The following is a 121,195-nucleotide window of genomic DNA, read 5'->3' on the forward strand; positions in this document are numbered from 1 at the left end:
CAAATGATTGGTTCCTATAAGCTCTGTTTTCATTTGTATTAAATTCAAGCGATTATTTTCCTTTTCATGCATCAGCTGTTTTCAAAGTCCAAACTAACATTAATCAACGTTATGCAATGTGGATTTGTATTTTTCAGTCTAAAGCTGCCATTGCTGCTGCTACTGTAGAGCCTCCACTTGCAGATGCACTGGACTGTCGGCCTGATATGCCTGGAATCAGTGACCAGCAAATAGGTGAGCCGCTCCTCATGGTCTTGAATCTACCTCCACTTTGTCTGTAGTTTGTTTTGACAGCAGATTTTTGTGCATGTACATTTGAGAACCCCCCTTGGTGCATTTTACTTAAAAACTTTACTTAAAGAAAAGGTTTGGACATCAAATGAAATGAAATGAATTCATTGATTTTTCTTTCTTTTTTTTTTTTTTTCTTTTTTTTTTTTTGTCTATAGCATTTGAATTATCCAATTTGCTTTTTGTGACAGCTTTAAGAAAACTTTCACTTCCAAATGTATGGGTTCTTTTTCATGTTTTCAAACTCATTATATTGTTTTTGGTTCTGGCTCCTTTTTCTGTGGTTACTTCACTTTAAAAGATGGATTTGTTCCATAATATTGTGGTTTCGTTTTGATAGCTTTCCATAAACGTTGCTTTCTTTTAGCATATCATGAATATGATGCTTCAAAATGGTGAATTCTTAACAATGGAATCCTCCTGCACTAAGTATCATGTCTGCTGACAATCCTTGAATTAACTAGTTGGGGAATTAACCCTCCAATCCTTGATTCTATATGGTTTGGGGGTGAATTTCCTATGTTCCTTTTTCAGTGGTTACTTCACTTTAAAAGATGGATTTGTTCCATAATATTGTGGTTTCGTTTTGATAGCTTTCCATAAACATTGCTTTCTTTTAGCTTATCACGAATATGATGCTTCAAAATGGTGAATTCTTAGCAATGGAATCCTCCTGCACTAAGTATCATGTCTGCTGACAATCCTTGAATTAATGAGTTGGAGAATTAACCCTCCAATCCTTGATTCTATATGGTTTTGGGGTGACTATCCTATGTGCCTCTTCTGTGATCCAATATGGCATTCTATAGCTTAATACACAGACAACTATTTAGTTGTGTAAGGGGTTGCAAGTGAGCCAAGCTGAGGTGAGCTCTAGTGTCTTGGTTCCGTTACTTTTAAGGAGTACTTGGACTTGGCTCTGGAGTTCAAAAACCACAGGGAAGAGTTGTCTCGTATTTATTTCACAGGCTTTGGATCAGTTTGTCCTGATTCGTTCAATTAAACTAGCTAAGTTGGAGTTCATGTTTGAGCTCATGCTTGTGCTGAGGATCGACTCTATTCATTTAGAGACCATAGAAATTGACACTTGTATCCAGATAGAAGAGTACATAAATTATTATGCACACATTAATAACTATATGTAAACTAGGCTGTAAATGAGTTAAGCCGAGCTTGGAGGTGGTCGGGCAAGGCTCAACATATATAGATTTTGAGCTCGGCTCATACTCAATCAAGCCCATCTTAGCCAAGATTGAGCTTGGGTCAACATTTTGTTTGGGTAAACTCAATCTCAGCTCGGTGGCTCGTTTATGCCTATCAATTACATCAACTTACACAATCTGCATATATATATATATATATATATATATATATATATAGATGCGCACACACACATGTACCTAATCATTTAACTGGTGGAAAAAATCACCATTGAACTCCAGTTGATTCCGAACTCCACCATCAACCTCCTTCACGCAATCAGAAAGAAATCAAAATTCTACCATTGATATCATGAGAGGGGGTGAGATCAGATTCAGATGAGGGAGAGAACTTTTTTGACCCTTGCTTGATCAAGTTATTGTAGTTGTAATGTTGTTGATCGATGGGTGTTCAGTTGGAGCTTTCCTCGCTGGGTAGCTAGGCCTGTTGGCTGTGGTGGCTAGGGTTCTCTTCATTGCAAAAAAAAAAATGAAAAAGAAAAGAGACTAGGGTTATATTTAAAACATGATGGGATTTTGTTCTTGGAAATGGGAATGGGCTTGTGTTTCATTTTCCTGAAGTGGTGAAATTCTGTTACGGATTGTGTTATGTAGGGCTACAAATGAACCAAGCTATTAATGAACAGCTTGGGATAGGCTTGTTTAAAGCTTGGTTAGAGCTCGTTCATTAAGTAAACAAGAGCCAAACTCGAGCTTGTTTACTAATTAGCGGATCCCGAACATTGTCAGGCTCTACTCATGTAGGCTGTGAACACTAAGCTTGTGTAGGCTCGTATGTGTTTATGAACATAGGCTCATGAACGTAGACTTGTGTAGGCTCATGAACATACATTCATGAATATATGCTTTTTTAGGCTCATATAAATTTATGAACAAGCGAAAGCGTTCTTGAACACGAGCTCAAATTGAGATCGAACAAAAATATGATATCAAGGCTTTTTTATTAAACGAGTCGGGCTGAGCTGAACCTGGGATTTTCAAAATATTGACAAGCCGATTTTCGAGTTTAGCTTTTCGAGCTTTTCACAATTCTAAGCCAAGCCTGTGATGAACCCACAAACGAACAAGTCGAGCGACTCTAGCCCGAAGAAATTGAAGCTCGGCTTGGTTCATTTGCAGCCTTCCAGAACCCTTTGTTCATCCCAGACAAACAAATAGGATGAATACATTGATGGGACAAGACAAACAATATTTATTAGTTATACAGACATACATACAGACATACATACATACATATATATAGTTGTAGGTACTTATGCTAAGGTTAAGGTATACCGTATATCAGACTAATCAGTTTCCACATCATTTCTTATAAGTATCTAAGTCAAAGGATTGAGTGGATGGGAGAACCAAACAAGAAAAGCCTATTAAGCGATTGAATTTACTGAGCCAAGCTCAATCTTGTTTAAGCTGCCCATTTGCTATACGAGAATAGAGAGCTTGGGCTTGGTTCATCTATTCTTGACGAGGGAGATTGAATGAGCCTTACAGGAGTTGAGTTGCACACTCTTGAAGAATGGCTCAAGTTCATTTGCACCCTACTTGTATATATTCCTGAAAACATGTAGATATACATGCTTGTGAACGTGTGTACTAAGACGGTGTGCACTTTTAAGCAATGTAAAGTGGCCCTTCTTTGCTCTAGATTCTTTTATAGAAGTCTGATAATACCCAGCAATCCACTACATTGAATTAAAACAAAACCGTATCTGCACCACCTGCTACATAATGCAAATTTGATGTCATGTTATGGATATCGAATGCTATAAATTATTCACATATCTTGCACCATGCTGTAGCATTGATGATTTAAATCTCATCAAGGAAGAAGGGGCCTTTTTTTTTACTTGTCTACCTTTTCTTTTCGGTATGTTTTTTATGTATGCCATTTCAACCTTTGCTGCTTGAAACATCAAAGTTGATCAAGATTCTGGTAATTTTTTCAGGTCAGTTTTCAGCATTTTCAAATAGGAGTGAACTAAAGATTGGTGAGTCTTCAGCCTTCTTTACATATGTCAAATCAAGCATGTTCAAAAGCAATATCCAAGGGGTTGCTACTGTTGATGAAAATGTTCCCCAGCACTTGAGTACTGAAAATAAAGTTGGCACACCTGGTGGACAAGTTGGGAAAGAAACCCAAGAACATGAAAACAGAGAGGCATCACAAGACAATTCACTTGGAGATGACTTTCCAAGCAGTAACAGTATCCCTGAATCTCTTTCTGTGGAGACGTCATCTACCCCACCTGCACAATTGGAATTTATACAACAAAGGAACTCAAAGATGGAAGAGTTATCTCAGGTGCATATGCATCCAAGAAATGAGTCTCACTATGATGCTTCAGGTTTCCATGCGCAAACTGCTTATCCATATTATATTCCAGGGGTAATGAATCAAGTTATGATGTCATCATCAGCAGAAATGTATCTAAAGAACCTGCAAGGTCTACAAAACCATGCTACTTCAGCTATGTTGACTCAACACAATCATATTCCACAGTGTCATCATATACCAGGAGTGGCATCATTTCCCTATTACCCAATTAATTTATGCCTACAACCAGGCCAGATGCCTACTACCCACCCATGGCCATCATATGGAAATGCATCTTCCAATGAAGAAAAATTAGGTAAAGTTGACAGGAGAGAGGCAGCTTTAATCAAGTTTAGGCAGAAGAGAAAGGAACGTTGTTTTGACAAGAAGATTAGATATGCCAACCGAAAACGGCTTGCCGAGAGGCGGCCTCGTGTTCGGGGACAGTTTGTGAGGAAGATAAATGGTGTAAATGTGGATCTTAATGGGCAGCCTATTTCTGTTGATTTTGATGAGGAGGAAGAAGAGGATGAGGAAGGGCATACAGCTCAGGATTATTCTCCTGCGGATGATGCTTCAATGTGTCGATAAAGAATTAGTGTTCATCGAGGAAGGATCTTTCAGGATGGATCTTTCAGTTCCCTATGAGTGCTTCAGTGTGTGGGAATGTTGTTTGAGGGTCACAGACTCACTTCAGTTTTGCAACCAAATGGTTCCCCTGGATTTCAATTAAACTGGCCGGCTAATGTTATCATCAGTAACTTTCCTCATTTAATGCCAAGTTGATACTTTTGTTTCTCCTTGCTTTAAGTGATAGTCTTAGAAGGCGCTACCATAAGGGCCATTAGACAAGGTACCTCATGAAGTTGTGGATACCAGGGCTAGGAAGTTATGTAACACAATATTTGTTGTCTATATCCGAAAAGTTTCATGACATTGCCCATCTTGGATGAATGTTAAAAATGTCAAAGTTGTTGATTATGTACTCACATTTTCATGAGAACAATATGATTAATATATATATATGATCAGGCTTCATATGATTGGATTTATCAGGTGATGCAGTAGTAGAATGTTAGTGATATTTCCCATCAGTGAAAAGCTTTAATACGTAGTCTTTTTTTTCTTTTTCTTTTTAAAATTGTTATGAAATTATGGTTCATTGTCCTGATTTTACACTGCATACTTGGAAATTTCTGGATGATATTACCATATATCTGTATGAATTAGTTTAAACTCCTTACGCGTCAAATCTTCCCAAAAGTTTGAAACATAACAAATTTCTCTTCAGTTTGATGATTTTCCAATTGTGCATGTATTTAAAATAATTGCGGAGCATTCAAAATAAGGAATAGAAGACTCGATATTCTAGCTTTCAAAAAGTTTGATGAAGAGTCGCACTTCGTGTTGGTATTGTCCCATTTGAAATGTTGCCAAATACATCCCTGTTATGGTTAGTAAGTAATGTAATTGCAAGAAGGAAAGAGCAATACAGTATTCATGCAAGTATACATGTGAGCGACCAATTGGGATTTCCGTTGAGGGGTTCTGCAAGCAGTCAATGTATGGGGTTTCTAGTAATTGTTATTGCAGGATGGAAGATACCGAGTAAGAGACAGTGTTGCCTGCAAATTTGACATCGAGACAGGATCTATAGAGACGGGTAAAAGCGTTTACGAAAATGTATTAATTGAGTTACGATGTTCCTTCCTCAGCTATAACACACTTGTTGCCGTACAGAATACCTAAAGCTAAATGATAAGAGTACAACAATACTAGTCTTAGTGTTGGAGGAAGAACACATCAACTTCTCAGACATTTTCTTCATTTGCAAGCATGTAAGAAGAAACATGATCATCGCTTCCCATGGTTCAAATGCATCCTTCACAATATAATCAGAATCATGCATTGCTAAATGAATACACATTACAGGTAATGCATTTTGATTGAAACTTAAAATGATCCAAGCTGCACATGAAAGATCAACAAGACAATACATGAGGATGAAAATACGATATTGCAAGCATATGATGACAAACAACCATAAGCACATGCATAGAAAGACATTAGAAACACTGTATCCAAAGAACATGCATGCCGCTCAGAAGAATACGCCAAACTTCAAACACGGATATTCAGAGATCCAAGGCCAACTGGCTAGTGGGTCAGCTTAAAATAAAGGATCAAAATGATTGCTAGGACTAGGACTGCAATAATGGAACCGATCATCCATTTGTGCTTGCTCATCCTTCTTGACATTGCAGCCAGGACCTTCTTGCTCTTGCCAATATTTTCATCCACCCCATGAAGCTGCAAAATGATAAACATCTATGAATGTCTGCTTTTATCATTACACATCTTTAGACCTCAAGATTAGCCAACAAGATAAAAGGTCAAACCATGCCTCTTCGTTTCAGGGAAAATGGCATCAATGCTATAAAAACAAAACTCAATTTTAAAAAATATAAGTATAATGAAGCTGCACGCAGTGAGAATGAAACAAAAACTACATCATCATAGCGTGTGATGACATACTGTGTTATGGGCATGTAGCAGTGACTGGCGCTGTTGGTGTAAATCTTGAAGAATCGACACACCAAGCTCTTCAGTTTCCAACATTGTTCTTCTGCTTTCCTTGATTCTGTCACTGGACTGGTTTATTCTCTCGGTCGACATCAATAACCTTCCTCTTTGATCAGCAGATACCTGTACCGTCCGTCATTATTCAGTGTCCAATGGACAATACATATCAATAATGGAATGCAATCGGCAACGTAACAAAGAGTACCATCAATTCAAAGAAGGTAATTATCCACAACTATTTTTGTTCTTGTTCATAATAAGGAAACTATAAATATTTGAACAATTATTTAACATTAGTTTTTTTTTTTTTTTTCCTTAGTTGGTATACTCACACACACATGCCTCCACTAAGGCTTGAACCCTTGACCTCCCTTTGGGAAGTGGGGGCTTGGTACCGCTACTGGCCCGTTGGTAATTCTTTGACATTAGTTGTCATATCTTTTTTTATTATTATTTTTTTCTAGTTGGTATTCCCCCCCCCCCCCCCCCCCCCCCCCCCCCCTCCAAAAAATTGTTTGCGCCTAGATCCTGAGACGTGGTGCTTCATGAGGCACCAGGGTCCAAGTCTTTTCCAACTAATTGTTTGACATTAGTTTTCATCTCAATTTTGCAGAACATAAAGAAAAAGAGTCAAACCACCTGCTTTAGAAACACTAATTATGTGATGTGATCATTGAAAAAGGTGCCAGTTTCAAACACAGCCTAGATAAAATACATCTATATCAAAAGAGACTAACAGAAAGAAAGAAAAAAAAATTAAAAAATAGACGAGATTCTGTAAACAGGACAAAAGTTTACACCACATTTATTGTGATCTTGTTGCTGGCTCCTCCAGTTCTGTTTAGTGTTAATGAGGTTATAGAAGCTTGGATGGATGAAGTTATAAAGATAAGAGACAGAGGAATTCCATAATGCAAGATAGGCCAACTTATGCCTCAAGCAAGTGCCAGTGAGACCTAAAAAGTATAAGGTGCACAAACTCATGCACAAAAAATGCATAATTCAGTATCTCCGGGTTTTTCCAAGCAAAAATAAATAAATAAAGTCGTTGCTGCAGGGTAAGTCGCAATGATAATGTTTCAGAAGGTCTAGGTATAATTGATGTATGTGGATGCAATACCCCTCAATTGACTTTCTAAATGGAAAAATGTAGGATGACATCCAGTACTGGCAATTTCAATCCCCAGATATTTCATCCATGATCCAACCATCTTCATACCATCAAAATATCAAACTAAGACATCTATATATCATAACCACAGCGATTCTGGAAACATGTCCAAGCTTCAGGTTTCATTTCAGAGAAGGAAAGAAAAAAAGAAAAAGGAAAAAATTACTTGTATCCACTCGAAAGTCTTTGTGACTATCAGCCTCAATTTACTGATCAGGACACTTAATAGTTAATAGCAAGATCCACAACACACACGTGCAAGTGCACAAAAGCACACACACACACACACAAATACATACATATATATATATATATATAGAGAGAGAGAGAGAGAGAGGAGAGAGATACCATCATTGTATCTGCCATTCCTGATTCCAGCAACTCATCCCGAGCAGCCTGATTAGCATTAGCTGATGTATTTCTTTTCACTTCACTTTTCAAATTGTTCAAATCAGTTTTGTATTCCCGTAACTTAGCAAGAAGCATAGCCTTTGCATTTGGTGGCAAACTCCTTGCCTCGAGGTCCATTTTACGAATCTAGAGAATTAAAGAATGCATTATAAAACAAGTAGAATGGAAGGAAATAGATGCATTCAGCCAACTGGAAATAGTTTCTAAATTACCAAAGCATCAGCATCATCCAATCCAACTTTTATTTCAGAAATCCTTTGCTTCTTCTGCTCTGAAAGTACCAAATATACAAAACCACCACGAGTCAGAAACCATCATTAACAAAGAATAGAGAATAGTTATACATATTACATGTGTTTGAGTAGTTTGGAGAATCAATTTCTCTTATTATCCAATGTCAGCAAATAATAAACAACTAACAGATATTTGACTCGTAAAAGTAGCAACAATTAACCCCTCCTCTTCCCCAGCACCCTCCTAATCTTTTTACACGCAGAGGGATTGTCGACACACTAAACAATTAGAGGACAGTCTATCCAGAACCCTTCTCCACATATGATTTTCTTAGATGGGTGGATTCTGATCTGAACTCCAAGAAGATAAAGGTAGTGATACTCCTTGGTCAACTGTGTTTGCTGTTGCTTGCTGAAGAATCTGGAGTTCCTTTTATTTTTTCCCCCCAAGTAAAAGAATCATGAGTTGGTGTTACGAACACACAGTTAAAGTAAATTTAGTTTTCCCTTCAAACCCAATATACAAAAGAAATGAGGCCCAAAATATGTATCGAGATCTGGCTGCAGACATTGAGAGAGAGAGAGAGAGAGAGAGAGAGCTAAATTAAGAGATTTATAGCTTTGCTATTTCCACCAGCAGAATCGGGTTTAAAGCGATCTATATGGGTGATTTAAAGGCAACCCACAGCAAGAAAGCACAATAGTCATTACTAGAGGAGATGGATCAAATGCTCTCTTTCGACATTGGAAATGGCCACAACTTTAGCTAAAATGTGAGCTCTGCACCAGGTCCTAGTGCTTCTACAGAAGACCTACCAAAATCAAGTGAAATACACAACTCAACACACTTTCTGTCCAATGAAATTTGAGCAACAACAGGTCAGGCCGTCAGGGAACTAGCTTAAACCACCAGAGAGGCGTACGACCTGTCTCAAGCAGTGGGATAGGACAATGAGGCTGCTGGCACTTGTTCAGTACTGTTGTGGCTTTTGCTGGACCCTTTGTGCCATCAATACCATCCCACTGGGCCACCCACACCACACACAAAACAAGGGGGAAAAAATGACCTCCTGATCATTTCAGATTTTGTCCAATGAAGGAATGTGTTATAACTATTCTTTGATTTTCCCCTGTTTCCATATTAATGCCATTTAAAACAACACGATGAAAATAAAACCACTAAATCCTCAATGACCCAACTAGATTGAATTGTTTAAACCTAGCTGAATGTATGCACTGTATGTAAAGAGTTGACATGTCATATGAATCCATTTAAATTATAGTCGAGATAAGCCAACAAAAAGCAATAGAGTCATAATGAGGCTCTGTAAGTTGAGTAGAATTTAGTCTCATTTTCATACATTATTTGCAATCGGGATTTTCCAATATTTATATAGCGTCTAGAAAATTGTTATCTTTCTTTGAAGCAGCATCCAAGTTCTACTCATTTAGATGCTATCAATAATTAGCCATGAGAGAAAGAGGGGATAAGGAAGGTGACAAGAGATAAGAGAATATGTTCCCACTTTAGTCACAAACTTACAGTCAGATGAAAAGATTTATACAACTATACAAGTCGAAAGGGCAAACATTATTATCTAAAACGAGGCAGCGATGGACAAAACTGCCAATAATGTAGATGACAAGTTCTCATTTGTGTAATATGCTCGCTTTCAGAATTCAACAATATGATTTTTCATTCAATCCTCCTTCCTGTCAGACTTACAACATCAATTATATACATACACAAATATGGTATATATGCATGCGTGTGCTTATACATACATACATACATACATACATATATATATATATATATATATATATACATACATACACACACACACACAAGGTTAAGGTAACTCACCTCCATTGAGGAGAGCAGCTGATGTGCACTTTCGTGATAAATTGGCAGAAAGCTCGCAGTATTGGCGCTCGTATCCTTCAAATACCTGACTCATCGTTGCCCTAATCTCACGACGACCTTCCTTTAGAAACAAAACACAACCATTTCTATCAGTAATTCCAAATGTCCACAAACATACGTGGAATTAAATGCTTGTTTAAATTGAATTCGAAATCAATCAAACCAATTATCGAAAGCTAAATTATCATCAACATATAACATAGATCGAGGGAATTCGAACAAAAATAGTATTTATGTTCATGCTATTGAAAATTAAAAGGAAATTAATGAAAGAACAGATCGTAGTGTACCAGAGAGTGATCGTATTGTTGAAGTTATGGCGCGAAAGGTCGACGGAGTATGATCGGAGACGTGCTCGCTTGGTTGGTTGTTCGAACAATCTCGATGATGAGGACGTTTATCTTTTGCCTTTTGGAATGCACCTGAATGTCAATATTTACGACTCGCTGCCACGGAAAATCCATATGGGTGTGTTTGGTAGGGTTGATTTGGAGGGACTGAGAGAGAAAAGAAAAGAGGAATAGTGTGAAAATGTGTTTGGACAGCTTAATTAGAAAGAAAAGAGAGCATAGTGTCATGGGCATAGAGATTTGGCGTAGCGGCACAGCCCGTGTGACAATAAGGCGTTGCTTCAGCTAGCGCAAGCGCCCTGGTCAGCCACTACGACCTGCCCTCCCAAGGATACATGCTGACTGGTTTCGGCCTGTCATAACCTCGTCAGGGGAACGGTTCCAGCTCCCGACCAGTTTGTGCAGGGATGGCCAACTCCCTTCTTCATAGTCAAGTCCACGACCAGTGACAAGCACCTCCAACTGAACCGAGTCGACCTGCCTGAACTCTGAAGAGGTACCATCCTGTGGTCCTGCACGCCCCTTCCCTGGAACCATTCCCAGTCAATGAATGTTCTTAGCCAACCAGCATGCGTATCTTCTATACTCATGGCGTCGTTAGGAATCGGATCGTGACATTCTCCCCCACCAAATCCTGCGACGCCCTCGTCGCAGTGCGGCGCTGACTCCGCTGCGTCCAACATTCCAAAGTCTCTCTCCTCCAAGTGGTATGCTCACCTGCCCACCATCGCTTCCTTGTACAACCCCTGGCTGCACTCGCCCAATGATAGGGTTTCGGGCTAAAGGGACGCCCATTTCTTCGGGACGCAACCCCACGTTATGCCGCCTCCACGACACCCCGAGCAAACAAGCGCCCTCCGGCTGACTTGATACCCGCCCTTCACAACGGTTTGCACGCCTCTTGAACTTGCAAGAACTTTGGTGCGCGCGGCCCTCCGGCTTAAAGGAAGCATCCTTATGGGGAGATGGAGGCTCTCCTCCAATAGCATTGATTGCCCACCGACGCTTTTTCAGTGCACCGTCTTCATTCTCAAGACCCCCGGATCGACAAGGGGGCACACCTCTGTGCTTTTCCCCAAGTCCTACTCTGATACCATTTATCACGGGCCTAGAGATTGGGCACAGCGGCACAGCCCGTGTGATACCCCTCGATTTTAGAGCCACGGGTGATCAAGTCCGAGCACAGATCCGAGGGATATCAGACAATTAATATGTAAACAAGCAGGAATAAAATTTGAATTAAGAATAAATATCAAAACGCTGAAAGAATTCTAAAATAAAAATCCTCAATTTAAAATAATAAATTAATAACATTTAAATCCTTCAAATCTGTACAACTCGGGAATCCATCTAGTGGACCCCTAATAATTCCAACTGGTAAAACATTTACAGAATTAAAATCAAAAGCCAAAATAAGAAAGAAAATCCTATGTAATCGGAAGAGTGAGTGACTGTATCTGCATCACCACGATCAAACCCTAAGCTTGGTACTCACAAACACCTGAAAAATAAAGGTGGGTCAGGCCCACATGCAAGTTCCATCCTACTACAATCCGTACATAAACCCGAAACGCAGATACATCCTAGATAGCTCGGCAATATCTACAATAGTCCATATATATATAAATACACACTATAGGATGCTCACTAGCCTATAACATAGTTCAGCCTGGGTAGAAGGTGACCTATAAAACACACTTTTCAGCGGCCAAGTACCTAGACCTACCAGGGAACATTAGTTATATCCAGCTACTCAACCTTTGCGATATACGCACCCTAACCGTGATCAGGAGACTCAAGCTCGTATCACGGTACCATAAATATATATAAAAATTCCTTCCTAGTGCAGAAAGATAAAACAAATATCCATTATGTCGTTCAACTGTTTTAGTTGACAGGACATGCATCCATGTAGGATTTAACTGTTTTAGTTAATCCATTCCTTATGTATGAAGGGGTAGGACTTAGTTTTTTTTTTTATCTAATCCATCCCTGATATGTCACCGTCCCATCCCGGTACATATAATGCAAATGATCCACAAACGATGCACATTCATTAGAACATCAAATATATCCAGTGTCCGACATAATAGCAATCAAATATAGACAAGATTTTATTATGCATACAGTACATGATTAAAATCACGAAACATCCGTTTAAATTGCTAAAGTAATGATAAACAATTTAAACTATCCCTTTCTATATAATTGACAGAATTTAATATCATAACTCAGCAATTAAAAATCCAACATATAAATCTATGTAATTGACAGAATATAGTTTAATAGTTCAACAATTAAAAACCAAACAATAATCCAGGTAATTGCAGAACAGAGTTTAATAGTTCAACAATTAAAATCCAGAATATGCCCAGATCAAGTATGATAAATAAATGACCCTATTAAGCATCGAAAACAAGATTTATAATCATGCTATAATCCGTTAAATTGCCAAATTAAAATTAAGCAATTAATTTCTTTCCATCCGTTACCAGTATGCAAGGTTGTTTAAACTTCCCTACTGACACATCCGTTAGCATAAAGACTTTAATTATGCATATCAATTAGACCGATTTAATCTCCATAACAAAATTAAACTATTTAACCTCAAGTTTTTATTTAACTTAGAACAGTTTAATACACATCCATTAACTAACTTTTTAGTTAATTAAATCCTATACTTAGCATATCTAGGTATATTATGCAATCCAGTAAGTTATTGGGCTAATTTATATACTCTGATATTAATAAAATAAACCCAAACGTGTTCTATAGGAACAACACAACATTGGACCAAAGAGTTCACAAAGTTCCTAAACCAGTTGATGTAAAGTTTCTAGGTGTCAACCGGTTTACACAAACCGATTGATGTATAGGTTCTAGGTGTCAACCGGTTTACCCAAACCGGTTGATGTATAGGTTCTAGGTGTCAACCGGTTTACCCAAACTGGTTGATGTATAGGTTCTAGGTGTCAACCGGTTTACCCAAACCGGTTGATATATACTTTCCAAGTGTCAACCGGTTTACACAAACTGGTTGATGTATAATTTTCAAGTGTCGACTGGTTTACCTAAACCAGTCGATGTAAAATTCCAGATGTCAACCGGTTTCTCCAAACCGGTTGACATCTAGCCCATAGACGTCAACGTGAAGCCTCGTTGTCTATCTCTTCTCCGACTCCGATGACTCTGTTAAGGTTACTAATGGTACAGTTTTACATCCCAATCAACCCTAAACATTATTTTGGTTCTTTATACATAATTTAAACAAGTTAAAATCATGAATCATGCAGTAAACTTTAAACAAAAATTAAACATATACACATATAATTAACATAATGCAATTCAAAATTTAGCATGTACACATGGTTGATTTTAATAACGTAAATTTCCTGGAGTTTCCCTAGGAATGCACAGAACACAAGTTTACAGGAAGAAGATAGAATGAAACTTGCCTCTAGGTTTCAGTTTGAAACCTTCAACCTTCGTCTGCAAATTCCGGCAAACCTAATACATTCCCTTCCTCCTTTGGTCACTGCCCCTTTTTCCTCTGTTTTGCCTTCTCAAAACTAATACGTGCATAGGGTTTTCTAACCCTAGCAAACTGATTTTGTTCAATATATATAGGCCTTCATTCTATATTTAACCTACTTTTAATTTCGACTAATTTACAAGTCGGCTAAATACTCCTCATAAAAGAAAACCCTAACCCTAATATATATCCACGACCATTTAAAATATAAACTAAATGAGTCACCCAAGCATAACTGCAAATAAAGCAAAAAAATTAAATAAACAATTGACAAATAAATTATATAAACTAACCAACAATACACGTCAATTAAATCATACAAATAAAATAATTAAATTAAATCACACACAAACAATTCAACTATTAAATTAAATACACATAAATAGTAATTAAGCAATTAAGCAAATACAAATAAAATAAATTCCCCAAATAAAACAATCAATTCAAACAACTAAGTCATATAATCAAATAAAAATGAAATAAAAACCAAAATGCAAAATTAAATTTCCATTTTGTCCTTTTGAAAACTAGGGGTATTACAGCCCGTGCGGCAACAAGGCGTTGCTTCAGCTAGCGCAAGCGCCCTGATCAGCCACCACGACTTACCCTCCCAAGGATACATGCTGACTGGTTTCGGCCTGTCATGGCCTCGTCAGGGGAACGGCTCCAGCTCCCGACCAATTTGTGCAGGGATGGCCAACTCCCTTCTTCATAGTCAAGTCCACGACCAGCGACAAGCACCTCGAACTGAACCGAGTCGACCTGCCTGAATTCTGAAGAGGTACCACTTGTGGTCCTGCACGCCCCTTCCCTGGAACCATTCCCAGTCAATGAATGTTCTTAGCCAACCAGCATGCGTATCTTCTATACTCATGGCGTCGTTAGGAATCGGATCGTGACAATAGGGAGAGCTATCCTTCCCTATCCCTCATAAGCTTTCTCTCCCAATTTGAGAAGATAGGGAGATAAAAGATAATGTAGTAAGTTATAAATTCTTAATACCAAAAATACCCTCCACAAATCAATATAAAGAAAAGTTATTCCACTTATGTCCCAATTTTGTTTTCATCCATTATTTTTATTTTTTTATTTTTTCTTTTTCTTTTTTACTTTTGCTTTTACCCATTGCATTGAACTATCACAAAGAAATATTCCAAAAATATCGTATGTGAGATTTTTGAAAGGGATAATATATGAAGTGGTTATAAAAGGGTATGATAGTAATTTGGTCACTATCATTTCTTTTCTTTTCTCTCCTCTATCTTATCTAAACAAGAATAACTATCATTTTCTCCCCTATCTATCCAAACACGATTTAAAATTATTACAATCCTTTCTTTTATTTTCTTTTCTCTCCTAACTAATACTATCATTTCAATTCTTTTCTCCCCCGTCTATCCAAACATATATATGCCCCTACACGCGGCCGCTTGAACAAGTCAACCCCAAAGATCTTAGGGTTAGGGATGGCAAAATCACCATACCTGGCGGGTCGCCGCCCCACCCCGCCCTATTTATGGCGAGTTTAGGGACTCATTTATGTAAATGAAGAAGGGATGGGGATTTTATTTGAAACCCTAGCAGGAGATAGGGCGGGGGCGGGGGCGGGGGCGGGGTTGGGGGCGGGGGCATGGGGAAGGGGAAGGTAACCTGCCCCATTTATAGTACATTTTTACAAAATTGTCCTTACATATTATAAAATATTACTAAATTACATAACTATATATATATAATATATTCACTTCTGAAAGTGAAACCCTAGGGCATAGTTTGGTAAAGTGGAAATGGGAGGAAAGGGAAGGGAAGGTAATTAAAAAAGTGTGTTTGAGTAAAATGGGCTGAAGGAAAGGAAATGAGAGGGAAGGGTTTGGAGGGTTATGTATAGCTTTGTACAGTGATTTGCTTATCTATTTTGGGAGGAAATGGAAGGAAAGGGAAGGCAATGGCCGATGGAGGAGTTGTGATGCCAATTTTACCCTTAAAACAATATATTTTCAAGTTACATACAAGTTAGCAGTTGCAGAGAGAATGAGAGACGGTGCGCTGGCAGCTAAAGCTTGCGAACAGCGAACCCGAACTGGAACAACGGCGATGGAAACTGAAAGATATGGGTTTTGATTTTCTGAACAATCTGAAATGATATACCGGAGTTTTGAATTTTTGATTCTTGCAGACAGAAAGATAAACTGAAATATATGGGTTTGGGTTTTGAACTTCTGAATCTTGTAGTGCACAGAGAGAGATAGAGAAAGAGGGCAAGTTCAGAGGTTAGAACGACGATAGAGATGGAGGCGAGATTGGGGAGGCTGAAATGATTTGCCCTAAAATTTTCTTTTATTTTCTTATGGCCCAGTTGTTGATATAGTAGACTATATATATATATATATATATATAATAGAGATGGAGGCGAGATTGGGGAGGCTGAAATGATTTGCCCTAATTTTTTTTTCTTTTCTTTTCTTGTGCAGGTATAGGATATATATATATATATATATATATATATATATATATATATATATATTAAAATATAAAAGGGTATAATAGTCAATTTAATTCCCTTTCTTTTCTTTCCCTTTCTTTTCCCAAACATGATTATTATTCTTCCATTTCTTTTCCTTCATTAACCAACCAAACACGATAGAGGCTAAAATTATCCTTCCCTTCCCTTCCCTTCCCTTTTCCTTATAACTAATGTTATCCTTCCCTTTCAAACCCACCTTACCAAACATACCCTAGATCTATTCCTTCACAGCATAGAGAAAAAAAACATAGTCGTTGTGCATCAAATATCTGATCATGTTTTAAATTGTTATAATTGTGCTGAAACTTTATTAAATTATTAGGTTGAAAAATATTATGGCTGTGTTGATTTTGTTGAACTTGAATTGAAATTTTAAAAATGTTACGCAGGGCGGGGCGGGGCGGGGATGGTGGCTAATGTGGCGGGGCGGGACGGGGATAGGGGAGGGGGTTGAAAATTAAACGGGTATGAGAGTGGGGATGGGAGTAAAAAATTTGACTGGGGATGGGGATGGGGAAAGAGATCCCCGCCCCACCCCGCCCCATTGCCATCCCTACTTGGGGTGGACAAATAATCCTAATTGGTGAATTTGATTGAATTACTACATTTACAAATTGGTGAAAATTGAATTTTTAATATAACATACGGATCGAATCACTGATTGGGCAGTCAAAATTCGATTCGATCCGCGAATTATATATATATATATATATATATATATATATATATATATATATATATTCAAAGAATGTATTAATTAATGCTCATTTAATGGAATTTAAGGATGTATTAGTTAATGATCATATAAATATATGAATTAATGTTGAATTAAAATTTTATCTAATGGGTTATGCCGCTATGATTAAAAATTAATTAATATTGAAAAATTAGAAAAAACTCAATTCGTGGATCTAATTCGATCCGTCATTCTACGGATCTGATTCGTTATTCCATGAATCGGTGACGGATTAAGATTTGTCCAACTCGTTGAGATCAGATCGATTTAGGATTGATATTTAATCCTAAATCCGATCCTTGGCCACCCCTATTGGTATCTTTATCTAGGTGAGAGTTTGATTCACCAAAGGGATAAAGTGTGTGTGAGTGGTGTTTGTATTTCTTGAACATGAAAAAAAAATAAAAATAAATGTGAACTAGTCACCTAGGGAGGGGAAGATTCTCTGAGTAACACCCACTTAGGAAGCTAAATTCTCTACCAATTAGGCTATTGTATAATCTCCCATGAAGACAAAATCTAAGTTACATAAAGGGGAGGGAGACTGAGGAGCACCTAGCATGAAAGCGACAATCATTTTAAAGAATTGTATGACTTACGAGAGAGTTAGATAGTGGATCCTACATTTGATTGTATATATTTTATAATCTGAGCCCCTCCAAGCATTATTCTACATTTGAAAATAAATTGATATGGTATGTTTTTACTAGGTAAGTATACCAATAATGTGTTATGTTTGTGGTGTCCAAGATCTACCATATATACAAATACATTTTTCTACTAATCTAGGGCCAATTAGGAAATTGTCAAATGTAAGGACAAACTACTTCACAATTTTCTTTTGCCAAAGAGTAATAATATTTTAAGCAAATTTTCTTAACCATTGAGTCATAAATTTAAAATTAAAAAAAAATTAGTTTAAATTTATCGAATCAATTGTGATTAGCATTGACGACCGTCAGCATGTCTTTCAAGTCCCAACAATGCACAGATTCTAATTCGGCCATTTTGTTGCTAATAATACAAAAATTCGAATGCTTTATAAATTGGGTCGTCAATTATACTATTGACAAACATGAGAGCAGCCATAATAACATGTAACCAAAACGGCTTACGCCAATTAGTAAAGTAACAATAATTGTAATGAATACAAGCTTCCGCACTATAAACTATATAAAATTGAATCTATGATGAGTTGATTTTAGACATTTATAACAAGTTGGAGAAATATATTTTTATCTCATGGTAGGAGTGCCAAAAACCATATTTTATAAATTCTTATTTTTATTTTTTATAATATAAAATGTATGAGTGCATATGAAATTGACTTCTTTCTACATCAACTATAAACGAATCTCTGCTTTAATGTATATCACTGTGTGTATGGCAGTATTGGGGACCAGACATTTCAATTCCGGGACATTGAATTTGATACCACTAAAGTTTTATAAATATATATATATATATATATATATTAAATGAATGATAGTGTTTGACGTGTACCCAACAGAGCCGAATGGTATAATTATGCACAAGAAAACAAGTAGAAAAAGCAGTTGTTTGTTACACTTCTAAAGCGTGGAGGATAAATTTGGTGTGCCCACTGCATGGCCTGATCATTCATTTTGACGTGTGTTATATATATATATATATATATATATATATGTCATGTGTTTTGAATACGAATAATTCTGATGTACTTAGTATACTATGTCAGACGCAACAAACATATGCTTATTTTTAAAACTATAAATGTCACAAATGCTAATCTCTCCATCTATGAATTTAATTATTTTCTCATATCACCAAATGCACATTGGAGTATATTGTGGCACGAATATGTTTGGAAAGTGAGGCCTAACAAGTTTTTATCTTAAATGAAGTATATTTTGAGCAATGCAATTATGACAACATTTTGAAGAATTATTTTTTAATAATTTGTTTGTAACTCTTGAAAGTGAGATTGACTTGATTTTTGATAAAGACATCTTAACAAGGTGTAAATTTGAGTAGTTAGGATTAGAAATCAATTCAAAATTATGTTAGAAAATATTGTTTAGGGCCCGCATCATACTTACCTGGCTTATGTTTAAAAAGTCACGAATGTAATACTGAAATTTTATCAATGTAAATGTTTAGTCAACATTTTTACTACAGTAAAAGTTTTTAATGGAAAAATTTAACGGAATATTTGGAGATTATTAAATTGTGTACAACAATTTTTTTTTTTTTTTGGGGAAAGTATCTGTACAACAATTTGCCAAACACAGATAAAATTGCGTACAATATAAGACATCCACTTGCATCATTAGACGAAAAACGAAAGAAGAAGACAAATTGACGAGAAATACTCCTATAAAGATGTATAGTGAGAGAAAGTGAAAGAGAGAGAACACGTAAACGAATGTGATCCGTGTATGTAAAGTTGCAAATGGAAGGGTACAGGGGAGAACACGATTTCCTTCACTTCCCAACCATTTAACGACGTCGTTTTCCGATTCTTCTCAAACACGTTCCAACCATTTCTGTTCTCATTCTTTGGTCTTCTTCTCAGTCGATTCTCTCTTATTTCTCTCTCTAAAATGTCGAACGAAGCTTCATCCTCTGTATTGAACCTAGAAGGCCTCGAAGATGTGGAAGAATTCGTCCGGGTGAGTCTTTCCTTCAGCCTTGATTCTTAATTACCTTTGGAACTGATAAAACCATAATTCTTGTAGCGAAACTATTTAGCATCGTCGAGGACACTTCGATTATTTTTTCTTATGGCAAACAATGGATTCGTCCAAGATAATGAATTACTTCTTGTGTTGAGAAATTGAGAATGCATTTGTGAGTATCAATGGGACTTTTATTTTTTCTTTAAAAAATAAATAAATTGAAATGCAGGCAAATGAAGGAGAATCATCCATGTCTTGGGAAAGATTCAGTCAGGTTTTTGATCTGGTGCAGGATGGGAACAAGGCATTCAGAGACAATCATTTCGATGAGGTAAAATTATTGCAGTCTTATTTTGGTTGCCCAGTTTTGATTGCTTTTCTTGGAGGTTTAATTGTGATATCCTCTTTGCCCCCTTAAGCTACTTTCTTGTTGTATTAAGTCAAAAAATGAATTTGTAATCAAAAAAAAGAAAAGAAAAGAAGAAGTAAATATAACAGATATTGGAGTTTAATGTAAGGATTTGTTATTTGTTCCCCCCTATATTGGTAAGGTTCAATAAGCAATTTGCTTCTATCACATATGTACATAGGACTGACAATAGAATACTAAATTGTTGGATTAAGTGCATGTGTTTTTCTGTTTCTAAGAGAATGATTATATTTTGTTGGAGTTTTGTGTTATTAAGTAGTGTAAGATCAAAATTATTGAACTGTATGCCTTCTCTGCTAGTGAAAAAGCATTTGTCACATGCATCAGTCCTCAGCGTAGTTATTGTTTCCTTCCATTGGGTGTTTTTTGTCCTGAGGTAGGGTACAAGTTTGCACATGTGACGTTTCAGAAGTTTTTGCATGCTTCATATAGAAGAACGGTTCGTCTTTATTAGTGTTGCCTTGTGCTAGTGTTTGCCACTTTTAGCATGTTGATCAAGTGAGGCTGATTTTTCCAATTTATTTTCTTTTCCATTTGACCATAAATCACGATAATGTCCATGACGAGTCACCAGTGAAAGTCCTTTCTGAGAGACAGAAGTTTTCAAACAGGAACTAACATTCATGGTTTGTAATGTCAATGTCCTCTATTGTCATTTTACTGCTGATCGACTGAGGTTTTTGTTCAGGCAATCAATTTTTACACAAGAGCCCATAACTGTAAACCAGGTGATTCTGTTATTCTCAGCAATCGCTGTGCTGCTTATCTCAGGTGAAAGTGTTATTTAGTGTCTTTCAATTTCGTTCATTAAGTGGTTGAATGCCATTTGTTTCTATATGCATGCTAGTGCCTCTACCCACTATCTTATCAATGTGAAATTACTTTGACCATTGTAGCTAATTGTTCTGCACTGACAACAATTTCCATTTTTTAATATTTTTCGCTAAATCAGGATTAGCCATTTTCTGAAACACAGACCTCCATCAGCTTCTGAATATGGACCTTTGAATGGGCTGGATCCTACAACATATGCTGCAGTATGTCCTATTGCCTCATTACTTCTGCGTGCAAAGGAATCCCATTTCCCATGTCGCATGCATTCTAAAATGGTTTTAACTATTGTTTCAGCTTGCGTTAAAGGATGCAGAGAAGTTGTTGACCTTTCGAAGTAATTCAATAAAGTCATATGTTTTGAAGGCCAATGCACTCATTCTGGTAAGCTTTCAAATCCCACAAACAACAACAACACACACAAATACACATGTATTTGTGTGGTTTTTATACGTATGAATTTGAACATGACGAGGAAGCTAAAGTCCTCTTGCGATGGTGATTTTATTTATGAAAGCATATTTGGTTGATTTTTCAGCCAATATAAAGGGGTTTTTCTTTTGCACTTGAACAAAGTGAAAATTATGATTCATTATTTACCATTATGAGATTGAAAGGGTGCTAGAATCATTTGTTCTCATCGCTAGAAATTTTAGAATCTGTGTCCTTGATTATGCACCAAATCAACTATTTATATATTACAAGCTTGTCAGGTCATTAAGATCTGAGATTTGCTGATGTAAAAGCAGCAATGTTGCTTGCATTGCCTGCTACTACATATTTATTGGAGAAGGTGCTCGAATTTATATATTTATTTTTTTATTTTGGATTTTTTTCTAGGCTTATTTGATTTTGGATGATATATAGGTGTTTGCCTGAAGCATATCCTAAGAAGCCATTATGCTCCAGCGTGGTGAACCACATTTTAAACTGAAATTCTTTTCTCTCTTCTGATTTTGCCAAATATGATAGTGGCACAATGATTAATTAGTGTATTTAAATATTTCAATTTTTAGGGGGCTAAACAACTTTCTATATTTAACTCAATGGAAGTTGTAGGTTGATAGGACTTTCTTGGATTCTAGTTTTCATGGGAGTGGTGAGGGATTCCACAAAATTTGCCAACATGGCAGATAGCATGAAGTCGATCCAGAGATGACAATGTTGCAGTCTTTTGAGATTTTCTGTGTGGAATTTTTTTATTAATATTATCTTTTAGTTTTTGTTTTAAAAGAGCGATAGAAGCTACATATAATAAATGTTAACTTACAATTGTATGTATTAACCAATGGAAAATATTTACTGAAAAATAGAAAGCATTCTCTAACATACACTCTTATTAGGGGGTAAAGTAGCTTAAAATAGTTTTTATACATATATTCTACTGGCACCAGTCTAGCTGAATTTTATCATTTAAATAATTAAATGTTTAATATAGTAAAATCTTACTTGTTAGCTTTGATATTGTTTTTAATAAATAATATCACCCTCGAATCCTTGTTTAAAATATTGACCTGTTTGTTTAAGAGCGTAAATGGTACTTTGTTGCATTATCATGCAGTGAGCGAGTTAATCAGTTTGTTTTTTTTATATCCGGTTTATATTTTTGTAAAACAAGACTTCCCTTTAAAAGATATACTGTCATCCATTCATACCAAGGAGTTTTGTCTCTCAGTGAAGAAAAGCATTCTGCTTTTCTCCCTTTGCTTAGTTCATATGTATTGTTTTACACGAAAAGAGTATTCCAATATCTGAAATATTTCTTTATTTGACGACTTGAAATCTAAAGAGTGTATTTTATATCTTTGTATTACTCATGTCATGCCTACCATTTGAATAGACCGTGCTTTCTTGAGGATGATGAACGACAACTTAAGAAAGAATGGAATATAAGAACTATCAAGGACAAGATGAGGGTAGTTATAAGAGATGGTTTGGTCAAGCTCAACATTTATAGACTTGAAACAGTTGTTTTTGCTTCAAGTTGAAGGCATTTAAAAGAGAAGACCAAAATGAATGTGGGTGGGTTGAGTCCATGAGAAAAGATGCTATGATCTTATAGTGCTTTAGAAAAAACGAAATGAAGAAAAAGTAATTTTTATAACTAAACCAAGTAGTTCGTATAAGGCTCTAAAGCGTTGGATATCATAGATATATGATACAATACTCATAATAATTAATTTACTAATGATTATCTGATTTGGCAGTGAAACTGCTCATCCCCACATAAATTAGTTGTACTCCTGTGTGCTTTTTCAACATTTATATGAAGGCATATTTTTTATTTGGTGGCTACAAGCTGAAAAGAGAATTTTTAGAACTTTATCATCATGGTTTCTCTTTTTCCATTCTTTTCTATCATAAGCCACATCTCCTACTAGATCTATTTTCTTTATATCATTTCTTGTCACTTCATTCCATGTTAGTTTTGGTCGACCTCTGTCTCTTCCCTTCTATGGAAATCAATCTACCTCTCCTCAAGGGTACATCTGTAGGTCGGCGTTGAATATGGCCATACCACCTTAGTCTACTCTCACTTATTTTCTCGCTAATAGGCGTCACACCTAATTTCTCTCTAATCCTTTGATTATTAATCTCATCATTCCTAGTAATTCCTAACATCCATCTTAACATCAACTGGATGCGTTGTTCTTTTTTTTTTTTTTTAACGCCTAACATTCCGCACCATATAAAATAGCTGGTCTGTTGATGGTTCTATAAAGTTTCCCTTTTAACTTACCTGGTATACGTTTGTCGCATAGAACCCCACTAGCATTCCTCCACTTGGTCCAACCTATTCCATTTCTACTACTTACATCACCATCAATCTCTCCATCTTTATGTTGATTTACATATAGTTTTTTTCAAGTTACTTGCTGGGTAGATATTACCTCCATTACATAAAAATTCACCTTACTCTGAATTCGCAGCTAGAAAAATATGAGCTGGCCAAGGATGTTATCCTTTCAGGCCTTCAAATTGATACTTCAAGGTAATATATTATTGTGAAATTGGGGTTTTCCCTATTTTTGAGTTTAAATTTGAAGTTATGGATACTATTACTTGTGTATAACCCATTTGTTATTCAATCTTTCACATGTGAATTTATTTTATGTTTGTTTCTGTAATATACAGCAATCTTCTTCGGGCTTTTCTTAAAAAATTGGAGAAATCAATGGTCAGTATAACCAGAAAAGGAAGCCATGGTCGACCAGAGCGCGATGATGACTTTGATTGCACTCTTTGCTTGAAGCTACTATATGAACCTATTACAACTCCTTGTGGCCATTCTTTTTGCCGTTCATGCCTATTTCAATCAATGGACCGGGGTGATTTCTGTTTCTTTTCCTATATTTGAATAGAACCATAATGTTAATCTGCTTTTTACTGACCGTTGAACAAAAAATGCTAGGTAATAGATGTCCGCTGTGCCGAACTGTTCTATTTATTAGTCCTAGAACATGTGCAGTCAGGTGAGTTGCTTACATGATAATTATTATTTTGAATGCTTGTGTCAGCAGTTTAGCACATGGACATGTTTTCTGTCCTATTATCCAAGTTTCTTGCATTGAGCGCATGTAGTTGGTTAAAAAAGTGGCTATCCATAACACGTGTTTATAAACATTTAGCATGTAGGCCATGCCATCTAAAACTAAGTTTGTGTGGCATCCGCATTCACTATAATTTTATAGATGTATAATAAAGGAAAAGGGATGTAGATAAGGAGAAAAATATGATTACTTAATTGGGTCTTTCTTTCTTTTTCTTTTTAATTAAGAGATCTCTTTGGTGAGACTGTTAAATTGATTGTTATTGTCCATGACAGAATGTCAAACATCCAGTATAAGTTAGTGGACACAAAAATATGCACTTTGAAGATAGTCCATTGCCTTATTTGTTTGTATACATTTTGTACAATTCCAGTGGGTTTATATCAAATCTTGTTTTATGTTTTATAAATTGTGTAATATTTCAATGATTTTATCAGTGTGACACTGAACAACATAATACAGAAGATTTTTCCTGAAGAATACGCTGAAAGGAAGTCGGAGCATGACAGTTCGATGAACTTTGGTGTTGATTGGATGCCTCTTTTTGTCATGGATGTTGTCCTCCCATGTCAGAAGCTTCAACTCAACATATTTGAACCCCGGTACAGACTCATGGTGAGTTGCTTAAATTGCTAGCTTCACATTTGGTTGTTTTGGTTGCTATAAGAAATGAATGTCATATTTAGGTTCTGTCTACGTGTTGAGGTTGAATAATTGACTGATAAGTGGATTAATTAAGCTTGTCCAACAGGGTTTTATTGATAGTACAAATGTTAACAGGACAAAATGAGAAATGTAAGGAAAAGAAGAATAAAAGTTGAAGACTAAGTTAAGCATAATACATGGGGTTAAAATTGTATTACACAATCCACAAAGAGCATGATTACTGAAAAAAGGGTCTGGCTGGGGGAGTCTATTATGGATGCGTAATTTTTTAAGTCCCACTGCAGGTGTGTATTGGGGCCGTGTTTCTTAAATGGGGGTGGGAACCTCGCAATTGACTAGACCTTTTGGGCATGAAACCGGCCCTTTGACAAATCACATAAGGATTTAAAGTGTTCTCATTAAGGAAAAACGCGAGAAAGGTTCTAATATTCTTATTCATAACCTTAAAATAGGTCAAAGCCAAAAGCATAAAAATACAAAGTTAAACAATGTGAGTTGGACTTTGACAAAAACTAGTTGATTCTGGAGTTGTTGATTGGATTTTCTGTCTAAATTAACATTTTCAAACTTACATCACATTACCAATTTTGTTCCATTTTTTTATGGAACATCTCATAATAATCAATTTCTTATTTTATGTGCATGACAGGTCAGAAGGATAATGGAAGGAAATCGTCGAATGGGAATGGTAGACTATCGTGGCTGGTCCTTTTCTTTCCTTTTCCTCTTGAGGTATATTGTAAGGTCCTTTATTTTGTCATTGTAACTGGTTGTGATTTGTCTATTAATGATGTAGGTTATCATTGATTCTACAACAGGTTCCATAGCTGATTTTGCTTGTGAAGTGGAGATTACTGAGTAGGTGTTTGGTTTTATATACATTTCCATATTTTTCTTGATATAAAGATTTTCATACTTATATGTGGCACTGTTTTTGCTAATTTAGTTACTTCTCTGTTTCCTTTCATGTAGGTGTGAGCCATTACCTGATGGACGTTTCTTTCTTGAGGTGAAATATCACTAAATTTTCCTGCTTATATCATTCTGCCCCTTTGCATACCCTGTTTTATGCCAGTATGTTACTGTTTTTTAACGTGATGAATGTTTCATCTCATTTTACTTGTATATATTTGGGGTCTTATTATTAGTTTCTTTAATCTCTCTTTCCAAATTTTTAATGCCATGTTGTGAAACATAAACAAAGAACATTTTTGGTGGTGAATAGCTTTAGATCAGAACGTTGTTATGTTTCTTCTTAGAAAGCAAGCACCTTTTGAATACTCAATAAGCAATTGCACATCACATTATTGGTTGGAAATTTCATGTCGTCCTTTTTTCTAGTAATGAAAACGTTCTATTTTCTTTTTACAACTAAATCTAGGGTGTCCAAGATTCACGCTATTTGTGTTAGCAATGGAGTAAGTTAATATTTTTTTTGGTTGCAAAGTCTATATCTTCATGGTGAAGGAAAGAAACATTCTCGTTTAATATTGGAAGTCGCTTCTAGTAGGACCACAAATACTGTGGTTGGCCATTGCCTGGAGTAATAGATAGTTCTTTTAAGCTAAATATGGACAAGAAATAATCACATCATGAAGACATTGATTTGTTTTTTTAGTCTTTTGAATGTTTATAGTTGAATTACTTGCCTACTCTCATGAAATGTATGCATAGTTCAGTAGCTCAAGCTTTCCTACTAACACTAGTGTTTATCATCCTTTTATCTTCGCAATTTGTGACACATCCAAAATCCTTCTAATTAGCGTTAAGGTGATCCTGAAGCTCCAAGTACGAAACAGGAAAAAATATTTTGGACGGACCTTGTTCCATGCTAGCATAAATTATTTGAGTGAAGTTCATTTCTTTCAAATTCTGGTTTCCACTTGTTGGTTATCATTCTGATTATTCGGGAGGATAAAATTCAATGCAGGTTGAAGGTCGTAGGAGATTTCACATCCTTCGAACTAGGGATCAAGATGGGTTAGTTTAATCATCCTTGAATGTCATGTATCTGTGCTGATGGCTATTCATATAATCAAAATTATATCCAGTTATCTGATTTTTTATTTGGTTCTATGTTGTCAATGATTTAAGGTATCGGGTTGCTGAGGTTGAATGGTTACATGATATATATCCTCCGGAAGGGACAACAGAGAGAGCAGATGTAAGTGTAATGCAATTTTAGCCTGCATCTATCTCTTTTGTTTTATTTACACTAGATAATGAGAGATTTTTAGGCATATTAGACTGCACAGTTCTAATAGGATTTTGAGATTCTGGCCTCAATGCTTAAAAATTAAAGCAAGGGCCATGTTGGGCATATGCTTTGCATGCCAAAGAAAGATGCACCTTTTTATGCCTTAGCTTAAAAGGCCTATGCTTAATGTGACTGGTTTTATTTTAGGTTTTTGGTAGTTCTTTTCTTTAATTTTCAAGTGACCAACGACTTGTCTGTGTGTGTGTGCTTTCTTTTTTCTTTTAAATTTAATTTAATATATATTTTTTGTTGTTGTATACCGTAATGTCTTTATTATTTTTTTTTGGTAAATATGTTTTAATTATTTTATCATTTCTTTATTATTCTACTATATACCTACTTTTTGATTGAGCCATGTCTTGCCTCTTTTTTCACTTTTATGTACCATTTTCATATTAATTACTCAGTAATAGAATATGAATGTTTATTTTCTTCATTTAACTCTTGTAACATCTATTTTGGTAACATCTATTTTTGTTCTTTCGTAGTACATGTTATTATATAGGTAGAAATACATACATAAAAAAATAAAAAACAACCAAAAGGCTCAAGCCTTCTGCCTTGAGAGGCATAGGCTTCACCTACACACATTTGCCTTTAAAAACATTGGTGAAAGTCTGTTATGGATGGGAAAACTTAAATGAGAAACATGGACCAGTTCTGCAAAATGGATAAGTTAGATTTTTCTGAACTTTTAGTTTTTTGGTATTGTTAATGTCGAAATAAAGTACCTAAGCACCAAAGCTCATTGCCCAATGTTTCTGTTAATCATGCGTGTTGCAAGAACACTGCTAGAGAAATACCAAAATTTATCCACATTATAATTACAATGATAACTTTTTATTAATTTCTTAAGGCTTTCAGTTACAGGAAATGACGAATAACGTGGCACAACATGCTCTGTCATGGATGAGGAGTGCACAAGATGCAGCACAACAAGGTAAAACATTAGAAGGGATGATAAGATGAGAATCAACCTTGGAATGTTGTTTTTTACTGTTTTTCGGATGACATAGTACTATTGGATATTTCTAAGGGAGCTTTAGCAATAAAATTAGTAACGTGGAGAAATTTGTTAGGGTCAAAAGATTAAAAATTAGCAGGACTAAAACTAAATATATAAAATGAAAATTTTAAAAAGTTTCAACGTTTAACAATATAATGATAACAATTCAAAACCAAAGGATTACCCAAAATAATTATTTTAAATATTTTTTTGATGAGTAATTATGCTCAATATTTAAGTTCAATAATACAATAAGATGGAGAAATATATGATGATATAATAAGTTAGATTGGATTAGGTTAGATGAAATGGAGACAAACTAATGGTAATTTATGTGAAAAAATTATCAAATAAGTTAAAAAGGAAATTTCTATAGGCCAATTATTAGACAATCTATATTATATGTTGTAGAATGTGCAGCATTAAAAAAGAAAAAAGAACAATGCATTCATGTAGACAAAATGAGGTTATAAGATGGATGATAGGAGTGATTAGAAGGGATATTGCTAATAATCAATACAGGGGGGAGAAATTAGGGTGATACCTATTAGGGATAAAATAAGAAAATGGGTTTAGGTGGTATGAATGTATACAATGTGAACCTATAATCAATATAGGGGGGAGAAATTAGGGTGATACCTATTAGGGATAAAATAAGAAAGTGGGTTTAGGTGGTATGAATGTATACAATGTGAACCTATAGATACACCTGTTAAAAAGGAAGATTAGATTATATAGAAGGTAAGAGACAAAGAGGCAGACCAAAATTAGCATGGGATGAATTTTTTAGAAATGGTTTTGGAAAATTAAATATAGTAGAAAACATTACATGTAAGAAAAAAGAATGGAAAAGAGAATTCATGTGGCCGAACTGTTCGTATAGGATGAAGACAAAGATGATTATGATAATCCATATTATTCTAGGTAATAAGGCAAATAGTCCAGTTAATTGGGAAACTATATCGTCGAACCCATTGCTTTGATGCGAGTCTTTTATTGACCAAACATCAGTTTGTTATCCCATTCAAGCACTAGATTTCGAGTCCATTAATGGCAGCTAAAACTCGTTTCTCTAAAACGTGGTCATGTTTTTGTTAATTTAGATGAAAATTCTCTTGCAATTTGGTGGGAAGTTGCATTCATCACTTCCTTCTAGTGTGATGAGAACATCATAATTACTTTTCTTGTTTTTTGGGTAAAAGTATAGTTAATGTTGTTATCAGTTGAAGCCATATTTTGTCCCTTCTTTTTGGGCTCCAAAGGCAACAAATTGGCTACATAAAGCAAGTGTAGCTTTGCGCATTACAATTAGCTTCCCAACTCTGACGAGGTGACACTTCATTCCAATCGTTGATACCTCCTGGAGACCATATAGCAAGCTAGCTACCACGTTATAGGCCACTTTGTATTACATCCTTCTTGCCAAGAAATTGTTTTCATTGCTACAATCTGGACACCCCATGGAATCTCTTGCTTGAACATATATTTCCCCAGTCACACGAGCACAATAGACCAGTCCTTCCTTTATTGTGACGTTTTCACTTTGTAATTGTGGTTCATGAGATATAGAGATCATTTGCAGATCGAAGAAGACTTTTGGAACTCTGTAATGCGGAAGTGATGATGCCCACAACACAGGATCCTGAGCGCTTCAGTTTTTGGGTATCCAGATTTACACATATTCACTAATGTAGTACTTGAATGTAAGTTTCTGTATAATATTGCTGATGTAAGCTTTGGTTGCAGCTTGGTACTTTAACAAATCGGAGGCCAATAGAAAGATTGGATCTCCTTCGAATTAGAGACACAAAAGAGGTACTTAATGTTAATCGATTGAGGAATTTTAGGGTTTAGGTTAGCATGTCTGGTGTGGACGCTAACAATGTAGACCAAAAGATGATTATAATCAGAACTCTAGGAAAGGAGGGAAATGATTTAAAAAAAATGTCCGGTTTGCTGGATTAGCTTTGTGAAGCTTCCAATTGCCCATTGTAGTGCAGATGGGCTTGTCAACGGATCTTTCGTGTACATGGGCATACTATGACTACATTTCTATTAACTTTTTGTTGCACTACTCATAATTTGCTTTTATTTGGAAAATCGAATTATTTCCTGCTTTTGGTAGCAATAATTATGAGCCAACCTAAATTTGTACATTTAACCCCTTTCCAATTAATTTTTTGGGTTTCATCTTTGCAGCGGTTAAGGCTTGGACTCATTTACATGAAAACGGAAGAACGAGGTTGTCAACTGCAGTAAAAACAAAATGTAACAGGTTTTTGTACTTCACTATTTGATTACACATTATGGGTTATATTCTTACAGGCTGTTCAGTATTATTTGATCCACTCTATAAGAGAGGTAGGAGATCCCATTTACTGTAACATGGGATTGAATGCAAATTGAATACAGATGTAACAAATGCATTAGTATTTTCTTATGCTCTTTGTGTCTTCGTGAATGTCTGACTTTCTGCTCCCACCTTATATTAACTTGGACTTACTGATTCCAATAGAAGTGGATAAGAAGGTTTAGATTGAGTGTTAGCAGGCAATATGGACTTATTTTACAGTTTTTGTTGAACAATAAAACCCTTTTTTTATATGGGTTTTAAATATTCTCTCACTTTATAATTTCTCCTTTGAAATGCAAATTGCATTATTTCATGAAATGACATGCCTATATTTTTACAGACTCTAGAATTTATATAATTTTCGTAACTCTCTTAGTCACCTTTCAATAAAGAAGGCTACCTAACAAAATTCTCTTTTAGCTCAAGAAATAATTTTTCCATTTCTTTACATGTTATCATATTTAGTGGGGACTGAGTGTGCATACTTTAAAATTTTAGGCAGTTATTTATTATTAGATGTTTTTAGTCAAAAAGTTATTATGAATATGTTTAAACTAATTTCTATTTCTAGAAACAAAGAATTACTATAAATAGCAGGGAGACTTGAACTCATTTTAACTAGAGTTAGGGCAGTTTAGTACAGATTAGAAGTATTTTATTTATTTATTTATTATTATTATTATTTAATGGGATATATTAGGAATTTCATGTCCCAAATTCACCCATTCGACATCTTTAGGGATAACCAAGTCATTATGTGTATTTAAGTTGTTCCACTGGATATGTATTGTTAGCATATATCATTAATATAGGTAACTAAAGCCAAAACGTTGGGAAATAATAGTCTAGGACAACTCAATAAAGGGCTTGAAAACTACACACGAGTCATGACAGTCGAGAAAGACAAAAATAAATTAATATACCAATTATAACCGTAGTGCAAGATGAGGGAGAAATTTTTATCAATTTAAAAAGTTAATTGTAATTAATCTGCCATGAGAGCACTCTAGTGTGAGTTCGAATTCTCGATCATTAAAATCTACTAACACTTAACAATTGAAATTAATAACACATTTTTCGTAAAAGTTATTATTATTATTATTTCCCTCCACTAGAAACTCATTCCCATTTATCTAGAAAAAAACAAAACAAAAAGTTGCGCACCCATTTACTTACATAAAGACGGGCACTTGTGTTTTTCAATTTAGTGAAAGAGCTGGGCCTGAAATCTAACAAGATCTTACCAAACACTTTTAAGAACTATTAAATTGACATGAACCCGCGCGTTTATTTTCACAAACTAACTTCTTAGCTTGCATTAAATCATCTATCCACACACAATTGTCCAAATCATCCCTATTTGGATTTTGGAGCGTGTGTATATATATATATATTGTTTCACTTACAAAGTACAAACATCACGGCGTCAAGACTTCACATTAATAGGATTGCAAAAAAAAAAAAAAAAAAAAAATCCCTTAACTTTGATTTTATCTTGGAACAGTAACGATAATAAAAAATAATAATAAAAAATAAATAAAAAAAATTTGAGTTTGAAGGGTTTTAGCTTCCACTTATTTAGCTTTGAGCTTGTGCAATATATCATTTAAATTATTTTATTATATTTTCTTAATTTATGTATTATTTTATTTTTTTCTTGACCAAAAACTCAAGTACACATTTGCTTTTATGGCAAGGATGGACTCATAAAATTATGTGAATTGGAGCTTTTCTATAATTTCAGTGGAGGCAATTTTGATATTTTATAGGTATATAATAATAAAAAAAAAATCAAGGTACATAATACCAAAAATAAATAAATAAAAATGAAGTGTTGCAAGATTGAGAAACAAACTTGCTAGTTAAAAAAACATTAAGAGATACCAAAATTGGTGTTTCCGGACCTCTTTTCTTTTCGGCAACAAATGTGGTATTCAAATCACAATAGAAGTTAGTTAAAGTACATTACTTGCAACACAAAATATGAAACAAAAATAGTTGTCAAAAAGGTCTAAATGATTAAATACAGTATAAGATAAGAGTTCAATTTTAAACGAGTTGAACCCATTGATTCATGAACAAGTAATTATATATAATCCTTGTTCATGAATCAATGGGTTCAACTCCTTTAAAATTGAGCTCTTATCTTATACTGTATTTACTCATTAAGATCTTTTTGACAATTATTTTTATAAATTTAAAATTTTCAGCCATTAAGATCGTGGTCTGATAATATGGACAAGACTTGCCTACTCATTACTGAGTAGGTTATTCCTACTGATCGCTGATGTATGTTTGTGATTGAACCACATCAGCTGTTTAGTAAAAATCACATATACACCCATGAGTAGATAAATCTTATATTATATTACACTATTGATCCATTAGGAGGGATACAATCATCAATCTTAATAAAGACATCAACACAACATGCAATATGATTGTCAATAAGATCAAACATTGAATTGGTCCAAGAAAAGTTGCTGAACAATATACAGCCATTCATTCTTATTTAAGATGATCAACCCACCATTGCCATAGATAATTGCGTAACCATTTCACATCAATTGCATGGCCAATATGCTCTTCCTCTTGCCTAAATGGTATAAGTTCGACATTGAATGGTTTGAGTCTTAACAAAATCAAAATACGAAAAATGATATACTTGACAACTAATTTTATGAACTATAACTCACTTAATGTGATAATAAGTTACAAAAATAGATAGTTTAAGAACTTATTGGACTCTATCTATTGGGATAACTACAAAAACAAATGGATTTTTGTTACACCTGTCCCAAAATATATTGTTTGGTGAGTGTGAATGCTTTTAACTTTGCAAAAAAAAAAAAAAAAAAGAGAATGGAAAAATAAAAATAAAAAATTGAATGGCGGCAAAACCCTTGGTAAGTCAACTAACAGAGAGGGCCCTCCCAATGAGCATTGCCAGCTGGAGACGCGTTTCAGGTGATAAGTGGCCCATTCTTTGTTAGTTGGTAGTTATAACACAGACAGCCACTCTGCTTTTACAAAATTGCAATGCGTATATCTCACTATCCATTGATTCCATTCTTTTCCAAACACCAAATTTTCTCATTCAAGCCTGCACGTTCTTCTCTAACATGCATCCAACTCTCTCTCTCTCTCTCTCTTACAAATCTCTCTCCCCATAGTTCAAAAAACATTACCACCTTATCAAACACTTCCATTTCTCTCCTAACTCAAAAAACACATCACTAGCTTAGTAATCTCTTTCCATTTCTCTCCCCTGCAAAAGTTGCTTTTGGCATATATAGCACCCACAATGTCCTCCAATCCATCATTACCACCACCAGCTTAACGCCACCATACACTTGGTTACCAACATCAAAATAATGGGAGGAGCCAAACATGGAACATCAATACCTCACTTCCTCTCCTTCCATTCCCTTATTTTACTCTCCCTCCTCTTGTTTCACATAGATAACTCCTTTTCCTCCCTCTCAGTGGTAAAATATACACCTACTGATAGTTATCTCATCGATTGTGGCTCACCCCAAACCACCCCTCTCGATGATGGCCGGACTTTTAAGTCCGATCCTGAAACCGCTTCTTTCCTCTCCACAGACGAAAATATACTTACTTCCATTGATTCCATTCCCGACAATGTTCTTTCTTCTTCTCTTCCTTTATATAAAACAGCGCGGATTTTTCGCGATGATTCATTGTACAGATTTCTTATCATTCGCCCTGGCTGGCATTGGATTCGTCTATACTTTTATCCACTTCCGCACCCTTCTTATAATCTAACAAGTGCTGTCTTCAGTGTCGCCACAGATAGTGTTGTTCTTTTGCACGACTTCACATTGAAAAATAATACCACAGTGGTGTTTAAAGAGTACCTCATTAACATCTCCTCGGATGAACTCTCCCTCAAATTCTCACCCATGAAGAATTCCTTCGCGTTCATCAATGCCATCGAGCTTGTTTCTGCTCCTGATGCTCTCATTTCCGATTCAGCATCAGCAGTTTCTCCGGTTGGTGACTTCAATGGATTGTCCAATTATGCGCTTGAAGTGTCTCACCGGTTAAATGTTGGAGGCCCAATTGTTACTCCTGAAAATGACACCTTGTGGAGGACTTGGCAACCTGACAACCAGTTCATGACATTCCCACAAGGGGCAAAAAGTGCGGCTGTTGCTCCGGACACTGTAAAGTATTCAGAGGACGGCGCAACCCCTTTCATTGCCCCCAATTGGGTGTATGCCACGGCTGATCAGATGGCGGATTCTGGAGTGGTTGAAGCAAACTTCAACCTCACTTGGGAGATTAGTATTGATCCAAGCTTTTCTTACTTCATCAGAATGCATTTTTGTGACATTGTGAGCACAGGCCTTAATGAGCTTTACTTCAATGTTTATGTTAATGGGATGATGGGTGTGTCAGTTCTTGATCTCTCAACACTTACATCTGGCCTTGCTGTCCCTTATTACAAAGATTTCGTGCTCAACGCCTCTGCCATCACCAATGACTCCATAACGGTTCAGGTTGGCCCGGTTTCTAGTGTGCATTCAAGCCTCACAAATGCTATTCTCAATGGGTTGGAGGTCATGAAAATGAGCAACTCAGCTGGGAGCTTGGATGGGTTGTTTTCTCTAGATGGGAAATTCCAGGGGCTGCATTCAGGGCCTAATACAATGAAAATTTTCGAGTCTGTTGGCTTGGCAATGGGCGTGATGGCTGTGTTGTTGCTTATAATTGGCATTGTTCTATGGCAGAGGGGACCTCGGGATTGGGGGAAGAGGCGAAGCAGCTTCTCGTCGTGGCTGCTCCCTCTCAACTCCAGCCACTGCAGTTTCTTGTCCAGCAAAAGCAAGAGTAGCTACTCGAGTTATTTCTCGTCTGGACTTGGTCTAGGGGGGCGGTTTTTCACCTTCAGTGAACTGCGCGATGCAACAGAAAACTTCGATGAAAATGCAGTAATTGGCATTGGAGGGTTTGGAAAAGTGTATCTCGGAGAAATGGAGGATGGAACAAAGGTTGCAATTAAGCGCGGGAACCCAAGTTCAGCACAAGGCATTAATGAATTCCACACAGAGATACAAATGCTCTCCAAGCTCCGCCATCGCCACCTTGTGTCACTTATTGGATATTGCGATGAACAAGCGGAAATGATCCTGGTTTATGAATATATGGCTAATGGCCCTCTTCGTGACCACCTCTACGGCTCAACCCTGCCTCCTTTACCATGGAGACAACGGCTTGAAATCTGCATCGGTGCAGCTCGTGGACTGCATTATCTCCACACTGGTGCAGCACAAGGCATAATACACCGTGATGTGAAAACCACAAACATTCTTCTGGACGAAACTTATGTCGCCAAAGTTTCTGATTTCGGCTTGTCTAAGGCTGCACCCTCACTGGAGCAAACTCATGTTAGCACTGCAGTAAAGGGCAGCTTTGGGTATCTTGATCCTGAATACTTCAGGAGGCAACAGCTGACAGAAAAATCTGATGTTTACTCTTTCGGAGTAGTCCTGTTTGAGGTATTATGCGCAAGGCCTGCTATAGACCCTAAATTGCCTAGGGAGCAGGTTAATTTGGCTGAGTGGGCGATGCAACGGCACAGGAAGGGCTTGATGAAGACGATTATCGATCCTCATCTTACCGGTAACATCAGTTCAGAATCACTAATGAAGTATGTTGAAGCAGCAGAGAAGTGTTTGGCAGAATATGGTGTTGATAGACCTTCTATGGGAGATGTATTGTGGAATTTGGAGTTTGCTTTGCAGCTTCAGGAAGCATCCTCACAACTTTTCAATGATGCAGAGGAGCTCATTAATTTAGAACCACTACAAGGAAAGGACACTAAAGGAGGCCCAAGTTTAGACATCAGTGATGACTCTGAAGTGGTAGTTTGTTCTCCTTTGTTTACAGAGACTTTTCAGGGGAGGTAAAAGTCAGAGTCACAACAACAATTTGTCTTCTACACTTTCTTGAAAATGGAATTGAAGAAAGGAATTGAAAAAGTCCACTCCATCCTGCTTTTTCGATTCTAAGGAATCTGCTTTTAGATTTCTCAAGTAGAGAATGGCGAAGATGCCATGCGATCAGCGCCACAAAATGGTTTAAATTATATCTAAATCCTGCAGCGAATTGTTTTTTTGATTGTGTTGTGCACAAGTAAATTCCTTTCCTTTATGAAGTTGCTCCCTCAAAATGTTTTCATCCAGTTTGATGGTTATTGAGTGAAGAACTTCAAAAAAAAAATTGTAACCCTTTTTATGTCCTTCAAGATTTAAAAGTTATTACCAAGTGTCTGCTATGCATAGGTTGCTCACACTAAATACTAAATTATCTTGTCAGTTTGAGACGAAACAAACTAAATAAACCATGAGAAAATAGACGATTTGGGGAAGTCTTCATTGCTACTCCAATTTAGATGGTGTCATCAATTCAGAGATACATCTTGTTTCTGAGAGAAGAGGCCAGCCCTCTTAGGTCCAGGGTCTACATGTTGAACCTCATAAAACTCGAAAATATGACGATCATTCACAACAAAGGAAAAAGAAGACCAAAAAAATAAGAAGAAAGAAAGAAAGAAAACAGTGTATCTGTATATATACAGCAAGAGTTTTTTATTCACAAGCAATGTCAATACTTCTTGCTCAACTTCTTCTCTCATGAACTTGGGGCCCCTAGTTGTATAATAAAAGCAGCACAAAGATCAAGGAAGAGGAACTGCGGACCGCTGACTCTCTGTAAATCAAGAAGATACTTATCCTCGCGAGTTTTGTACAACTGTCATTTCAGATGAATAGATGCATATCAGCCACAGCAAGTTAATGTCAAAATCTAACTTAAAATCATTTCCTGTATATCAATTTTAGAAGACTCGTGTTCTTGTAAGTACCATATATGCTTCATCATTCTTGTTGCAATCATTTGTACTAAACACTGAGGATATACAAAAGTTCTAGTGTGAACTGCCACTTTGTTTATGGGCATTGTAGAAATGATGCGGTATTATCCTAATCACTCTTCTCACATTATGGTAAGTAGTGTCAAAATCTTAAATTAATGATGTAATATCATCTAAATAGATACCATATTATTGATGATGTAAATCTTATTAGAAATGAAGGAGAGTGTTCTCAAATCAAGTGTTCCCAAGGGTATGATCAGAATCACGTTTGGAAATGACAAACTGCTGAGTTAAGCCAGTCTAGCAGGTTCTGCATCACCATATAAGTGCCATGCATAAGTCCGGTGTTTAGGAACCCACACCTTGAATATGAGGTCCGGATGCATGAGAGCACTTACAACAGTAACCAAGATAGGAAATAGAAGGGAAAGAAAGAAGGATAAATAGTTACCTGCACTTCAAACTTCATGATGACCTGAGACTGAAAATCATTTTCAATAATGGCAGATTCATTACTGATGTACTGGTTATCATGTAAATGATTGCTAGCCACGCTTTCACAATGATGGAATGCATGCAACCACAGACATTTCATGTTATAGTGCCCGATCTTTTTCCAACGAACATTCAGCTCTTGCAGAGCTCTGAGAACCTGCGTCATTATCTCACGAGGATGGGCTGGAGACTGACAAAGTAACAAACAAACAAAATCAATTACACTTGTAACAATATATTTTAATAATGGTTTAGAAGAATTCTGGATTTTAGGTCAGTACAACTGAGGTGGGAAAAGTTCGTACATAATGGGCTCCGTATATTAAATCTAGTCTGTGTTTGTGTTTTTATAAGTTGGGTAAGTTAATTGTTTGAGTTACCTCTTTCAAAAGGTTAAAAGGATTCAAATATTAAACAAGGACAAAGAGGTAGTTTCAACTCTGAAATTTGTACCCTCACCAAATTAGGGTTCAAATGCATCCATTCATATCATTACAAACGCTAGGGTTTGAAAATGATACGTTTTGATCCTTAAAATATATTTTTAGAATGCATAAAATGGCTTCGGAAACTTAATTTATATTTGGAGGAGTTTGATCGATTAAAGGATCCCTTGAAGCCCACTGGACTAGGTTCGAACAATTGAACCTGACCTTGATCGACGAAAACCTGCAGGAAGGTAATTTCCAAATATAATTCAAACTATCTGAACCCTAATCCCTTCCTACTCCAAAGCGTATATAAAGACCTTGGGTTTTCAGAAAAACCAACAAAAACTAAGAATATACAAGCAATGTGAGGCACAATAGCATTAATTCTAGTACTCAAATTGCTATAATCTATTTCTTTCATACATTCATCAATTCATTTAGATGGCGAGTGTATTTTGAGTGTTGACGATTATCAAACCTATAGGTATAAGGAGTTCAACACCACAAGAAGATTCCACACTGCAACCAAAGTTGATTGGATATTACTAGTGAGGGAGATCAAAGCACTAAAGGAAGAGCAGACTGCGTTAGTAGCAAGGTTGTTGACTGGTAGCAACTAAGTTGTAGAAGAACATTAGAGGTGATCAGAAGCAGCTAGGGGACTTTTGGCTTAGAATTTGGTAACCCAGTTTGTAAATCTTTATTTACATAGTGATTTTGATGCCTGACCATAGTTCGGAGAACTGGCCAATTCGTAACCCACCAATTCCGAGTCTCACAGAAAATTGGTAAGATTCAAATATCAAACCAGGTCGAACGGATAGTTTTGACTTTGAGTCATAACTATCCGGTTCAGCTGTAAATAGATTATTCACACATGAACTTGCCAGTTCACATACGAACTGGCCCGGTTCCCTAACTGGTCTCCTTGCAGTCCCAACAGTTTTTTTTTTTTTTTTTTTTAATAGGAAAAGAAAGAGGTTGTGCTTGCTGGGACTCACACACAGGTCAAGCACATGGAAGGGAAGCACTTAACCGTTAAACTACAAGCACCAGTTGTTAAAAACTACTCCGACCAGAAATTTTATTCACTTTTTTTCACTCCAAAAATACTCCAACAAGCTTGATTTGTTCTCTTCTTGCTTCCAAGGGCCAAACCATGCAGCAAATACTTGCGATCTAGACTCAAAAATTAAATTTTGAACTTCCAAATTTCGAAATAAGCAACAAGTTTCATTTTTTAAACTTGAACATGTTATTTCTTTGTAGATCTATAAGAATAGTTACTAGTTAGAATTTCAACTTTCAAGCTTCCGAATCTTGCAATTTTTCAAAAAAAATAAAATAAAATTGGCCCCTTCCTCAAAAAGAACAATATTTATCTTTGATGGAAAGTTATCAATGATAATTTAATAGAAAGAGCATCTTATATATGTTATTATATTATATTTATTTTTTACTAATTTATTTGAATTTTCAAAATTATTATTATTATTTATTTCCTGCTTTTTTTCTCACCTAATTTTCACTCACAAATGGTAACTTATTTGTGATATACATGTTGTATATGTTACAACTGAATTCATGAATAGATCACTACTTGTGTTAATAAATCTTAAAAAATTCAATAAAATTCATTAAAAACAATTTTTTTTATTGAATTATGTTGTAAAAAGTTAAGTATCTGTGTATTTTGGGCTCTATGAGCGGCACAAAAAAAATTTCACGTATGCAATAACCGATTCTATTACGTTACGTCAGTACGCTTTCGTTATAGCACTTTTGCATCTGCAACTACAAACCTTGGCTTGAACTAGGTTTAGTGGTTTTTTCCCAATGAGGTTCTAACGAAAAAAATTGGTCTGTGTGTGAATGATTTAATGTTTTATGCTTTAATATCCGCACCATGCATATTTTTAAATTAGGAAAAAAATATATTTTTACATGCTTGTTTGTTGAAATTTGTAATTAAGTTAAAATTAGTTTAAAATTAAAATTTCTGCTAAAAGTAATTATTTAGTTTACAAGACCGATTCATCGCCTCCCCCTTTTTCTAGGTCTAGTTTGGGCCATTCTGCATACTCTCCCATCAGAGAGTGGGGGTTATGTTCCTGTATCATCAGTGGTAATTTCAATTATTTAGCACTAAACAGATCACTAGGGCCAGTAATTGAAACAATCAGAAACCATGGTTATCTAGCCTATTTCATGTACCAGAAGGAAACCTATTTTATTCCTCTAGAAGACCGTGGAACACATGCAGATGGTTCAGATAAACTAAATGAGTGATTCATTCATAAATGAGTCGTAGAGCTTACGAGCTGCAAAAAGGGAATGCTTCTCTGCATTTACCCATCATGACATGATATAAAATAAAATCAAATAATTTGAACCTGCAGTCCAAGAAGCCATTTTCTCTGACTTGGCAACTGGAGCCTCAAATTAGTCTCCTGATGTAAGTAAGGCACAGCAGCCAAATGTGACACATCATCTGGATGCACACCAGCTGAACCACATTCCTGGAGAGACACAGATAAACAAGTTTGAGATAAAGCCTATAAATCTGGAATATACATATTATATAACTGGAAACATATCCAACAAATAGATGCCATTCAACCAGACTACAAGGATGGGTACTTGTGCAGGAAAGATGGAAAGCATGTATGGGGCCTAAAATTGATACAGAAAGAACAGTGGAAAAGGTGGATATTAACTCAAGCTCTCGATAAAAATTGCAAATTATGGATTTTACCTAGTTGCAAGCAAGGCCCACACAAGAACAGCCTCGCCCAATAACCAACCCCCCCACCCAAACACAAACACAAAAAAATTTATAAAAAAAAAATCAAACATCACATCACAAGCATCACCACATAGACATGTGCGCATAGAGAAAATGAAGCAAAAGAAGAAACAAGAAATGGAGACTGTGAAGAAGTATAAACAGGCATTTGCATGCATGCAAACACATAATATCGAAGACCCGGAATTATTCTAAATATGCATTTGGAAAACCTTTTATACAATAAAAAAGAGCCTTAAATTTTTTTTTTTGAAGGAGTTTAATTTAACAAAGTTGTGAAGAGATAATTTACAAAAGCATGAGTCTTATGCTTACGATTTTCTCACACTTTAAGGTAATACTTTTCCCTAAAAGTGTGCCAAAGTCATCATATCACAATGGTGAAATGGCATCATAAAGAAAGGGGTAGCTAAGGGTTGAATTCTTATCATTGTCTTCCTTTCAAGTATCACCTTCTGATATAAACCACAAACATATACTACTATGGCCCCATTTGATCTGATACATCACAGACACAACTTCAGACCAGAAACAAAACAATGGATAGTTATTTTCACTTTTAAGTAAGCCATGTAGCAGAACATTTTCCATGAGCAGAAAATAAAGAAACATAGTAATGCAAGCTTCTAGTACTACTGGCTTTGTAGGTAGGAACTGGGAAGTATTGTATTAGACATGCAACACCACTGCAATATGTTTTATATATAAAAATTTTAAAAATTATGGAGTGCACCAGCAACTGATAACTTCACAAACAAACTCACTATGGACTCCTGAAATTCAGCTCCAAGATAGCCACTGGAAACAGGGGACCGGTTGTCAAAAAGCAAATAATATGCAACAGTAGCCTGAAATAAACATTTGTGAGACATACAACCACGACAAAAATAATAAAAAGTGCAAAACTATACATGTATCATAAATGGGATACATCATTTTGTATTCTGTTTTGAAGAGATTCAAGCAGCAGGTTCTTGTCAAATCCCATCTTAAGCACTTCTTGAAGAATATCCTCATCAATCTGCAGATTATAAGCAATTCAGATCATCATCTAATTATGCAAAGGAGACATAGTAAAGCAAGAATCTATGCATCAAAACTGCTAGACCATATTAAGAAGCAAAAAGAAAATGGGAGCCTTGAATTACTGCAACCTTACTAAATGAATTTACTAATACTTAAACACCTTCACATCCTTGTTCAGATAATGTACAGGGAATCAATAGCCCAAACTGGTAACTATTTACAATGTGAGGAATAAATTCTGAATTGGCCTATTAATATTCTTGTACCTTCCTGGACTCTACTTCCCATCTTTTCCACTTTGCAGTCAAAAAGTGAAATTTGGAAAGGTAAATGTGGAATGCAAATTTTGCCTTAGCCAAAAAACTCTAATCTGAAATCCTTTAAGATGAACTACATGAATATAACTAAGACTTGAGGATTACCAGTTCATCTTTTGTATCCTGTCAATACCACTTTCCAGTCAAAACTACGTCTCACTAAAAATCTAACAATTTGAATCAACATTGAGAAACAAGAGCTTTCAAATAGAATCACTAAATGCCAGTTAGTAGTTAAGACATACCATCACCATTAACTTTACCTGTTCTTTCAAAGTTTAATGCATGAAACCTTTTTCCTCTATAAACCAAATTAATGCACATAAGATGATTAGATATTACTTAATAATGCCTTGTTCATGGACTGCTGCTTATACCAAGTCAATAGCATTCATGAGTGCAACACATCATTAATGCATTCCATTCTTTTATATTCCTAATAAAATGTCATAGATTTCATAACATTATACAAACCAGATAAAGAATTACTAAAAGAACAGGAATATTTTAGAACCAGAAAATACTTGTCTAGCTTGAAAACATATTAATCATAAAATCATTAATTAATGCTAACAATTTAATAAGTACCCAGAAACATACCTTTTTAATATGTTGCATTGCATCTGGTGGAGGAACAGCTAAATAGCGAGGAAGATGGACTTTGAACCAATGGTGCTGACGGATCTCGGGAATAGTTATTCGCTTCATAGGGTCTACCACGAGCATCCTAGGTATCAAATCCCTTGCTCCAGGTGACAAATGACTTGGAAGTGTGTAGATTCCATCCTGAATGACAATGTGATGCAATAGGATGATCAACTACCCAATTAAAGTTACATTACGCCAAATAAACTGAAAGGCAAGTTTCACCTGAATGCATGAACGCTGAGTTCCATAGCAATCCATAAATTGATAATATCTACTATTCTTAAAATCCAAACAGTATATTTAGCTTATTTTGAAATATCTGAGCTCAAAAAAGGTCATAACAATACCTTTATTTTCTTGAAGAGATTGGGAATGTTTTCATCATCAAAAGGAAGTGTACCACAAAGAAGAGCATACAAGATAACACCACAACTCCAAACATCTATCTCAGGCCCAGCATACAGTTTACCAGAAACAACCTGCACAAAAGTTTATGCATTAGAGCCCCATTATTACATCCACTAGCCTTAAGCAGAATGTTGTCTTATTTTAATCCAGCAATAAATGATGACCAATGGCGTTATTCAAAACCTCTGGAGCAGCATAGTTCGGGCTTCCACAACTTGTCTTTAGAAAATGGCCATCACGCATAATATTGCTCAAGCCAAAATCTGCTATCTTCACATTGCGCTTGGAATCTAAAAGCAGATTCTCGGGCTTGAGATCCCGATGAACCACCATGTTTCTGTGACAGTACTCCACCCCAGAAATAATCTGTTTTCAGAGAAATAATAATAAAAACAACAACAATAATAACAAAAAAAATAATAAATAATGAGTAGCATTATAATGGAAAGCTTGCACCATATCATCCACTAATTACCATTCTAAAATCATTGTTCTTTCCATATTTAGCTTTTGCCATAATTCCATCCTCATTATACTTTCTAGATCGTTAATTTTGATAAGCTGTGAATTAGATTTCCATACCGCTTCACAGTGGGTATTGGTGTTACTTGAGTTAGTTGACTATGCATCTTATGCAAGCATACATTGTATCAAACCCATAGTCCGTGGTTTTTTTATGCATAAGGAAAAACAATACGCATCACAAATAAGCAACCTCACAATCATAAAAACTATAACAACAAATAATAATTTCCATAACGTTGCATAAAAAAGTAAAAAAACTTGAATGAAAGGAAAGAGAAATTATAGGATAAATTGAGAAAGTGCCTACAGAAGGTGAAGGTTATGGTAAGAGCTTTTCACCATCGCATTTCAGCAAACAACAATAATACTTATCACAAAATAATAATTACTATAAATACAAAAAACGAGAATGGTATCGACATTGACAATTACAACAATCATAACAATGACAATTGCAATAATATTATGTAACTAAAATAATATTGATGGCCACAACATCGATATTCTTCACTATTTGGTTGTATAATAGATGTAGTAGGCAAAATCTCATTCAGGAAAACTTCTCAAAAAAAAAAAAAAAATCTCATTCAGGAAAAATGGAAAAAATGCTACCTGCTGGAAGAAAGACCGAGCTTCATCCTCTTGTAACCTACCCTTCTCTACAATGTAATCAAATAGTTCTCCGGACTTCACATACTCCATGACAACATATATATCTGCCGGTGTCTCTATCACTTCATAAAGTCGTATTATATGTGGATGCACAAATAATCTACATATTTTAATTTCTCTTCTCACTGCAGAACATCAAGTACATTAATATTTTTGAACATCAAGTACATTAATATTTTTGAAAGTCTCATTTACAGTTCTCTTAATAAAACAAAATCCAATAACAGAAGTACAAAGAGGAATAAGCATCAATTTAGTTTTTATCAACATCAAATAATTGGCTCCTAATTAGGGCTGCAAATGAGCTGACACGATCCGACCCAAGCTTTAGGTTGTTCGGGCTTGGCTCACCTAGGCCAGAAGGGTGTTCAAGCTTGGCTCGAGCTAAGCTCAGCAGTTTTTTTACGAGCTCAAGCTCAGCTCGGCTCAAGCTCGTGTGTGTATATATGTGTACATATATACATATATATATATATAACAAATGAAACAAGTCTAAAATACTGCTTTCAGAGACACAAAATGCCACCATCTCCTTCAAATTGCTTCTGAGTTCAACCATTTATTATTGATCTTCACCAATCTTCATTGTCTCCTTCACAAGCTTCAAATTCCAACCATCAATCTCCGATTCCACCAACAATATCAGCGAGGAAATAATATTGAGAGAGAGAGAGAGAGAGAGGAGCAAAGTAGCCTTTGATGTAGCTGGTGGAGTTGAAGGCAGGCCGGTGCAAAGGCGAGGGGTAACAGAAACGTTGTTACTGGCTTCTTGTGGCTATGATTTTTAGGGTTTTCATATCTAACCCTTTACTATGTTATATGTATAAAACCAATTCGATGGTTGAGATGAAACATGACTTGGCCATTGGGCTGCCTAGTTAATTGGACCTGATTTGTAAATGGGCTTCAAAAAATTAAAGTATCAATGGGGCCAATAAAAAATATATATGAACATGGGCTAAGCTTGTATATATGGGTTAGGCTTTTAGATATAATACATTGAATATAATTTATTTTTATTTATAACGAGCTTGTTCATGAGCTCAATGACCTGAGCTTAACATTGTTCAAGCTCAGCTCGTTCACTTAATGAACGATCCTGAGCCGAGCTTTTAACGAGCCGAGCCTGAGTTATTCATGGACAGCTAGGTTCATTTGCAGCCCTACTCCTAATCCAACAACAATGCTGTGAAAATCAAGGAAATCTTCAGAAGAAAGTGAAGTATGCATCGAAACACACTGTCATACCTTTCTCCTCCATTTCAGGGCTCCTCATTTTACGGCGATTCAGGATTTTAATAGCCACTTTGTACTTCGTCAACGCATGCTCTGCAATTTTAACTTTACCAAATGAACCATGGCCAAGAGTTTTTCCAAGCTTGTAGTTCCTTAGAAGCACATCAGTGTTGCCGCCTCCCCTGCCTATCGATCCATCCATATTCCTGTTGTAAAAGAATCGCAACAGAAATTCAGGACATATTGTCTAAAATCAAGAGAATAAAAAGCACTTCCATCACAATGCTTGCATGACTGATTTAGAATTGTTTTGATACATGATGACCCATACAAATTGTAACAAGAGTATCATCTAAATTGTTTCTCGGTGTGTTGCAGTATAGACATAGAATGTGATTCTATTGGACAACTACACATGAAGTAGCAAGCTTGAAGTTGGTTTGGCAACTGGATATTGGGGTTATATTTTTCCTAGGTTCAGACATATTAATCATTACTGATAGCCATTTGGATTTTGGGAATCTAGAAAGTTTGAACTTACCCTTGCTAAGTTTATAGTTGATGTCTAAACAAAGATGGATTAACTTTAAGGGTTAATTTGGCCCGCAGGAACTAGGCTTGAAGGGACTCAAGGAATCAGGTTGATTGTATTACGGACTAAAAAGAAGGAAGATTTGTTGGGTCATTCCTTGAAGGGAGAAAATATCATCACAATGATCAAGAGAAAGATCATTATTTTAAAAGTGAAACCTGCTAACAACGATGCTGAAGGTAGGCAGACGCATAAGCTACATTATTAAATAATTATATAAAAGATTCTAAGAATGGTATGCAAAAGGGCGTAATTTTGTTATCAGGGCAAAGTCAAGAGAATTCATCCATCTTGGTGCATAAGAAGGTTATTAGGTTTAGAAGGGATTACATTTGTGCATAAAGTGTAAAAATACACCTACAAATTCTAATATTATGTGTATAAAAATTGAATTGTAAGTTGATGCACGGAGGATGTTACAACAAACACAGCAAACCCAAGATAAAACCAAGAAACACAACAGCAAATAAACACGCCACACGGAAAGAACACAAAGATTTAGCGTGGTTCGGCAAAGCCTACATCCATGGTGGATATCCAGTGAAAGTTTTCACTATGCGAAATTCTGGAGATTACAAATTTCTGCCTCTCACTCTCTTTCTTTGCGATTTTCAGTGTCTCAATCTACCCCACTCCAAACCCTAAGCACCCTTATATATTGGGCTACAAGAGAGTACTAATTAGGATCCACGACCCACAAGCAAAATGGGTCAAAAAATCATACAACGGGCCGCCGGGTTGTAAACAGTCCGCAACGTGACCCGACACCAAATTCGGGCCACAATATCACAAAGGACAATATGGATTTAAGAATTATCAGCCTATATTTGTATGTCCATACAAGATGTAAACAGGAATGTAGAAGAAGCATATAATAAGATTACATTTTCCCACAGGGAAAAATGTTAGTTACCACATTGTCTCGATTTGGGCTATTATGAGGTGCAATTTGTCAATAATCAGGTAGGAATGCATGCAAATGGTGTGAATGGCGCACACACACACACAAAAATATGTCAGCAGTTACAATAGAAAATACTCTTGCATATATAGTGCTATGTGTGATTTGTTGTAAAGGACTAGGAAAATAGTAAAGAGTGGAAGTCACTATAAGTTAGATAGAAAGCTAAAATGTTCTATACTAGTTCTATCATCAGCTATGGGTCTGAATCTAAGAGAAATTCTAGAGAATGTTTGCTTTCCTGAATTTTTTTTGTCATTTTTGAATGATAAGGAGAAAAAAAATGGGTCAAAAGAAAATACCATTTTGGGGTTTGTTTTGGCAGGTATGTTGGTATGAAGAAACTCAAAGAGAAAATGAGATAGAGTTGACCACTTACCCTGTCAACCTGTTGTGCCAAAAGGAACTATAAGATTACTTTGCTGCTAATCTGCTAGCCATATTGGAAATTCCCCATCTTTGGGATAGGGTGAAAGGTTAGGCTTCTATTGGAGATTGAAATAGAAACTGATCGCATATTGTTTATAGAAACCAACAATATATAAACAAAGTGAAGTAATTAGTCTTTGACCAGGGAATCGAATTTGGATAAAAATTTGAGCAGGTGAATGGGTTTTTTTTTTTTTTTTTTGATAAGTAAGCAGGTGAATGGGTTTTACTGGTTAAAAGAAAGAGAACCGATGTAGATATAGTCCATTTAGACCCCATAGATGTGTATAGCTAGATCTGTGAAATAAGTGAACTGGGCTGTGAAGTAAGTGAGCATGCCAAGATATATTTTCCAGTTAATTAGCAAAGTTAGCTTGATCGGAATAAGGTCTACCTACTTCATATGGTTGCTTGTCTACTACTTTTGAAATAACTCGTCTTTTAGCTAACATCTCTCTTGTGTGATCTTAACGAAAGGAACTACATAATTGAAATGAATATTTGCTAGCTTACAAGATACATTGTGAAAAAGAGAAATATACCGGGGGCAACAAACAAATTGATAGCTTTAATACAGCATCCATATAAATATAGAAAAACTTCAATCAGTTACACATGCTATACAAAAGAACATGTGGTTGTAAGGAAAGCAAACAGAGAAAAAAAATTGCACTAAGGAAAGAGAGAGTTTAAACTTCAATGGATTCTCTACTTAAGAGATAAACAAAAGATGATGGAAAAATTCTCCAATTTCCATTCTAGTCTTTCTAGAAGAGCATAAAACATCATCCACTGTAGCAATTCTTGAAGGTCAATCAAGAAAAGGAATTGCAAGCTTGGAAAGAAAATCCTATCTGGGAAAATCAATCCACAGAAAATTCAGGGGAAAAAAAAAATTTCAATCCCTAGATATAAAGGTGCAGAAGACTAAAACAGGATATACTTGCACATTGTAGGTTGGTATATTTGTTCAAATGAGAAGTCCAAAGAAAGAGAAAATATTCTGACCTTTTTTAATTTCTAAATCAATCATGTTCTCTCACACATTTCAAGATTGTTCCCAATTATTTACTAAAATTATATATCAGTACAATAACATAGCACTAATTTGTTTTTCCACCTGAAGAATATTTAGATTATATTTGTTCTCTCATGTTATTGAAGTTCTCCATTCTTAACACTCTTTTTGGTTGGGTTCTAGGAAGATATTGTAAATCCTTGGATGAACTTCTACAGTTTTTGGATTTGTTGAGGGTTTAGAAGCCCTTTTGGGCTATTCGTTGTTTTTGAGGGATGTGTTCCCCTTTTGAACACTTTTTTTTTTATATAAGTTCCCCTTAAAACATATATACATTTTTTTTTTTTTTTTTTCCAAATTGTTTTCAATTCTCTCCTTGTCATATTTGATTTCTATTGTGCTGCTCATTCCATTCATCAAGTTCATCCATAAAATGCTTTCGATTGTGAGATGAATAAAGTGTTCAACTTGAACAAAATTTAAAATTGATCTTGTGAGCTTGCTTAATGAATATATTTTTGTTATAGTGTTCAGAAAAATGAACATTGTGGGTGCCAAATAACTTATAAAATGAAATTTGAGAAATGAATTATATTGAAATACAGGCTTGAGATGATGTTACTAAATTCGGCCAAGTATGTGAATTTGACTAGAGGATTTTCTACCAAATACTTGGAAGTCTTGGATATTATGTATATTTGATATTGGACCTTTGTCAAGAGGGACTTATGTAAAGATATTTATATTTATTTATTGGAAGATCATTAGTATAATTGTTTAGAGTAGCAAAATTAATATATATTATTAGCACACCCCAGATGCTTGGATGAGTGTTATGTTTTCTGATTGTGGGGTCAAATAGTTACACAATACTTGACAGGTCATTAACAATTCTTAATTATAACAGTCAATCAAGTATGCTGATGCATTTTAAAAGTTCATTTGGCCAGCTAATATTTTCTTCCTTCAGCTTGTAGCAGCAAGAACATTTTCCAATGAATTAAGAACTGACCAGTCAGATCGTAATTTCTTCATCTTACAATCTCTCAGACTAAACCCCAGCTTTACCACATTAAAAAGTGCCAACGAACGTGACATGCAAAGTTACCATCATTTCTGCGTTTATAAAGAATGTTCCCACCGTGTCAGGAAGCACTTGCACAAGCCATTGCCACTTCAGTTTGAAATTTCATTAACCGAACTGTTCAAAAAAAAAACTTGACTCACATTAGCTCACAGAGCATCCTACCCCACTTACACACAGTGTGTATTATATAAACATATATAATATACATATCTTAATTTGAAGTTCTTTAACCACCCATTAAGACCCAGTTACAAAAGCTAAATGCTTTATCTTTATTTCCTTTTCTAAAATTGAAACATAAGAATCGGAGCCTGTTTTTTCAACCCAGCTAAGTAATTGATAATTATCTGAAGCACAACACTTTACCCCTCTGGTTTCCAACTCTCTCTACTCTATCTCGAAAACCTACATAAATATATATAGACAGGGAGAGAATTTTACAGAGAAACTACTTAATCAAACAGACAAACTTCATCAAATCAAATAATAATTAGTTTCACATAAAACAAAGAATGGTCATAATCAATCAAAAAGTTGATCGCATATTATGAAGAGAAAGTCAGCATTGGTAGATCAGAAAATAAGCAAAATCAATTAAATCAAAAGAATATGAAGGCAAAGCTAAAATCAAACGATACCCGAAAGTAGAGTCCAATCACATTCAAGCACAATACGAATCTATCCGCACACGTACAGAAATGTAGTTACAGTAGCGAATTTGAGAGAGAGATTTGGGAATTGAACGAAGAAAAGGAAAGTAATGAGGAGGGTCTGAATTTCATATTTGTATTGTCCGACTCAACGAATCCAGATGGGAGATGGACAAGCGTAAATGTTTTATGGGCTGTTGTGAGACTGGGCTAAACACGATATGGGCTGGGCTTGGGATGGTGGGTTAAAGTTTACATTGTATGGATACCTAAAAGATCTACAAAGCAGCCCAAGGAATAGACACAAGGAAAGAAACAAAGCCTAGTAATGACTTAAGTTGGCCCAAGACAGTTACAGTAATTAAACTACATAAGCCCAAGACAGCTACAAAGGCCCAAGATAAACGACTATGTGGTTAAACCCTCCAGTTGGAGCAGAGGTGTGAGTGAGGCACATGAACATTCCCTCTTTATAATTCTTTCTCATGTCTCACTAAGCATTAATATTTTTGTTGCAAAACCCTAAATTATTATTATATTATAATGGGAAGAGTTGTGTTGAAAAACCTAAATTATATTAAATGCATCATTATTGAAAATTTATTATAAAAAAATTAATAGTATAGACATATTTCCTTCTCTAATTAGATTTCATTTTATTGAATTAAATAAGTAAAATTTTAATATTATATCCTTCCTTCTATGATTATATTTTTTTATTAAATTAAATCAATAAATAATTTTTTAATATTATATATTTTCTTCTCTAATTAGATTTCTTTTTACTAAATTTTAGTATTTTAGACTATTATATTATTATTATTATTAGTCCTACTACTATATTATTAAATAAATTAATATACTGAAATACTAAAACTCTTTATATATTTAATAATATTAACAAAATGAATATTTCTATTTTCTTTTCAAAATTTATTTTTCCCCTCCTTATTTGAAGAAATTTTGCAAGAGCTAGCAAAATATACTCTACTTTTTTTTTTATTATTGGCAAAAAATTCACATACTCACTTTGCTTAAAAAAGACTCGAACCCTCACCATTCATTAAAATACAAGACCCTTAATATACTCTATTATTGAATATGATTGAAAAGTGCCTAGAATACAATACGAACACAGGACACAACCTGATAGCTTTGTAATTATTTTGCAATTTTTAAATAATTATGAACTTCTTTGGGGAAAAAAAAAAAAAAAAAAAGTTTTAGAAAAACAAAAACAATCAGTTTATGTTCGGTTGTTTACGCATTGGCCCATGTTTCAATTTAAAAGAAAACCCATATTGTCTCTTTTTGGTGCTGTCTCCTAATTACAACTCACCCAACTTGTAACTCATCTAACAATCTAAAGTCACCCTACCCCTCAATTGTTGTTTGGGTACTTTTTAGCATTTGTTTAAAAAAAATTATTGTTATTAGGTGCTTGTTGTTATGCTATAACACCAAATATTTTATAGTAGCAAGGAATAAAGGATAATATTTAATACCACATTCATCCTCCATCAAGAAATTTATTATTACTATAAATTTATTATTATTATTATTATTATTAAATTTTTTAATAAATAAAAGAAAATCTATTATGATTTAAAGAAGCATCAAATTGAATGTAACATACTAACAACTCTAACATCAATTCATGCAAAATGATAGATCATCCACTCCGTTTGTGATTTAAAATTGTCGGTTCGACTCCTATGTGGATTGATTTATGCACAAGTTGCACAAATATAAACAAGAAAAAATAAGATTTGATATGATACACATGACAAGATATACTAATAAATAAATTTTATTGGATCAAATCAAATGTCCAAACAAGGAAGTACTTAGTCCACTATTTACAAAAAATAATTACATACCCAGCTAGGACAAAAGGATTTAAAATTGATCTCATTTTGATAGCTAATCAATGTCAAATAATTTATTAATAAGATTTTAAGTATGCCCTTCTATTTGGATCGGATATGCCGACAATACTAAATTACATTTTGTGGATGCACTGATTGAGGCTTTTATTTTATATATATATATATATAAAGATCTCTTTAAATTTTAATAGTTTTATTCACTTCTTGGATATTCAAGGTACTAATTGAACTTATTTACAAATAGTGATATGTCAAAAATGGCTTTTAGTAAATGAATTTTGTCATTTGTGAGAATAAAATAATTATCACGTTTAAAGAGAGGCGGGATATGTTTGGTCGCATAGTGATAGGGAAAAATATAAACCTACCCTACTATCGATAAGATTGAATAGATTTCATTATCAAGGATAATGAAATCAAATTTGGCGTGGTTCAACAAGTAAGAATAATCCTACTATAACTGGAGGAGGTCAAAAGGATTATATCATATCCCGACAAATCTGGTAATAAATCTCCTATGATTTCGCACAAGCGGAAGATAAGGTCAACCATCGACATCAGCGGAACGATTTTGATTCCAATCGACAGCCATAAATAGGGCATCAAGCCATTAAAGAAGGTACGACGTAAAAAACTATGATTAATCCCTGCCTTTTTTTTAGACCTCCGTGACTAATTTGATCGTCGGAGAGCTCTTGGCAGGCACCACACCGGTGCCGTCAAGGTTCATCGATCTTCTTTTCTCTTCCTTGCAGGAAAACGGTATCGTATCGGACTGCGCGAATTTCAGCCTCAACAGTTGGCGCCGTCTGTGGGAATCACGATTCCCTTGAATCAATTAATTACTCGTTGGGTATATACGTTTGCAATCCGGTATGGTTACCGAAGGAACACCGTCGCAGGGATCTGGTCAAAGGGTAGAGTCAAGAGTCGATTCGGGAATACATCACCCGATTCAACGCAGAGATGTTGCAGGTAGAAGAGGCGGACGACAAGGTAGCTTTGACCACTTTTATAGGAGGACTCCAAACCTCCAGATTCTTGTTCTCCTTATCAAAAGAACCTCCCACCAGCATGATAGAGTTGCTGGTCAAAGCGCAAAAACACATCAACGCTGAAGACACCATGAGTGTACGGAAGGAAGGAGAGGACAAGAAGAGGCCAGCCCCTCTCGCCAAGGATGAAAATAATACCAGATATAAAAAATCGTTCTTCAGCCAGAGTGACAGCACATATCATGAGAATGACTCAGATGAGTATACCGACTAGAAATTGTCTCACGGCTAGAATTAGCCTTATCAAGTCATTCACAATAAAGACTGGGGGCATCTTAGTTAATCATTTTAAATGGAGGGTAGCTCCATCACGTGTTATTTTGTTTTTAATAATGATGGTCTTTAATAAAATTCCTTTTAGTTTATACGTCCAGTATCCCCGTACTATAAGGGATAGTAAATGAGTGTCCTGTATTACAAGGACCCGGGCTGAATGAATCTCGTAATCTGTATCCCCGTACTATAAGGGAATAGTAAATGAGTGTCCTGTATTACAAGGACCCGGGCTGAATAAATCCTGTTATCCATATCCCTGGACTATAGGGGAAAAGTATCTTGTATTATCAGGACCCGGGTTGAATGAATCCCATAATCCATATCCATGTAATATAAGGGATAATAAATGAATGTCCTGCGGAAATGACATATTGAAACCCAAGTTTGCATACTTTTCTCATTAAAGGCAAAATTATACATTTTTGATGTACTACAAGGACCTGGGTTGGATGAATCCCATAATTAATATTCCCTTACAATAAGAGATAGTAAATAAAAATCCTTCATTAAAGAGTTGAGCTGAGTAAAACTCGTAAAGTTCAATTCCCTTATTAAAGGGACGAGCTGAGTAAAACTCGTAAAGTTCAATTCCCTTATTAAGAAGTGAAACTTGAAAAGTACTGTTTCCTCGGGTGCCAAAAAAAAAAAAAAAAATTAAAATTATTATTACTATTCATGAACAGTACCCGGCGGTATTGTTCATGCACAGTACCTGAGAGTACTGTTCCCTCGGGTGCAAAAAAAAAAAAAAAAAAAAAAACTATTCAGGAACAGTACCCTCGAGGGTACTGTTCCCTTGGGTGCTAAAAAAATAATAATAATAAAAAAAAGTTACTTTTTACATGAATAGTGTCCCCGGGAATAGTACCCGCGGGTACTGTTCACCGGGGTTTTTAAAAAAAAAAAGAAGAAGAAGAAAGAAGAAAAAGTATTATTATTATTTATTACATTCCCAACACTAGACGTGCAAGCTTGGGAATGGGGGGCAACTGATAGGGAAAAATATAAACCTACCCTACCCTCGATAAGATTGATTAGATTTCATTATCAAGGATAATGAAATCAAATCTGGCGTGGTTCGACAAATCTGGTAATAAATCTCCTATGATTTCGCACAAGCGGAAGATAAGGTCAACCATCGACATCAGCGGAACGATTTTTTTTCCAATCGACAGCCATAAATAGGGCATCAAGCCATTAAAGAAGGTACGACGTAAAAAACTATGATTAATCCCTGCCTTCTTTTTAGACCTCCGTGACTAATTTGATCGTCGGAGAGCTCTTGGCAGGCACCACACCGATGCCGTCAAGGTTCATCGATCTTCTCTTCTCTTCCTTGCAGGAAAACGGTATCGTATCGGACTGGGCGAATTTCAACCTCAACACATAGAATTGGAGGTAACAATTCAGAAAATTGAATTAAAATTTTCTTCAATTTCAATACTTCAATTTCATACAGACAAATACAGTCACTGTAAAATTGTTTTATTATTATTATTATTTTATATAATTTTGTTCAAAATGATAAATTTTTACATTGAATGATAAATTTTTACATTGAAATGCTATGAATATACAAATGAGACTGTTCAATTTCAGGGAATGATCAAATAGAGCCTAAACATTTAACTTAATATTCATACTTCTAAAAATGAAATGATCAAAACAAACATAAAATGAATAAAATCAGAGTAAGAACACAATTTTGTGTGGTCTGATTGTGTGCCTATGTCTATAAAGCATCTCAAAGACTACTCAATGAGCCTTTCGTGGAAGTTTCTTATTTGGCCCTTTGAGATTTGTAAATTTTGTACCAATAATAATTCTTTGGGAGCTCATAGTTTTGTATTTATAATTTTATTCTCAAAGTGCATAAAGAGTCTTAATTTGGTATTCCATATGCCTTAATTTTTTTTTTTTGTTTTGTTTTGAGAAGTACGGATTTAGACTTCAAAAGGAAGATAAATCCTTTTGTGTGGGTGTTATTTTGATGCACAAACACTGTTGAATCAGTACGTTTTTGTGCATTAAAATGATACCGTTTAAAAAAAAAAAAAAAAAAAATTTTTGAATTCCCAAATACCCATAATAGTACCCAAGACCTAAGTCCCTTCTTCTTTCTTCTTCTACTCATCTCGTTATTTTTTATTTGAGTTGTCATAGTTTGTGCATTCGTTTGAATTTTATATTCACACTTGCAACTCTATTTTGTGTGTTAAAAATTTTGTATTCATCATCGTAGGATGCGATTTTTTGTTGGTCCACACCATCCCAATATAATCTAATCGTGCTCATTAATCACGAGCATTCTTTTAAACTACTACAAATTGTAGTCAAATTTATTGGTAACTAAACCCATCATCAAACTCAAAGAGGCTTAATTATATTTTATTGTTATTATATAAGTGCCATTAATTATAATTATTATTATCACTATCTTTACTTGAATCATTATTAGTTAAGAGGTCACCAAATACATTGACCTCTTACCTATAGAAAAATAGTCTTTGCATTGCTTACAACCTAAACATCGACACACACACACACACACACACACAATATATATACATATAGAAAGAAAGCCAACCAACCAACCAGCTTGGGGTTTGGGTCCATGGACTGGACACCAACCGAATTATAACTCATCATTTGGTTGTTCTAGCTTGGCCCATGGGCCTAGCTCACATGCATAGCTAAACCACTCGGCTCAAACTTATAGAGCTCGGCTCCGCTTGGCTACATCTTATCCTTATGGTCATGTAGGTCCACAGAAGTACAATTGCAACCGATTCCTCGTGGCCCACCTAACAATGGTTGACACACTTCAGAGTCAAGACATAATATTATGATGCTTGCGTTTATTGGCAATGTACTCGTTCGTTTACGACAGTTTTGGTCGAAATGGTTTAGTTTATTTGGTCGAGAATAATTTTTATTAATAAAAATTTATTCAAATTTAGGATCGCGTTCAGAGAGGTCACTCGTCCCACTCTTTTAGGTAGATGAATTACTAAATTATTTTTATTTTTTTAATATATATAGTTAGTTCTAGAAACCCGTATGTTACATTCATTGACTTTCTCAACCAACTAAACCCTACGAAATAAAAACGCTCATACCTTTTAATTTTATGTTAAATTATTGACCGTCCGTTTTTTATGAATTTTTTCAATTGTTATATAATTGTATTTGAGGAAAAAAAATCAAGGAGAAGAAATTCTATAACCATGGGCGGAGCTTCTAATGAACTAACCTGAGCTATAGCCCAGGTCCAATTTTTTTTTAAAATATTAGTACTACTATTCTTATCAGCCCAGTCCATATGTAATCAATTTTTAGTACTACTCTTTCTCTTCTCTATCAATCCAATCCATAGTACTACTATCCTCTTCCTATCAGCCCAATTCATATGTGATATGTAATCAATTTTTACTGCTCTTCCCTCATCGGGTTTGGCCTGTTTGGGGGTCTAGCAAAGAAATTCCAGAAACTTGAGAGGGGGTCTAATTTCTCATCTTTTTTAACAATATAGATAAAAAAATCAGTGAAGATAATACGTAGAAGAAGAAAAATCTCTCTGAGATCAGGAAACTCTATTTATAAGTGATTTTTAATTTTTATCCCTGAAAAACTTGATTTGATATATGAGAATATCATCGTTTTTTGATCTATTTTTTAATATATATAACATATCTTTATCACAAGAATTATTGTATCTATCTTTAAATTTTCTTATTATCTTTAGCTCCTCTACTTTGCAATACTGGCTCCGCCCCTGTCTATAACTAAACGGGCGGGGTGCAACGGGTGCTAGCGGGATAAAAAAGTTAAATAGGGCGAGAATGGGGAGGAAAGGAAAATGAGTGTCCACTTCATTGATATAATTAGGTAAATCAAATTCAATAAATCTTTTTTGAACCATAAATAAAAAAAAATCAGTAGAAAACTGAATTTATTGTTGGTTTAATCAGACAAAACAAATTCACAGTTGTCACGGATTGTTTTTATATATTTATTATTAATATGATAAAAGGTTCAAATAGAAGGGAACCTTATTCGAAGGGCAGAGGAATCCTCTTAGAAAGGTAAGAGAAAAATGAGTTCCCCAAATTTACTTTACAAAGTAAAGAAGTACCACATTACATTACAGTTGTGGTGAAGTAATACTATGTATAATTTGAAAGGGGTAAGTGCAAAAAACAACCCCGAAGTATATATTTCATAACACTTTTACCCCTTATTTAAAAAGGTGTGCAAAAAACACCCATATTCTTTTTAATTTGTGCGAAAACACCCCTTAATTAATATAATGTCCATTTTATCCTTTTATTCTTCCAAAAATACCCCCACCAAAACTTACTCTCCTCCACCCCAAAACCGCAACTACCAGGCAATGCCAGTTCGTGAGATTGAAGCCTTCTTCATTACTGTCGGCGACCATAACGGGTCTTGATGCACCAGTGACAAATTAGGTCTCAAAGCTCCATGAAACTGTTCCAAGACTAAAGCTCTCACGAATTTACTTGGAACCAATCCTAAGCTACTAAAGCCAAACGGAGAATTTGCCCCAGCTATCTTTAGTCAGTCTTTTTGTTTTCCATATTTTTTGTTCACATCCACCCAAATCGCTGTCGTCGGCTACATAGGCACTTCCTCCGTCCTCCTCCTTCTTGGTGTCACTGGCCGATTATGAATTTTGGGACTCTTAACTATCAAAATTTTTGGGTAGGTATTGGTGGGCCAAATTATGGTGATGGTAGTGGTGGTGATTGTGGAATAATCAAGCTAATACAATGAAATTGAAAACGTCGGCATCCGACAACCCATCTCCAGGCACCAGTTGCCCATTCTTGAGTTTTCAGCCTCTATGTGATACCCCTGGATTTCCGAATACTGGTTGGTCAGGCTCACACTCGAATACCCGAGGATATCAAAACAAATCGGTAATAAACGAACACAAAATACAAAAGGATAAATAAGAATAGATAAGATGCTGAAAAGAAAACTAAAATGATAACCCAAAATTTAAAATTCTCAAAATATATTTCATCAAATAATAAATCTTCTGATACATCCAATCCTCTAAAATACAACTCAGGAATCCATACTGTGTGGACCCCTAGAATATCCCAAAATCTGATAATCAACAATAACAACTATTTACATCTAAAAACTGAAACATAAAGTAATATCCTATGTAGAAGATCTGGAAGAATGATGATGACTGGTCTCTGCTTTGCATGATCAAAATTTACATATACCTGAAAAATAAATAGTGGTTAGGCCCACAAACAAGTTCTTTCTACTATATCTAACAGAGACCTAAGGAACGAATTCATCATAGTCAACTCATGCAATAACTAAGTAATCTATATATATGTAGATACACACTAGAGGAACCTCACTAGACTATATGCTTGTCTCAACCTGAATAGTAGGCACCATGCAAAACGCACATATAGTGGGTATGAGTACCTAGACTTACCAGGAAAACAACTACACTATATATAACTACACATCCCTGACAATATATGCACCCTGACTATGATCCTGAGACTCATGCTCATATCATGACATGTAACTATATATATATATATAATCCGTCCTATCCAAACATAAAATAAATCCGATATGTCATCCAACTGATTTAGTTGACCTGACATGAATATAAGTAGGACTTAACATTTTAGTTAATCATTCCTTTATACATGAATAGGTAGGACTTAACGTTTTTAGTTAATCCGTCCTTAATATGCCACCATCCCATACTGGTGCATATAATGCATATAATCTATAAATGATGCTACAGTTATAATGTCACATCAAATAAATTCATACATAGCATGATATAAATATTCCTTTGCATTTAATTGAGCATAATGTAACAATTCTAAGTAGCATGTATTTAATTTACGTCATAAGAAATTAACATGCATCTCAATTAAATTGTACAATTCCACATTCTGACTAAATTAATTTAAATTTAAACAATTGACTAAAATAATTTAATCCAACCATATTTAATTAATATATTATCAATGAGCGTAGCTTATTAACTACCTCTATGACCACGTCCTATATAAACCTTAATCTCATCTACAATATTATTTCAGAGATAGATTAAATACCACATCCATAGACCATTTTTATAGATCACAAGGACATCCGCTCATATAATTAAATCATAATTAATAATATGAATTTAATTGAATACATATAACATTATCCCAAAAATAATTTATAATTTAATAATCCAATTACTTGTATTAAAATAAATACCATGTTACATTTATCTTTATTTTCCACTAAAATGATAAAACCAACCACCACCAACTAGTGTCCAAAAGTGGTTATATTAATAAACCACATAACACGTTACACGTTATATTATCCTATTGATTATAACTATTTTAGGATAAAATATGTATAACCAAATCAATATAATGTACAATATAATTTTACCACGTACAATACAACATTATCCAAATATCCAATTTACCACCTAATCACCACTTAACCAAAAACTAATTACCATTTACAATATTTAAAACAATTCCAAAAACTATTAAAATCAGGCAACAAAAGATGCTGCCTAAAAAGGTTATTTCGATTGACCGATTCCCTAATTCGGTCGGCCGAAACACCTATATCGGTCGGCCAAAACACCTACATCGATCGACCGAAACACCACATCGGTCGACCGAAACAAGTCGTCTTTTTCCTCACGACGGTTGTTCCAGACCTGTAACTCCAATGTTCTGGTCTTAAGTTGTTGTATATAAGTCTAATATGATTATCAATGTTATATAATACACAAATACACAATCTATAACAATTTAAACCAAGAATTACACATTAATTTCATCAAAATTACATAAAATCAATAACACATATAAACACATAATTAGTTATTGTTTTAATTCGATATGGAAACAAATTAATTAATCTTATATAACCATCCTAAAGCAGTCCTAGACATGCATTGAACCCCATATCAAAGAAGAAGAGTAGAACAAAGAACTTGCCTTTAGGGTTTCGGAACGAAAACGCAATTCCTTCCTTTTCTGGCCAACTCCTTGACGCCGGCAGCCATGGATGCCGTCGTCCTCCACTTTGTAGGTTGGTCTACACCCACACGAGCAACCTCTTTCTTCTTCTTCCTTGGTTTGGCCTTCTCTTTTCCTTCTCTACATTTCTCCCTCTCTGTAACTCTCGTTCTCTTCCATATAATTCATGTAATAAGCCTCTCTCAGCCTAATACATGATAAATATATATAGATATAGGCTAATGCATACTTACCAACGTTAATACTAATCCTAATCCCAAACTAATTCAGGTTAAAACATAATAAAAGAAAGGAAAAATAAAAATAACTTTTATAGTAATTATATTAATACTATAATCTGACTATATATATATATATATATATATATATATATATATATATAACTAATCCTTCCTTTATTATTAATAATAATACATACCATAATAATTGTAACATAAGTATATACATATATATAAATAAATACTCCATCCATTATTATTAATAAAATAATTATTATACTAATAACAATATCCATATACATATACACATTAATATATACATATATAAAACCAATGCCCATGGGTTATAATCCTACCCATTTAGGCTCCTATCCATGTAGTCTATGTAACCTATTTGGTTAGTCCATTACTCCTATCCAAATTCATTCATTTTAAAATAAAAATAAAATAAAATAAACCACCAAAACATTTAAATAATACATAATTACAAACAAATACACAGTTAAGCCATAAGATCACATTACATAAATAAAACACACAATACACATTAAACAATTCAAATCAATTAAGCATATAACACATAAACACATAGCCAAATAAGCACATAATCACATAATTAAATAAAATACAATAAAATAAATAATTAAATTCCATTTATATCCTTTTAAAAATTAAGAGTATTACACTCTACCCACCGCCGAAAAGGGTCTCACGCGCCCCCATGCACTGTCAATGCACGTGAGGTTGCACCCACCTGTACAGCTTTATCTTCTTCCCCAAAAAACCCAGATTAAAGAAAACTCAGTAAGTAATTAATTCATTCTTAACTTCTAAATTAAAGAAAATCCAGTAAGTATGTTGCAATGTTCCAGATTTTCTGGGAAAATAGAGAATTGAAAAATGGCTAGACATATTTTGGGAAAAGAAGAGATTGTTTTGTGTATATGGATGTGTCAAGAATTAAAATTAATTGATTTTATAAAGTTATTGGAGGTTGTTGAAAAAGAAAAACTAATATCCACGTTACTAGTGATAATAGTACTGAAGATGGGTTTGTGTTTGTGAGGTTTTTGACCAATAAAAGAATATTTTATTGGTCCTTTGTTCTGGTAGTTGAATTATGACTAATTTTGATGTCAATTTTGATCTTAGTTGTAGTAACTGAACTTGAGTAACTTTTCACCAGACTATGAGGTTCTTTTCATCAATTCCATTCTAGGATCCCAGCACCAAGAAATATGTCGGGAAAGTCAACCAAGGCAGGGGCGGCCACACTGAAGATGAAACCTCCGGAAACGGGGTCCTCTGCAACTCTCAAATATTAGTCTTTAGCTACCCTTTTTAGTCATTTCACAAAACATTAAATTTTTATATATATTATTAAATGTGTAGCTAAGGGCATTTTAGTCATAAATGTGTGAGTAGGACTTATTTGCATAAATATCATAGTTTAGTGGTATTTTTTGCACGTGAGGGGTGGAATATGCATTATAAGCATACTATAAGGGTGTTTTCTGCACTTGACCTTAATTTGAAATTATACTTATCAAGTATTTATTGGGTGTGCATGAATGAAATAGAATACAAGTGGGAATGAGAATAAGAATGGAATTGAATTATCATTCTCATTCTATTATTTGGTTGTAAATATAAAATTTGTAGGAATTGAATGATAATAATCATTCTAGCGTTTGGTTTGACCAATTTAAAATTTAAAATTTTAAAAAAAAAAAAATTTAAAATTTAGAATGAAATAAATTTCAAATTGAATTCTCTAAAATATTCCTCTTAGTAACAAATAATTTAAATTAACAAAATGACATAATCTAATAATTTTTAAAAAATAAATGGTGGCAGTGGCGGTGGTGATGGAGGTGGAAAATGGTAGTGGTGGAGGTGGAAAGTGGTAATGGAAGGCGGCAGTGGTGGCAATGGTGGAAGGTGGCAGTGACGGTGGTGGTGGAAGGTGATGGTAATAGTGTGGTAGTGGTGGTGAAAATAGATAGTGGTGTACGTAGTGGTGGTGGAAGCCAACGGAGGTGACTGTGGTAGAAGGCGGCGGCGAAGGCGGCGGCGGCGAAGGCGGCGGCGGTGGTGGAGGTGGTGACGGTGGTGGTGGTGGTGTTAGTGGTGGTAATGGAAGATAGTGGCGGTGGTGGAAGGCGGTAGCGGCGGCGGCGGTGGTGGCACTGGCAGATCCAAGGGGGGTTTGGGTGTGCTCAAGCCTACCCAAAAATAAATTTTTTATTTTTTTTACTATACCTAATTTTAGCACAACCAAAAAAAATAAAAAAAAATAATAAAAAAATAAAATTATTACTAGTATTAGTCCATCCAAAGAAATATTAGCCCACCCCATTGACAATTCCTGGATCCGCCCTTGAGTGGTGGTGTAAGGCGGTGATGGTGGTGGTGGCAGGAAGACAGTAATGATGGAAGACGGTGGTAGTAGTGGTGTAAGACAGTGACAGTGGTGGCGGCAGGAAGGCAGTGGCGATGGAAGGCAGTGACGATGAAAGGCGGTGGTAGTGGTGGTAAAAGGCGGTGGGGGTGGTGTTGGTGGTGGTGATGGTAAAAGGCGGTGGCGGTGGTGAAAGGCAATGGCGGCGGTGGTGGTGGAATGTGGTGGTGGTAGCAATGGTGAAAGGCAGTGGTGGTGGTGGAAAGCGGTGGACGGTGGTGAAAATCGGTGGCGGTGGTGGAAGGCCCTGGTAGTGGTCAGAGGCGGAGTTAGGATTTTAATTCAGAAGGTGCGTAGAGTAAAAAAATATAAAAAATTATAATTTAAATAAGAAGAAAAAAAAAATTACATACTATGTATATCATTCGTAAGTGCAAAAAGAAGAATGTTAAGAAGTAGGGGGCCAAAAAAATAATAAGAAGAAGAAGGAGAAGAAAAAGGAGAAATTTGAAAGGAAAAAAAAAATTAGAGTTCGAGTAAAGAAGGAAAATTTAACTTTTTTTTTTTAAAGAAAATCAAAGGAATATTAAGTGCAAAAGAAAAAGAAAAAAAAAATTTAGAAGACAATTTTAGAAATTTAAAATTTTAGGTGGGCATTATATAAAAATTTTCTTATAAATGTATATATTAAAATAAAAATTACTATATTTTATAGTGGGCGGAGCCAGACGAGGGGGGGCATGTGCCCCCCTCTGGGCACACACTGGTTCCGCCCCTGGTAGTGGTGGTGGTGGTGAAAGGCTTAGATGATTATAGTGGAAGGTAGTTGTAATTTTTGGATTAGAAACATTAAGATTTTTTAGGAAGTTGATTTTTTTAAAAAATTTACTTGAGAATGAAATGGTCATTTTATAAATTTAGTTGTGGAATAAATTTTCATTCTAATGGAATGGTCAGTTCTACTTTAAATTACATACCAAGTAAATGAATAATTAAAATGAACATTTTATTCTATTTCATTCTTACAAATAAGATGGAGCGTTATAAATTTTGAGTCTTAGAATAGTTTCATAAGATCTCTCCACGTGTAACATAACGTTTTAGTCAATCAACAATCATTGAATGAGAAATGATATTTTTCTTAGATGCATCATTCTTCTGGTTTAATAATGTGTGCTAAGAATCTTCTTCGCTATTTTTTTGGTACTATATGGTGACATACGCCATGTGTATAGACATGGTGACATGGCACCATAAATAATGTCAAATAAAGGATCCAAAGGAAAAAGACTCCGAGAAAATCAATATAATTTCCAAATCGAAGTTCATCGATCTTAGACTGTTATTATATAAATTTGAATAGAAATTAAAAATTCCAATGGATTAAAATTCATCAACATAGCTTTTTGAATAGTAACACTATCCGATAATTACTCATCAAAAGAGAGAGTTAAAGAAAGTTTTTCTTAAATGCATTTAGGTGTGTCGACCCGAAATTGATAAATTCCACTTAAATGCATAAAAAAGAGAGCGTTATTGAGCTCAAATTGGTCCAGCCTTGGGTTCTTTGTTTTTAAAAATAGAATGATATTCCAAGGCTTTTTAACCTCCAAAAAAAGTACACCTTCATTTGGTGGGTCTTGAACTCTCGATGCATGAAGTAGTCTACATGAAAAGTAGCTTAGAATTTAGACATGGAAATATCATGTGTGTTTGTTTGTGATTACATTATAATTTTCTTGCAAGCTAAGAATAATCCAACTAGTGTAGGACATCGAGGAAAAAAAAAAAAAAAAAAACTAGTGTAGGACATAGTATCTGCAAAATAGAGTGATAGACCAATGCGCTCTACATAAGAAGCTTGTATGTTTCCTATAATGTTTATTTTCACTTTTTTATTTTTATTTTTTATTATTATTTTTTTTTATAAAATATAAACAAATAATATTTTTTTATAGAAAATATAAAATAATTTTTAAATTACAAATGCCACACATTACTCCAAAAAATAATATATATATATATATATATATATATATATATATATATATATTTTTTTTTTTTTTAGAAAATATAAAATACTTTTTTATATTTTCTGTTGATGCAAAATTTGCCTAATCCAAAGTCGAGGGTCATTCCTGCAAGACAAGAGAAGTGATGACCGGCGTGGTGCCGGTCGGGTGCACTCCGACGATTGAATATCCGAAAAAGGATAAAATATAAAATTTCTGACATACCTTTTTAAGTTGACGGGTGACTTCTTTAAAATGAAAATATTTTAAAAAATAGAAAAGGACCATTTCAAATATCTATTTATTACAAATAATAGATTATATCATATTTCAGAAAACTCAATTAAAGTAATACTTGAATATCAAGTTAGAAGAGATGAAAGAGCCACATGGAAAGTTCATTTTCTCTTTGCTTGGAACCCAAAAAACGTGGGCACTTAAAAGAGCATAGAGGCTAGCATTAATAATACACAAAGTAGAATAATTGGAGTGACTAACCTCAGTGTACTACTAAATTATAAGCCACCTAATCAATCCACAAGCTATAGACCAAAAGCCAAGCTATAGCAAAGCTCAACAGGTCTCAAACTCGTGATATTATTAGCATATATTTTAAACCCCACAGCATGTAAAAAGGTGCTTTATATGCTTTAATTTTTAGCATTGGAGAGATCACACAGACAGAAACTCCCAATCATTGGTAAAAACAATGACCAAACAACTCCTCCACCTCTGCAGTTTTTGTTAGTTTTCAGTTGTTTGCCAATCTATTCAACCAAAACACCAAACCCTCTCTAAACTACCACCACACACACAAACACAGAGAGGCAACCCAATAAAGAAAATTTGAAATAGAGGAGGAAACATCAATGCCTTCTATACTACTCCATTCAAATAGAGTCCATTGTTGAGACTCCCATTTCATTTCCATCCAAAAATTCAATGGAAGAGTACCAATCCATCCCAATGGAGAGAACAGGCAAGATTCTCAGAAGATCAATCTACACTTTCTTCCAAAATTACCAATTCTTCACCACAACAGCTGCGCTTCTCGCCTTCCCTTTCTCGGCCTCAATTCTCCTCTCCCAAGCTCTTCTTCTCTCCTCTTCTCTCCTTCCAACGATTCACTTCCGCCTGAGCTCTCTCTTCGACGCTGCAGGTTTTCCTCCATCATTGGAATTCTTCACCATCCTCAATCTCAAGCTCTCCCAAACCATTGCTTCCTCCATTATTGTTCTTCCATTCACCCTCTCCTTCCTCCTCTTCGCGAAGGCATCAATAATTCAAGCACTCAATCATCAAAAACCACCTCTTCAGCCTTCTTTTTCTTCCATTCTATCACTTTACAACCCCATCCTTGTCACACAACTCTGCAACTCATTCGTGATAATCTCCGCGAATGCAACTTGTTTTTCTCTCCTATTCTTTGCCTTCAATTCTCTTGATGCTTTCGGATACTCTTCTCCCAATTCCCTCCTCTTCTTGTCAGCTATCGGAGCAGTTCTTTATTCAATAGTCCTTGCAAATACCATCATAATCTGCAACCTAGCATTGGTTTCATCAGGCATGGACAACAAATGTGGAGGGTACCTTGCAATTCTCAAGGCCTGTGTTCTGATCAGAGGAAGAACTGCAACCGCTCTATCACTGACACTGCTTGTCAGTATGGCCTTGGCTGCAGTTGAAGCCCTTTTCCAATACCGGATCATGAGACCTTTTCATCAAGCTGCAAATCCTACTTACTCCATGGCTCTAGAGGGTATGTTCATTGCTTACTTGTACTCCATCCTCATTGTTATCGAAACCATTGTGTGTGTTGTGTTCTTCAAAAGCTGTAAAATGGCTTATTGGGTAGATCAGAAGAGTAGGCACTCTTACCGGATTGATATTGAAGGGGAAGCTGGTCTTGCTTCTGCAAATGTAAAGACCATAGAAGACCTTCCATGAATCTATTTACGACAAATCAAGAAGATCAAACCATTCTGTCAGTCATATCAGGAAAAGGGTATATATATATATATACACACACACACATCAATTCATACAAATAAGCAGCAGGTATGTGCAGATTACTCCGTTGCTCAAGGAAAAGGCTATTCATTGATTCATACAAGCAATTCAGAGTGAAAATGTTCAAATTTGAAGTACATTGACATATAGCTTAAAGAAAATGGATGGAGCAACTTTTCTCAATCCTCTGTTTCATACTTCATTTGGTTCTTTGTTTTTTTGTATATTGGTAGCTTTTTTCTATAATTTGTAAAAGAAATTTCAAGAGGGTATATGTTAAGTTGGGTTTGTAATGAAATTCAATAATGCAAATGACAAGAATGTCAAAACCAAATTATAATGTGACCACAAATTAATAAAACTGAATTTGATCAAGAATATCTAGTTACAAATTCAGCATTGATATAAGAAGTTTTTCAGGAGCCATATAGTGATTCTGTTTCTTACATGAACTCATGGACCAATAATTATGGATCAGAGACATAATTCAATATGAAAAATATAATGCATTTCATTTTTATGCTTTGCTGCTACGCTAATTTTGTTATTTATTTGTAAATCATGTCATATGAGTGTACTACTTACCTACCGAGAGAAAAAGAACGTGTGTTTTACTTTATATAATTTCCGTTAATGTGTCATCCATTTTCTCATTTATCCCTCTATCCGTGGACAGTGACATCCCACATCGTCCTGTTGACAATTATACGTGTTAATGTTTCTTAATCGTATTCACTCGTTTTGAAAACTGTGAGTACTGAGGGGCGTGGAAAGTGAAATTTTTGAATATTGAACTCGAAGAAGAAAAACAGCAATCACATTTGTTTCAATAGGTTGGGACAAAATACATATTATTTGCCACCATCTTCTTCCTGCATCCAGAATTCATATTCTGATTGGATGAACCCAGCATATACTTATTGAAACATTTAGACATTTTAGAAAAGGAAGGACACCCAGCATAGAAAAAAATTAAAAGATCTACACAATTGGGAAAAGAAGAGTCAGTCATTTAGATAGATTGCCAGAACAGTCAATTAGATTGTTTTTGATCTTGAAGAAACTTCGAGTTTGTGCTACTGGGTGCCGCTGAACCCGGCAAAAGTTTGTAACTTAATTGTACGAGTAACTGCACTGCGCATGATTTTGTGTTCTTTCGAGTTTTAGAAATTGTGTGGGATTGTGGATGAACCACTTAAACCGTTTTTGTTGAAGTGAGACTCCGCACAATCGGAACCACATCATTTTCTTGTAACAAAATAGATGAATCTTGACGAAACTGGTGTGGTGTTTGTCAAAAGCTCTTCAAAGATCAGGCCATCATTTTTTTCATACCTGATTGGTTGATCTGGTCCTGCTTTTATGGCTGCGTGGACTTCTAATTTGTAGCTACTCTTGAGAAAAAATTTCAGAAGTTCGAATTTCAATTTAACTTTATCCCTCAAAACTCCTTTTTTAATATTTGTAACGGAGATTGCATTCCAATTACCTTATCCTGTTGTGTTTGGCCTTGACCTGTTGAACTTTCCCTCTATCAGTTTTTATTCTAAAATTTTATTTTTAAATGTGTATGGTAATTAATAAAAAAACTTTTACATAGTAAGAATATTAGTTCATTATAACTTTTGAATGAAGCTAAAAACTTTTAAAACTTCACTATGAGTAGAAGTTCTATATTTTATGCTACTGTTTTTTCACTGCTATTAGATCACCCAATTAAAGGACATAACTGTAAAATCATTCATTAAAGTCAATATCGTTACCAAATAAATAAAAAATTACTCTAATTGTGAAAAATATTTTTAATAATACATCACCAAACCACCTAACATATAAATAACAATGTCAAACACGTCCTTCTTCGTAAGGAATCTAACAAAAGTAAGCAAAAACAAGAATGAAGAGTTTCTCAATCTCAGTTCCACTTGAATGCATCCGAGGTAGAGAAACTCCAATTCAGGACCCACTCCAATTTGGGACCCACTTGAATGCATTAAGGGCCAAGAAACTCCAATTTAGGACTAAGAACCCCATACTGATTGCTTACCAAAAAGCATCTAGCCCTATAGTATACCCTCTCCGTCCTCAAAAGGGAGGGGAGGGGTTTCGAGCCCAAGTGTAGGTTAAAAAGTGCGGGTGTGAGTGTTGCCCTTTTTCCCAGTGAAAAAAATGAACGCTTACGTTCATGCATTCATTGAATCACAGACAAGAGTACGAAACAGACTCAATGCAAGCACAACCGATCGCTTATTTTCGTTCACGCACTAATTGAATAACAAGCAAAGAGTACCAAAGAGACTCAATGCAAGCACAAGAGTACAAGAGACATGGAAAACGTTTGGCATTGAATATTTTAACTAAAGAAGAATCAAATTTAAGAAACAAGTAGTTTCTACATCCACAGCCTATTTTTGATTTATATTACATTTGCACTAAGAGAGCCTGTCTCCTACTTCCTCTACTTATCCTGACTTTCTATACACAATTTCGTGATCAGTGAAAATCACAAAATAACAAAAGAAAAAAAGAAAAAAAAGGAAAAAAACTTGTGTGTCAGTCAAAAAAGAATCAAATTTGAATGTAGGCACAGGGTTAGAGCTTTGTACATGGTTGATGGTACATCGGGGGCTTGTAGTTTACAGTCTCAAGGGCATCTGCTCTGGTGCTGAAATGCCAAATGAATGGCGAAAGCCGATACTACTGCTATCGTGTTGAAGAACTGACCTGACATTACCAAAATTTTCTTCTATAAATGAGGCAACAAAGGGCCAGATCCGCTCCTCTGAAATGCCAAATGATATGGAGAAGTGGAGAACCATCGCTACCAAAAGGACAATAATAACCGCCCCATGTGAAAATCAGATGACTGTGTCATATCTCATGCGGAAAATCAGCTGGCAGCAATCATCGAGTGGTCCAATGGCGGCATTGGGCCCTGCATTTGTAGCTGAGCTATTCAAAGACAATTTAAGGTCTGCAAGCCTCAAGAAGTATCTCCTTCTATTCATCTTGTTGAATCCCCTAAAAATCATGGCATCACACTGTAATATTGGAGGAGGACACTTCTCGTGTATCTTTGAAGCAGTGGAACTTTGTACAACATTCAGTAAACAACACTGCAACAGACCTCTCAGATGGAATACCCAATTCCCATACAGGGGATAACCCAAACAATTTCCTCTATTTCCCACTCTTCTTTGTTAGATTAATTCCCTTTGCCTTCTCCATCTCAACCTCCTTCTGAGCTTTCTTCTTCTCCAATTCAGCCTGTTTGCAGTTCTCATCATGCGCTTTACGGAACATCCGCACGAAGTTTGAGAGGGTTGCAGTAACTGCAAAAGTCATATGGCATTAAAATATGATAAGAAAAGTCAGCATTAGCATTGCCACATAAATAGGACAAAAAGAGCATAAATCACAAAATCTTCGATTCTCCAAGGTATGAATGCGACTTTAAAACATATACAGTGCAAAATGAACTAGCAAGATTTCTAGTAGTATTAAGAAGCCATTTAAGGGTGCCAAGATGACCCATAAAACTGAATAAAATCCATTTGTGTTTCACAAAGTGCTTGTAAAAGTCTGTAGAATGGTATACCACATCACCATATCAATCAAAAATCAAAATATAATTGCTATCTAGCATAGCATTTTTAACAGACTAGAAAGAAAAAAAAGTCGAGACAAAAAGATATTAGAGTAAAAGCCATAAAAAGGGGGTGGAGAAACAAAAACAAAAAAGAGAGAGAAATAGAACCATTTGCAAATACTAAATAAAACACATCAGGAATGCCCCTAGATAAAAAATAAAAAAACACTAGACTTTGGCCTAGATGAATCAAAGATTCCAAGCTTTCAACTAACTGGTAAGCTTTTTATTATTATTATTTTTTTCTATTTCTTCTTTTTCCTTTTTTGTTGATTCTTTTATCTAAATCTAATATTTTGATGTTGTTTGATGCTAGATCTAAAACTTTCTCTGTAGATCTTGCAACAGATCTTCCAATCTACAAAAGTTTCAATTATTTTCAAATTTCTTTCAATGGGTAAGTGACTTACACTCCCATGTTCTCATACATTATTTTCAAAGATAATTTCTGTATCCTAGATTACATAAAAGTTGTGGACAATCTTCGAAAAATTCAGAGTTTTCTATAAAGTTCTGTAAATCGATTTTTTAATTTAATTGTTTGAATTTTATATTTCAGTAATTTAAGAAATAAAATGTATCAATTACTTATACACTATATGATGCATGTTTTATACCTTGTAAATTCTATATACAAATTATTGTACATAATCAATTGCTGGAATATTTTGGAAAATTAAAAAATATATAGAAAACTTAGGAAAATTATGAAGAAAAAAAAAACCAAAAAATTGTTTATTGATTTATAACTTCATACTATAACCATAATTATATAATTAGTGAAAACTATAAATTAGTAATTTTTTACTGCCCGACGGTTGCTTCAAATACAATCTATAGGACCTTACCCACAAATAATCACATTTAAATATTCATAAAAATTCATTAAAGTCATTAAAATCCCATTTTATTAAATTCAAAAGTTAAAAATTTGGTATTCATTAGGACACGTGAGAGGCCAAAATAATTTCACTACTGCTGTTAACAAAACAGCCATTATACCCTACATAAGTTGCACCATGATAGTATCTGCAATTCAAAACCTTAACATACTAGACACATTATTGTGAATCCTCTCCTCCTACCCTGTGTACTTTGATAGAACCTTCATATGCCATAAAAGAATTTGAGCTTTTCAATAAATTTAGTATAAACCTTTGATATGAATTCTTTTCTTTACAATTATAATTCTTCTACGCTTTAAAAAAAAAAAAAAAAAAAAAGGTCCAATCTAAAACCTCAACGTTTTTTGGTATCCGCCACACGTCGTGTTGGAGACATAACAGGAAGTGTCCAAAAAGTGTCAGTGTTTGACATGCATGTAAAACGAGGATGTACCCTTTTGAGAAATATCTATGCTTCTTAGATTTTTGCAACATATATTTCTAAACTTGGACCCCTTATTTTAGCATCTCATCCAACCTCTAGAGTTTTCAATTTAACCCAGCATAAATTTTTTTAGTAGTAAAAATCCCATAAAATTAGAATGATCCATGGACAGGACCTTCAATTAACACCCCTTTCCTTCCTATTGAACAATGAGGACTCCATCCCTCACATTTTTTAGTCCCCCCATTTTTTTCATCCAGTTCTTTCCTCCTATCAAATGTTTCATTAAAGTTATCACTTTTTATATTAGTACCTATTGCAATATCACAACATATCAAGTGACAATGAACATTACTGATAAAGAGTTGGGTCAAGGCTCATTAATACCAAGCCAAGATCAACACTTGGTGGTAATTAAAGGTGTAGAAGGTTTACTAATTTGGTGGATTTGATTGTCCTTTTTTTTTTTTTTTGGTGTATGAGGGGAAGGGGGCTAGAGGTTCAGGCAATGATATTGTCTCCAGAAATGTTGATTAGGGAAAATTTAATATACAGAACAATGAGGTCATCCAGAATTGACAGGGTCAAGCCACTTCAGTGCTTTCGACTCCATTTTTGGTGTATAGAGGTTTGTATTCATTTATGCAACAGCCATCATGGTGAGTTACAATATTGAGTCATGTATTAGAAATTCCTACGAGTTGAACACAAAATCTTGAGTCATTTTGTCTACAACCAAAGACGACATCGAAATTATTAAATTAATAAGATTAAGCACATCGAAGAACATGCTGAAAATTTATCAGCTCAATCACATATTTAGCGTAAGGTAATATGAGACCTTAGTGACATAAGAATCTAGGTTGAATCAATGAATTAGATAGTTAGACCTCCCATGACTTAGGTTTGATCAATAGAACGCTCAAAATAATGTTTAAACGAGTTCTTCAAAGTTAATCAAACTTTTTGATGGAACGATTGAATGTTTTTGAAAAAGAATTTTATTCTATGTTAGAGAGCAACAATTGATACAAGGACCAATCAAATGTCACTCAAACAGGTTCTAAAAAGCTAGGATCAATTGAAGTTAGGCAAGCTTATTGGTCGATGTTCACTTGAATGAGCTCGATCGGTCCATTGAATGTGCCTGTACAGTTTTGGAAAGCTATAAATTTTAAAATTTAATTGGTTTCACCTTCCTATTTCATAGGACTATACGCTTGGGGGGGTGGGGGTTATTATGGGTAGTAGTCTAACCATCAAAGTGAGAGTTTATACATTTTACAAAGAGAAATGTTACAATTGTCCAGGTCCACACCCAAACTGACCAGTCACTTGTGAAATTTCCCGCACACATCTACATGTTCGTGACCCTTGTGTCCTCGCAAGGAGGACACACACCACCGTGTGAGACACACGCAATAGTTTCCTTAACCTGCATTTTGGTATTCTCAGGTTGGTTCTAAAACACTCACAATGGGCCAGTTCCACACCCAAAAGTACTACTCAGTTGTGGGGTTCTCCACACTCATTTATTGACCCTAAGATTCCATACAAAACGAAGGCAGGACAGAGCACATCTGCGTGTCCATGACAAGCTCCCTCAGCCAGACCCTTGCGTCCTCACAAGGGGGACCCACACCTCCAGGTGGGACCTGAAAAATAGTTCCCCCGACCCACATTATAGTATCCCTGAGTTGGCTATGATACGATTGCCACAATGGACCCATTCCACACCTAAAAGGACCAGTCAATTGTGGAATTTCCCGTACTCATTTATTAGTCCCAATATCATCCAATACCTAAAGGAGGTGAGATAGAACACATCTACGCATCCATTATAAAAAGCTTTGAATATCAACCTAGGGTTTTCATAGTACACAAAACTCTATGTGATTGGAGAATCAAAGTGAGGAGCAAATTAGAAAATCATCAAGCAATCATCAATCAGGTGTTTTTGTCAAGATCAAACAATTGAAGAACCATAGATAGCAGACTTGTGGGTGACCAAGTTTGATGATGATCAGCACCAGAGTCCAAAATTCTGGTGTGAGCCTGGAATAGACTACTTCATGTCTCCGTGTATATGATTAAGGCACTGGATAACTAAATCAAACTAAAATTTGGACAAATTTAAACATAAATTTGAAAAGTTAGTTATTTATTGTTAGTATCCATAGGACCTATTCACCTATCCTTATGTTCGATTTGAAGCAATCTTATTCTTAACGTATCAAATTCTAGGGTCCGGTCCACTTTACTCCACAATAATATCTTGAGGATGCAAATTAGCACAACCAAGTTGATTGGGGGAAACAACTTTAAAGATAATATTTGCAAAATGATAGCCGATATTGTGGCGACCTCGTGGTGGGCGCGAGGCACTGGCAAGCTACTGGTGCACGATCCCGTATCGCCTGGGTGTGGAAAGGGGACGTGCTATATGTAGGATTGGTACACTCCAAATGACATGAGGCCTTGTAGGGTAAAACCTAAGAGCAAAACCGTGTGGCCTCGTGCCCAAAGCAGACAATATCATAACACGTGGGGGAGTAGGCCATTACAAATGGTATCAGAGCCTAACCCAACCGGAAGTGTGGCCAATGAGGACGTTGGCCCCTGGGGGCACGGGGGGGGGGGGGGGGGGGGGGGGGTTGTGATTGTGGCAACCTTGTGGGCGGATGCGAGGCATTGGTAGGCTACAGGTGCATGGTCCCACTTCGCCTGTGTGTGGAAAGAAAGTGTTATATATGTAGGATTGGTACACACCAAATAGTACGAGGCCTTTTGAGGTAAAACCCAAGAGCAAAACAATGCAGGCTCAAGCCCAAAGCGGACAATATCATACCATGTGATGGAGTGGGTCATTATAGATATTTAAGCCAATATTTGAAAAGTAGGGAACTCAAAGTTGTTTGAGAATGGTAAAGGGTCCTTCTATATGAAGGAAAGAGAATTTTAAACCCAATAGCTTAGACAAATCCCAAAGATTTAACTTTGCGAGTATGTTATCGCAGAGGCAAAATAGTTTCACTCTGGCTGGGGGATAAGGCTTTGGCCACTTATGTTGTTGAGTCGAAAAGGGCAAGTGGAGTAACTAGCTCAAAATGAGGATTAGAAGCTTGAGTTTCCATCTTTTGCTAGGTAGAAGACCTAACTTCTTCGTTACCTTATCCCCATCTCTCCTTCATTTTGGCTGATTGTTTTTTATAAATTGCATTATAATTCAAATTGTTTCTCTATCTGTAACTATACATGCAAATAATGACCAAATAAGGTCAAGGAACAGGGATAGTGATGTAACCCATTATCTGGGTAACCCACCACATATCTCTCCTACTGGGATGTATATGATCCACGTTAAATAGGGTAGGGGTGCCAATGGGGCGAAAAACTACCTTCAACCCATCTGGGAAGGATCCGAGTTTTGGTCAGTCCCATCCTATCCAAGCCCGATACAATGATAAATAATTAAGTTTTTTGCCACTGAATTTCCCATAAAAAGTTGATAACAGAGAGGCATCTAGTAGAATCAAAATTTATATGCTGGGCTGTGTTTAGTCAATCCAAGAATTATTTGGTGCAAGAGGCAATTCGTTCGGTAAACCATTACTTTTCCTTTTTTTATCAATCAGGGATGTGGAAAGCCTCAGCTAACAATAGAATACAACAGCAAAAGCTCTTGGTCAGACAGATCCCACAGGATTTGCTTACATAAATGAATAAAATATAGGCTCAATAAGCCTCTACAAAAGGACTCATCGTTCATTCTTAAATTTTACATGTTCACAAAGTCAGCACTGCCGGCTACCTTTGGGCCACATATATAGCTTCACAATGTATAAACTAATTAGGGTTACATATAAGGCAAGCTGTTTATGAACAGCTTAGACTCGGCTCCTTAAAGGCACGCTCAGGCTCATTATATTAAGAAAACGAACTGAATTTGAGCTCAATTTTTGAGCTGGTTTAATAAATGAGCTGAGCCTGAACAATGCTAGATACGGTTCGTTTAGTCTCATGAATAGCCTCTTATACTCATGGCTCACAGTAGGTCTTATTTTGATATAAGATTAACCCATACAAAATAATAAATTCTTAATTCAAGCCCACATATGCCACACAAATAAGGCTCATAATCCTCCCTTTCTCATCCACTGCACACATCCCCTCTCATCTCTCGTTTCTTTGGTCACCGATGACAGCCTTACCCCTTAGCCTATGAAGCATGGATATGAACACGAACACAAAATATGAACAAGACACCATACGAATACAACGACACGACAAATCCTTAAAAAATAGGATACAAACAAGGCAATGACATGTCAATATATATAATTGTAATATTGCAGGTGCATATAGAAATTGGAACTATATATAAATTTAGCATAATAATTGTTTGTCAAGTTATATATATTATTACCAACATTTCCTAATAAAAAAATTATAACAAACAAGTTGACGTGGCCAAAATATCTCAGAATTATTGGATAAGTGTGAGAAATAAATAAAAAAATAAATTATTTTCAAATTTTGGATATGAGGAAGTACTAGAAACGTATGCGCTACTTCAAACAGTGTTGACATCTGACACAAACACAAAACTGGTATGTCCCACTAATAGATTTGTCCGTGCTTCATAGCCCTTAAACTTTTCATCTCGTATTTCTCTGCTATAATCGATGAAAGCCTCCCCAACTCTTGGAATCTTTGTGTGTGAGGAGGTCGATGGAAATATAATTAGTATTTTTGTATGTGAGGAGACGGATGGACGATCTTGACGGAGACAGAATGAGACGATTTTCTCTTAGTTCTAGATATTAATACATTTAATATATATCTGTAATTATATATATGGATTTGTTTGTATATAAAACACACATGAATCTGCTTTTCATATACATACATATATATGTAGATTTGAGTTTAAATAATATTTGTACGACATATATGAACTTGTGTAAAGTATATATATCTAATATTGAGATTGTAAATGTGTATGGGAAAAAGAGCTTGACCTAAGACCAAGAGCATGAACTTAGCTAGGTCAAGCTTGTCCGAACACGAGCCTAACTAGGCCAAGCTCATCCAAACACGAGCCAAGCTCGAGCACCTTTTTGGCTTTGGTGACCCGAGCCTGAACATGCCAAAGCTTAGCTTAGCTAGTTCTTTTGCATCCCTAAACCCAATGAAGCCATACCTTAATCCCCAGCCCTGCCACCAACACATTTTTTGGACTAGCTGGAAACAAAATTCCTTCTCTAAACGGTTCTGCCTATTGGTAAGGAAGGAAGTACTTGAACATCATCACAGGACATCTAAGTGGCTAAGATAAGAACCCAGTATAATTTAACTAAAAAAAGTGATGAAGGACGGAATGATGTGTATTTCATACTTACCTTGTTCAAATGGGCAACGGGCAGGGTCCTCGCCAAAATATAGGGCTAGAGCATCTGCATTTCTACCCTGTTCGCCAACAAAATATACTAATAAGAGACTAATATATATATATATATATCATAGACATCTAACCCTCCTAGACCTTGCAATGGCGGGAGCCTCGTGCACTGGGCTAGCTCTTTATATATGTATTACACGTGTGTGTGTGTGTGTGTGTGAGAGAGAGAGAGAGAGAGAGATGGTTGATGTAGAAAATTACCACCACAGAGTACAAATTTGTTACAGAGGCCACCTCTGTCTCAGCAACACCAACGAATTCCTTCAACGTCTAAATAGGAAAAGAATAATATTATAAGGACAGTAAAGTAACTGCAAGCAAATTTTTTAGGAATATGTTTAAAAACTTTCATTAGCTCTATACTGAAGAAGTTTTTTATTCTAAATTACGTGAGTACCACATGATTATGGAAGAAGGGCTCTGGTGGGTATAGTTCACTTCATGTAATTCTTCCACAATTTGAAGAATTGATTTCAAAATAAAATTAGAAATCTTGTTTTTAGTGACAATTAAGAGAATGCAGAAAACAATGTATTGCTGTGGAATGAAAAACTAACAAAAGATTTCCGAATACCTTACGAAAAATTTCAGATACAGGGCCATCATTTTCTGATCCAACCAACTCCTGCTTTACCTTTTCCAATCCCTTGATAATAGCTTGCATTTCTTCTGCCAAAGACTTCAATTGTATCTGTAAGGAAGAACCGAATTGAAACAATTCAACCATAAACTCACCACAATACATGGGAATAACATTGAAAAACAGTATAGAATATGGACCTTTGTTGCAGCTTCCAGACTAACAAGATCCTCATGGAAGTCTAAAAGAGTTGGTGCCTTCGAGGCAAGGACCTGAAGCAAGAGAAACACCAGTACTGAGACTAAACATAGTCCACAAGTTACTATGTATGTTCAATAGATCTAAGTGAAGGAGGGGGGGATGGAAAATATCAGGCACTAAACAGAGAAATGTGTCTAAACCTGAAAAATCTCTAAAACAACTACAAATTTGATAATGGATAAATAAGCGTACAAATTATGCACCCAAAAACATATACGTATGAAATGCTAAGAACACATTTACTTTGCAAGTAGTCAAGGCCCAATCATCGCCTCTTCACTGAACAAAATCGCACCAAAAACAGTAGATTCAGCAAAACATAATTGCTTAAGTTTCTTTATCCGGTCCATGGCAAATGCCGAAACTTTCAGTTAAACCCATGTCCACATCCCGGGGAAAAAGAAGAAGGAGCATTTCCCTCATTATTATAAAACATATATACACACTGCAGTAATGCAGGTAATAATTAAAGGGTAAAGTGCCAAAAAGAAAAAAAGCCCTGTTATATACAAAATACTCCCATTGTTAAAAAAAAAAAAAAAAAAACCTACATTTTCCAAATTGAGCAAATAAGGACATTTTGTCATTTTGAAGACTGAAATACCTAAAATGCCCTTAAGACAATAAAAAAATAAAAAAACTGATTTTATAAAACAATCATAATTAAGGGTATTTTGGGGTTTTAATAATTTTGGTCAAAATTGATGATCCCCAATTTGCACATATTTTCAAATGTTAGGGAAAATAGCGGGGGAGTTTTTTGCACATTTTTTTATTTAGCATGGGGATTTTTTTGCACTAAACCATAATTAAAAGCTAAACCCCTACCATTTTTATACATAAACAGAAATCAGGCCATATCTTTGATTGCTAAGGAGCAGATGTTTTAGATACTACAGAGTAAACATCCCCTCTTTAAAGAAAATGCCAAATTCAACACAGGTCAAACAATGGTAGACTTTTGAAGTCCAAGGCTTGACTTTGACAAAATAAGCAGGAGTTACTTGAATGAACACAATGATGACATGAACATATGGATCTGGAAAACACAGCCCACCAGTTCTGATGTTGATACAAAAGGTCGCATACTAAATTGATATTCAACTGACACAGAATACAAATAAATTTTTAGATGTTGGTTTATCGCTTGGTCAGCCCAGAAATGAAGACAATGCAAAAAAATAAATAAAATAACGTATGGAGAAAGTGTAAAAAGATGGGATTGCGTGGAAATTCTTGAAAATTGAAAAAAAAAAAAAAAAAAAATCAAATGCGACATAATGATGATTACATTTGAGAAACTACATTAAAAGCCACCTAGTGTAAAATCAAGAACTTCTCAGCTTGATTCCAGCCCAGTTTCTTGTTGCATTGTGATGGTGTTAGCCATCTTGCTCTCTTGTTTCAGCTTAACAGAATCAAGGCCATTATGCAACAGGTGGCAGATCAACTATGTTTTTGACATGTGGAAGTGAAGACATTTTTGCAGACCCACAGAAGTCAGAACAGTTCCAAATTCAAGATATATAGTAGAATAATCGATTGTATGAATGTTTATTAAGAAAAAATATAGCTTTCAATTCTGTAAGCTTACAGTATCAACACTGAATAAATAAATTTCTGTCACACCAGAAAGATCTGAATGCATATCATGAAAAAGATAAAAAAAAATAAGATAGCCATACCTTGCAAAGATAATGCATAAGTGTCATCTTGCTATTGGAAGCACGTGTATCAGTGAGTTTTAGAAGACTGTCCAACTTAAATCCGACTGCAGAACCTGTAAAACGTTGAAATTTTCAATACAATAACTTAAATAATTGACATAACATTATCATATGCCACATGTACTAGTACAACTAAATCATTTCTGCTATTTTTAGTATTTTACCATACATGAAATGTATCCCGTGATATGACAAAATTATAAAGCAACTAGATATATAAAGGGTAAAGGGCAAACCTAGTGCACGAGGCTCACACCATTGCGGGGTTTGGGGAGGATTAGATGTACACAGCCTTACCTCCGCATGCGGAGAGGCTGTTTCTTGTTTAAACCCATGACCTCCGGGTCACAATGGAGCAACCTTACCATTCCGCATTAGGTTACAGAATATATTAAGATAGGATGCCTCCATCACACGATACAATGCATGTCTAAGATACAAGCACATTGCACAAATATTTGGCCAGCCATAGGTCTGTTCAATTGGCCCAACAAAACAATATGCTTCTTTATATATGATTTTAGGGTTATGGTAAATAATTTATTTCACTCTTCAGACTTCGTGACTTGGGAATTTTTCCTCTTTCACATGGATAAGAATTCCTCTCTCAACGAAGCTCCAATATCACTACCTCCATTTTCACGTGTTACAACTTTAATTAAAGAATGCGAGCTATTAAATGTAAGTTTTACAGGATTAGGAGCTCTTTGTAGTCTGGTCATTATAGCGAGTATTATTTGTTTCCAATTTCTAGAGTCTCTTTCTTTTTTCTCCTTTTGGCTTTTCTTAATGTGTCGGTCGAGATTGGTTGAAACTTGGAAAACGAAACTTTATTTTGATGAAATAAATATTTTTATAAAACAAGTTTACTACTCTTCTCCTCATTCTTTAAGCCTTGGAAATTAGTGAATTCATGTCTATCAACTTGCCTCATGTTTTTTCATGAAATATTATGAAGTCCTTAAAGCCTCAATCTTGGAATGTATAGGTGTTTTGAGTATGCATTTTTAATTTTCTTGCTAATCCTGGAGTTAAAGAACTTACAATTTGCAATGTGATTTGATATACAATAAAAGAGAATGGGGGAAACAACAAGATTCAATACATGATTTTACAGCCATAATCACTTCTTTTAAAGCAGGTCTAAAAGTTTTGAATGAATCGGAGTTAACTGGTAGTACTATAACAAGATGTGTAAAGTGTGAAAAACAGCATTGGACTAAGCTTCACATGGGAACAAGTGTTCACTAAATCAAGGATGCAAATGTCTTCCTCTTATAATGGCCAGCAGAAATACTCTCCTAACAATGAATCCATAAACACATTCTTGAAAGGCAACTTTTTGAGTACAAAAGCAGTCCTCTGAACATGATTACATGAACATCATATATTCCCTTAAACATTCATTAACCATCTACTATAGTTGAAGAGAACAATGAAAATTTCTGAATTCAAACCATATATCCAGGTGTAGCTTACAAATCATTAATAACAAAGAACACAGAATTGTATTCACTTTAGAACTATGTCACATATATTTGAAAGGAATCTCTCATTCTTTCTAATCCAGTGCTACTTGGAAACTTGAATAAGAATTTAGAAGCAGTAGTTTCCTTTGAATTTAGAAGCAGTAGTTTCCTTTTTTGGGACCAAGGAAAATTAACATTGTTGGAAAGGAGAATATTCGGCTGAGATTTATTGCTGATCTCTAGGGATTGCCTAGATGTATTTTATGATTAAATATAGGCCTAGTCAACTCTGTAAATAAAGAAAATTAGTTGTATAGTTATTCTGTTCCTTTTTTAATGCCTTGTATAGCCTATAAGTAGTGTACGTGTATATCATTCTCAGTATCAATGAAATACCATTTCACTAAAACAATTCTCTCCTAATTCCTTGTTGTTTAGATGGTATCAGAGTAGGAACTTTATTTCTGATTCTTTTCTGCATTCCGGAAAAAATTACCAGGACTTGTTCCTTGGTAAACTCCACGTTTTTTTTCTTTTTCCTCTCAAATCGAAACCTTAGCTTCTCATGATGTCTGAAGTCTCATCTGAAGTCTTTTCTAAGCTTACTGAAAACCGTGGTCGCAATTCTGATTTGCACTTTGTTCAGATAACCACTATACGTCTCAATGGAGACAATTTTCTGCATTGGTCTCAATCAGTACATATGTATATTCGAGGGAGAGGAAAGATTGGGTACCTGACTGGTGATACAAAGGCACCTGATTCGAAGGATATGACTTATGCCACTTGGGATGCAGAAAATTTCATGGTTATGGCCTGGCTTGTTAATTCCTTGGATGAAGACATCGCCTCTAACTATATGCGCTATCCGACTGCCAAGGAACTCTGGGATAATATTCACCAGATGTATTCTGACCTCGACAATCAATCCCAAGTGTACGAACTGCAACTACAGCTCGGAGAAATTCGACAAGGGGGAGACAACGTCACCAAATACTTCAATATGTTGAAAAGGCTGTGGCAGGATCTGGATATTTTCAATGACTATGAATGGAAATCTCCAGATGATTGCAATCACCACAAGAAGATGGTGGAAAACGATCGCATCTACACATTTCTCGCTGGCCTGAACGTAGAATTTGATGAACGGGAAGGATCATTGGTCGTGGTCCTCTTCCTTCACTTAGAGAGGTATTTGCTGAAGTTTGGAGGAAGGAAAGCCGCCGTAGTGTTATGCTCGGAAAAAAGGGGGCTAGGGCATCAATTGAAAATTCTGCCCTAGTCGCTGCTGATGCAAATGCGAACAGAACTTCCAATAGCCAGCGCAGAGCCGAGGACAAGCCTCGGATATGGTGTGATTTCTGCAACAAACCCGGCAATACACGTGAGACATGCTGGAAGATTCATGGCAAACCCGCCAACTGGAAGACCAGCAAGCCTGGAGACCGATCTGCTCATGCAAATGAGGTTGATGTTGGTCCCTTCAGCAAAGAGTAGATGGATCATCTTTTGAAGCTGCTGAAATCCAATCCAGAGTCTGGTATTCCTTACGTTTCTCTAGCTCAAACAGGTAGCAACTCTAGTGCTCTCTTGTCATTCTAGTCCTACACCTCGGATCATTGATTCAGGTGCTTCTGATCACATGACAAATCTCTCTCATGTATTTCATTCTTATTCGCCTTGTTCTGGTAATAAAAAAGTTAGAATTGCAGATGGAAAATTTTCATCTATATTGCAGGAAAAGGCTCTATCAAAATTTCTGAAAAAATCACCCTAAAATTTGTTCTTCATGTCCCTAATCTTGCCTGTAATCTCTTATCTGTGAGTCAACTCTCTAAAGATTCTAATTCTAAAACGGGCATCTTCGTGTCTCAACGAAAATATGTGTTGGATCTTCTTGGAGAGACAGGTCTACTCAGTTGCAAGGCAGCGGAGACACCAATTGAACCTAATTTGAAGCTCCAATATGCTAAACCCGAAGATGTGAAAAACAAGGAACAATTTCAGAGGCTGGTTGGTAGACTGATTTATCTGTCGCATATTCGCCCTGATATAGCTTTTGCAGTGAGCATGGTAAGTCAATTTATGCACTCACCAGGTCCAGAACACTTCGAGGCTGTGTACAGAATCCTAAGGTACTTAAAGGGATCACCAGGGAAGGGTCTGCTGTTTAAAAAGCACGGTCACCTACAAATTGAAGTATATACAGACACAGACTGCGCTGGGAGTATAACCGATAGAAGGTCAACCTCTGGCTACTGTACTTTGGTTGGAGGAAACCTTGTTACTTGGCGTAGTAAAAAGCAAAATGTGGTGGCAAGAAGCAGTGCTAAAGCCGAATTTAGATCAGTTGCCCATGGAATTTGTGAGGTGTTGTGGGTTAAGGTCCCTCTCCGATAAAGGCATACTGTGATAACAAAGCAGCAATCTCAATAGCACATAATCCTATTCTTCATGACAGAACCAAGCATGTTGAGGTAGACAAGCATTTCATCAAGGAGAAAATAGAGAACTGGCAGATTTGTATGACGTAGATACCAACTGATGAACAGATTGGATGTACTTACAAAGGGTCTGTCCAAGAAACAATTTGAGAAATTGATGGGCAAGCTGGATATGGAAGATATCTTCAAACCAGTTTGAGGGGGAGTGTTGGAAAGGAGAATATTCGGCTGAGATTTATTGTTGATCTCTAGGGATTGCCTAGCTGTATTTTATGTTTAAATATAGACCTAGTCAACTCTGTAAATAAGGAAAATTAGTTGTATAGTTATTCTGTTCCTTTTTTAATGCCTTGTATAGCCTATAAGTAGTGTACGTGTATATCATTCTTAGTATCAATGAAATACCATTTCACTAACACAATTCTCTCCTAATTCTCTGTTGTTTAGAAACATGCATTCTTCTTCAGAGATATCTGGATCACATGTTCGTTTTGTTAGCAATTTAAAATGCTCATTAATGCTGTTCATGCAGGTGTAAGTTTAATCTCAATCATATTACCACAAGAAATGATTAAATCAAACATGATCCCCAATCAAGAACAAATACTTGAGAACCTCATAATCTAAATTGTACTAAGTAATTTCAGCAGTACTCATAGGTAAGGACTCACTAGCAAATCATTTATCCCTTAATCTTATTCTTCTCCTATCCTTGATCTTTGATAAGAAACTGACGATTTAGAAGATCAGAAGAACTAGGATGTGCATAACAAGATAAATGAATCTCGATTAGATAAAGACAGAATAAGAATTTCCATTTTGCTGAGATGTTTTAGGTAAAAGAATATCATTAAAAAGCACCAACAAGAGCTTCTGAATCACTATCAAAGGTTCTTACCCCTTGCAGTTCCTTGATTTAATGTATTTCCCAGATATAAAATTTTCTTCATAATTTCCTTCAATTTGAGGGAATTCCGAACCTAATAAATCAAGAAAAAACTATATTAGTTTAAAACGAGGATAAGCCAACTGCATAAAAGGCTCCATCTTAATTACTTGATACCTCTTCACATGCAGAGTTTACAGTGTTCAAACTCTTTTTAAAATCTGATGTCTGCAATAGAGGTCAGAAATTAGACAACGGAAGCAACATTCTAGCTTAAGGAATTCGAGAGTACCAAAGTCACATGAAGTAGATACCCAACCTGGGTATTAAACTGAATTTTGAAAAGAAAAACTCTTAATTTAGACTCCACACGAGGCACCTTCATCAGCTCCAAAAAGAACTGCACGACAAAAGTCCAACAATAAGGATTAGTAACATGAATCTTAAATTTTAGAAAATAAAATTGATTGTAACCATGGTTACATAAATATTCAATAAACTTAATGAACTATAGTTGCCAACAACAGCAATGCCTCCAAACAACTAATTTGTATTTGGAACATGTGAAAAATTCCATTAAAACACCCCACTTCATAACTTCAATCAGACCTAAACAACTCATCCCCAATCTTCTTCACCCTTCGCCTTGCCATTTCAAAGCATTCATCTTGCCTAGCACCACTTCCACCGTCCTGGCCTTTGTTCGACATGCCCAAAGCTTCACATTTGACACTATACATTTTTCAACACCTTTGAAGCTTACACCTAACCTCCCAAAAATACAAACCCTACTTGTGCCACTCATTTGTAACATCACTCTAGCCCAACAATAGCATGCAATCTAGAAATATAAGAGGACACATGCTGAGTAGGAACAGCAATAGGCACACGCTGGGCAGTTCTTGGGAGAGGGAACCCTCCCCAACATGTCTCTACAGAAAAAGAAACCCAAACCCATCCTGAACTCTATACAGGGGGGTTCAGGACAGGATAGCAGATATACTCAGGGCAGGGTGGATTCCAGTCTGATCACAGGCTCCTAATAAACTTTTAACAGTTGCCAGTTAACAAATAGCAGCTAGCTACTAAATAGATGTAACTGCTTGTAGGATTTGGAAACCTATGCTTTAAAATTGATGTGCTACTGATGGCGGCCAAATGCTTTTATAGAGGGAGAACTGATGACAAAGGTTTTGTACCTCAGTCCAAAAATTTGCTTTGTGAAACAGCAGCATCTAATTTGTATTTAGTCCACTTCATCCATGAAACAGTGTCATCTTCATTGAATAACAGCAAATTGCAAAACAACATTGTTTTGAACAATATGATATGAAAAACTATGCCCCCGCACGGTTTTGCCTAGCAGACATAGAGATACTTTATATGAACTGTACATTGGCGGACAAAATTGTATATTAAGCCTGGTAACTGGGACGTTGTGGGGCATTCTGTCTTTTCTGACACCAATCAAAAAGTTAAAAAATTTCTCCAATTCCCCCCGACCCCAATTTCAGACGTCCTATGCCCAACTGGGGCATCCCTAGAGATTCAGATATTCAAAGAACTCAAATTTACAAGCACTATCATAATCAACAAACGAGAAGTTACACGATCAGCTTTACAAACCTGTTCACACTTCCCCAGTTTCTCCTTGTCACCAGTGTAACCCTAAACGGTCATAATAAAAAAATATCAATTAAAAAAATAAGGGAAAATTAGAAGTAAGAAAGTATTAGACCAGATGCACACATAACAAAACCTGCTCAAATGAAAAAGAAACTAGTCATGGATAACAGAATATTAAAGAGAATGTCGCTTTATATTAGAGCTTCACCTTAAGAAGTTCCATCTCTTCTTTAGTAGGACAAAATTTTATAAGATTTTCAACTTGATCAGCATCTAAAATTGACCCATCCATAGCTAGTGCCGCAGCCTGTTGAATTCAAGCAAATTACTCTTATTCAATTTATTTCGTAAGGAAATAATCGTAATATTAAAGACCAATAACAACAGCAGAGTTGACAAATCATGTATCCTATTGAGTACTAAAACTACACTTTTTTATCATGTATCATAACGTATAATTATCTGCAGAAATAGTAGGGCTTTTAGAATAAGTAAAAAGTAGATGAAAAGGTATATCTAACACCTACAAAATATAAATTCATACCAATAATTGCCATTTACCCTGCAAATTAAGGGCTAAACATTCATCCCCTCATAGATAAAATTGAAACTCAGGATTTAAGTAAAAATGTTTTGATTGAATGAATAAATTATTATCCTTTATTGGTTCCACATAAGCTTGATGCTGGAAGGGATAATAACTTTTAGAATTATTTTGCACAACATGGCTGCTCGGAGACTAAACCCACATTCTCACACTGCTACCCCAAGCTTTTTACCATTGCACCAAACAACGGCCGTTGCAAAATTTGATAAATATTTTATAGTTACCGTAGAATCGTCAAAGCTATTAAAATTTCAAATTCTAACTTAAATAAGGGGGGGAGATAAGGTAACTGTGCCAATTTCAACAATGTACTTATATTCTTTTTAAAATATTCTCTTATCTTGAGTTTTTTCATGTGGACCTTTTAGGTTCCCAGTTTCAACTTAGTAATTTTAAAATTTTACGATTTGTACGTTGTAGGTAAAATTTCCTTGTTGCTTCAAACACTGAAGGGAGGTATATTAATTAGGCTTCCTCTAAATTCTAAGCATTCGTAAGAATATTCTTATGTTATAGGAAGAAAAATAGAGTCACTAGCATTTTTATTGATCTAAAGATGTTTATGAAATATTTTTTTAGATAAAAGGTTAAATTAATTTGTAATATATATATATTTTTTTGATAAGTAAAAAGTATATTAGAAAAGCGTTCAAAAGGGGAACGCGTCCCTAATACAAAAATGAAAAAAGGATCTAAGGACCAATAGCATCCAAGAGATCAAGAAAGTCATCAATCGAGGAGCAGGCGCTTCCTCTTACATAATAGAAAAGAGAACGAAAAATATGAATTTTTAGATTTGCTAAAGACGATTCCTTTCCCTCAAAATTTCTGTTATTCCTCTCTCGCCAAAGGCACCACCAAACGCAATGTGGAACAATCCTCCAATAATCACGAGCATGACCTTTAACTGGGCATCATCTCCATGCGTTAATCAGTTGTAAGGAGTGCTTAGGCATAACCCAATAAACGCCAAACATGCTAAATATGAAATTCCAACAATCGTACGCCACAGGACAGTGCATAAGAATGTATCATTTCCATGAAATCATAAATCATACGTTGTACCATATTAGGGATAGAATTGTTTCATATTGTTGAAGGATTTAAATATTTAAGTTACACCCTCTCTAACAGCTTAAGCTTTTGGAGTAGATAGTTGTTAACACGTATCATATTTATAATTTCGCAATGCACTAATAACTAATGTGAAATAGTACAAGTTACTACTCAATGTGTCTATTTAGGCCACAAAGTAGTACAACTTTAGAAAGTTCCCTTCTCTAAAGGTAACCTAAGACAAATAAGACTAATGCTTTGTCCGGTAGGAAGGAAGAAAATTGGACGGAACCATTCCTAGGGAAGAGATTGTGTCCTTCCCTCTTTTTGTTTGGTTGGATGGAAGAGAAGAGAAGAAACTCACAACTTACTTTGTTTGTTAGGACGTAAGGGAAGAGAAAGTTTTAAATTATTTTTACCATTATATCCATCACTTTGTTTGCGGGGTTTATCTAATATTTATGCAGGATAGTATTGTAATTTAAAACTTTTATAATAGCCCCATTTGTCTTCCCTACTCTCTTCCATCTATATTTGGAGGGATAAAAATTTGTGGAGGAGGAAGAATGATCATCCTAAAATTTGTGAAGGAGGAAGAATGATCATCCTATTATCCTTTCTCACTCCTTATCTCCTCTCCACCAAATGAAGGAAGTTTGTTCATTCGTTCCTATCTTCTTCCCTCTTCCTTCCTTCCTACCGAACTAAGCATAAGAAAAACATTATTTTATGACAAACATTTTGTATTATATTTCACTTTTAAAAAACGTTATGGCTTAGATAGAGGGAATGGAAGAACAAGATTTATGTAACCAACCGCAAGTAGTTGGGAGTTGGTACAAATGCTTTCTTGAGTTGAGAATTAACTAATTTACCATGTTCATATAAATAAATGTGCAAGTCAAGTTGATAGTAGTGGGATTACGTGGGACGTGCAATTTCGACGCTCTTTTTAGGATTGGGAGGTGGATGAGGTATGTGTTTTTCTGGATCTGTTGTATCGACAGGAGACAGTTGGCAGAGGTTGTGATGATATGACATGGATCCCCTCTTCCCATGGTCGCTTCGAAGTTCGATCCTTATTCTTATGTCTTTCTGATTTTAATATTGTTGATTTTCCGTGGAAGACTATCTGGCGCTCTATGGCTCCAACTAGGGTGGCATTCTTTGTTTGGACCGCTGTATGGGGTAAGATCCTGATGATTGATAATCTAAGGAAAAAGGGTAACTGTCTTGTTAACCGGTGTTGCCTTTGCAAACAAGATGGTGAGTCAGTTGCTCATATTCTCATGCATTGTCCTGTGGCGAGGGATTGTTGGAATCTTATTTTTGTTTGTTTGGTATGCGTTGGGTTATGCCTTGTTATCCTAAGGATTTGATTCGTATTTGGAGAGGATGTCCCATGCGTAGTGCTGTTTGCGATTATTGGAGAGTTTTACCACATTGTGTCTGGTGGTGCATTTGGAAGTAGAGGAATAGTAGAATGTTCGAAGGGAAAGAATCGTCCACGGCAATTCTGAAACTCCATATCATACGCTCTCTTTTCAGTTATGTGAAAAGGAAGTCCTGTTGCTCTTCCGAAGATTTAATTATTTTTTTTGGCTTCTTTGGGGCCTTAAACCCCAGTTCCACTTTTGTATAAGGGATGTGTTCCCCTATTGAACGCCTTTTAATTTAATTATTACTTATCAATAAAAAAAAAGTTGTCATAACTTAAAATCTCCAATAATACGTTTGAAAGTCATTCATAAAGATGACAATATGTTAAATAATTCCACTATATGCACATTGACAATTGCCAGCCCCAGTCTGGCCAGTTATCTAACCGATTTGTTTTCATATGTGAAAGAATGTCTTAATTCACAACTTCATTGTGAGAGGTTGTGCCAGAATTACTATTTTCAAACTTGATAAGTTATGGTTAATTCGTACCCAATGGTGAGTATTGTTGTGTTTAAAAAATAGCAAAATCCTGTAACTTAATAACAGAAGACAACTCCTTTTAGATCATCCAAAATTATAAAGAAGTCTAACATATACATTGATTTCATGTTCTGCAAGGGTTCTATGGAAAGACCATGCCAAACACTTGCTCTGTGTCAAAGAACGAAACTAGGATCTATGTCAACAAATCATGGAGAATACAATTGAATTTATGAAGTTTACTTCTACTAGCTTACCATCATATCAGGAAGAGGCATCTTAACTTTTGTAAGCATAATTTCAGTATTATTGGCCCTCCTGAGGTCAACCTACAATGCATAAAAATGAAAATTAATTAGTAAGAGGGTAGAGAAGAGAGGAAAAGATATGAGCAACAAATAATAGTTGCACATTGCAGAAGCTTCCAACATAAAATGTTTACAGTAATCAATTAGAGCCATCCTTGACAAAGAACAACACAACTACAAACCCATTAGTTAGAGAAGTGGAAGTGTAACAATTCTATCCCAGCCCGCATGGGCTAACTCAACTGGTAAGGCCTTTGGGGGTCCTCCCCTTAGATCTCTAGTTTGAGGCTCACCAAAGGTGAGGCCTAGACTTAAATGATGCACGTGGTTTGTGGGCGATTGCATGCATCCGGAATTTGCAAACCATCCGAGTGTCCAAAGTGGCTAGCGGGTAGGTTGATTCTTCATTACCAAAAAGAAAAAAAGAAAAAAGAATATCCCTAACTGATCAGAAAAAGAAGAACTAATAAGCAGATAATTTTTTTAAAAGTCTAATAGCTGTTGAAACTGTTTGTATACTACCTTCATTCATTCCCATAACAAAACTAAAGAAGTTTTATCAAGAATTCTTATGTACACCACCTTAGTAGTAGAATGAAAAGGGAAGGATAGAAAAGAAAGAAAGATAAGATACACATTCTGGTTAAAACTACATTGCTACTGGAACAAATTTATATGGAAGATGAACAATCAACATCAGCATCCTCTTCAGCCAAATAGCATGGCAAACTTGTAGAGTTTCATCTATTGCTTCACTCAAGATAAGCAATATATAAACCATGCTCCCTATTTTAGGGCAAAAAACAGTATAATAACGATCCTGTACCCAAACCAAGTAACCAACACCAAATTGACAGTGATTCACTCTCAGCATACTATTTCTTAGTATATGTATGCATGCAACTGTAAAATCAAATTTTATATTGCTGTCAAGTATTAACAGATGCATTGAGCATCAGACAACAAAAATGAAAGAATCAACAGTAATGAAATCAATTCCACAAGACCACTTAGTTCATGTATGACCAGCAGAATCTTCACTTGGTTAACTGCTGTGAATAATGACATAAAGTGAACATGCTTTTACAATTAAAAAACATATTCATCAGGAAAAATGAACACAAAAACCAAGTATGCATACTTTTTCCCCCTCCCCTCTCCCTCCTCTCCGGAAAAACAAAATGAATATATCCAAAATGAATATCTCCCACTGAAATTGAAAACTCATATCCAATGCAAACTTAGCTTCGCCTCCACCAAAACACAGAGAACTACATACAGTATACATTTTGCTGGATTGACTCAAACGCCACTTCTCATGTTCACATAGTTGAAGCCAATTGTATATGGGTCAAAATTCAACAGTGTGTATGGCATGGGCAGGGGAAGAAAGGATTTCTTTCCCCAGTCGGACACCAATTCATTTTAGTGCAAGCCTCCTGACATGCCTGTGTCAGAATTCTATCTTTGCATTTCACCTTACACAAAGCATGACATTTTAAAATTGAGTCACAAGAATCAATTAAAATAACTCAGAAGGAACATACAACCGAAGCACCCCATGACAGATCATGAGGATCATCATGTTATTGGCAGGATTTTTTGTCCAAAAAGTAGAAGTATCTTCTCTCACAGGACTTACGGCTTCCTAAAAATAAATTTTGTAGGAAAAAGTATTACATATTACATTACCAGGTGGACTTTGTCAGTTTTAGATCCAGCAGACTTCCGCCCTCCAGATTTACCTCCTGAGCTGTTCGACTTTGCGACTGTGGCAGAGAAAAGAGTTTCAAGTTCTGACACATCAAATTCTGCCGCACTAGGATTAGAGGATACAACATCAGTGATCTATTAAGGGGTAATATTAAAAAGTGGAAAGGCACGCAATCATAGTTCAAACAGAATCATTTAGAACTATATGTATATCTACATGTCTCGCCTATGTAAAGAAATGCACGCTGAGGCAACCAAGTTATGAACTAAATGCCAAAGAAAACATATTTGAACAACAACTAAATAGTTTTCTACTTTTCTGGAACTATTGAAAAGAAATCAAGGTAGGAAGACAACCAATTGTCACAGTAAACTAGAAAATTGAATCAATAAGAGAAGTTGCTGTACATGTGAGGCTGCTCTCCATGTCTTTGCAATTCTTCCCACAAGCTTCCTTGCAATGCCCTGGTTACCTTGCTCCAGTGCAGTGGCTTTAAAGTAGATCTTCGAGACGCTGAAGCAGGTGACATCCCTCCCGGACGTGAAATCCCACGCCCTCTTGCTGAAGACAAACCTCTCGCATCTGTTGCTGGTCCTTTGGCACCAAAAGCTGGAGGCGGTGGAGGTGCACCACCTGGAGGTCTGGGTGCTCCAGGAGGTGGAGGAGGGCCAGGAGCCCGAGCTCCAGGAGGAGGTGGTGGAGGTGGGCCTCCAACCGCTGGAGGCGGCGGTGGAGGTGGGGCTCCACGCATTGGAGGTGGTGGAGGCGGCACTCCATGCATCGGAGGAGGGGGGGGAGGCGGGGTTCCACCTGTTGGAGGAGGTGGGGGAGGCGGGGTTCCACATGTCGGAGGAGGAGGGGGAGGTGGGGCTCCACTTGTCGGAGGAGGTGGCGGGGGTGGGGCTCTAGATAGAAGAGGCGGGGGCGGCGGGGGTGGGGCTCTAGATAGAAGAGGTGGGGGTGGCGGCGTTGGAGCACCATGTGGAGGAGGGGGTGGGGGCGGTGGCGTTGGAGCACCATGTGGAGGAGCGGGTGGGGGAGGTGGGAGTGGAGTGCCATGTGGAAGGGGAGGAGGAGGAACTCCATGCATGGTAGGATGTGATTGCAAAGGAGGTGGAGGGGGAGGAGGTAGAGGTGGCGTAGAAACTCCAACTCCATGCATGGTAGGATGTGATTGCAGAGGAGGGGGAGGGGGAGGGGGAGGGGGAGGGTTAGGTGGTGGAGGTGGAGGTGGAGGTGGAGGTGGAGGTGGAGTAGAAACTCCAACTCCGTGCATGGTAGGATGTGATTGCAAAGTTGGCGGAGGGGGAGGAGGAGGTGGTGGAGGTGGAGGTGGAGGTGGAGTAGAAACTCCAACTCCATGCATGGTAGGAAGTGATTGCAAAGTTGGCGGAGGGGGAGGAGGAGGTGGTGGAAGTGGAGGGGAAGGTCGAGGTGGAGGTGGAGTAGAAACTCCGACTCCATGCATGGTAGGATGTGATTGCAAAGGAGGGGGAGGGGGAGGAGGTGAAGGTTGAGGTGGAGTAGAAACTCCAACTCCAGCAGGTTTTGATATAGCGGATGCATAAAAAGGAGGAGGGGGTGGCGGCGGAGGAGGTGGATAGCCTGATACCATCACAGGAACAGTTTCAGAAGTCCCAACTTTCCAAGGGGGTGGTGCAGGCGGAGGAGGCAGAACCTTACCAAAATTCTGCACACTGCATTGAGTGGCATGTGGAGGGGGATTGTTTCCTTGAGAATTTGCTAGTGGAGGTGGAGATGGAGGTGGAGGTGGAGGAGGAAGGGAAAAACTAGTTTCTTCCACTTGCATGGTGTGGTCAGGTGGAAAAGAAGATTTGGAGGTAAAAGTACACAACAAAGAGCTAGGAGGAGGAGGTACAGGGGGAGGGGGAGGTATTAAAGGTCGGGATGCCGGAGTTTCTACATCATGCAGAATTGTCACATGACTTTGTAGAGGAAGAGAATTTGAAGTTTTGTTAAAAGATGGAGGAGGAGGAGGAGGAGGAGGGGCAACTTGACGTGGGCCAGGAAATGGTGCTGGTGTAGTCGAAGAGGGAGTGCAAGTCCCTTGAAGTAGGAGTTCATCTGAAGACGGTGGAAAAGAAGTGTGTTTTATTGGTGCAACCTCTGCGCTCTTTGTGGGATCAACTTTATGACTTATAGTTTTAGGGATGTAATTAGTTGGAACCACAGGTCCAGCAGCATTAGCAGGAGACTTTAATTTTCCATCCTCATGAGAATCCTTTACAAGGGCTTGTGCAGCTGGTTCACTGTTATATCTCGACTGCAGATATGATACATGCATTGAATCAGTGTGAGAGACATTCTTAGGAGGGATTGACTGAGAATCTGCATTTGGCTTTGCCTGTCTTACAACCATATCCTGAGGTTCTTGCTGCTTAATATTTTGATTTGCATCAACTAAATCTGCAGCTGGTTCTGCACTGAAGGATTGTGGTTGTCTGCAAAGATCAGCACTCAACTTCTGCTGTGAATCCTGCCTTTTTAAGTTCTTCTGCATATCATTTTCTTCCCTAACTTGGCTATTCTTCTTCTCTTCCGACTTGCCACCGACATTTGCAGCTATTACCTTGGTTTCTATATTGTTGGGCAAATCAGCAACCACTACCGTAGAGCCTAACTCACGCCTTCTATCATTTAGAGCAATGGCTTTTCCAGCATGAAAGTTAGAATCTATCTTCCCATCCTGTTTGTGATTCCCGTCATCAGATGCACAGTCTTGAAATGCGTGAGTTTCCATTTCCTCTTTCCAAACCACTTTGTGATTCTCGTCATCTAGCGTGCTGTCTTGAACTATATGAGCACCCAAGCTTCCCTTTCCATCATGTCCGTCTACTACATTGCTGAAGATCTCTTCGACCTCAAAGAACTCTTCAGGTGATGCTACTTCCGCCTCATTCTCATCTTCACTTGCTACTTCTGTGGTGATAATAGATGGAACTGCATCAGCATCCGAAAAGAGTACCTGATACAGATATGAGTATGCATTCAACTCCTACAGCTTCAGGCAAAGGACATTTCACACAAATAAAACAATACCTACCTCTGCTTTGAAGTCTTTTGGAAATTGGTCCTTTGCATCCCACAAGACATCAACTTCATCACGGTTCAACATCAACACATTTGACCTGACAAATGCTGTGTGGAACATAACTCTGAACATCATTTCCTCCTTTTGCAGGTCATCACCCAAATGGATGCACTCAAGAACAACATCTCCTTGGATACGGCGATGAATATCTAGTTTAATCAGTGCACACTCTTCCTGCAGTTAGAAATTAGAAGTTACAGAAAATATTCAAATCCTGGTTGATTCATCGTTAGGCTTCAAAATTATAAATTTGGCATTACCTGTCGGTAGTGGCGAGGATGTTTTTTCATCTTTGAGGTTGAAAACAAAAGCTTTGAACTTCTATTAGCTGTCGTTGAAGAAGGATCCTGACCATAAACACGAACTACTGGTCGACAACCCTTTCCCCCATCAAACAAAGGTACGACTCTGAGTATGATACAGTCCAAAGCTAAGGGTGTACTTGATGGCGGCCAATCTGAACCCAAAGAATTCCTTCTGGAAATGTACTGAAGATATCTCAGCTGGGAAGGCTGTGGATTTAAAGGAGACAAAAGATAAAGAAGTTCCCTAGGAGCTTGCTTGTATACCATTTCAAGAGTTTTTTGTTCACCACTGTACTGTTTTCGGTATAACAGAAGGCCTGCAAGCATGAATGCGAGCACAGGCCATCCTCCCTTTTCACAATGCATCAGCAGCACATTTTGTTGCCCCTGCAATGATGACCAGCTGTCACTGGATCGCAGGAAGTGGTGGATCATCTCCAATGGTAACAAAGGACACCCCTCATATTGCCGAGGGTAATCCATCACTGTCATGTCATACTGAGATAATATATCTGAAATTTGGCTCTTCCGCTCCCCTTCTCTGAAGTTAAAAACCATGAAAGAAGCATCTGGATAGTGATCTTGTAGCTGAGCTACAATGCCATTCATGTACATTTTGTACTCATGTTCTAACAATATGCCAGTGGAGAAGCAACAATCAAACACTGCAAGTAAAGAAAAATGAATAGGGTTACAAAGTACATATGGCCACAACAAGATGGGGAAATATGAATAAAGAAAAGTCTGACCTTCCAAAGTGTGAAATAACTTCTACTGAAAATACAACAATATTTCACAGTGAAGTAAAAAAAGAATATCAAGGAAATGCAGCAAACCCTACATAACAACCACTAATAGTCTTACCACAACCGATTACTGCCCTAACAACACAAATACGTAGTATAATAATATATAATATAAAACCCATCCTATTTTTCCTACCCTTGAAATTCCAATCTCTTGGATAAGAATGTGGCAAATAAATGAATTTGCGGTGTAAGGAGGTTCCAAAATTACTCCCACTGCATGTACATAGGACAATGAAAAGGATGAAAAGAAATATGTTGGTGAACTAGACAACGAAGAGTGTGAATGAAAAAATTGTGGGTGCACCATGTAGTAATATGTACACGGCCAAAATGTCTCGAACATATTTAATTCCTCAATTGCTGGTAGTTTCAATAGTCTGCTTGCCTAATTAGTAAGCACTAAAACATTGAAACCTTCAATCATAATTAACATTGCACCCCAATGAGAGAGAGAGGTTCCAGCTTCTAAACACTGCCATGGGAAAGCAGAGAAATGTAAGAGTTGCAAAACAGTTATTAAAATCAATACCCAGCATTACAACGGCTCTAGCTAAAGCTGCCAACGGTCTATATATGACACAGGAAACTTCAATCAGCCATTGACATATTGATCAATACCTCAATTAACAGAATCATCAGTGCATCATCATAAAATTGAAAAACAAAAACATAACAATCAAGTAAACTTATTCTAAGATGCACAGAAGTTTGCATAATTAAGCAATATACACGACATTTTGGCCCAAAAGATAAAATGACATAACATTTTGAAATTTGCAGTTGGGTGTCCATTCTCTGTGCAATTCGAAAATGACAAATTTCGCAATTTGAACAGAGCAAAAGTGAGCAAAGGAAGATACCGTATACTCTCTCGGAGATCTCAAGAAGCCGATCCGGCGGCTTCCGATAAAAGAACCTTCTGAACAGCGCCATCTAATGGCGCTGTTTCTCCCCCAATCGGATCCAAAACGTTGGTTCAATAAACCACCCTCCAGATTGAATTGCTACAATTCACACCCAATCTCGTAAGAAGCGCCAATTCAATTACACAAACAAAATATTACAATTAAATTGTTAAGAGAGAGAATTATATCGACGTAGACAGAGTTCTTCGTATCAGAATTGCATTTGGCAATGCAATGTGATCCAATGCAATAAAAGAAATTGAAAGAAACAGAATTTGAAAGAGAAAGTCAGCGGATAAATTGCAATTCGGAAATGAGATAGTAGAGGAAGTGACAGTAGGGATTATGAATATTAGGGTTTGCAGAGGATTGTTAAATGAATGGGGAAAATGATCATTCATTCCATTGTTTTAGGCTTTTAGCAACCACGTGAAGAGAGAGACAGAAGAGACTGAAAGGGTGAATCCACTTAGACCCTAGCCTCTCTGCAAGTTGGACCGTGACAGACAGAAATTAACGGAAACATGAGAGAGAAAATTTTGAGAGAGAGAGAGAGAGAGTTGATAGTGCGCAGAGGTTTGGACAAGAGATGATGCCTAGCAAAAATTGCATGAGATGTGTTGGGAGCTGGGACCTCTAAAAATTGTAGTGAGAGAAAGGAGGAGAGAGAAACTGGCAATATATATATATGCATGTGATTATATTTGTCAAATACAGTACTTGTTTTTCTTTTTCATGTTTTATTGGGTTTGTGACTATATAGTGAATCTATATTTAGAAACATGTTTTAAGAAAAAAATAATAAAGACGGATATATATAGATGTATATGGCAGGCATGTTGTTTTTTTGGGAAGGTATATAGAGTATGCATATTCAAACATAAGTTAAAATAGTTTGTTATTTTTTTTTAATGCGTAAAAAAACTCATTTTCAACTCAAGAAGCATTAAGAGTCCGTTTGGAATTGCTTCTCTATTGGTCAAAAACATTTTTATTTTAAAAATTACGTTTTGTATTTAGATGTGTTTGGTAATCATTAGAAGCACTTTTAGTTTAGAACGTTTGAATGAAACTAAAATTTGAAACTTTTAAAATTACTTTTTGAGTAGAGAATGAATATTTTAGATAACTTTTCCTCATTAGACAATTTTGTCCTTTTACTTTTTATAAAGACAAGTGCACGATTTTAATAAAGTTGCTACTATCAAATTTGGTAATATCATATTAAAGGATATTATTGTAAAATTAACAATAGAAATGTTTTAAAAAACTTATTACCAAAAAAATTAAAAAATAATTTAATTGTAAAAAATATTTATTATAATGTGTTATCAAACACCTAACATATTTTTTACTGACCACAATTTTTTTGACCGTCTATTAATAAAAATACTTTTTTTATTCTAACAAAAACCCTAAACGAACTCTAAATGTCACCTAATGTTTTGTTATAATGAAGTAAATTTTTTTTTTTTTTTTGGGAAGGTAATGATGTAAATAAACCTGTGTATGTAAATATGCTAGTTGTAACCTCTTTCTCCTTGGTAGGTGAGGTTGGATTTTTAATTGTTTAAGCTTCTTATCGATAGAAAGGAAAAAGTTTCTTTTATCATTGAAAATTTGTTTTCCTCTAAAATCTATTATTTGTCTTTACATTGTCCAAGTACAACTAACACTAAGCCAATAATTATTTTTATTGGTTGTGTCATGTGTGTGTGTGTGTGTTTTTTTTTTTAATGTCAGCCCTTTGTTCTTTATAAAATAGTTAGTCTAATAATTATTTTTTCATTCTTTTATAATCTATTAATTTATTATTCTATATGACTCTTTGTTTATTTTTATTCTAATACATTTCATCATCTTAATCTTTGTCTTAGTATCGTACAAATGGGTCTTCTAATACAATTTTTATTTTCATATTTTTAATTTTATTATTAAATTTTCTGTAGAAGTATTCAACATTACAGTGTCATTGACAAACAATAAAGAAACAATTATTGTTCTTTATAAAATAAGCAGAAGGATTAAGATGGGGGTGGTTTAAAGCATTATGGTGTTTGACCGTATTGATTAATTAGTTTATGAGCAACTCCACAATGTACTCATCAATTAACAGAGCACTTGTAGTTGTATTGTATTGAAAGAAATCTCATCCACACGTTAGGTAGATCATAATTAAATCTGAATTCCACGTGTCTTGGTTTCAAGAAATGAAAGCAAAAGTTATATGTAATCATTGATCCCGTCATGTGCATGTCATGTGCGACCTTGCACACTTATAGCAGACCTTTGATATTAGAAAACTTGGGAAGTGAGGGTGTCATAATTGGTTTGTTAGAATAATTATTATGTTAAGGATAATTACTGTTACACCAAACAGATACTACTAGCCCAAACAAAAGTGATTAGTCTTCTCATCAATCAATTGATTGAAATGGATACGAAGGGTGTTGATTGACGTTTGATATCAGCTTAATTGGAGCTCTTGCTACCATTATCTATCTCTTTACACATTTTACTTTTTTAAAGGTACTTGACGTGATACATATAATTTAAAAAAAAAAAAAATTATTTTTTTGTCTTTGTTAAATTTCCGATATTGTTTAGAAAAATATAATTATAAATAAATTTTTTATGATCAAAGTAACAAATTATTTAAGTTTTTAATTACTTTGTAAAAATTTTAAATTACTATAAGAAATGCAGAGAGAAGTGAAGTTCGGTGGTTATCTAACAGATATGGTTACCAAAGCAAGTTCTATTTGCTTTCTTTCAAGTCTAAGAGATTTTTTGCATAGGCAAATATCTTCTATTTTATCGCTTTCATCTCTTGATTTCATTTTTTTGCCCCCTCTTTCTAGGTTTATAAATTTTTCTATTTATATTTATAAAATGAAAAATAAGTCATTTCTTTCTACATGCACCAATTAGGGATGGCAATAACTCCCACCCCGATCGGCCACATCTTGTTTGAAGCGATTTTGGAGAACTGATTATGTAAATAGGGACAAGAATAGGGACTGTTTTGAAAAATTCGACAAATTTTGGAACAGTTATGGAAATAAAAAAAATTAAATGGGAACGGAGATGGAAATGGAGATGGAGATGGAGATGGAGATGGGGATGGGATCTCATTCCCCATCCCTATTCCCGTTTAATTTTTTCATCCCCATAACTGTCCCAAACTCACCGAGTTTTTCAAAGCAGCCCCATCCTCATTCCCATTTACATAATCGGTTCTCCAAAACCACGACAGGGTGGGGCCTGTCAGGGTTCATCCCTAATATATATATTCAACCTATTTTAGTAATATATCATAATATGTAAGGGTAATTTAATAAATCTATAATATATTCAGGGTGGGGGCAACCATCCCCTGAAATCGGCCCAAAACCCACTGGGTTTTTCAAAGCAACCTTTATCTCTGTCCCTATTTACATAATCGATTTTCCAAAATTGCCCCCAAACGAGGCAGGGCGAGGCCCCGCCGAAGCCATCCTGGCGCGATTAGGACACGCTGGTTAGTAAAAAAAGCCACTACCATCCATCTATCAGAGTGAGAGCTCAATCATGCTTCTTCCACTTATTTAGTTTAGTCTCAATCGCATCTTTCAAAAGATGAAACCATGAACTTTAAAAATAATTCTGATCAAATTTTTATGTAAATATGGTGCAAGTTTGAAGTAAAGTATGATAGAAGTTTGATGTACATATGCCACTAATAAAAGTTTAGAGTAAAGTTGGTACAAATGAAAATTATTAACAACATTGTTTTAAAAGCACAAAAATGGTATAATTGAGGGTGAGGATTTTGATTCCGAGTTTGGTTTTTATCGTGAATACGGTAGCAAATGAACTCATCTATACATGAATAATTCGGGGTTAGCTCAAACTTGTTCGTTAAATAAATGAGCTGAGCTCGAACTCGATTTTCAAGCTCGTGAATATAAGTTTGTGTAAGTGTAGTAATGGAGCTAATGTAGGCCTAGGGGGGCATGTGCCTCCACTGGCCTGGCCTCGCCCTTTGTAATATATGTCGTGATTTTTTTTATCTTTTTCATATGCCTCCTATAATTTTTAGTTTCTAAAATTATCTCTTAGTTTTTTCCTTCCCCCCTCGATGCTTTGTCCCTGCGTAAGCATGTACGACATAGGCTTGTGAATACATTCATAATAGGTAAAGTTGATGAACATATTCATGAACATAGGTTATGAACAAATCAAAAATATCTTGAACATGAGCTCAAATTTAACCCGAACAATTTTTATTATTCAACGAGCTGAGTACTGGCTTTTTAGAATAATGACAAGATGAGACCAAACTCAGCTTTTCAAGCTCGTAGTAAACTTGAGCTAAGCTTATAAACAAATGAGCCAAACCAGAATAAAAATTCAAACTTGACTCAACTCAATGTCATTTGCAACCCCAAGTGGCTGACAATGGGCTGTAAATACTACGTAAATGTGCAACAAAAGTACCAACACCTAAACGGTCACCCTTTAAGAGGTTAAGACGGTATGAATAGTTAACTAATCAATAAAATTATGAGTATGTTGACACCCATTTTGGTAAATTTTGAATCGATGATGTGGCAATAAATAAGGGTGATATTTCACGTGGATTGAAGTTGAAATTGTATGCAAAGATGGGAAGATTATTTTAAATAAGTTGTGGATAAAGATCATTAATTTAAGACTTATCTTTTAATTAGTTTTAGTTGCATAATTATGTTATCTATAGGATTAGTTTTTTTTGAATTAATAGTTGATTAAGTGATAGAGTTGTAATGCAAGTAAAATACTTGCATATAGGAGTTTGTGTTTACGTAGTTTTCTATAAACAATGCTATAGGCATGCTTTGTAAGAGGTCCAGCACCCTCAGAATCAATTTATTATTTTGTTTGCTTTCTCAAGCACCTTCCTCAAATAGCATCCTTGCTATCTTTATCTTTCTCTCTATTTCAGTCTTGTTCTATTTCTCTCCCCATATCTCTTTCTCCGTATCTCTTCTCCCTATCACTTTCTATATCTATTTCTTCCCTTTTCTATTATCTTGTTACGTTACTATAAATTGTTTACGGAAAGTCCTTTTAACTAAGATATTTTTGAACCCAAAAAAGGAATTTATTTGTTCCCTTTTTCTTCGCATCGTCTGAGAGTCAACTTTCTCAAAGGGACTAAAGTTGACAATTCACAATCGAACCACCCAAGTGGTTTTGGCACGCCCATAACATATCAATTTAAGATCGGCTCTAACCAGCCGATTTTAGGGTCAACATTTTTGGCACGCCCGGTGGGACCCCACTAGGTGAGTGATTTATAGCAAAAATATGCAGTCGACTTCTCAACCGACATACAAATATTCTGATCAGTCAAATCAGCCGATGTACTAATATTCTAATCAGCCATATAGTTGGCCAGACAATTATCAGCAATCAGTAGCCGATTATCGGCATGTTCCAGAAGTCACTGATTATCGGCATGTTCCAACAGTTGATTATCGGCATGTTCCAATGATTGATTATTGGCATATTCCAGCAACCGATTATCGGTAGACGCCAACAGTCGCCGATTATCGGCATGTTCCAACAGTTGATTATCGGCATGTTCTAATAACTGATTATCGGTATGTTCCAGAAGTCGATTATCGGCAGACGCTAACAACCGCCGATTATCGGCATCTTCCAGCAGTCGATTATCGAAATCTTCCAGCAGCCGATTATCGACATCTTCCAGCAGCCGATTATTGGCTGGTGGTAAATCAACAAGTGGGAGAAATAAGATCCCAACTAAATCTCCAAATGGGAGAATTTAAAGAGGCACTTGCTGATTATCGGCAAGTGGTAAATCAACAAATAGGAGAAATAAGATCACAACTAAATCTCCAAATGGGAGAATTTAATGAGGCATTTGCCGATTATCAGCAGGAGAATCAGGAGATTAAAGCAATGATGGCTCAAGCTTTAGCCCTAATCCAGGCCGATGTAGTTCAACAAGGTCTACCAGCACTACTAGCGACTGCCGGGGGGCATGTGATTACAAATCCCCAACAAAAGTTAGTTGATTCATACCTTCTTCTTCAGCCTGTCGATTATAGTGGGGCATGTTTGCCGATCAATGGACTTTTGGGCATAATTCAGTCCTGCCGATTGAGCTGAAGGCAAAATCGGCTGAGGCAAAATTGGCTGAAAGACAATCGGCTGAAATGAAATCGGCTGGAAGGAAATCAGCTAAGACAATTCCTTACTGGCACAATGTCATTCATTTAGTAGAGATAATAGGCAGATCGGTTAGAATGACGCTTCACAATAATTTAATTCATGCCGATCATGATCATGATTTGCTATTGGAGTTGGAAAACGCATGGTAGGCAAGTCCTTCCTGGGTTTCTGGGCAAATGATATCGGCAAACTTTCTGAGAACCTAGCAAGAAGCCTAAATCGACAGATTTTGCTAAACAAAGATCATCTTAAGGGTGATTCAGAAGGAATAAAGTTTTGGAGCTCGCTGATTTGCAATCTTATTCCAATTGATTAACTCAAAATTTTCTTCCAATGTATTTTAAAATTTCAAATATCTTATCGGTTTAAGCGGCTGACAGCTGATAAGACATTTAAAATGGGGGGCATTATTGACACCCATTTTGGTAAATTTTGAATCGATGACGTGGCAATAGAGAAGGGTGATATTCCACGTAGATTGAAGTTGAAATTGCATGCAAAGATGGGAAGAGTATTTTAAATAAGTTGTGGATAAAGATAATTGTTTTAAGACTTATCTTTTAGTTAGTTTTAGTTGCATAATTATGTTATCTATAGGATTAGTTTATTTTGAATTAATAGTTGATTAAGTGATAGAGTTGTAATGCAAGTAAAATACTTGTATATAGGAGTTTGTTTTAGGTAGTTTTCTATAAATAATGCTATAGGCATGCTTTGTAAGAGGTCCAGCACCCTCAGAATCAATTTATTATTTTGTTTGCTTTCTCAAGCACCTTCCTTAAATAGCATCCTTGCTATCTTTATCTTTCTCTCTATTTTAGTCTTGTTCTATTTCTCTCCCCATATCTCTTTCTCCCTATCTCTTTTCCCTACCACTTTCTATATCTATTTCTTCCATTTTCTATTATCTTGTTACGTTACTATAAATTGTTTACGGAAAGTCATTTTAACTAAGGCATTTTTGAACCCGAAAGAGGAATTTATTTGTTCCCTTTTTCCTCGCATCGTCTGAGAGTCAACTTTCTCAAATGGACTAAAGTTGACAATTCACAATCGAATCGCCCAAGTGGTTCTGGCACGCCGTAACATATCAATTTAAGATCGGCTCTAACCAACCGATTTTAGGGTCAACAGAGTATGAATTAATCAATATTTTCTTCAAGCAAAGACAACAATTCATTAATCAAAACTCTCTCTAACATGACATCAAAATTCATATAGATTATTAGAAAGACGTAAATTAATAGACCATGAGTTGGGTTTGGAAGCATTTTTAAGGAACATGTTTTTTTACTTAGGCTCTTTTGTTTGTTTTGACATAAAAAAATTTCAGCTTTGAGAACATCTTTTAATTTTTGATTCAAAAATGTTTTATCATATTTTTAAGAAAAACAAAAAGAGTTTAGAAATCTAAAATAATGGTTGGATTTTTTTTCTTTCTATAATGTTTTTTTCTAATCCATCATACAACGGAGTACTACTACAAATATAGAATGGGAGTATGATAAGATACCAACACAATAAAATGACGAACATTTTAGTATTATATATAAAAAATTAATTAGGTACACAACTATATACAGTATTACTTATTAAATTATTATATGTAAAAAAAATAATGTTTGTGCATTCTATCTATATAATATTGTAACTAATAATTTTAAATTTTAGGACTGGAACATGCGTTTTGTGTAGTTTCTGGTTTTTAAAAATTTGATGCTATCCTTTTATTAATTAATAATTAATAATATCCCATTATCCGAAAAGAATAGTGTCGTACTACGGCAGCTGGCGGACAAACGGGGACAAAAGAAAACGACAAAAACAGTTTAGCGACCGTTTTAAAAGACAAGATTAGTGAAATAGGTTAGGGTTTGGTCTCGTTTACTTCGAGGGCGATGGTCTGTTATCTCCAGAAAATTTTGGAATCTTTTGATTGAAACGAAAATGCACTTATTCGATACCTCCAAAAATATAAAAAAACAAAAAAATCACATCAACAAAATGATAATTTCAATGAACTTTTCACATTCCCTCTCTCTCTTGGACCACATGGTCCACATATGGTCCCTGCTTCATCATCACTCAAATTTCCAGGAAAACAGAGTCTCACCTTTTCCAGGTAACAAGAACTCTTTCTTTCTCTCTTTCTACAAAATTGTACTTATTCGTTAACTTCGGTAAAATTGTATCTGTTACCTTTTGGTTAGCAAGAAAGTTTAAGATGGAAAGTGCAACATCCATTGAAACCAAATTGACACATGATATGCCCTAATTAACTAATTGAATAGATATGGGTTATCCATTTTTTTTGGGTATTAGGGTTTTAACAATCTTCGTGAATTGATGTACCAGAATCTCAAGTATACAAGCACATGATAATTAATATTACCCTGATACTGTGTGTGTGTGTAATTTTTATTATTGTTATTATTATTTTTTAAATATGAAATTTCACCATTTTAAATTTCTACTTCTATTACATCAATTGATTTGTAATGAAACTTCCACAAGGAATTAGGCAAGCCCTTAATTCATGTCGTAGTTTTGGCATAAAGTAGGGAAAAAAGCCCAAGGTGTCAACAACATTTCTTAATAATTCGAACTTGTAGTAGTTTTAATTTGGATTATTACCTGGAAAATTTTAATACAAAGAAGATGATGTTATGTGAGCTTCTAATCTATCATTTGTTATTAACTCAAACAGAAACAATTATTTAGTTAGTCTGCCAAGTTTGGGGCCTTCGTAAATTGTGATTTTTTTAAGTCATACCATTCAAATAAACGCGATTAGCATTGTTTGCAGATTTCAACACAGAATTTTTATTGTGCAGCTGGTTTCCTTGGTCCACATTTGATATGCTCTGAGAGGAAAGCATGGGAGACATTTACGCAAGATCAATTGAATCAGTTCAAGCTGCACTATCTTTGTTTAATGAGAAAAGTGATCAGAGAAAAAGTTGGTCTACAAGCAGCAATGTAAGTTGGGAATTATAGCATCGGAAGTTATTATGAACTACTATTACAAGTCCAATGGCATGAACTTTCAAATCTGAATTTCTAAATATGATGCATAACTATTACAAACTCCTATCTACAGATTTTTTTATTGGATTCAAATTTATATGCACTGATATTTATTTTTTATGCACCTGATTCTGCATTATGTATATACATCATTTCTAATTCTAAAAGTATTTTTTTTCGCAACTAAGTAGGATTTTGAATATGCAGTTGTATATGAAAGCAGGTCCTTTTTTGTTTCTTCCCTTCTTTTTGGGGGCCACTAGCCGGTTCTCACAAGCCATATTAGATTGAGAGCATGTGGTGTGGGGCTAAAGGTTATCTATCTACTTTATAAAAAGTAGATTGCCACATAAGCTAAAAATTGATGATGTGGTACTCTATTTTTTGTTAGCCAATATGTTCCATGGTCTCATTATCTATTTATTATTTTATTAATTTAATTTAAAAATTAAATGAACATTTTTAATTTTAATTTTATAATTTTTTGTCTTTTTCCCGATATCTATATTCCCAACGGTTATATTTCAATTTCTATATAAACCACTCATTCTATGGGGATTGAGATGGTTGGAATTGGAAATGAGAAGGTTGGGTTTGAGATAAATTTTCGGATTAAAAAAATTTTGAAGAATCCAAATTATAATTGGATTGCGGTGGTAATTTGGAGTTTTAAGATTGGTTAAGATGAGGGCGAAAGAATGGAGGTGGAGGATCTATAGAGATGAATGTTAAAAAAAATATTGAGAGAGAGAATTATTGAATACGAGAATTAGTTTTTATAGTGTAAATAAAATAGCCGTTTTAAAAGAGCCGTTTATTGCCGTTTTAAAAGAACCGTTTAAAAGCTGCTATCTCTTTTTTAGTTTCTATCCATAAATTTTTGTGAATCCATACGAGACAGAGCAGCCAATAAACAAAGTAAAGAAAATGATAGATATGCTCCAAACTATTCTCTATCTCTAGAGAAACCATAGAGAAGTCTTTGTGGGGGCCACAAAAAGGGCACTCAATTTTGAACGCATACCACTCCCCCCCCTCTCTCTCTCTCTCTCTCTCTCTCTCTCTACTTTTCACAATTCTTCTCTATAATTTGATGCACCCCCAGATGCTTTTGAGTTGTTCGTAATATTATTACACGCAGCAAATACGAATCTATAGTTCTGATTGTATAGATGTTATACATGGTTCAAAATTGTGCCATCTTTGTTCCACAATCAGCTCAGTTGCTAAAAATTTATGCAATGTATTTTGTTAGGTAAATTCTAACTCATGCATGTGTAATATGGAACCTATTAGCTAATTCAAAAGCTTGGATTATTACCGATTAGGACTTCCAGTTGGGTACTTTTTTGTACCTAAATTTCTTAAATTTATTTCACTAGCAGGAATTAGATAAAGAAAAAGAGCTTGATGGCCTAATAAAGGACTTAGCCAACTATAAGGTTCAACTAGAAGCAAAGGACTCTGCCTACAAGAAAGCCCTTCTTAAGCTAGACCACTATCAGAAAATATCCGATGAATTCTTCACCCTGCTAAAGAATTTTGAGTTTGAGAATGATATTAACGTCAATGAATGCAGAGAAGCTAGATTGCAAATAGGTGAACTTGAATCGAAGATGGATGGGATGGTTGATCAGCTGTCGGAAATTGTAGACACAAGAGAGCAACTTTCAAATGTTACAAACGAGTTGAAGGCCACACGGGGAGAACTGCTTAGCATGGAAACAGAACTTGCTGCTGCCAGAGAGTCGAAGCTTGAGGCCATGGCTAAAGCAGACTCAATGGAAACTGAATTACAAAGGGAAAAACTAAAAACCGAGGAACTGCTAATGAATGTTTCTGAGCTCAATGAAACTATTCTCCATTTAAAGTTGGCCGCTACTGAAGCTGAGGAAAAGAAACGTGCAGTTTTATCAGGCAAAGATGCCGAGTTACAGTTAGCGGCAACAACAGCACTTGAAGCACAGGAGCAGTTGGAAAATATGAGAGAACAACTAGAAGTAGTGATGAATTTGAAAAATCAGCTAACGGATAAGTCTGTATTTATTGATTCATTGCGGTTGGAACTTCAGCAAGCAAATGAGCTTCACAAGTTGTCAGACAAGGCTGCTTCTAATGCCATTAAGGATTTAAACCAGCTAAAATCAGATTTTCAACTGCAGGAAAGGAAGAACTCAGATCAAGAGTATTACATCAAATTACTAGAAACTGAATTGAATCAAACAAAATTAGAATTTAAGAATGCGAAAGAAGAGCTGAGCCGCCTGAAAAATGAGATGGAGGAGACCAAAGGAGGAGACACAGAAGCACAGGTTGAGATAGCAATGCTGAAATCTGAACTTGTTAAAGGGAGGTCCAAAATTGCAGTGGCAGAGGCAGCTGAAAAGGTAAGAGCTAATACTGGGAAATCAGGGCTGTATCTCCCAGTTCATCAGCTAGCATTAGAAGCGGAAGAGGCCAAGAAAGTGAATCAAAGATTAGAAGCAGCAGCAGGAGAGGAGGCGGAAGAAACTGAAAACACTGTCCTTGTCAACCCCCAATATGAAAAGTCTTCTCCCGTTGTAGAACATCCACAAATGGATGTGGCAAAGACACAAGATGATGAGAAAAGAGATGCCATCGATACCCATATCACGATTTCAATGGAAGAATATGAGCTCTTGGTGAAGGCAGCAGAGAAAGCAGATCAAGTTCTGGAGCCAGTGGCGGAAAATAGGAATGAATTGGAAAGTTTGATGAGAGAGTTGGAAATCAAAATGATGAAAATCAGTGAGTTCAGGACACGGGCAGAGCAAGCTGTAAGCAGGGCTGAGGTGGCTGAGAAGGCTAAATCAGAAGTTGAGGATCGACTGAGGAGGGGGCGAGAGCGAATGGCAAGGAGAAAGGCCGCTTTGGCTGCACTTCGGGAGGAGTCAATTCCCAAAGAAAGTAGCAGTTTTGAATTTGACAAGGATTCTGAAACATTTCAACCACTGAGTAAGGTTCTCAACATAAATTAGTCCTCAGAAGTTCTTTGGAAGTTTTTTGCTATCAAAAAGTGTTAAGACAGTCCTCTAGCACTCCCTATCCTATCCCTTTGGGATCCATGACTGATTGTAGCTCATCCATTGATCTAAGTTAAGATCTTCATTGTATTTTTTTGTTGCTGTTAATATAGTATCAGTCTCGTGTTTGCTACATGAATGTATTGTGTAATTAAGGGTGACGATACGAAGAAGAACCAATATGTGAAATACATAACTATTTATCATCAGTCCATCATATATGAGGATCTGACGAGACCAAGAATAAGTATATGATTGATGAATAAGTGAAGTGTACCCGTGTAGGGTTGTTTGTCACATGAGAAATGGCACCAGCGTTCGATATGTGTGTGTTACCGTGTGTGTATTGCACTGTTGGCATTGCAGGAGTTCTTGGCTTAAGGTAAAGATCATGAGGCCATGAGCAAGTTTGCTGTTCCGGTTAGGATGGTAACAGAAGCGACACTTATCAGCAGAATGACATTGCTTGTGGCCAATTTGCCAGGAAGCCAGTGCCTGTTGCTGGAAAGTTATGCTATCTACTATAAGCCAATTCCAGTCACCTCTTCCACTTCCATGACTAGGAAGTCTTGGGGATAGCATTTTTGCATAGCAAGAATGGTACCAGGTTTGACACAACCAGGTCTATGAACTTTTGGGCATTTGAAATAGGACTAAAGCCCATTTGACTATTTTACGTATATATAGTTAGGGTCAAGCTGCGTCTGTTACTCCTAATTGTTTGGGCCTGCACTTGTTTTTGTTTAATAGAAGAACTTAATAATGGTAGAAGCAACTCATTCTAGATGACTAGGTTTGCAAACTCAGTTGTTAGCATAAAACAATCTATATACATATATATATAAAACCTGACTTTTCAGACCCCCTTCGGCCCTTAGCGGGTAGGCTTTTGTGCCGCACTGGGCTTCAAGACCTAGGTTGAAGCCTGCCCAAACAGCACAGCGGTCTTGATTGAGTTGGCACGAAGCTGGACCCCGACAAGCCTGGTTGAGCTATTGGGCCGAGGCCTTTTTAAAATAATACTTTTTATTTTATTTTATTTTCCAGGGTAAAATTTTACAATCCGTACTTGTTTCAATTGCAACATTTGTTCACATTGAATGGTTCCATTTGGAAAGATGCCCTTTGGTCTGATGGTCCATAGTGCTTAAGACTACCGTTTCATCACTCCATAAAGTCTTGTATTAGGTTAATTAAGATGGTCCATTTTAACTTTAACATTACCTACTCTTCTATTAAGCCAAGCAAATTAGTTGAGACAGATCGATCAAGGTCATTTCTCTTTTTACTGTATGATCATGTAATAAAGCCTACTTAGGGTAAGGATACCTTGAGTTATTATTTGGCATAGGAAAAGTCATTGGAAGTCGATCCTCTCCAAACACTGCACCGCCTTTGCACTAAACTAGGTAGTTTGGTGCACCATGCAACTCGGAGTCTAGCGTGAGCCGTAAGTCATGACTATGAGCAACTCACTTTAGACTTCGTGCTGTACACCAAATTAACATAATTTTAGTACACGACACCATATATAAACCCCTCCAAAGAAGGGGAAATAGTCTTATCTGAAAATGAAAATTCCTCATAATTTTGTTAAATATTTATAATTAATGTACGTTGGTATATATACTCATTGTTTATGGAAAATTTGTGATGGGTGTTGGTCTTGGTCTCGCTTTGAAAAAATCCATTCTCTTTTAAATGAAACAATCTGCAATGAAAACATTTTTTTCAAAAAAGGCATGCTGGTCAAGTGCCCTATCAGCAAATGCTAATATGATGTTGCACTTCTTTAAAAAAATGTCGTCTTTTGCGTCACAACCACCTGATATCTTAAGGTACATTCAACAAACTACCAAACTAAATGCATCAGGATTCAAATACAACAAATATCATATTTCTGTTAAAAACTAAAAACTGTGTGTGTCTCCCTCACACACACGCATGTGTACACAGACAGACTGTGACCTCCCACTCGTGGGAGGGATGTCATCAACCACGTTTTGGCTGAATCTGAAAATTCAAAGTTGTAGGCTTCTAGTACTTCCTCTATATATATATATATATATATATATATATATATATTGTTTAACTTATTTGTGCGCATGGACGGGTGATGAAGCATTTGCTGACCAAAGATTGCTAAAATCTTTGAATAAAATGAATGAACTCATTTGTTTGAAAATTTGACTAAATGATCCAACTAGGACTTCTGGAACTTAGGTCCTGTGTTGATCAGTTGTTACACCTGAATCGAATACGATGTCCTTCAAAGTCTAAAACATATCAAGATCTATGATTAGGATTATCTATGTCTAAAACAACTTAAAGTACTAAAACTTGACCATTACGGTGCATTGTCCTAATTTGCTATAAGAAAAATTAAAAATTTTGTGACACTGAATTTGTTTGGTGTCTCACACAGTGGTCGGTCTCGGTCTCTATTTTAATAGGTGGCATCATCATTATTTATGTGAGATGACAGACAATAATATGTTACAATGTGTATTATTACTCATGTCATAAATTAAAAATATAAATTGAACGGACGAAAAGATTTGAATCCTGTAAATTCAATCCTTGCAAAGCATATATATCTCTTGGTGCACTTCGATCAACTTGAGTTCAAGCCAAAAACTCAATCATGGCAACCCCAAAACTTCTAGTACTTGTTATGGATTGAATATATATATCATTGGGTCAACAAAAAATAGTGACTCAATCATCTATATTTTAAATTACACCAATCCAACAAGTAAATCTTCCAACTCTAACGGCCTTGAAAATTAGAACAAGCTGGTCACCTTGATCCCTATGACATCACCACCACAACAAATATTTATTAGCATCATAAGTTGATTCTTGGGTTCTCGCTTATGCAATCTCTTTAACACATTTAACACGGCACTACGCAAGAGTTAATATCAATTGAAAAATTATCATTTCAACATATACATACATACATACATACATATGTATATATATATACACACATACATACATACATACATATATATAAAAAGAATATGTTAAATTCTCCTTGGCCGTCCATCTCTAAAGGAAGGACACTACTGTAATATAAAATGTTGCAAATTCATCTCATCACCATTTGTAGTGCGTATGTAATTTAAAGTTGTTGATCTCTCAAACTTTGGAATCTTTGATTTAATAATTATATACATTTTTTTTTTTTGAAAAAGCTATTTTTAACACAATTAGCAGCGTTTTGTTTATATATGTGTCTAACGAATATCTACTAGAACTATATAAATGTGTTTGTATATATATATATATATATATATATATATATATATTTGACTCTCATTTGTTTGTCACCTTCTCTGTAGTCTGTATGTAGTGTACAGTCCTCAATTTTTGTTTTGCTTCTTCAATTTTTGTTTTTACAATAATTATACATAATGGTAAAATATAAAAGATTAGTATTTGTCATTGTTTGTTAGGATGTTGATTAAACCACCAAATCTAGACAATCTAAAAGGTTTAAAGAATGAGAAAATTATGGCATGATTATTTTCGTTGGCCATGGTTGGTGCCGGAGATTTGGATTTTGCAGTTTCAGGAGGAGAGAGCTCTGATACCATGTTAACTTTATGATACAGAAATATAAAAATAGGAAGATGAAATAGAGAAAAATTAAGAACACAGAATAGCATATACATGGTTCGACACTAAGGCCTGGATCAAGAGTCACTGAGGCTACATTTCTATTATTAATTCTCGATACGTTTACATTGTATTGATACACATTATATAGAAAATAAAGTTGACAAAATGAATAAATCAAGAAAACCGAATATAATATATATGTATAATATATTATACATATATATAAGGAAAGAAGGGAGAAGGAAATAGAATATAATCATATATATAATATATATTTCAATATTCTCCTGCAAGTTCAAGATGGGTTTCTCGAAGCTAACTTGAGTTTAGAGATGAAATTTTGAAAATGAACTGTGGTGGAACGAAAAACATCCGAAAGGTCGAAACAACGTCGGAGAAATGGGTCAGAACAAAGCCGAGAAATGGGGCGGAGCAGCACTGGGAGACATCTGGGTAATCCATCTGAGAAATGAAAATGATCTGGAACAAAGTGGGAGAATAAAGCCGGGGAAGTGGCCGGAACAAAGCTTCGGAGCATTAGGATGAAAGAGGAGCGCGTGGGCACGTGTAGTGCTAGTGTGATCTACTCGTGTAGGAGTTTCAGCCTGTAACTGGTGGGACGTCGGGCGCGTGTAGCGCTAGTGTGATCTACTCGCAGAAGTGTTAGCCCGTGACAGGTGGGACATCGCTTGAAAGTGCATGGTTGATAGAAAAAGTAAAACAAAGAGATATCTGAACCAGAAACAGATCAGATTGATTTTATTGGTCGTCTCCTTCATTATTCTCTGCAATCAGTAAAGGAGCGCCGGGGGGGGGGGGGGGGGGGGGTGGGGGGGGAACCAAACAAACGATCTATAATCGTTGCTCTGATACCATAAAAGGTTTAAAGAATGAGAAAATTATGGTATGATTATTTTCGTTGGCCATGGTTGGTGCCGGAGATTAGGATTTTGCAGTTCCAAGAGGAGAGAGCTCTGATACCATGTTAACTTTATGATGTAGAAATATAAAAATAGGAAGATGAAATAGAGAAAAATTAAGAACACAGTATATCATATATATGGTTTGGCGGCACTAAGGCCTACATTCATGGATCAAGAGCCATTGAGGCTACATTTATCTTATTAATTCTCGATACGTTTATATTGTATTAATACACAATATATAGGAAATAAAGTTCAAAATGAATAAATTAAGGAAAAAGAATATAATATATATGTATAATATATTATACATATATATATATATATATATATATATATGACTTTCATTTGTTTGTCACCTTCTCTGTAGTCTGTATGTAGTGTACAGTCCTTAATTTTTGTTTTGCTTCTTCAAAGTGTTTTTACATTAATTATACATAATGGTGAAATATAAAAGATTAGTATTTGTCATTGTTTGTTAGGATGTTGATTAAACCACCAAATCTAGACAATCTAACAGAAATCCTAGTGAATTCTCATGAGACGACTATTGACTTTATAATGATAATGATATAAAATTGTTTTGTTGAGGTGACTTGCCCACGAGTGACCAAAGTAATTGTGATTGTTTTAAAGCCAAATACAATGACAAAAAGCTAAACTCGAGAAGACTATGGTTGCACGTGCACACTTGTCTGTTCAAATGAGGTTACAGATAGAGGGAGAAAGTGATATTAATTCCATTCGCAAATTTACAAGTTACCTGTTTCTTCAGACATTAAACAAACAATTAAAATGGAGGCCAACAACTCTTGGAGAGGAACATCCTTTGACCAATTTCTACCGATGGATACAATGTACATATCTCATTGGTGCCCTTTTTTCTAATTCAATTTTGTATTACAATATAGATAGCCCGTCCACTTCTTCTTTATTATTTTAATCTTGAAAGTGACTCATATCATGACATTTAATTTTATTTATTTTTTATTGTTTTATGTATAATAAAAAAATAAAATTGATGGTTGGATCTAAAGGGACATTTTAAGCCTTCAACAATAGTGTTTTAGGATGAATAAATAGAACAATCGTAATGTTCCGAAAAGAGGATCCTCGTGAGTATATGAGCTCTCCATAAAAATAGATTGATTAAGAGAGCTCGGTCATTAAATTGTATTATTGATTTTGTATTTTTTTGTTCTTTAACTAGCCTATTAGTTCTCTCTTCTTTTTATCAAAGTTTATGACCTAGTGTTATTTTCGCTCCTTTCAACATCAGCCGCGATATTGGCATTTGAATTTTTGTAATTAAGTTATATAATTCATCCTTGCTTTAGCAAACCAAATTCAATCTTCAAAATCTCCCAAAATTACCCAAAGTCCTAAACTTATAGCTCCTTGGGAATTCAATTTAGGGGAATACAAAAAGAGTGATGAGGGGACTTTGTCGGCTAGAAAAATTAGAAAGATGGGATCACTAGCAAAATTAGAATCACATTTTTCAAATTTTCCCATATAATATATAGATGTTTACAATTAAAACGATTTAGTTAAGAGTATAGAAAACGATAAAATTTAAATTGAGATTAACATTTTGTGTACTTTCAGTCCAGTTATAGATTAATTAGTATGTTAATGCAGCACTAGCAAAATCTAACTAATAGTTATTTGATACGACCTTGCTTTGTTCATTGCATAATACAATTCAGTACCTGATTGTTATTTATAATATATGGTACATAAATTCCAAATTGTGAAAAGAAAGTTCAAAACCAAAGAAAGAGATAAAGACTCACTTTTTTTTTTTTTTTTTTTTTTTGGAGATGACTCACTTATGGGGGAAAAAAAATAGAGATAGAGATAAAGACTCACTTAGGGGGAAAAAAATAGAGATAGAGATAAAGACTCACTTGGGGGGAAAAAAATAGATGACTCACTTATGGGGAAAAAAAAATAGAGATAGAGATAAAGACTCACTTGGGGAAAAAAATAGAGATAGAGATAAAGACTCACTTGGGGAAAAAAATAGAGATAGAGATAAAGAGTATGACGTTAAATTATAAAATGCCATGTCACCTGCTGACATATACTTGTTTTTGACCAAAGTGGTCAAATATACACATTTTGATTTGCTGTTTCGGGAGTTACAATAAGAAAGAAAACCACACCTTTCCCCACCCAAAAGAGAAAGAAAAAAGGGAAAATTATTCATTGTTCAAGAGATTGTGCGCCTATAGCCATAGTTTTGTCCGGGGTACTGTCCATACGGTGGTCACAATAATTTGTTTAGAGGCCTAACCTTCTTGTTGGCCAAATTTTCAGTCGGGTTAAGTTTTGATATCATTTATAACGATTTACTCGTACGAATTTACTTTTGAGTTTTATTAGAGTATACAAATCTTATATATATAATATTTTTTTTCTCTTTTCACACCTAGTCGATATAGAATTATACACCTATAACTCACCCACCCAATATAGTAGCCGCTCCGCTATGCACATATGCTCACAAGGTTGCCACAATGCTTGAGCACAAGCATGAGATTGCCATTGTGCTATTCAAATGCATAAATCTCAAAAGAATTTATTGAGTTTTCATATGAAGTACTTAAGAAATGACATTTTTTTTTTCTTTCATGTGGGTCGTCCCTTTCTAGTGTTAGAATCAGGGATGAAGCCAGGATTTCAGCAGTTCACCTGCCCAGCGTTAAGAATAAATAAATAAATTTATTTTAAGAAGCATAAGGGAAAAAAGGAAAAAAAAAAAAATTAGAGTTTAATTTAAAAAGGTAAATTTTATTTTATTTTTTAATGAGTTAGAAAAAGTAAGAGAGAAAAGAAGGAAAACTTAAAGAAATAATTTTAGAGGATATTATACATATACACAATTAGAATGTTAGAATGCTTAGTCAAGCGGAGCAAGTGCCCCGGGCATACATTAACTCATGTTATAACAACAATTTTGTACAAATAAATTTCCAAAAAAAAAAAAAAAAAAACTATTTTGCACAAATAGTAATATATATTCAGATTCTATTTTATAGTTAATTAATTAATAATAAAAGAAAGGTCTATCTTTACTTTTTTGCAATCAACATAGCATGATTATATATATTCATTCTTTTCTTACTTGGGTTTAATTTTTCATTTTAGAAAATATTAATAAAAAAAAATAATTCTTGTACTGAATAGTTACATGAATTGTTAGACTTGCTTTTTTTAATTGATCAATTAAAAATTATTTTGTTAAATAATTCATTTCAAATATTCCGTGTGGATATTACTATTCTTAATAAAATTAGCCGTAATACCATACAAATCTAAATGTTAAGATGACTAAAATTTTGAAAGATAAAACAGAAGAGAAAAGCCAAACCCACATTAATCTAAAAAAGTAGAGTAAAAAAATAATGAATAAAAGAGGTGAAGGACGGCCAAAGATTCTTGTTGGTCAGACAATTACTATTTTCAATATCAAGAAAAAGACAAACATCCTAACCGTCCACCGTTACTTGCCTCTCTGTCTCCTCATTCGATCCATCATGTTCATGTTACCCAACCACAACCCTTTGGACTCTCTCTATTCTATACAAATATAAATCAATCATATAAGATCTGCTTATATTTAATGCATTTTATGTAAATTGTAAATGATATCTGCGTGAACCCAAACATAAACATAAAATACATGGAATCATATCTAATTCATTGGAGGTACAAGTTCAAAGAATTTTCATTTGGGTTCCTTTTAAGTTATTAAATTATCATGATATTCTTTACTTTATTAAAAAATATATTAATTAAGTTTTTCTATTTAATTAATAATATCATAATAACATTAGTCCAATCCACATAAATCATTCCTTGTTCAAATTTCATAATTTTAATCATTTTTCAAAAGAAAGTAAAAGAAGAAAAGTATTGGTCAGGGGGTTCTAGAACCATAAAAACGAAAAGACGTGAAAGCCTTAAAAAAAAATGAAAATTGAAAAAAGAAAAAAGAAAAAAGAAAAAAGAAAAAAAATGATGTGAAAGCAATCACTGCCTTTGACTTTGATTTAAAACGAAGCCGGTTTTTGCAAAACAAGGTCAACATGGGCGGCTCCACTGTGCCCCTAACGTCCGAATCGTTCTCATTTTCCATCAAATGCACTAACTTAAACACGACAACATATTAGCACGAAGATTGGACGGGTTGGGCGGGTTAATGGGTTAACCCATGCCAAACTGCACCAAGTCCAAGTTTTAAAGAACCTTCTTTCCATCTCAACTTGTGCCATATCATATGAGTTTCGCGTGTTCTTTTGTGTTATCTTAAATTGTAATGTTTTACTAATAAATTTTTTTATCAGGACCACAAAACTCTCGGTATATCTTACTCATAAATAAGCATTGAAAAAATATTAAAGTATATAATATACACTTGACATAAAATAAAAAAAGATATAAATCAACCAAATTATATTATTATAATTTAAAAATTCTTACTATTAAAATTCCTACATAATAAAATTCCTTCTTATTTTGTTTCCTTAACTAAAATTCAATTACTAATTTATTTTACCTTATTTTTTTAAAAACAAGTGTGTTTAAGTTAGGTTAATATCCTACTACAAATATTAAATCGTATAACATTAAAAATATAAAATTTATTTACTTTTCTTATATTTCGGATTTCTCGAATTGGGCGGGTTAAAAAAACTTTTGCCCAAATCCCCCCAAAATAAATTCGGACTCTAAAATTTAAGCTAAGTCCTATCCCATATTTCCAAGTACCTTGCCCACATCCATAAAATTTTTGAACGGGACTTGGGTTGCTCGGGTTAGGCCCACTCAAGTCCTAGCCCTAAATAAGATATGGGGAATTTTTTGAAAAAAAATTATCTTATGAATTTTTGTACTATATTTTAAAAATTTGATGACAATATGATTATTAATACTTAATGGATTGAAACTGTTCAATTTAAAAATCTAATTGACGGTATGAATTTTACGAACTACTTAAGAAGGGTAGTGTTCTCTAAAAATGTTGTATAGAAATTTCAAAATATTATATAATTTAATTATCAATCAAATACGAGAACTGAATTATCTCTTTTGATTTCTAAAAATTAATTATGAGTTAAAAAAAATTTGAATCTCCCTGTATAAAAGATGCACCTAATAAAAAAGTTTTACTTTTAAAGCACACAATCAATTAAAACAAATAAAATAATATAATAACTCTTAACATGTCTATGTACTCACAATAGCTATTTAAAATGTATCTTATTTGATTTGCATACTTGTCCATAAGTTGCATCTGGACCATTAGTGACTCGCGTGTCCCATGTGAGAATCAATCACCTTAACAAAGGTCTCACACCGTGCATGGACTACTGTCCTTGGCATTTCACGTCCCTATTCATTGTTATGTTCTAATTTTGCGGATTTAATTATATTCTCTAGAGTTTTTTCATTAGTCAAATTATTAAAAGTATCAAACTGCTAACCATATAATCTAACTTCATAAAATACAAAGAGAAAATCTAAAAGAGAGGGTCCATCCATCTTTTTTCATTCAAAATTTTGTTGGACAATATACAAGTGTCGTGTGACCAACTATTACCGTTTTAATTTTCCCAAAAAAAACTATTACTGTTTTATAAAAGTTTATGTAAAAACTAATAAACTCTCTTTGTCTAATTTTTTTATCAAATAATCCACTCCAATTATTTAAGGGGGTAAAATAGTGGATGTTTGGACCCAAATGCCCTTTTTACTGTTTTATTTGAATCCTTATTTATCTGAACTTCAAAAATTCATATCTCACAACTTATACACCAAAAAATTACAAATAATATATACACGAAAAACTTATGAAAGAATGATTTTAGAAAACCAGAAAGAAATAGACAAACTATAAATCTCTTCCAGCAATCTTATTTTATTTTTAGAAAATAAAATACTTGGTTTAATTACAAGAAAATTTATAGAATTATTCATGTACGTATGGAGTACAACATATA

At 35.4% G+C, this 121,195-nt stretch overlaps 9 protein-coding genes across 12 annotated transcripts in view; 5 read left to right on the forward strand and 4 right to left on the reverse strand.

Annotated features, from left to right (window-relative positions):
* LOC132285936 (two-component response regulator-like APRR1) overlaps positions 1 to 4,877 on the forward strand; it is a 10,311-nt gene extending 5,434 nt beyond the window's left edge. Inside the window, exons 6-7 of the mRNA XM_059788173.1 lie at positions 138 to 234; positions 3,458 to 4,877. Coding sequence (XP_059644156.1) covers positions 138 to 234; positions 3,458 to 4,416 — 1,056 coding nt within the window. The 3' untranslated portion in view covers positions 4,417 to 4,877. The remainder of the gene's footprint in view (positions 1 to 137; positions 235 to 3,457) is intronic.
* A 787-nt stretch (positions 4,878 to 5,664) lies between these two features.
* LOC132285938 (vesicle transport v-SNARE 13-like) lies at positions 5,665 to 10,600 on the reverse strand. 2 transcript variants are annotated; one of them, XM_059788174.1, is made up of 6 exons: positions 10,441 to 10,600; positions 10,091 to 10,211; positions 8,203 to 8,261; positions 7,928 to 8,116; positions 6,361 to 6,531; positions 5,665 to 6,135 (listed from the first exon to the last, which is right to left on the reverse strand). In XM_059788174.1, exons 2-6 carry the CDS (start codon positions 10,182 to 10,184, stop codon positions 5,983 to 5,985), a joined length of 666 nt encoding a protein of 221 aa, XP_059644157.1. In that variant the 5' UTR covers positions 10,185 to 10,211; positions 10,441 to 10,600; the 3' UTR covers positions 5,665 to 5,982. The 2 variants fall into 2 exon arrangements, with proteins under 2 accessions (XP_059644157.1, XP_059644158.1); XM_059788175.1 differs by having other exon boundaries at positions 10,091 to 10,207; positions 10,441 to 10,578.
* Positions 10,601 to 19,672: 9,072 nt separating this feature from the next.
* On the forward strand, positions 19,673 to 31,127 carry LOC132282992 (uncharacterized). The gene is made up of 18 exons (XM_059784852.1): positions 19,673 to 19,940; positions 20,176 to 20,277; positions 21,065 to 21,147; positions 21,329 to 21,413; positions 21,505 to 21,591; positions 24,138 to 24,199; positions 24,343 to 24,536; positions 24,620 to 24,680; positions 25,196 to 25,373; positions 26,074 to 26,112; positions 26,221 to 26,282; positions 26,397 to 26,433; positions 27,355 to 27,404; positions 27,519 to 27,588; positions 28,546 to 28,621; positions 30,270 to 30,349; positions 30,434 to 30,502; positions 30,887 to 31,127. The coding sequence occupies exons 1-18, from the start codon at positions 19,872 to 19,874 to the stop codon at positions 30,944 to 30,946; spliced, it is 1,464 nt and encodes a 487-aa protein (XP_059640835.1). The 5' UTR covers positions 19,673 to 19,871; the 3' UTR covers positions 30,947 to 31,127.
* Positions 31,128 to 33,389: 2,262 nt separating this feature from the next.
* Positions 33,390 to 37,320, forward strand: LOC132282989 (probable receptor-like protein kinase At5g61350). Its single transcript, XM_059784849.1, has one exon. The coding sequence runs from the start codon at positions 34,415 to 34,417 to the stop codon at positions 36,974 to 36,976; it is 2,562 nt and encodes an 853-aa protein (XP_059640832.1). The 5' UTR covers positions 33,390 to 34,414; the 3' UTR covers positions 36,977 to 37,320.
* An 86-nt stretch (positions 37,321 to 37,406) lies between these two features.
* On the reverse strand, positions 37,407 to 51,385 carry LOC132282990 (SNF1-related protein kinase catalytic subunit alpha KIN10-like). 2 transcript variants are annotated; one of them, XM_059784851.1, is made up of 11 exons: positions 51,234 to 51,385; positions 46,521 to 46,714; positions 45,213 to 45,397; positions 44,259 to 44,441; positions 44,015 to 44,146; positions 43,620 to 43,805; positions 42,608 to 42,697; positions 42,441 to 42,524; positions 41,264 to 41,389; positions 38,396 to 38,629; positions 37,407 to 37,820 (listed from the first exon to the last, which is right to left on the reverse strand). In XM_059784851.1, the coding sequence occupies exons 2-11, from the start codon at positions 46,708 to 46,710 to the stop codon at positions 37,701 to 37,703; spliced, it is 1,530 nt and encodes a 509-aa protein (XP_059640834.1). In that variant the 5' UTR covers positions 46,711 to 46,714; positions 51,234 to 51,385; the 3' UTR covers positions 37,407 to 37,700. The 2 variants fall into 2 exon arrangements, with proteins under 2 accessions (XP_059640834.1, XP_059640833.1); XM_059784850.1 differs by lacking the exon at positions 51,234 to 51,385 and adding an exon at positions 50,521 to 50,669.
* Positions 51,386 to 66,686: 15,301 nt separating this feature from the next.
* Positions 66,687 to 68,624, forward strand: LOC132285563 (uncharacterized). Its single transcript, XM_059787756.1, has one exon. It carries the CDS (start codon positions 67,106 to 67,108, stop codon positions 68,108 to 68,110), a length of 1,005 nt encoding a protein of 334 aa, XP_059643739.1. The 5' UTR covers positions 66,687 to 67,105; the 3' UTR covers positions 68,111 to 68,624.
* Positions 68,625 to 70,497: 1,873 nt separating this feature from the next.
* On the reverse strand, positions 70,498 to 98,995 carry LOC132281586 (formin-like protein 20). Of its 2 annotated transcripts, none has more exons than XM_059783282.1 (17): positions 98,300 to 98,995; positions 96,586 to 97,295; positions 96,278 to 96,499; positions 93,621 to 96,199; positions 93,192 to 93,318; positions 91,449 to 91,520; positions 87,814 to 87,912; positions 87,606 to 87,647; positions 86,299 to 86,379; positions 86,157 to 86,207; positions 85,992 to 86,073; positions 81,139 to 81,233; positions 79,393 to 79,464; positions 79,187 to 79,303; positions 78,814 to 78,882; positions 78,554 to 78,620; positions 70,498 to 71,505 (listed from the first exon to the last, which is right to left on the reverse strand). In XM_059783282.1, the coding sequence occupies exons 1-17, from the start codon at positions 98,370 to 98,372 to the stop codon at positions 71,354 to 71,356; spliced, it is 4,710 nt and encodes a 1,569-aa protein (XP_059639265.1). In that variant the 5' UTR covers positions 98,373 to 98,995; the 3' UTR covers positions 70,498 to 71,353. The 2 variants fall into 2 exon arrangements, with proteins under 2 accessions (XP_059639265.1, XP_059639264.1); XM_059783281.1 differs by having other exon boundaries at positions 86,272 to 86,379.
* A 4,816-nt stretch (positions 98,996 to 103,811) lies between these two features.
* On the reverse strand, positions 103,812 to 104,450 carry LOC132281831 (uncharacterized). Its single transcript, XM_059783494.1, has 2 exons — positions 104,417 to 104,450; positions 103,812 to 104,095 (listed from the first exon to the last, which is right to left on the reverse strand). The coding sequence occupies exons 1-2, from the start codon at positions 104,448 to 104,450 to the stop codon at positions 103,812 to 103,814; spliced, it is 318 nt and encodes a 105-aa protein (XP_059639477.1).
* A 2,993-nt stretch (positions 104,451 to 107,443) lies between these two features.
* Positions 107,444 to 110,911, forward strand: LOC132281832 (protein WEAK CHLOROPLAST MOVEMENT UNDER BLUE LIGHT 1-like). The gene is made up of 2 exons (XM_059783495.1): positions 107,444 to 107,545; positions 108,979 to 110,911. The coding sequence occupies exons 1-2, from the start codon at positions 107,444 to 107,446 to the stop codon at positions 110,590 to 110,592; spliced, it is 1,716 nt and encodes a 571-aa protein (XP_059639478.1). The 3' UTR covers positions 110,593 to 110,911.
* Positions 110,912 to 121,195: the final 10,284 nt, after the last annotated feature.

This window comes from Cornus florida, unplaced genomic scaffold (genome assembly GCF_030987335.1).
Source record: "Cornus florida cultivar Cherokee Brave unplaced genomic scaffold, ASM3098733v1 CherokeeBrave_3.0.0_Hap2_Chr11, whole genome shotgun sequence".
In the NCBI taxonomy this organism is placed as follows: domain Eukaryota; kingdom Viridiplantae; phylum Streptophyta; class Magnoliopsida; order Cornales; family Cornaceae; genus Cornus; species Cornus florida.

Bases quoted from the DNA above. Each gene is read 5' to 3' on its own strand.
- LOC132285938 (XM_059788174.1), bottom strand. From the start codon at position 10,184: ATGAGTCAGGTATTTGAAGGATACGAGCGCCAATACTGCGAGCTTTCT. The intron at 8,262-10,090 runs GTGAGTTACCTT...TGGTACTTTCAG, and splicing joins AGCTGCTCTCCTCAATGGAG to AGCAGAAGAAGCAAAGGATT. The intron at 8,117-8,202 runs GTAATTTAGAAA...TTAATTCTCTAG, and splicing joins TGGATGATGCTGATGCTTTG to ATTCGTAAAATGGACCTCGA.
- LOC132282992 (XM_059784852.1), top strand. From the start codon at position 19,872: ATGTCGAACGAAGCTTCATCCTCTGTATTGAACCTAGAAGGCCTCGAA. The intron at 19,941-20,175 runs GTGAGTCTTTCC...ATTGAAATGCAG, and splicing joins ATGTGGAAGAATTCGTCCGG to GCAAATGAAGGAGAATCATC. The intron at 24,200-24,342 runs GTAATATATTAT...TGTAATATACAG, and splicing joins CTTCAAATTGATACTTCAAG to CAATCTTCTTCGGGCTTTTC.
- LOC132282989 (XM_059784849.1), top strand. From the start codon at position 34,415: ATGGGAGGAGCCAAACATGGAACATCAATACCTCACTTCCTCTCCTTC.
- LOC132282990 (XM_059784850.1), bottom strand. From the start codon at position 50,606: ATGTCACGTTCGTTGGCACTTTTTAATGTGGTAAAGCTGGGGTTTAGT. The intron at 43,806-44,014 runs GTATTGTTATGA...ATTGTCATTCAG, and splicing joins ATCTCTTCAAGAAAATAAAG to GATGGAATCTACACACTTCC. The intron at 37,821-38,395 runs GTAACTATTTAT...CTGAAATGACAG, and splicing joins TCATGAAGTTTGAAGTGCAG to TTGTACAAAACTCGCGAGGA.
- LOC132285563 (XM_059787756.1), top strand. From the start codon at position 67,106: ATGGAAGAGTACCAATCCATCCCAATGGAGAGAACAGGCAAGATTCTC.
- LOC132281586 (XM_059783281.1), bottom strand. From the start codon at position 98,372: ATGGCGCTGTTCAGAAGGTTCTTTTATCGGAAGCCGCCGGATCGGCTT. The intron at 91,521-93,191 runs GTAATGTAATAT...TATGCATTGTAG, and splicing joins AAACTGACAAAGTCCACCTG to GTTGACCTCAGGAGGGCCAA. The intron at 86,380-87,605 runs GTTTGTAAAGCT...TTTGTCGTGCAG, and splicing joins AACTGGGGAAGTGTGAACAG to TTCTTTTTGGAGCTGATGAA.
- LOC132281831 (XM_059783494.1), bottom strand. From the start codon at position 104,450: ATGCCCCACTATAATCGACAGGCTGAAGAAGAAG. The intron at 104,096-104,416 runs GTATGAATCAAC...ATTTACCACCAG, and splicing joins TCGACAGGCTGAAGAAGAAG to CCAATAATCGGCTGCTGGAA.
- LOC132281832 (XM_059783495.1), top strand. From the start codon at position 107,444: ATGGGAGACATTTACGCAAGATCAATTGAATCAGTTCAAGCTGCACTA. The intron at 107,546-108,978 runs GTAAGTTGGGAA...TTTCACTAGCAG, and splicing joins GTTGGTCTACAAGCAGCAAT to GAATTAGATAAAGAAAAAGA.